This window comes from Myiozetetes cayanensis, unplaced genomic scaffold (assembly GCF_022539395.1).
Source record: "Myiozetetes cayanensis isolate MyiCay16 unplaced genomic scaffold, myiCay2020 scf12, whole genome shotgun sequence".
Classification (NCBI taxonomy): domain Eukaryota; kingdom Metazoa; phylum Chordata; class Aves; order Passeriformes; family Tyrannidae; genus Myiozetetes; species Myiozetetes cayanensis.
The window spans coordinates 282-124,114 of NW_026086826.1; the positions used below are offsets into that span (position 1 = coordinate 282).

The following is a 123,833-nucleotide window of genomic DNA, read 5'->3' on the forward strand; positions in this document are numbered from 1 at the left end:
GGGGAGGGTAGGGCGGGGGCGGGGGAAAACCCGGACTGGATTTTTCCCGGAGTACGGAATGGGGGAAAACCCGGACTGGATTTTTCCCGGAGTACGGAATGGGGGAAAACCCGGACTGGATTTCTCCCGTCGTACGGAATGGGGGAAAACCCGGACTGGATTTTTCCCGGAGTACGGAATGGGGGAAAACCCGGACTGGATTTCTTTCGTGGTACGGAATGGGGGAAAACCCGGACTGGATTTTTCCCGGAGTGCGGAATGGGGGAAAACCCGGACTGATTCCACTAAGGCCGGCGCCGCCCTGCCCCGCAGTCTCAGAGCGCCACAGCAAAAACGGCGCTGCCGTGATCGGAATGTCTCGAGACCAACACCAAAGATGGCGGCGCGAGGCCCCCACCCCCTCTGCTGTAGAGAGGCGTCTATCATGTTGCCTGACCTCCAATCCGTCTCCGAGCTCCACCCCGCGCTCGCAGCGCCGTCTCGTCGCTGTGCTTCCCGCTGTGGGGACGGGTCGGGGCGCTCGGGGGACAGGGCAGGGCGCTCGGCGGCGCCGGGCGCGGGCGGCAGGCTCGTGGGAGGCGGCAGGCACCGGTGCGCGCAGCCCCGGCGGTGGCCCGAGGCCCCCGGCGGTGCTCCGCTCCCCTCACGTGACGTCTCTGTTCGGTCCCGCCGGGCCCGGCCGGTGTTGTCGGGATCTCCCCTGGGAGCCGCACGCGGCGGCAGAGACAACTTCAGGCTCTCCAGGAGATCGTCCCCGGGGTAAGCGGGGCCCGGCGGGGCGCCCGTGGGGTGAGGTGAGTCGAGTCAGAGGGACACGTTTCCCTTCTCCTGGCTGTTGGCGTTTGCTCCCTGGGCAAGGGCTCTTTTTCCCACTGCGGGCTGGTCCTTGCCGTGTGTGCTGGGAAGGGTGGAGAGGCAGGGGCTGTAATAAACTATATTTTAAAGAGGATTCTTTTTTTTTGTTAAGCTTAGTAAAACTTCAGGACATTGATATGTGATTTCCGTGTGTATTTCCCACATAGCTGTTAACTGCTTCTAACAAGCTGCCGTTTGTTCCCGAGGCTGATAAGGAAGGGGGGAGGGAAGTCTGGCAGTGTAATTGAACTACACCAGCTGGGGACAATGAGAAGCTTCCTCTAAACAAGGAGTCAAAGTGATTTATATAAGACTGGAAGGGGAGGAAAAATACCTATTAAAGGCGCATGCTCCAAGCCGGGTTCATCTTGCGGACATCGAGGAAGACTAAAAATCTTCATCACAGAGACCCCGGCCCACAAAGAAACCCCCAGACCACGGACGCCGGTAACACAGCCCAGGAACATGCATGGGGAAAACTTTGCAACTGAGCATGTGCAAAAAGCACATGCCCCAGACTATGTATGGATAAGAACCTATGTACTGAGCATGTCTGGACGGGAACCCGGAGGGTTCAAAAGGGGAAGTTTGAGAGCTTGGGGGGGCGGCGGCGAGCTGTGAGAGAACTTTCTTTTGTTCTAAACAGCCCCCGCCCTCCCTGCGTGTGCCGATTGTCTATCTACCGCTTATTAATAAATTTGCTTGCTACTGTAAATTGGCTTCTTCAATTCCTTTAAGGCATTGCTGGTAACTTATACAGGGGCGAAGGGCCGGGTGACGGTGGGGTCCCAGAGCTGTGGGGTTGGGCTGTGCTGAGAGGGGCGGGCGGGTCCCCATGGGTGAGCCTGAGCATTGGTTTGGGGGTTCAGGAGCCCGGGGGGTGTTTGCAGCTCTGCCAGGGCTGAAGCTGGGCTGGGCCGTGGAACAGACACAGGGGAGCTGGGGGAGGGTTTGGGACTCCCTGCAGGGAAAGGGGGGCTGGATGGAGCCACGGGCTCGTGCTCGTGGGCAGACGCTTGTCCAGGGCGCTGGGATCCGCTCAAACTCCAGTTGCCCTCGTGCCCAGGGATGCAGGGTCTGAGGGATTGGATTTCCCTGTGGCTTTGCAGGAGAACAGGGATGAGAGGAAAGGCGGTGCCAGAGCTGTGTCCCACCGGGCTGTGTTTCCCTCAGAGGACAGAGAGCCTGTGGGCTGAGGTGAGATTGCTGTGAGTGTTGGCATGAGCATGCCAGGGAAGGGGGAGCTCGGAATGCCAGGAGCCGATGGAACCATTGCCTTGGGTGTGTTTAGTTTGTGTCTCTGGGAGCTGGGACTCGGGCTGGAGAGCTGTGGTTGGGAACAGAGGGTGGAGCAAACCTGCTCCGTGGATTCGTAAGGAAGGACAACCCGGGTGTGGGATGGAGCAGCAAGGGGGAGGTGGTTGGAGTTGGCCTGGGCTGGTCAGGATCAGCCACAAACAACCCACCAGACTCCTGAACCCTCCATGGACATGTCCAGCCCAGCAGCAGAAACCCAAGTCATTAATTTTCAGCAGAGGAAAAATTCTTGGTACTGGCTTATGATCTGTGGAGAATTTCCTTTGGAATGATCAAGCAGAGAGTATATCAGTGCAAAGCATCTCTTTTTTTTTTTGTTTTGTTTTGTTTTGTTTTTTGTTTGTAATTTCCTCTCTGGCTTCAATAAGTTTTGTGTGCTCCTGTTATGGAAGCAGCGTGTTTTTATCTTGAAATTTGGGGTGCTTTGGCTTATTTAGGGTTTTTTTTCCCACACTGATTCAGGCCTTCTGTGCATAATCCACGTTGTCCTACAGGACTGCTTTGGTGCTGAGTCAGAGAGAGAGAAGGGAAGTGGCTTTTCCTCCTCTGGAATGTTTCGAAGCATAAGTGGGACATCATCCTGTCCCTCCCCAAAGCTCTACAGGCACATAGGAGTAGCTCAGGGCTGGCCCAGTTCTCTGAGACAGAACCATGGGGGAGAGGTTTAAGTATTAATAACATCTCTACTGTCACTTGGTTGCAAAGATTGGGTCCTGTAGTCCCAGAGTGTTAAGGAAAACAAGGAACTCCTGTTCTTCCTGGCAAATCCCGAGGGATCTGCTCTGGGTCCAGGCTGTCCGTGCTGGAGCGCCCTGGTGGCTGCAGAGACAGAGAGAGCCCCAGCCCAAGTGGCCTTTGGCCCCTTGTGCGGAATGTGGGGTGAGCCTGGGAGCATGCGGAAGGTGAGAGTGAGGGCTGTGCTCCAGACTGACGCTGGGAAGGGCAGTGTTTCCCTGGAGAGGTGAGGTTTGGGCCCACAGGCTGAGTTTGAGGAGGGTCAGGGTGACAGACGCTGCTGCCTTTTGTTGCCTGCTGAGGTTTTCTGCCCCCGCCCCCCCCGCCCCCCCCACCGGAGATTTCCTGCCGGGCTGTGGCACCACAGGGAGCAGAAGGGAAACCTGCCCATCCCGTGGGCACTGCCAGCCTTTGTCCCTCTGTTTTCCCTCCAGCCTGGGAATTTGTTGCTGTCATTGCTGAGGCCCCCACATCTGGGGGTTGTGTCCTCCTTGTAGCCCTTCCCAGCTCCAGCCATGAGCTCCAGTTGTGCTTCTGTGTGTCTGGCAGCATCTGCTGGGACTGTGCTTCCAGTGCATCATCCCTGGAAACATCCTGTTGTTCCAGACCACTGGGGACAGTTTGGGCTCATCAGCTTCAGAGTCCCTGAAAAGAACCAGGAGAGTGGAGTTTTGTCCAAGTGCTGCTTTCACCCCCCACTTGACAGTGTGTGCTTTGTGTTGGAGGTTGTCCTGTGTTTGCACTGCAGATAATGTGCCCTTCTCAGTTCAGCTCAGCAGATCCCAAGGGCTCTTCCAGGAATGTTTGTTCTTTACTTCTCTTTGGGATACCTTAATCTCCAAACTGCCACGAGCAATTCCTTAATTTCTCCTGGGTAAACCAAGTGCCAGAGGCAGCTTGCCCAGGAGCCCAGAACTGTCTTTGGAGCAGAGACTGCTGACAGCTACCTGTGCCTATCCCTAGCCTGGCCCTGTCCACAGGGAGACACTGGGCAAATACCATTACAGGGAACAAAACCCCTTCCTGCCAGAGGATTTGTCCTGTGCAAATCAGTCCCGGGGACAGCAAGTGGACTTGGGACATCCATCAGCTGCTCTTCCCCCAGAAAGCACCATCCCCATGGGCATTAATGATGTGCCCTGTGCCCACCGCTCACCCTGGGAGGGTGGGGAGGTGGCCTGGCACAGAGAAGCTGTGGCTGTCCCTTTGTCTCCTGCAAAGCCACAGGGAAGTCCAATCCCTCAGACCCTGCATCTCTGGGCATGAGGGCAACTGGAGTTTGAACCGGATCCCAGCGCCCTGGACAAGCATCTGCCCACGAGCATGAGCCTGTGGCTCCATCCAGCCCAACCAGCCCCTCTTTCCCTCCAGGGAGTCCCAAACCCTCCCCCAGCTCCCCTGCGTCTGTCCCATGGCCCAGCCCAGCTCCAGGCTCTCCCCCGGCGCTGCATCAGCTCCAGCCCTGGCAGAGCTGCAAACACACCCCCGAGCTCAGCCCCTCGGGCTCCTGAACCCCCAAACCAATGCTCAGGCTCACAAACAGGGGCTGACGTGGAACTGAAAAAGGTTTCAAGACACTCCAGAACTCAGAAATATGTTCATGCCTTATCTGGCCAACTGTAGTGGATTGCCCATGGCCAAATGCCAGGTACCCACTAAAGCCATTCTCTCATTCTCCCTCTGCAACTACACAGAGGAGAGAAAAAAACCAGCTAAAGATTTATGAGTTGCGGTAACAGCCGGGAGAGGTCACTTACTTAATGGGCAAAACAGACTAGAAGTGTGGATATTACTTAAATTTATTACTAACAGGATTAATTGAGGAGTGAAACACAATCGATAATTGGAAAATGTCATTATTTAATGATGTAATTGGCTGCACAATTGCCATTTTCCAGTGGATCTGTGTACAGGTGGGATTTGTTGTGGGAAGGTGAAAAAATTAATTAATTAATTGCTAACTAATGGACTATTAATTAGTACTGCAGAGTGGAGTGGGGTGTGGGTCATCTGCAACTGATTAGTTGCTGCTATGTGTAACAGTAATTAGGAAATTAATTAGGTAATTAGTTACTCGCTTCATGGCTTTAATTGGTTCATTGGTTTGTTACTTAATTATTTAGTTAATTGGTTAATCAGTTAATTTTTTAAGTGGCTAATCAGTTAAATACTTCATTGATTCATTGGTTAATTACTTTATTGGTTGGGTAGTTTAGGTAATTAATTTCTAATTAATTGCTTAGTAATCAGTTGTCATTTTTGGTGTAGTTCTGATTGTCCACAAGTTAGCAGGCTTTTCATTGACTCCCCCCCCCAGTTGCAGTGGTCGGTTTTGTTCGCTGGGTGGCGCTGGTGCGCATTGTTTTTTGTGTTGCAGTTCTCCTGTTTTGTTATCATCTCTTGACCGCCATATAATTAAATTATAGCATAGCAAACTACTTAGAGAACTTCACTTAGTTTCTCTCTGTCAGATGTCATAACACCTGATTATAACTAATTGTATTTTTGTATTTGATAAGCACCACAAATTTTGTTAAGATAATGTATAAATCTGAAATGGGCTAAACAGTATAGAACTTACATTTGACTTATATTTAGGCCAGATATGAATGCTATCAACACAGGCAGATGGGAAGCTTTAATACATATTTTATGCTGTTACTTTCATTGAAAGTAAAAACAGAATTTAGTTTTTAAGGTGGAAATCAGAAAGATAAACTATTCAGATCATTCACAATTACGTGTGAGAATCGTGGATGGTATATCAATATCTACACTGCAGAGGTCTGAATCTAGGATTATAAGTATTTCATTTTCCCCTTCGCTGATGTGCAAATATATTACGACTGTGAAGATACACAACTCAAACCCAAGTGCCCTGAATGAATCTCTAAACTTTTAAATTTAAATTGTCAGGAGTATATCTGAGTGGAAAAAATATTATTCTTGTTAGAAAATTTTAGTGTAATTTTATTGCATTTTTTTACCTAGATATCACAGGATCTCAGTTACAATATTGTGTTTCCTGCAGGACTGAGATTGCAGCAAAAAAATCTGTCATTACTGAATCTGGGTTAGGTTCATTAGTTTGGCTGAAATCTCAACGCAGTAACAGAAGGTGGATGTAAGTGAGCTACTCAGAGTTCTACTGGAGTGAACACCCCCTTTCTTTCCAATGCAGGAGGAGATGCAGTGGGCATTAAGGTGATTAGCCTGGTTTGAATGGAAGCTCCCAATCCACAATTTAAAGGTGAGATTCTAAAACCAAATATGACAAATCATATTCTCTTAGAACTTGCTTTTAGTCAGGAAGAAATTGTATAAAGCTACACAAGACAATGATATTTCCTAATATAAATGATGGCTAGTAAGGAGACATGATGCAACTGACTTCAGTGACAGATCAAAAATCCAAGGATTTATGGCAACCAAAGTATTACTTCTCGTGATTTTTAAAGCTGCACACAAATCTTCCTCTAGACAGTCAGAGGAACAAAACACAGAGGATAACTGCAATGATGTATTACTGTTTGTTTGACCTCGTTCCTCACAAGAAGAGGACTTTAGATCAAATGTGTTCACACCAAGGCTGACTGTGCCCTCCTTATAGTTACTTGCCGACTGAAAGTTGGGCCTTGGAGAATTAACATTTTAACTATTGGACTTCAAAAAATATATTCCACTCTTTCTATGGCAGTGAAAATACACCCTTGTTTCAAGAAGAAATATTATCTACCACAACACAATTAAAAAAAAAAAAAAAAGACAATTACAGACAGACTATGAGGTGTAAAAGCAAACCACAGTATCCCAGTGAAACCCTGTAAAATCAGTGCTTTGATATTGCTGACTGACCACTGGATGCCACTACTGTTCCACTGAACTAAAGTTGTCATCTTCTGACTGACCTACTACCTCAAAGAGGAGAGTTTAAATACCACCACTATGCGCAATTTTCCACAGAAAATAAGCTGTTAGATTTGTAATTATTAATGGCTTTTCAAGTGTTTGGTGTGTCAGTGGCATATTTCTATTGAAATTTAATGTTCTAATTATCTGAAATTTGAGCTAAGAAAACAAATTACAGCCCTTGGCTGTGGAATGGATTTCTGTGAAAATACACTTAATAGTTTGGTGCCTTAGTTCTCACATGTTTAAAATTAACACCACTTCTGCTCCCTTTTCTCTGATAAGCCTTCAGAGTCTGGGGTTCTGTGCTTATTTTGGAGTGCTGAACTATGACACAGGTTTGTTTATTTGCAGACAATAGAAGAAGTCTTGTTTTCATGACGGGGAAGAAATCAGATAAACCACACACTGTTCTTGTGGACACCATATTACACTCTTCATTCACTGCTTTCTTCTGAAATGCTATTTTCCTGCTTTTCAAGAGCTGTGGGAGCTTCTCTTTATTTTTTCGGTGCTACTTTTTGCTCTTTGTCCTTTACAAACACACTGCATCAATGTCAAACACTTCGAAGTGCCTTAGTGTTTGGTAATGGCATTAGCACAACTATCTCAGCAGCTATCCTAGTGAAGGAGAGCAGTTAAATGCACAGGATTCAGTGACATTTAGCCCTGCCTATAGGGGTATTTTATGAGTGTGAGATGTTGAACAAATTTCTACGTAGTTTTTTCAAATGGAGATTGAAACAGGTATGCAAAATACTGCACATATTCTCTGAAGATGGTGCATGTGTAGTACAGGACACGTGAACAATTGTTTCATGTTATGAGTTGCTATTGCTACTAACATCAAAATTTGTCATGAAGTATCTGCACCACTGAAACCCTTCAACACAGTTGAACTAAATGGCATTGTCTGTGTTGCTCCTTACCTCATGAGAGGTCTCTTGAACCATTAACAGTCTCAACAATTTCAGAAGGGAACCTGAGTTGCTGGAGGCTTTGTAGCCATCTGATGTTCTACCCTCCTCCACAGGTCCTTGGTGTAAATCCAATGAAAGCTTACCTGGTGCCTGCCTCCCAGAATGGAAGGAAAATCTGAGTGCCTATGGTACGCCTATCATATGTGGAGATAGTTAAATGAGGTAAATAAATGCTCCCATCTTTCACCAGAAATAAGGTTGCAGAGAGAGACATGTGCTGGTGTAGCTCCCTGAGAGGGATTAGTATCTAAGGCCTCATTGACATTAGATCTGGGGAGTCCCATTCTTCTCCTCATTCTTTCTTTCCCCTCTCTCCTCTCCTGGATTGTCTTACACTGGCTCTAGCATATGTGGAACCATCCGTGAAACAATTCACTTGCTAAGCTGTTGGAACACTAGCCCTGCAACAAAAAAATTGTAATAAATAGAATTAATGGGCTGAACTGACTCAGACTAGGGTACAATAAAAACCAGGACTTGTGCAAAAGCATAACTGTGTAGACATGTTTGGGGAGGAGCAGTGAAACAGTGACAACCCGTGATTTAGTTGGCATCTTGTCACTCACCCTGAGGCACTCTTGTTCAAAAGTTTTGGCTGTAGTTTCTTTTCTGCTGAGTCATCATCCTTTTTGTGTTGCACCACCTTGGATCCCTGATGCTTAGTTTGCTTTCCATGGCTCTGGTTCAGCATAATGATGTGGGTGGGGGATGCTCTGACAGGTAACACCATGTCATTCCAAGGACATTTTTGTGACTGTTGGTGTCCTTGGTCAAACCCCTGGGGACAGATAAGCATCTTCTTCTCTACTTTTTTTAATCTGTCAGGAATTAGCCTGAAGTCTCACAGTCCAAGTGCAAGAGCAGAGGAAACTTTTGGACAAAAGTTGAATGTCTTTTAAATAGTGAGTCAAGAGACTCTCATGTACTGGGGCACTGGAGGTAGAGGAGTGACTGAATTGCACAGGTGGGCTTAAGTATGTAAAGTCCTGTATCCTACTATAGGTCTCTGCATCTTTGGAGCCTCCAATGGGCTCCAGAGATATCTGTTAAGATCAGTGCGTGACTGGAGCTTCTAATGTGTGAGCTAGAACCGAGAGCAAACCTTAAAGCGCTTAGTAGTGCACAGCACAACCCACAGCCTGGCTTATGAGGTTATTTTTATGCATCTCCACAAAGAGACATGAAAGCCCCATGAGCTGGGCTTTGTCGAGACACTGTTCTTACACCAAATGACAATGAAGGAGTCACAGGCTGCCACTGGCCTACTGAATAACAGGATCAGACGTTTTAATGAGCTTCTGCAAGTCCAGTGTTTGTCAGCCCTGCTGATTTGTAATCAAGGAGGACACTGCTATAGAAACCACTCCAGCAAACAGCATTTTTGAATATACCTAAGAAGATGAGTTTGAATTGAAATGCAAACAGACTGTGAATCAGTCCACCTCTTTCTGAATTGTAGGACCCTGTTTGCCCTACTGTTCATGTTATAGTTTAATCCAACTTGAATTTAAGTTTTCAGAGGTATTTTGTATATCTCATTTCACAAAGCAACTAGTTTCCTCTGGTTCTTTAATATTTTTCCTGTTATAATTATTAATCCCACTTTTTAGCAAAGAATTACAAAGAAAAACTATAAATAAATCTTCAAAATTTCTCTAATAATTTATTCTATAAAATACGTTTATTAAAGAAATGGAACTAAAACTAATTTCAAGAATAATTGCCTATATGGCAGAGTGGAACAGCTACGAAATAACACAAGTTGTTTAGGCGTTTTAAACTGCTGAATTATAAAGCGAAATGAAAGGATTCTGCACATAATTCTTTCAATTAGATTAAAGCAAACCCAAGTAAAGAAGGAAAAAACTGTTTAAGGAATTGTACTCTTAAAATCTGGGTTACTGTCAAAGACCTGACATCCACTACAGGATATTTATGATGTTACTCAAGAGAGCACAGAAATATTTGATGTTATCCTTTACTGTATCCCTTAGGACCCCAAACTTGCAATGACATCCCTCTTTCCCTATACCAAAATCCTACTTATGAACACCTGTTACAAACCACGTTAGAAAGGTGTGTCTTACTTCTCACTGTAGTTTACAAAGACTATGATATACCAAACTGGTGTATTATCAATGAAGGATTGTGTTGGGCTACATTTTTCCATAAGGTAAAATTTCCTCTCACCTGAATGTATCTCCCAAAGACTTTTCCTTTCCTGGCCAGCCTTTTAAAAAAACATAACCAAACCCGATCCAGGATGCACAGCAGAGTGCTTGGGAGAGTTCTCCTTTGAATAGCATCAGCTTCAGGAACAGCTGCTAAGATCAAATGGACAAAGGGAATTCAGCACCACCCACTCTTTGTATTATCTTTTAAACCTCAGGAGCTTAATCCTTTCTATGAACAAGGTCTGTTGTCCCGCTTGCCATTATCACTAACATATATTCTGGGTAACTCTGCTTTCTCCTAGGAGTGCACCTGCAGCAAAGCTACAGTATAAAGGTCCAAAGTCTCTGCAAATAAACTGGGTCATAAAATGGAAGTTTTCTTCTGCACTGCAAGGAATGATTTCCTATGGCCTAAATAACAGTAAAAAGAATTTAGTTGTTAAAAATGTTTATTCGTGTTTTTGCAAAGGTAATAAGAGCCAAAACAATAACCAGTATTTCTGCAAGCTGACAGAATGTGCTTCCAACACAGCAAGAAACAGTCAGTTTACCAGCCCCATGATCTCTTTCGTCTGCCTGGAGAGATTGTTATAGTCTGCCCATAAACGAGAGAAATAACTTTACTTCCTACATATAGGACAGGAGCATATTTCATTTCTGGGAGTTAAATTTTTTTGAGAATTTTGGAAGGCTGACTTTGACTTTATTTGGCATTTTTCCATTCTCAAGTTGACCTTTGAAAACCAGAAATGTTGAATGAAAAGGAATCTGGACTCAGAGCAAGCAGCATGGAAGAGATGTAAGGAGATTTATCACAGCTACTTTTGTGACAAGAAAACCTACAAGGCTCGTTTTCCTTCACAATTCCATCCCTTATTGCATGTCCACTTGGTGACCCTAAGAGTGAAAATGTTAATGTATTTCCTGTATCCTGTGTTACCAATTTCTTATACAGAAAAAAAAAAATTAAAAAAAAAATCAAAATTTACCAACTTGGGTGGATAACTGACTTTAAGAAAGAGTGTGTAATTATAATGTATTAAAAATAAGTATTTTATATCCTGATTCCTGTGATTTCTTTGTGATGGTGTCTTTCCAGTCATAATAGCCATTCTGTCTACTGCATTCTAAGCCTCTTTCCTGTCAATAATTGTTTTATTACTTTGTGATCTCATCTATAACACCCTAGCTTCTGAAGAAATGATGAGAATAATCCACAATCCCTTACCTTTACTTTGTTTAGATGTCTGTGATGTGTGCTCTGAGTCCTCCAACAGAGTATTCTCCTCAGAGCTAAAGAGAATATTGGACCATTAAAGGTAAGGGTACAGAGAATGGAGGTGAACAGTCTTTAAATACTCATTAATCACTAGGAATTAAAACTGAATTAGAACTTTTTTTCCCCCTCAGCAGAACTTGTTCTGGTGACCTCATCTTAAAAAAAACAAAACAAAACAAAACAAACAAGAACACAAAACCCATAACAGAATAGGGTTGATAATATTGAAAATTATTGTTTACTAACCTGGAAATATATTAGGATGAAGAGGGTCAAATTTGGAAAAGGCAACACATCACGTATCATCACATATTTAGTGGTGTGATGTTGAACAGTTTAACTGATGTTCTCTGGGCAATAAGGCACATGCCAGACTGGGTATCTTGGTGCTCCTCCACCATCACTCCCAGACACAGAGAAGGCTGTCAGATAGGTGAGGTCTTCCACAGAGAGGCATACTTGTGATAAATGACTGGGAGAATAACCCATTGAGAACAGCTGTAGAGAAGGACTTAGGGATTCTCGTGGATGAAAAGCTGGACATGAGCCATCAGTGTGTGCTCACGGCCCAGAAGGGCAACCCTATGTGGGCTCTATCAAAAACACCACAGCTCCAGGTCGAGGGAGCTGATTGTCCCTCTCTCCTCTGCCGTCGTGAGAGCCCACCTGGAGCACTGCATTCAGCTCTGGAGTCCTCAGCACAGGAAAGACGTTGCCCTGACAGAGTGGGTGCAGAGGAGGCCACAAGATGATCAAAGGGCTGGAGGACCTCTACTATGAAGACAGGAAGGGAGTTTCTAAAAGACAGAGTGACGTTTTATAGAGGCAGATAGGAGACACGGGTTGGGTTTAAACTGAAATAGGAGAGATTTAGATTCGATGTTAGTAAGACGCTCTTTACTGTGAGGGTACTGTAAGGCACTGGTACAGGTGGCCCAAAGGAACTGTGAGAGGCAATGACCTTCCAGGCCGCGCAGCAACGGCGGGCCCAGACCCCGCGGGCACCTCCCGCAGCCAAACCAGTGGTGCCCTCGCTCATCCTCCCCCACCGGCGCTAAGGGAGCCGCGCCCGAGGCCCCACCCCGCCCTCGGGGCCGCCAACAGGTGCCTGAGGCGTTGCCGTGCCCGAGCCGAGCTTGGGCCACCCCGGCGGGCGCGGAGCAGGTGCCGCCGGAGGTCTCCCGGCAACCGCCCGGCCAATGGCAGCGGGGTGGGGCGGCGCTTTAACCCCGCGGGGCCCAGCCAGGGGCTGCACCGGTCGTGGGGCTCGCTCAGAAGGCGCATCTTGCTCGTCCCTGCAGCCACAGCAGGTGGTGGGTGCGCGCAGTCCTCCTCCCCGGCAGCGGCGGCACGGCAGGAGCGTCCGGCGGGGTCGATTCCGCCCCACGCGCGGCGGTAACGGCGCTCGGCGGCCGCGGGCGGGGCGCGGGGGAGGAGGTGGCCGGTAGGGAAGCGGCTGGGGCAGCGGCTGGGGCGCCGCGGGAGGGACCGCTGAGGGATCGGCGCTGCACTGGGCAATCCCGCCCACGGGCTCGGCGTGCCCGCGGTCTGGGCTCGCCCCGGGCCGGGGGAGGGCCCCGTGCGGAGGCAGCAACCTCTGGCCGCGGCGGTGCGGTGGGTCTGGACATATGCTCCCTCCTATCAGGCTCCGGCTGACCTGCAGAGACGAGGGAGAGTTGCGATTCGGCTGAGCTTTGCCGGCTGTTCCTCCTCCGCGCTCAAAGGCCCGGCGTTTTGTTATCTCTGTTAAGCTACAGCGGCAGATGCTCGGAGGTGGAAGCCATAAAGCTTTCTACTGAGTCAGGGAATTTGTGGCGGCTCGCGTTGAGGTGCTGGCTCACGTGATGTAAGAGCACAGGTTCCGTGAATGACCTAGGCAGTTTTTTAAATCTTTAAAATTTTATTTACTTGCAGCAAAGCTCAACTGAGTTTGAAGATCAAATCGTAATGCGAGACCAGTTTGTAGTGTTACTGCATGCCCTGTTTATGTAGAAGGCTCTGCTGTTTGCTGTGCTGTCAGTGAAACAGTTACGCAGGGCTCCATAGGCTGCCAAGGTATGATAGGAATTTCAGGGCAATGACTTAAAATAGGAGGCATTCGAAATAGAACATGAATGTATCAGATAAATTTTAATAGTAAGCTTAAAAAGTAGACCTAGAGAGACGATTTGATACAATTAAGGGACATTTCAGTTTTAAGTGTTTAGCAGGAAAGACGTTATTTTGGGGATCTTTCTTGGTAGGGGAAGGAGACAGCAGAAAGCTGTGGCACTATCAGTTATAATTTGGACTGGAGAAAGCATAGGAGTGGGTAATATCAAGCTCATTGGGTTCAATATCTTGTTTCTGAAGCTGGCAGCAGATGCTAAGGAAAAGATGGTAAGTATAGGTTGGTTCCACAGCAATGCTTTTATCTGTGTTTCCTCCCAGTATACCACAGTCTGGAGCGGAAGGATTTCTGAGCAGAGGTTGTATCTGGCTTTTTAAATTTAATAGCTGCTGATGGATGTTTTTCAAAAAAATTAGAGGCAGTTTATATATTTAGTATTCATAGCACTTTATGGTGATGTAAGTCCACAGTTTAACTATACGGAAAAATGTTCTTATTTTCCAGCTTTTGCAGTGAATGTCTTATTTCACTCTTTATAACTGCTGTGTTAAAAGAAACAATGAATATTTGTTTTCTATATGTTGGTCCTATTTCTCTAGCTGTTTCCTCTTCTACCTGAAAGTCATAGCTTATTAGTTTCCTGGATGAAAGCACTGGTTGACCTTGTTGCACTGTATTCAGGTCCGTTCTGCCTTTTTTACAGGGAAGGTTGTACCTGTGTGATATTTTAAGCTGGAGAAGCTCAGTGTTCATACAGAGGCATAATGATAGTCTCTTTCTGTCCCCTGGTCCCGTGTAGTGTTAACTGCCTGTGAGATGTTATTTCCAGAGGACTAATCATAGTGACCCTGGGATCTCTTCCCACATGATAATGCCTAATTACAGGCTCTTGGTTTATTTAGTATGAGAACAACCTTCTGCAGTTTGTCATTCAGTCTGGGTGTTTAATTTTGTGAATAGCTCTATACAGTGCATGAGTACACCACCTGTTCATCACCTTTTTAAATTTACTAAACAACAGAGATGCCTGCACAGACCACTTTGGGACTCTAATTTTTGTCTCTTTGGGACTTTCATATATTCTTCTCATCCTTCTTTACCTTATTACTACATTTTGCCCTTTCTCATTTATAGTCGGTCATTAATAAATCCTCTGACATCTTAGTTTAAGAGCCTTTGGAAGGACCATTGTGAAAAGGTTTTTGACAATCCAATTATGCTGTCTTGCCCAGGTATGTTAGATTATTCCTTCTTCCAGAGCACCATGGCAGACTCATTAGTGTACCTTCCTTCCACAGAAGGTATGCTGACATTTCACCAGTCCTGTTCATTTGCAGCTGACAAGTTTGTTCTGTGACACGTTTTGATTAACAGAAACCTAGAATTTGCCTGAGAATTATTCTCTTAATTCCCTGGTAATCTTTAAAGAAATTAGTTAACTTCTTGCATTCCATGCTTGGTTTAACTTGCAGGTTATATGCTACTGAAACTCGTGAGTTTCATAATTTCTGATGTCTGGAGTACCAGTTCTGGCTCTGCCTAGTAAATATCTCACCAACTTTAGGAACTAGTAAGGTGGTGGTTTGTCTTGTTCTGGTATTTTATTTGTTTGGTTTTTTCTTTCTCTTTCTTTTAAGAAGTTGTCTGCTTTGCAGAGACAGATGAGCTATAGAGTTGGGCTAAAGTTGATGAGGAGACATGCAGAAGATGGTTTCTGAGGTTTCCCTCTTGTCTGTGATGTGGAGAGATTTGGTAACAGAGTGTTCTGCTTCAGCTACGTGTAGTAAGTGGTTTGTAAATACAAAGAGAGAAATACCGTTCTGAAGATTAACAATAGAACTATTGTTTAATGTTAGGAAAATGCTAATGTGAAATTCATCGTGTTACTTCAAAATAGGGTAGGAATTTGAGAGCCAGATGAAACATTTCCATATGTTTCAATTTTTTCAATAATTAACAGTGTTTCAGTCAACTGTGTATGTAAAATGTAGAGTTAAATCTTGAGGTAGTAGATCAGATTATATTCCTTGTAACCTGAGTGTTTGAGGCAAAGACCATGACACAACAGTCATTGAACACTAAGTTTTATCAGATGTGAGAGTATATTCTTGTGTGGTTATATGGATTGAGAAGATTGACTAGTTAATTTCATTAATCCCTTGTTTATTTTTTAGTTTGTTTGTTTGGTTTTCTTTGGGGTGCCTTTTTTTTTTTTTTAAAGTAAAATAGAATGGAGAATTGTAATTGGGATTTTCCAAATATGATGCATTCAGAATGAAGCAGAGACTTAATACCCACAGCCTGGATGGTTTGGCTTGCTTTTTCACGTTACTTTGGACAATAATGGGAAGTTTAGCTGGAAATCTGACATTACTTGACGTTCCCATATAGTGTGGATAAGGGGTTGTCATTCCCTCATGCTCATTTTGAAGCTGATAGAAAACTGGCAATTTAATCATTATTCTAAGTGTGGGAGGAAAAATCTGGGGTCTGCTTTGATTGCAAGACCCATCATTAAAATTACAAGATTAAATAAAAGTCACTAAGAGATTTTTAGAGTAAGAAATTCTTTTAACTATACAAATATCACTGAATAAGATATACATATTAGTGCTAATTATAAACTGTTATTAAAAGTTCTGTAGAGAGAGAATAAATGTCAAAACTCTTGGGAGGAAATGCAGGGACTTTCATGGCAACTACATGAATTAAAACAAGTATATGTCATTATGTTACATGGGATATATTTGTAAACGTACAATGTCTTGACTGGAGTGTATGTTAAATTTACCTAGACTTTCATGTCTTTGTGCCTATCCAGATAAAAGCCATCTGTGTGACATCTGTGGATTACTAGACAAATATAAAAGCTTTAAACAGCTTCACAGCTCCTTTTGGGTTTTATTTTAGTGGAAAAAAATCACATTGGCTTTTAAGGAAATGCTCAGTATGTACCCCCACAATTTTTCAAGTTGAAACATAAGCATGTCACAAGTTGTAGTAGTATTTGAAACGTGCAGAGAAGGAATGTTTGGCAATTTCTGATTGATGCAGACTTGAAACTTTTTTTTCCAAGACATTGCACCTCTCCAGAGGTTCCTTTCCATATCCTTTCTACCATGGGGGGGGTAAAAGTTTTCTAGGTTACCAGATACTGCATTTCCAACTTGTATCACAACCTGTCTAGGTTAAAGACCAGATGGTGCAATCTGATCACAGTACAGTGCTGTGACAAGTGATTCTCTGCTGATTGTCTGAATGAATTTTACTAACCCAGTTATGACTGCTCCTTTTCAAGTTTAAGGATGATATTTAGAAATTTTAAGTATGCTGCACTGTGTTAAGTTTATAATTCTATTTCTTACTGCTTGTGATTTTTCAGGTTTTGATATGGCCTGAACTCAGACTTTCTTAGGGAGGTTTCTGTCTCGTATCTTGACATGTTTATGGTCAGTCCGTCCCCTGTCCCCCAGAACACAAAACAGTAATTAAGAAGAGCTACTTTCAGCTCTTTGGGTTTGTGAAATGTACTATTTTTAAACTTCACCCTAAATTTGTTCTTGAAAAGAAAGATGTACTTAATTATCTAGGAGCTTCTAGAAATATTTCTGTAGACTTTTGTCCAAAAATTCCCCAGGTGCCTTTCAAAAAAGTTCTGGTATGTTATTACCATGACAACTTTTTTTTTTTTTTAAGTTCTTTGGGGTTTTTTGTACTTGTTCCAAAAAACACTTGAGTGCTTTGCCTTGATTACTACTTCTTCAGTATTATCCAAGCTCTCTGATTTAAGCGAGGTGTGTGTTGGATTTTGTAGTGAGATGGTTCTGCTGTTACGTTCATGCATTTGAAATTGGATTCCAGAGGCTCATCTTTGTACAATCCATCCATGTCTTGTTCTCTCCACTAATTTCTAGCTTGGAAGAGCAAGTGACACTGCCAACTGGCAGAATTACATCTAGAAAGCACTGGATTGTTACAAGTTTATGGGCAAGTCATCAAACCTGCTAGCAAAGTAACTAATAAATCCCTGTGTACAGGCAATGGGCACAGAAGAGAAATCATTAAGTAGTTATGGCAGTTTTAGCTGCTTAGTGGTTTTCTCTTCCACTTGCAATCACTCAGATTTTTTGCATTAGTATGAGATGCTGGGAAACAGCAAAATTAGATTTTTGCTTGCTATTGCATTTTTTTTCTAACCAGGATTGAAGGCGGGGGGGGACAAAGACAGACAAAAAACCTTCTTGCTACTAAAAGCTCGTAGCATTCTCTTTTGCAGCTGACATGGGATTGTCTTGTTCTGTACTTCTGAATTTAATTTGAAATACAGTATGTAAAGATAAATCAAGTACAAAATGCTGACCACTCCTTGAAATGATTACTTCTTTAAAGCTACTGCACTTGTCTGATGACATGTAATAATTTGAGATACTTTGGGGTAGCCTTCTAACAGTTGAAGGAAGTTCTTGAGTTTCATGCTTTTCAAATCTTGAAATTGCTGAGGGTGGCTCTTAGTCTGATGTATTAGCAGTGTGCAGTGGACTGCAGGTTGTCTTCTCAAAGCAAAAGACTCTAGAGCTTTCAAGGTTGAAAAAGAATACAGTTTCATTATCTGGACTCTATTTTACTTCTTACGTACTCTTACTTTGTCTTCACTAGACACCATTCTGAGCTTGGGTTTGTGTATTAATGGTCTGTGTTGTTAACAGTATCTCCCTAGAGAGTAGTCTTGCTAAAGCATCTGCACTGAATGAATCTGCATGTGACTCGTGGATCTCAAATTTAAAGCATCATTTCATTTGCACACCTGGACTAGTCCTGTTTCTGCTTCCAGTGAAATGTTGCTTGGGGGGAGAGATGCTGTGTCAGAATAGTATTGTCAGTGTAGAGAGACCTGTGGGTTGATAATACTGCACGTTCAGGAAACGTAGGTGATAAAATCTCATAATGGGTCCATCAGAAATGTGAGTAGTATTTTTGTGGACTTTCCAACCTCCTTAATGGAATTTGTGCGTCTTAAGGTTCTTAATGACCATTTGAAACATCTTATTAGAATGCAGGATTGTGATGTCAGTAGTGAGAACATACTTGTACCTTAATTTACTGCCTTTTTCCCTTATGTTTTCACATTTATTTGATGGATACAACAGAAATGAAACTAACATGTGAGAAGTGTGTCCTCTTAATGCTTTCAATTCCATTTTTAAAAGCATAGTTATTTAGTTCATTTCTGGACATCTTGGTTTTACAGAGGGGAAAAAATGGGAAAATATGCATAAATTTGTATGGGCTGAGAGAAAGGAGAAAAAACATTTGCTAAACAAGAACAGCAACTAGATTGTTGTATTGACTGTGTTTTAATGCTGCTTCGTGTACTTTCAGATGTGAAAGTTTTCAGGAACTACTAAATTACAACACGTGTGAGGAATAGCTATTTGCCTTTTTTCCATATAAATTTATGAACCTGGAGAAATACTCATCCATCTGGATACTTTTTTTAGGGGTGTTTTTGTTTCTTTTTTTAGTGCTGAGCATTCTATTACATGAATGTGCACCAGTATGATCTCTTAAAAACTTAGTGTTACTTTGGACAATATGTTCTGTGCTTTGTAATATTGATAAGGATTTTTATTTTCTCTGTGTTCTCAAGAGACCTTATGGATAACAGCACACTTTTTCCCTCTTCCCTTCTTTCCCCCCACCCCGCCCCCCCCAAATGATAGCTTTTTCCACAGTGATAAGAATACAGTATTTTGGTGTCAGAAATTTAGAAGTTGCTTTTCCACAGTGTGTTTATTGGAACATTAGCAGGGGGTTACGTGAGAACATCCTTGTGCTCTACAAGTCTACACAGTCCATCTAAAAAAGACTTGAAACTTTGTTCTGAAGTGTTGATTTAAAAAAGGAGCCTTCTTTCCTGTTAGGTGGAAAGTTTGTTTCCCTGAAGTATTCTTGTTCCCATAACAGCTGATGGGTTGTTCTGTCCAAATCTTAAGCATCCAAACTGGATTTAAAAGTTCCAACAGTGAGATAATTAATGCTATTATGTGTGTTACTGTGTGGTGGAGGTAGGGTGAGGAGACAAACAATCTATTCTTTCTTATGAGTGGGTGGCTTTCCTTTGGTTTCTGGAGGGTCAGTGCTGTATTGAGTGGCTGTGCCAACATGGTAAGGCTTCTCCTGTTTGTTTTTGTCAACAATTTTGGAATTTCTGCAAAGAAGCAAGCAACTTGCCAGGGAAAGGCAATATAACTAAAAGTTAATTTAAATGGTTAAATATTAGAAGTTTCTTTGCCCTCCACCAAGTATCTTCTCTAGAGCCTTTACAACACTTCTCTTTAAGTAATAATCCTACTTAGACTTATCCCACAGAGACTTATATTAAAACTTCTTATAAGTTTACTTTAATAAAATTGTTTCCTGGTTATATGACAGGAAAATACTTAATATTTGTCTTGCTGTGTTTTCTCTGACACACATTAACAGAAACAACTGAGTTATCTATAATGTGAGTTATTATTTTCACGTGTACTTGGTATTTTAGCTTTAGTTAATGGTTTACAAGACAATTAAGTTCGAAGCTAAATATTGATAGATGCATCATTTTTGCAGTGTAATATTTGCTGTGCTTACAGAGTTCCAAATGCTGTGTAAAGATGTAGAAAAATTTTACATGGTTCAAGTTCAACAGTCATTCTTCTGTGCCTGCTTTAATCTTCTAGCTGTATTAGCTGCTTTTGTTAATCTAAAATGCTCCTGCTATTTTAGGAGATGCCTACGTAACACACGTTGCCAGCAATTGTACAAAATACTTTACCACTGAAGCAGTTGCTCAGGTACCCTGCCTGTTTTTGTTGCTATGGGCGATTGGAAGACTTTTATTGTGCCAGTGCTGTCATCAGGTAATATTTTGAATATAGTGGATTTACTAATTTTACCAGTGATGTTATGGCTGCTAAAGAGAAAGACATTGGAGTTTTGTGCATGGATACTTGACTAGTTAAACAGAAAGTTAAATAACATGTAGTACAAACGGTGCTTTGTCTTCGATTGAGTCCTTACAGAAATGGTACTGTAAAATGCTATCCTTTCATATATATGGAAAGGTTTTAAAACTTTTTTTTTTTTGACACCTATCAAGATATGTGGTGTTTGTAGACGTGTCTAATTCTGTATTCTTTCACCTCATAAATTGCTTTCAAGTTTGTTAACCTGTGTAGGGGAAAGTAATTTTAAAAATTGTGTTGTAACAAGTCAATAAGGAAGAAAATTTGGACATCTTCTTCTTGGGGGATAAGTAAGACTTGAATGATACAATACCTTAATGTTATGGAGTCTTTAAATCTTCAGTGGAAGTTTATCACTTATTTTTTGTGAATTGTTTAATGTATGTCATTCTAGATGAATTCTAAGCCTTAGAAATGTAAACTTCTGTAAATAATAACTTGAGAACATAGGAATTTTATTTTTTTTAATGTGATGTATCTTAAACTATTAGCCCTGATTTGTTTGTTAATGTTCAACTTTTAGATAGCAAAAATATATTTCAATATACCTCAGAAAGAAAGAGATCTCCTACAAGCATGAACTCACAAGTGCTACGCTTGCCACTGCCTTCATCCAAAAACGTGCACAGCTTTTTCAGTGCCTTCTGCACGGAAGAGAATATTGAGCAGAGTATATCCTATATTGATAGGGTAAGCCAGGTCTTTTTGTTTATTGGAGGTTGTGTGCAGGTGACATTAAATGAATTGCAGTAAAAAAGATTGACTGGATTAAGAAGGCTTCTTCCTCAGTGCTCAGAAGCTGAAGTTGGTAAGTTGGTGGGGAGTAGGATTTGGGTTTTTCCCCTTAATTTATACAGGATTTCACCTGATACTGTTTCTGTCTTTTGGAGGATTGTGGGACTTTGATCCAGTTATTGATCTCTTTTTTCCCCCCCCATCCCCATCTTTTACCAGGAACTGACAACATTGGGTTTTCCTTCTATTTATACGGAGTCCAAAGGAAAAGAGTTAAATTTAATATCTGTCATAAATTGTATGAATGAATTGCTTGCACTCCAGCACAAGAACCTTCGAGCTCAGGAAGAAGTAGAAATGCAACATCTGAAACTGGGAAGTGATATGGATCACTTACAGAACTGCTATGCTAAATTAAAGGTAGAAAGCAAGATCATTCAATCAATATTGTGCAGTTCTCTGTACTCTTAACAGCAAGTGTTTTTTTGTTTGGTTCTTTTTTTCTCCCAAGTACTAATCTGTGGTTGTATTTTCACGTGCATTTTGGGGTTTTTGAAGTCTTTATTCCAGTTGAAAGTGCCTTAAAATTAATGAAATATGAGTCAGTGAGAGAACTGAAAGCGTATTTAGAATTATGGCCTCTTTAATCGAGGAAGAGAGAAGACTGTTCAGGTTGGAAGTGTTAATGCGTGCTGGGGGTGGAAATGTTAAGCACTTCGGCTCATATGATTTAGTATTGTTTAAAAGGGTATGCCCAGCTCTAAAAGATAAATTCCCAATATAACTGTAACAAGTAAAAGCATAAGGGAACATATCTAGGACATTACCGTTTTGATCAGTTTTTCTATATCGTTTTTTTCCACATGTTTTTGGTTTGGATTCCTTAGATATCTGACAAAAAAGTCTCTTTATAAGAATTGCTCGGAAGCAGATGTAAAACTAGAAGTTACTAAGCTTCCTTTTATGCCAGGATAAACACATGCATAAAGCCAGTTGCTGTGGTGTAGCTGATATATTGGAAGTTCACAGACTGTGCTACTTCATGTGTACTTGTATGTGCAGTTACACTAGAAGAGACTTGTCTTTCTCTTAATTCTGCCAAGAAAATAAAGCATAAAAAACCTAAACATATTTCAGTGCATGATTCAGTGCTTTTTAGGCTTGCTTTTCACTTGGGCTGGCCAGCACTCTCTCCTTGAGAAATACTGCTGTAGATTCTCAATCATAGTAGTCCTTCTGCTGAGATTGGTCATCCCTATAGAAGCATTTTGATTTGACATAAAAAGTCGTGTGTAACTGCACTCATTTTTATACAAACACTGTATAATTTCCAGAACACTCCACTTCCTTTCCCTGGATGGATAGCTTTAAGGTGAAAGGGACAAACTTATTAGGACTACATCAATCTCAGGGCATTTAATTTGGCTGTCAGCTTGTAAGGTTTCTCACGTAAATTCTTTCAATACCATACAGCAATCCTCTTTGACTTGCATTATTGTGTTACCTGTATCTAATTGTGGTTTGCTTAGAAGTTCTTGTTGCTTACATATATCTACACATTTGTCCCTCACTACAAATATGAAGGAAAAGAGCTTGTGCGTAGTGTTGAGATGTTGTTTAAGGTGCCAGTTTCAAGTCTGAGTCTCATATTTGTGGACAAAATTTTCTAAAATGCTAGTTTTGCATTATCTGTTATGAGATCATCTGTCTAGCTTTCTCTGTATATGTGAAATGTCCCATATGCTTTGTTATGGTCACAGTCTGCATGTCTCTGTCAATTATAGTCTTGTACCCTTGATTATTTAACAGAAATGTTCCAGTAAAATTTGTACAGGTTGCTTAGTATCCACCTCCCTCTCACAGTATGGACATGCTCACAGAATCTTGACCTAATGAAAAAGGCATAACTATATAAGATAATATCTGTTAAATACTAAACTGTATCCTAAGTGAGGTGGTTTGTCAGCTTGGTTTGCATGGTTTGGTTGGTTAAGTTTTTTAACTCCTACTGTTAATTCTTATTGATACTGAACTATCAACACTTTTTCTAGGAACAGTTGGAATTATCTAAAAGGGAAATAGTTGGGCTTCAGGAAAGAGACAGACAACTGCAAAGCAAGAACAGAAATTTGCACCAGTTACTTAAAAATGAAAAGGATGAAGTGAGTGATTTTGTACATTAACACAAGTCATTATGTAGATATTGAAGAATGTGTTTTTTGCACAGAATCTTGTAATTGCTTGTTTTGAATTTTTTTATTGTTGGTGGTGGTAAGTGTTGTCTTTCAAGGCAACTGGCATGTTGCATATGGAGAAATAGATTCTACAAGGGGTACATCCAAGTTACAACAATAGTAGAGAGTACTGCAGAATTGCAGATGTGCAGTTTTTGGAGACTTTTTGTGCTTTTGAGTACAACTTTCTTAGAGTGTTTAGAAACATCAAAAAGTAGGAGGCGCAACAGGATTCAGTCACTTACTCAATAGTTGTGTGTAGAGGCTCTTCTTTGTTTAGTTAGAGGAGAGCAAAAGACCCTAAAGAAGAAAGGTGAGGGGAAAATCTAGCTCAAAAGCACAGTCTCATTAAACTTAAATGTCTTGAAAGAATCAAGATCATAAAACACTTGAACAACCGTGGCACTGCGTAGTTTGGGATTTGTTTCCAGTGTGCTCCTTCCCTAGTACTGTACTTCACATGGCTCCTAAGTTTCTGTGAATGTTCTTTGTGTCCATACACATATTCATACAGTTGGGAATCACAGCACTATGTGTATATAGTGAACATCCTATTCCAATTTAAAATATTGAATGTGCTGCATGTTTGTAAGGTTAAATCTGAAAATTAGAAGAAAACCAAACCAACACACATATAGTACATGTCAAAAACGTGCTTTATGATTTTTTAACATTCTTTTAGACCAAATGGAATAAAGTGATTTCAAGCACCCTCCTGCATCAGGAAGAGGAGTTAATTTTTTTTTTAGTGTAAACCTAACAAGCCTGCTTTAGAATTAGAGTAAACCTAGATCCTGGTCATGAATTACTGAAAGCAAAGGTATGTCTTTCTCTGCTCTGTTAAATAAAGGTGTTAAAGCAGGTTTTGTGAGTTGTTGGAACATAAATTCAGCTGTACTTCAGGGGAACTGCAGTATTAAAATCTGTTGCTTATAACATGGGTTTCTGCTGAAAAGATACTACCTCCCCTGAGGTCAGAATTCATGGGTTGGGAGAGATCTTCTGATTCCTTTTGTCACTTTTACCAGAAATATAGTTTAATAGAAGCATTGTTTTGCATGCAAGAAATTTGTGTTTATAGTATATATTTGAAGAAACATTCTTTTTTTTGTGGGATTGCCTTTAGGTTCAGAAGTTACAGAACATAATTTCAAGTAGAGCTACACAGTACAATCATGACATGAAGAGGAAAGAGAGAGAATATAACAAATTAAAGGAACGCTTGCATCAATTAGTCATGAACAAAAAGGACAAAAAGATAGGTAAGTATCTCTTTGAATTTTACCACAGCAAAATAGCATAGTCTGTATCTTAACCAGAACCAAACTTAAGCATTTTTATCTTTAAAGGCAATGTGGTCCTCCTCTTGTAGATTTTTATTTAGATGTTAGAATGTTAAAAAACCCGTGTAATATTTCATGTTAACTGACTGTGTAAGACTATTCTATATTGTGTTCCATAAGATTATTTACCAAGCACAAAACAAATGCTGATCTTTACAAAAGGAAGTTTTCTTACTAAGGAAAATTTTATTTGCGATCAATTCCTAAGGTAGAGCCATCTCTCCTCTACTTTCTTGCTACTGCTGCCATCACAAAACTTTGGGTAGTGTCATAATCGCTGTATTACGCCGAGCAGTTGCCATCAGGAAGGCACAACTGCATGACCTTTTCCCCCTTGAGATACTACACTCTGGTTGTGGTTAACACAAGCAATGAGAAATTTTAGAGGAGAAGTAACACAAGATAGATGCACCATCTAGTGCTATGTGAAATGAGGACAAATCAGCTCTTCTTTATCATATGAGTACTTATATGTTGTACTGCCCAAAAATTGTGTTCAAGGCATTCATCACTGCTATTTAGCATGAATGGGTTTTACTGTTATGTATTTAAAAAAACCTGTACCTTTTGCTTTGTATATCTGGCCTTAGAATATTTATATAATTTATCTCCAATGGAAGGGAAATCCTGCACTTCTCCACCTGCCACCTCCACAACACTCAGCTATTTGCCAGCAGTAGTGAATGTTGTATTTTAGTAAACTGATTTAGTTCACTAAACCAGAAGAAAACTATTTGTGTTGTTGCCAAGATGGTATTCTGTGCATTTAGTTTTCTGAAAGTGCTTGTGAATAAGCCAAACCAGGTTACAATACAGCAGCAGGAATGCCTGTTTTGGCTGCAGAAAGTCTTTAGGTATCTTTTCAAAAGATAAACAAAACTTACATGTTCTTGATTCCAGTTGACTAGTATTAGTTCAAGTATCAGTGAGGTCAAAATAACAGGGTTTGAAAACTAGGTACTGTTTGCTTGACAGCTGACTAGAATTGAGCTTGGACCACTAATCCATAGTCATATGTTGGGTTTGGGTTTTTGTTGTTGCTGTGTGGGTTTTTTAATTTTATTCAAATATGGACAGAAGTTTCTTTGTTTTGAGGAACACCTTCTTAAACATTAGGAAGTTGCTTACCCTAAAGAGGAGATAAAATGCATTATTGCCAGAAGAGATGGTAGAGTTTATATATTGATATAAGAGTTGAAATGAAGATGAAGGTGTCATTAAGAAATGCATAAAAACAATAGGACAGGATGAGAATACATCCTTCTGAGTTTCCAAACACAAACCCTATTTTCTTTCTTTGACTGTCTTATTTTTGCTTTAAGCAGCGAATGTGGTTTCATATGGGTCTGAAGATTGAGGGGAATATTTGGGTAATGTGGTCTCTTTGCAATAACTATATGTAAATGCAATGTCATCTGAATATTTATATATTTGTATGTTGTTTCACATTTTGAAATATCCTTTTCATTTGTAGCTATGGAAGTTCTAAATTATGTTGGTAGAGCTGACGGGAAGAGAGGTGCATGGAGGACTGATAAGACAGAAGTCAGGTAGTTGTCTTAGAACAACATTAATTCAGGCATATATTATAGCGGTTATGCTGTTACTGTAAGATTATTTCTTGTAGAAATGAAGAAGAAATGTACAAAGTTCTGTTAAGTGACTATGAACAACGCCAAAAACAACTTTTAGTGGAAAATGCTGAGCTGAAGAAAGTTCTTCAGCAAATGAAGAAAGAGATTATTTCACTTCTCCCACCACAGAAACAGAAACCTAAGGAAAGGTCTGAAGATGGGCTGGTAAGTATTCTTCAGTTAAAATTAAATCTCCATGGTAGTTTGGTATAGCGCTGAAGTTATTTGAAACTTATTTAAAAAACAAGTTAACTTCTTATGAGACTTGCAGTGGATTGCACATCATGTGCTTTGTTTGAAATCCATCCATGTTTAAGTGTTCTGCTGTCTGTGAACAATATGCAGCGTGTTCTTACCAGTCAGTCAATGGAAAGCTTAAAACATTCTTTGAATTAATTTTAAATGCAGTAACTACGAGTATGTAATTTTGTCTAGCAATGCATATTGGATTTTGCCTGCCTGGGGTTTTTTGTTTGCTTGTTTCCCCATTTTAAGTGTTTCTTTACACAGGATATTTTTATGGAACGGTATACTGCCTATTCATTATTTATCAGAGGTTTTTATTATTTTTCTGATTCCCTGCTAGAAGTCACAGTTCTATTTTGATGTCAGGGTGAAGTGGGTAACTTCTGTCTCTTCAGCATTATGCTGTCAGGGAACTCAACTCTTAGAGAGTCAAATTTCCCTGGATGGAAAAATCTTTCCTGTATGTAAGGGTTTTCCTTCTCTTCAGTAAATTAAATCTGTGCGCATATTTAAATAAACACACTAATTTGGAGTGGTGAAGGGGTTTGCAGCTTTTTATTGCTACTTCTACAGGTGCTGTCAGACCTGGAGGAAGATATTGGAGAGTTAAATAAAGAGAATATGTGGGAATTATCTTGTGAAACTGTGCGAGAGCAACTTACCAACAGCATTAGAAAACAATGGAGAATGTTGAAAAGTCACGTTGAAAAGCTGGATAACCAAGGTGATCTTTAACTGTATTACATCTAGATGTAAAATACATTTAAAAATAAGTAATGCACATATGGCAGTTTGAAGTAATTGGATGCAAAATATGTAATTCCCTCTCAAGAATCTTGTCTTGCCAAATCCATATCTCTGAGACCTCTTGTGGCATTCTAAAACAAACTGGCTGGTGGTATGTTGCTGGACTCTCCTCATTTCCAGCTGTTAAACAGCATTAAGACATCTAAAAATATATAAAATTCTTTCCTAGTATTATTTTCCCATGCAAGCAAATGCAGCCACTACCACAGGGATGTTTGCAGTCAGGAGTAAGACTGAGAAGGTCATGCGTGCAATTGGAAATAAAAGAGCAGATGGTCTTTGAGAATACGTTTATACCCTGGAAAGGATTTTAGGAATACTTGCAATACTTTATTTGGTGTAACTAACTGAAAAATAAGCATCAGGAAAAATACTTCAATTATTTACTCTTTTCTTGAAGTCTTCTTTTAGATTTTTTTTTGGTTTATGGGGATGACCATAGTCTAGTCCTCTACAATTAGATTAATGTTCAAATGCTGGCATCAGGGGATCAAAACCTGGCTCATTACAGTCATTGTGATTTAGCTATGCATTAAATAAAATAAACAGGATGTAATTATACAAAATACAATTAATTCATGTAATTCATTCCCCTACTGAAATGAAAACATGCATCCCAGTGTGTTAGCTCCATTTCTCCTTCACAGGACTTGAAGGAAAATGCCTTTTTTTTTATATCTGTGATAAATATAGTCACTGTCATATTTTTATGAACACACAAGCCCTTCAAAAACAAGCTCAGAAAAATAGGCTAACAGCACGTCACTGGAAAAAAAGTCTTCAGTTCTTTTGATTTTTTTTTTTATATATTTTTTTCCTTCTATATGACTACTAAAACAAGTGAGGATTTTGTGTAGCACTTATTGCAATGCAGATGTATGGTGTACCTTGAGGAATGTGAAACAGCTATGTCTTCATTGTTGTTTTTTTTTCTGAAATGGATTTGGTGGATGAATACATGTGTAGCACCAGTTCTGGATCTCATGTCTGATGGAAATGCTTTTGAATACACTTCATATCTGTCTTTCAGGATGAAACAAGTAGTCTAAAACCTTTTACTCTTACTAGGAGTCTCTAACATGGGGGATGTTTTAATTTGTTTTTAAGAAGCTTTTCTTCCCCCTTAGTGTCACGTGGACATTCAGGAGCCTGGAATGAAAACGATGTCATTTCAAGAGAAGACCATGAGCTGGAAACTGAAAAGCTAGAGTTAGAGATTCAGCAATGTAAAGAAATGATCAAAACTCAGCAACAGCTCTTGCAGGTAGTAGACTTTATTTTTTCTTATTTTTCTCAGTTGGATCTGAGTATTTTTTTTATTTAACATGCCACTTTTCTTACCTCTGAGTCTTTCTCCCTTCTTTGATAATGCTTTTGAAATAAAATATCTTAATTTTTGGTCTGAGTATAGGTATGCTACTGGATTGGTTAATCATTTAATTAGTTTTTAATCACGATGGGAATAATTTCAGAAGCTAAACAAAGGGCAGGAAGGCTGATGAGATCAGCTGCCTGAAAAAGGGACATTTTGCTTGCTATCTGAAATTTGCCCCCATCATCCACCAACTGTGCAATATCTGCACTATTTCCATATTGAACTTCAAACATTTTTCTGATAAAACTGTATCTGTTGAAATACTGCATCTCTTAAGTCCCAAATTAATGTTTGTCTTTTGTTGCTTTATATCTGCAGCAACAGCTTACATGTGATGATGACACCACTCTGTTACTACAAGACTGCTACTTGCTGGAAGAAAGAGAACGTCTTCAGGAAGAATGGAGACTATTTCGAGAACAAAAAAAGAATTTTGAGAAGGAACGAAGAAGTTTTACAGAAGCTGCTATTAGATTAGGACTTGAGGTATTAGAAAAGGGAGCTCCTATGGAAGAGGAATTACAAATGAGTAATTCATGCTGAAGGGCAGCCATCCAACCATATCTGTTTTCTGGCACCTGTAGAAAAAGATCATTTCCATACTGTATGAAACATATCTTTGATTATTCTAAGAGATCATTCTGTTGGCAATTCAAAAAGCAAGGCTTTTGTGTGTATTGGAAAATACAGTTGCTGAAACTGGAACAGAACTTTTTTTTTTTTTCCCCCCAGCTTTTGAAATATCTGTGTATTCCAAAATTGGTAATTTTTAAACTAAATTGTTTAGATACTGCCTAAGTTTGACTTCCTACAAAAATAAGGCCTTTGCAAATTTCAGTCAAATAATGCGCTGCAGAACATGGCCATGCTCATAAATAGCATCTCTTGTGGCCACTGTAGGAGACAGAATACTGGGCTAGATGGGTAACCTGTCTGGCTCACAATACAAAATACTTCAGATTTTACTTAAGATGCTGAGACAGCAGTAGTTCACATGATGACAAATACTGACTCTGGTGAATTTAATTTCATTTGCATTTTAATGAGTTTGTGAATTTCATGTTGCACCTTGAATTCAGCTTTAAAAGTCGTGAATGATAATAAATCATAAATATTTGTCCAGAAACGTTTAGGACTACATTGCAGCATAAGTGTAATGGCCCATGCTTCAGCTTGTTAAAATGCTGAAGTAACAAGAGAAGCGATGCTGTGATCTTTGTAGGTGCTTGTGAAAGTTTGCAGTGGAGTTCAGCTTCCTCTGTTTTTCTACTGACATAAAATAGGTGCACTCTGTTTCAGTGATGGTTTTTGGAGATGAAATAGCTTGTTGCTTGGTTCCAGAGCCATTGGATCTTTTGGAGGATGTCATTTAGGCATTATTTTCCTTTTCTGTGCTCAGAGACTGGAAAATTGAACAACTCCTTTCTTTTTGGCCCAGTTTTGGACAGAAGTAATTGGTGCTCTTTTCAATGTAATTTTTCTGTTTAGAAGGTTCAAGCAGTAATCCTTTCTGGCAGCTACCCTGGATGAGGGCTACCTCCAAAAGGCAGTGCTGCACTGAGGGGGAAGAGGAGCATAGCAGGCAGAGATAAGAGAGGGTATCACTGGAGTGGAGAACAGTAAAGTGAAAGGATTAATCAGAGCCCTGTGAAACAAACCACGGGGCTTGACTTGTAAATAAGTGCCTCCACAGTTAATCCTTGTTGGACTCCAAAGCTTGCTCACGTGACAATAACTCTGTGTTAAACTGTAAGCTCTCCTTAGTTAAGTGAACATGTTACAACTTTTGATTTCTTAAATAGAATAGCATCAGTTTAATGCGGACTAAGCTTGTTCCTGTGGTCTTAAAGTGTTATTTCTTTTCCTAGAGAAAGGCATTTGAAGAAGATAGAGGAACATGGCTGAAGCAGCAGTTCTTAAGTATGACTGCTGATTGCAAGCACTCTGAAAATGTGACAACTCCAAGTGCCTTCTTAAGAAGCAAGTATTTTGTTCAAATTATGTTCTTGTACAGTATTTCTTTTTCTTCCTTTCAAATAGAAGACACAAATATGGGCAAAATCATTAAAAAAACCAAAAGTCTCAAGACAAATTTTACCATATATCTGTGTGCCTCTACAAGTTGGGTAACTGATGGTTCAAAATTTCATTTGAAAAGGGAAATCATAACTTCCTGGTAATTACTTACATAATGAAGTTGTATTTGTGAAACAATCTGTTGAATGTCAAATACGTGACAGCACAGATGTCAGGAACAGGAACTTTGAGAATTACTAAATTAAGTAAATGTGAACATATTATTTGCCAAGGCAGTTGAAGAGATCATGACCCATAGAGATCTCTGTAGATTCGAAACAAACAATTTTTGGAAACAAGCATTATGTGGAGATGGCATCGTTAATTATTCGAGATGAGGTGATATTAAATGTGTGTTCTTATATGTTCAGTAAAAAAGAATCCTTTGGGGAAAAAAACTATGAAAAGAGCATAGTGATAACAAAAATAAGTTTGAGCAATAAATAATTGAATTTTTAGATTCAAATTTCATAAATTTCTTTTGAAAATATGACTATAAGACATATAGTTTTGAATATTGTTTTTATTGGAAATATTTACTTCCTTTCTTCTACAATTGGATGTTTTTTTGAGTTAGTAAATTTATTTCCCATTCCCTCATGCATGTGCAGTGTTTGGTCTTCCCCACTGAGAATTAATTCACTACTTATATTCTTTCTAAGGGATGAGAGAGTGTGAGACAAACAGTAAAGGGACAGGGAAGGGGAAATAACAATCTCTCTTCAATAGATTCTTGTTGCGGCAGCCAAAATGTAAAGATAAATGTGTGGACCACTTGTCAAGTAAATATAGCTTGAATTTGTATTCCTGTTAGATAAAGTAGCCTACCTCATGTGTTCTGGCTTCTCTTTGTTTCTCCTCTGTGCAATTCCTACAGGGCTTCTCTAAGTGTGAAATGAAATTATCCTCCACAGGAGGAACAGAATTGAGATTGTTTGGCTGTTGCTCATGGAGAATAACTTGATTTAGTGATCTGAGAGCAACCTGAGATCTGTTTAACAGTCATTGTACACTAAAGCTTTTGATTTGTAATTGGTGTTTTCTGAATTGTAGTGTTTCAGTATGTATTTAATGTCATATTTTCTCTTCTAAATGGCATTCTTCTAAACTGTATATCCTAATCTTAAGCTACTGGATAATAGAAATAAAAATAATACATCTGCCATAAAGAGAATCGTATGCCATATGAATGTTACCCAACAGATTATCATTAGAGTTCTTTTAATGTTCAATTTTTCTTTTTCACTAAACTTGTCCAAAAGCTTTTGATTCTGTAGTGCTGTAATAAATACTGTAGAATACAGAATTATTCTTTTTTTCCAGTTGATATGAAAGCTTTGAAATCTAAATGTGAGAGAAGTTAGCAGGGATTGATCTGCCAAGTTTGCCAGGAGTTTCCATTGACTTTACTGATAGTTCAGTTCATATAAATGCTAAGGCATCTAACTTAATGCTTTTTAATCTTGTTTTCTATACTCTGACAAGTTTGCTGCTTTTCATGTTGGTGTTAATTACTGTCTGTGCATACTGGAGAATTCTGTACTTAAGTAAAAAAAGCTTTATCAATTGTAAAGTGAGAAACTACATTTGAGTAACTTCATAACTTCATACTTGCAATGGTGGCTGTATATGCAAATGCTGTGTTTTCAGATTTAGAATCCTAATTTTAACAACTTCAGTAGCATTGCTTACAAAATTTTATCACAGATGTGTAGCAATAAAATTTATTATTATAGACATACCTTAAGATATTTGCTGCATCTTTTTTTTAAAGCAGAAGACTTGAAAATTTGAAGTACTTTCTTTTTTCCAGTTGCACTGTAGTTTAACTGATAGCATTTGTATCTCTCAGGTTCTGACCAAGACAATTGGTTAGTGAAATCTACATCTCAGCAAAGGAAACCTCCCTCTGTGTTGAATGGTCCTGTTTCAGCAGAACCTTGCCAGACATCTCAGTATCTTACACATAACAGGTTTGTGAAATGGTGGTGTAGTTGGCTTTATAGTGATGAACTCTATGTAGAGCACAGGTTAAAAGCATAATCTAAACCTTACAGTTGGTATATAATAAAGGATATTAAACATAAAAACAGTACTCTGTTTCTGTGTAAGGCATAATTTATTTGCATGGTAACATTTTTCTGTTTTTCACTTCCAGTGTTGAATCAAAAAAAATTGCTGGAGACAGCATGCCAAATCTGTGGGTAGAAAATGATGACAAAGAAGAAACTGAAGAATGCACAAAGTCGTGGGAAGACTCTGGAGCTGACACTCTGCTCTGTAGAAACTTGCACATGGAACAACTGCCTTAGACTTCCTAGGGTTGCCAGCTGGGTTTTTTGTTAGAGATTTGTTCATAAACTTATCATTCTAAATGAAACAGAATGCTGTGAGTTTGATCATTCTTCTGGAGGATTATGTGGTGATCTGAATTGTGGTGTGTGTGTATGTGCGTGCACATGGCTTTTAATTTTTAGACCATTTCTTGCCTCTTTTTCTTGCAACTCTTGAAAGAAAATAATTTAAAAATATATGAAAGCTTTGATATTTTTCTAGTAAGAGAAGCTCTGGTTCTATGAATGAAGCAATGGTCTGAAACTTTAACTGTAATGAAATACTGGATCCTAATGTTACCTTTCATCACAGGCAGAGATAGCACTTTTAGAAATTGTTTAATTACTGGAAGCATTCATTTATGTTTTAAGTGTTACTGGCACTAAATCCTCTTGCCTTCACTTGAATGTACAGTATACTGTAGATTTTTAACAAAACAGGTTCTATATTTATTGTGTGATTTGAAAATACCTCTTTGATATTTCAGTGACTTAAAGCGCAAAAACTTTATATATTTGTAAATAGACCAAGTGGTTATGCTGAGAAACCATGAAATTAAACACATGCGTACATAAATATTATTTTACATTGCATTTTAAATTGTTTTATAGTGATACTCAGTTTACAGATGCGTTAGGACTTTCAATGGTTCAGTCAGGAACCAAAGTCTTTTGAATGTGAACAATAAATGTGTAATTCTATCCTAAAAAGCCCTGGTTCTCTATTTTGTGTGCACTGAAGCTATAAGCTTTCATGGTTGTAGGACTGTATACAATGTTTACCAATCTGGTGCTGGTTTTGTATTATATTAATTTTTCCTTTTAATTGACTGCAGAATATTTTTTGTGTTGCCTTTGGGAAGTCTCTTGTTTATAATGTAATAAAAATAGCCAAGTAAAGGTAGGATGTTTCAGAGTCTCCTTCACCTGACTCAATGCATGTAATTTTCCTTGCCCAGTACAAGTCCATCTTGTCTCTTGTTGAGTTTTTGTGCATCTGTGATCACATCTATAGCTCTAATCCTGGCATAATTGGCCTTTTGGAAGGTGTCTAAGAAAATTCTGCCTTTCTCAGGGTCACAGGTGGGAAATTAACTCAAGCTTAGATTCCTTCACTGAAAATACATAGCTGCTCTGCCCATTTTCTTCAGAATTGGGTGTAATGTAGTGATTGGACTACACAGAAAAATAGCAGTGGAATAACATAGGGAAGAAAAGAAACTGGAGTTCTTCAAGAAGCTAAGGCAGAAAGCTGCAGTTTCTCCTTCTTAATTTAGTACACTGAGTTACTGCTTGAGATGAAGTAGTAGCCAATGTAAACTGCAGAGGATACTTGTGTGGTTTTCACATGGCACCCTTCAGGAAGCAGAAGTGGATGAAATTATATTCTTGGTTGGCTTTCTGCTGCATGGGTGGTAGTGGGGTTAGAAGGACAGAACATTGTATTTCTCTGTTTCTCCAGTTCTTCCCCAGTAAATGGGTGATCCCAGTCATGTTGTTTGCTGCAGGTGTTTGGAAGAGTACAGTTATTGCTGGGTTTCCCATAAATTGTTGGGTAGTCCTTGCCTGAATTTTAGTTATGGAAGAATAAAAACACATTCAAAAATATATGTAAATAAACAAAGTGAAAAATGTAATATACTAAGTGGGAGAACAGTACTGTGCATGTAGGGTTATGTTCAAGGCAGTAGGTGACTGAAGGCCTGTTAAGTCCATGGCTGAGGCAGGATCTGGATGCCACTAGGGGCTGCTGCTGCTTTAAGGTGAGCTTGGGGGTGCCTTATTGGGACACTTACATGCATTTGCTTTACTTGGGCCCTCTTTCTTCAGACTAGTTTTCTTCATGGAAGTAACTTTTAGGATAATAATGCCTTGAAGAACAAAAGTTACCTATTTATTCTTTTGTTTGTGTCTATAGAGTGATTAGCAAATAATAAACATTTTTGTAGTAATTCTTTGCTTTAACATTCTGTAATTCATCTTGTGGAAATGTGTTTGAATGCCTCCATGGGAAAAGCAACTGTGCTAGAAGGGTGTATGCAGTTGAGTTCTGAGCTGGCTTCAGGCCTGGAAGTCTGAGATACAGATTCAGTCCTGTTCCTGTAAAGAAGTCAAACATAGTTTTTGGATCACTCTATATATAGTGAGTGGAAAGCTTTTAAATCTGATGCTCCTGCTAATAGTGGTATGACTGCCACAGATGGTGACAGTGTAGTACTTCATGGTGTTGGAAACAACTGCAGGATCTTACTCAGAGACTGTTGAAGAACAGAAGGGGAGGCTTCTTGCAGGAATGTAGTACAGGTGTGTCACTTCACACAACTGTATATTTGAGGTAATAGAACAAGTGCCCTATCTAAGGAACAAGAAATACAGACTACCAGTGACTGATTACCATACAGCTATTGTTAGCTACCTATGCATGATATTGAAAAGATGAGTTGTTACCTAAAACTGTGGTGTTTTGTTTCATAAAAATCTTTAAATATAATATTGCTGCTTTTTCAGTCTATGATGGGAGTGCTTTTATCATAAATATTAGTCTGATTAGGTATGAGAACTTACTTTCCAGGATTATATTAGAACTGATAATTTTTTTCTCCTTCATCTGCAATGGTTAAGGATGATACAATGTAGTTTTTGCAATATAGACTGTATAGTGAAGAAACTAATAAATGAAAATTTTTCTTAAGAGAACTTTCTCCCTACAAAACAGCCTCTTCCTAATTTGAAGAACTGCCTCCACCAAATTCTGCAGACTTGTAGCAGGATAAAAATATTCCTATGTATATACAAACAAAAAAAAAAATCATATCTTAGCTTTTTGTTCAGGGTCATTCTATGTACACTTCAACCAGGTCAAGGTGACTGATATATTTAGATAATATCAATGCAAACATTATTCTTGAAAGGAAAATTGAAATATATGCAGGGTAATGGCTTTGCTGTATATATTGAATTAGCAGGTTAGTTATTACTTGTGCAGCTTTTTTTTTTTTTTTTTTTTAATTTGCAGTTATCACAAAGCTTTTGTGTGTGAAGGCTTTTGCAAAGACATCTTGGTTTTAGATTTTTCTCTTCCACTGCCCCCATCTGATTTGCAAGAGAAGTAGATGACAAGGTACTAAAGTTTGATGTAGTTGGATAGAAAAACTGATCTCAAAAGAAGTGTTTAAATTATCAGATTATTTATTTATTGCTTTCAAACAAAACATCTGATCTCTAATGTTAACTATGCCCTGCAAAGTTGCACTGCAACAAAAAAATAAAATCCCATGGTATATTTTTTGTTACATTTTTCATACTGACACAATGTTCGTGTTCCCTTATTCAAGTTTTGAGTCCAGTGGAATGCATAACAGGTAACTTTGTTTTGAAGAAATGTCTAACAATAAAAAATTAATTCTAACTATATGAAAGAGCTTGCCCCCTTTGTAATAAAAAGCTTGTCACCTGCGGCATAAAACATGCTTGTTCCCTTGAACATTATAGATTGATAGTCATGAAAAAGGAGACATTTCTTGCTAGTGTCTACCCCTCACCCCTCAAACATAGTTTTCTGCACTGAAGTGGGTGCCAGTTCCTTAAATAGAGGTCATGCAACCCAAGGTGGATTTACATCCCACATGGAATCTGTTTGAAAAAGTCAAGACTTTTGGAACTGACAACCCGGTAACAGCAACTGCTAATGGGAGACTGTAGAAACTGCTAGAATAAAAAACAAATGTTCATTTCTGGTTGGTTAAGTGACGTTTGCTACAACGCTTGCTCCTATGGTTAACCTTAAAACCAAAGGTAAGGTGGGAGCAGAAATAAAGTGTCTGATTATCCAGTATGTCATAGATGTTGAGTTTGAATTGGATTCACAGTTTTTGTGTGACTTAAAACCCATAGTTTATTGCATTGCCTGAATTTACTCGCCTGGAAACATCCTCCAACTTAGAAGTCTATGCATTTTTCTCACCTTTTTTTTTGTTGATCCAGATGCCACCCAGCTCACTTTGGGAGATTGTGGAACTTATCTGGGGGATTGACCAGACTCATTCTTCCCTTTCTGTGATTATCAATCTATTACCATAGTCAAAAAGGCCAAGTGTGTTTTGTGCATCTCTACTTGCCTCCATGGCCCTGATGTTTCTAGATCAGAACACTTCTGTGAGTGTGCCCTGGGTTGTCACTGTAAATTGATGATGAAGCTGGCTGCCAGCCTACATCAATTCAGGTACTTTGGCTGCATTTTGTGTTTAGCTCCTTAGGAAATGCAAAGTTCTAATTGATCTGCACTCCCATTCCCCCTGCTTTGCTGGGAGGAGTCTCTGTGGCTTTTAGCTGTTCAGATTTGGCTGTCATTTTACCTTGAAAGGTAAAATATTTACTGATGACTTATGAAATCTTTGTTCATTTAAAAAATATTCCTGGTCAGTGTGACCAGAGCTGAAAGGGCATACTAGTCCTCTCATTTGTTTAAATGAATATATGCACTCCATATATAGGGGTTTTCAGTAGAATGTTAAATGTGCTTTGGTGCACAGAGGAATATAATAGCAAGGGGCTATCTGTCCTCATCTCCTGTCCAGTGGAGGGGGGGTGGTGTCTGTAAACCAATGCTGAGGGAAGAGGAAGAACACTGTTAATGTGTTCTGTGATACTGACTGCATTAATTGGGCCGCTATCATCTAGATGTCAGTTTGGGTCACATGCCAGGTCAGCATAACCTGGGCAAAATCAAGGTAATCTGTGGCAGACCAAATACAAGCAGACAGCTGTGACACAACCTAGGAATTAAGTAATGTGTTTACTGTAAATTCATTGTAAATGACCTAGTAAAACTTATTAGGATAAGTAGAGGCTTTTACACAGTTCTGCAAAGGGCTTATGAGATAATCAATGAGACGCCAAGGTATGACTTGACTTCCATTATTCCATCTGAAGAGAAAGTATGATTGCAAAAAGGAAAGTGTTTACATAAACTGATAAAGAACTTGAGAATTCAGCAGAATGCAGCCACGTGTTCTTGAGCTTTCTTCCATAAAAGTCTCACCATGTCTGGCAGAGCTTCATTCGCCTTCACTATGAGGGGAATCATATTTGTACTAGCACTCACCCTTGTAGGTAAGGCTACATATCTCTTCACCTTTCCCAAAATGTCTTTCAATTCTCTGAACAGCGACTGGATCTAGATTGAACATTACTTATTTGCTTTTCCATCTCTTTTTGCAGGTAGCCAGAAGTTTGACTTTGGTGAGTAAATTTCCTTCTATAACCTTTTCCCTGTGACTTTACTGTTATATCTATTGATTAGAACATGCTTGCGAGTATTGTCAAAATGGCTATTATTTCCCACAGACCCTGGATTCAGTAGTGGAAAGAGCTACTTGTACAGTTATGAAGGCTGGATGTTGAATGGGCTTCAAGAAAAGAATTTAGCCAAAGCTGGCGTGCGCCTAAGCAGCAAAGTAGAGATCAGTGGGCTGTCAGAAAACACTTACCTCCTCAAGGTACCGTGCCGTCTTTCAAATGTGCCATGCAACATAAACTAAAATCACAGTTGTAATTGTACCTGGCTAATCTGGTGTGTAGGAAAGCTGCAGGAAACACAACTGGAGACTTACCACTGTAGATGTCAGAGAATGATCTGCAATCTACAGTTTCAGAAGTGAGGAGACACTGGTGTTTATTGTGGAAGTTGTTTGTAGCAGGTGTTCTTTGAGACTTTGTATCAGAAATACAGTTGCCAGGGGTTCTGTTAGAAAATGGCTATTTCTAACTCAAGACATTTAAGCCTGCTCAGAGTTTAAGATTTGATTCTAGTCTCAGCACACATTTCCAGCTCCTGTGAGAAGCCAGGACTCGGGTGTATAAAATCATTGTCATGAAGGCAACTGATAAACATAGACTTAAAATGCTATAAGAACTAAAGATAAGATAAAAAGTGATATGTGATAAGAGTAAAAAATGAAAGTAATCAAAAAGGAGTATGTAATAATGTTTAGTGTATGAATAGTGCAGTAAAAGATGGGGATGTGTGAAATCATGCCTTGCTGATGTCAGCAGTGATACAAGCTGATTCATTCAAAGTGGATATGTTTTGGAAGAATACTTTTGTCTGTTTCATTCAGTTTAAAATCAGAGCTTCTTTTTCAGGCATTGAATTCTGTGACAGAGCTCTCACTGATTGTAGTGGAGCTGTAGATCTCTCAAAATTATGGGCTAGGTGTTGCATTTCACACTACAGTCTTTATCCTGAAATTTTTATGTGTGTGCACTAGGTTGTGTTCTGAGGCACCAAAACTGGCAGTAACTTTGCCCAAGTTACTGAAACTGCTTCTTATTTACCTTCTATCTCAGTGTGTATAAATATATTGTTCATTATTAAAATATTTGGGGTTTATTTAAGCAATTCACTAATACAAATCAAATATAGTGACTCATTTGGTAAAAGAAAAACTGTATGGGGACATGATATAAACTTTTTAAATGTTAAATTTTACCTAAAGCAAAATATTTATTTTAAGGCTGAAAAAAGGGAGATTTTTATTTGAATTTTTTTAATTGCATTTTTAATCATCCTTTTTCCCTATAAAGTAAATGCAAGTAAAAAGTTGAAATGTCTCTGAAAGATAATAGCAATATGTTATCTATGTCTGTAAGATAAAATAACACTGCTGAGCCCCCAGGTTTTGCACTGGTTTTACAATAGTGTAAGGAAGAGACAAAAGAATAAACTTCTGTATGACTTACGAAGCCTACATTTAGAAGGAAAGAGAATCTCACTAGTGGTTATGTTAATTTCTTCCAATCCATTTGCATATTTAGTATCAAAGGAATTTTATTCTCCTAAGTGTCTTTTCTGAATTTCTTCACAGATCCGCCCTCCACAATTTGAGGAATACAATGGCATCTGGCCCAGAGACCCATTCACTCAATCCTCCAAAATCACCCAGATGGTTTCCTCATGCTTTACCCAGCCCTTCAAGTTTGAATACAATAGTGGACGGGTTGGAAACATTTATGGCCCAGAAGACTGTCCCAAGACTTGCATTAACATAGTGAGAGGAATACTGAACATGATACAGATAACTATTAAAAAGTCGCAGAATGTGTATGAATTGCAAGAGGTTTGTTTTTTTCCATTCTAAAACTACTTTATTGAAAGATTGTGTTTTATTTATTAATTAATTTATGTTCTCTTTAATTATTCTTCCTTTGAGTTTCTGCTTATTTGCAGCTACTTTCGAATGTTCGTAGCAAGAAAAAGATGGTTTTCATTCATATAGAGGAACATGTGTGCATATGCGTTGAACAAATTATCTGTGCTGAATTTTTTCTAAGACGTCTGTCTTTAAGTCTTAACATGCAGTCCTTTGGAGAAAAAAGAATTATTAACTATGAGTTTATTTGTTATATGCTTCACTCATACAACTCCTTGATCCATTTTATTTGTTAATTGTTGATATTAATTAATTACTTTTTTTATTTTAAACTCCATCCCCTGACTGAGTATTGTTCATGGGCCGATACTTTAGTGCAATAGGAATAATTGTGTGTAGTGGCAACAGCTTTCAAAACATAATTAAGACTGTTCAGTAGGTACTAACCCTCTGTTCTTCAGAGTCTTCATTCAGTAAAACTTCTTCTCACACAGTGAAATCCTGATATAATTGGGAAGTCTCATTATCTGTGTTCATCTGCCAGGCTGGAATTGGAGGTGTCTGCCATACAAGGTACATCATCCAGGAAGACAGGAAGAACAGCCGGATCTCTGTTACCAAAACTGTAGACCAAAATAACTGCCAGGAAAAAGTGGTGAAGAGCGTTGGAATGGCTTACATCTATCCTTGTCCTGTTGACATGATGGTATGTGAGACGTGAAAAAATCTTCCTAGTTACAAGCATGGCCATTCTGAACCCATTTGCTCTTTTTACTCTGTCCTCCTACAGAAAGAAAGGCCCATAAAAGGGACTGCAGCTTTCTCCTACAAACTGAAGCAGTCAGACAGTGGTACCCTGATCACAGAAGTGGTGTCTCAGCAGGTGTATCAGTTCTCACCATTCAGTGAACCCACTGGTGTTGCTGTCATGGAAGCAAGGTAGGTAGAACACAGGCTTGTTTCACAGAGTGAGAATAATTATAGGTTCTATCACTCCCTTTCTCTTCCAATTGAAGTGAAATGAGAATGGAGCTCCATAGGAGTTGGATAAAGGTCTAAGTGCTCACTGTTGGGGTTTCCACAGTCCTTAAAGTTCAACCAACTGTTCTTTATTTGTACTATGATCAAGCTGGCACTACAGCTACGTGGAAGAAAAGGAGAAAAGCTGTTTTTCTCACTTATACCATAAGAATGCAATTTGACTGTTCCGCTTGTCCTGAAAAAGGACTAATTGATAGTGTCAGGAGGAAGATGGTGCACATAGAAATAAGATCATTCATTACACTGAGTCGGTAGCTCTCATTCAGAAGATGGAAATTTCACTTCTCCTTGGAAGAAATTTCATTGCAGATAACCCTAATACCATTTTGTTTCAGAAAGAAGGCTTTATTCATTAGCAAAAGGTTTTATTGTGATAAGAAAAATTATTAAGGAGTAAAACTGATACTATCACAGTATCACTGAAGCAACAAATAGTCAAGGCAGGTGGATGAAGAGAGCTAATGCCTTTCTCCCATGGCACTTGTCTCTCAACAGACAACAACTCACCTTGCTTGAAGTGAGAAGTGAACGGGGCAGCTCCCCAGACCTTTCCATGCAAAGCTACGGAGGCCTGCGTTACCAGTTCCCAACAGAACTGCCACAGATGCCATTGCAGCTAGTCAAGATGAAAAACCCTGAGCAACGGGTAGAGTATTTTTAGGCCTTCAAACTGATTTCCTAATAATAAAAATAAAATAATAATTATCATAAATTCTAAATAATATAATTACATAAGCCCTCTCTCTTGTGTTTTATAACAGATAGTCGAAATACTGCAACACATAGTCCTGAATAACCAACAAGATTTCCATGATGATCTTCCATACCGATTCCTGGAACTTGTCCAGCTCTGCCGGATAGCAAGTGCCGATGCACTTGAGTCTACCTGGAGACAATGTTCAGATAAACCCCGCTATAGGTATTTCATTGTATCAACTTACAAGAAACTTCTGATTTTGGAGAATTGAGAGTAAAAATGAAGGATTTTTTTTTTTTACCTCTACTTGCAGGCGATGGCTGCTGAGTGCAGTCTCTGCAACAGGCACCACAGAAGCACTCAAATTCATTAAGAGCAGAATTCGCAATGATGACCTTAACTACCTTCAGGCTCTTCTAAGTGTTTCCTTTGCTCTCCATTTAACAAAGGCTGATGAACACACTGTTACAATAGCAGCAGTGAGTAGATCTATGTGAATATTTCCTGTCTGATAACAAAAGGAATTATAATTGATGACATCATTTGGTTATTAAGTACATTAGAGACTGGATTCTCCTCTCTTATACACTAATTCTGTGCAAATGTTGACCTGTGAATTTCTTTTGGCATTACGTTTACGAGAGGAAAGTTCAGTCCTCTGTCTTCATTTCCCTACATTAACATAAAGCCCTTCTCTTACAAGTACTTTTGAGAATAATCCCCATTGTAGTTTGCTGGGATCACATGGCATGCCTTCTACAGACAAAACTTGGTCCACTTCAGTCTCTTACTTCTGAAACAAATGGTGATTGGTGTGATATGTCACTTGGACAGCTCTTTTAATTGTTAACTATCCCTATGAACTGGAAAGTGCTGCAAGTAAAAGTATTTGTGCAAGCATCAAATATGTTGGCACTATAATGAATCACTTACTCTGAACAGGATTTTTGCTGTCTAGTCAATATTCTTCTTCTTAAAGAGGAAAAGAGGATATGAGAATGCATCGTTAGTATAATTGAGTTGCACATTTTTCTAAGGATATGCCATTTATACAGTGATGTCTATCCATAATCTTTGTGTTTTGAGTGTTATGTTCAGTTGAGGGGCTGTGTAAGCTTGTACATCCATATATATTGAAACTAGTGAGGAATTAAGTTCCAAAGTGAAGCTTCCAAACAAAATGTCTGCAAGCTAATTTGTTTGGATGCAACCATAATCGTTCTGGAATTGATCTCCTCAGATCTGAATGATTTTCCTGCTCTGAAAGGTTTGTGAAGCACTGTATTAAACAATAAAATAATTTTTTTTTCCTCATAGGATTTAGTGACCAGTTCTCGAATCCAGAAAAGTCCCATGCTTCAACAAGTTGCCACCTTGGGATACAGCTCTGTGGTCAATAGATACTGTTCTCAGACCTCAGCTTGTCCTAAAGAAGCTCTCCAGGTGGGTGGCTTTTTGTCAGTTTTTTGTTTTTAATAGCTTAGTACTGCTTATTTTATTAGTTTAATTCTTTTAAGATACAGTATAAAAATGGCAATTGGGCATACACATGCACATTTCATAGGTCTCCTTCAGAACCAAGGCACTTGTTTTATTAATGCAGATACTGCTTCAACACTGAAAACAAAGTTTTCTCATTGCAAAAGTAAAATCCTGAGAGAGGCCACCACTGAGTGATTTTATTAAAACCAGTTGCTTTATTGTGATAGGGTTTTCAGTAGGTAAGGGGAACACTGTGGACAATCTGTACATTAGGAAGAGAAGATTGAACTATGCTTTGTGTGTAGCCTATCCATGACCTGGCAGATGAAGCGATCAGCAGAGGCCGTGAAGACAAAATGAAATTAGCTCTGAAGTGCATTGGAAACATGGGAGATCCAGCCAGCATCAAGCGCATCCTGAAGTTCCTTCCCATATTTTCATCCAGTGTTCCTGATATCCCTATCCACATTCAGATTGATGCCATAATGGCCTTGAGAAAAATAGCTTGGAAAGACTCCAAAACTGTGAGTAGGATCTAGTAGATTTTCTTTCCTTAGTGAATTAGAGAATATATACTGTAAGGGTAATGAATTTAATGCTATTATGTATGTGGATTCAGCATGTTTTAAAAAAAAATATTTTTAAGAACAATATTTTACAATTTTATATTCAACTGATATTTTCTGCTAAACTGTAATGATTATTAGTCAGTAGGAAGCTTCCAGAGGGATACTAGCAGTGTTGCTTTCATCATCTGTCATAACCAATTAAGTCCTGTGCTAGTTATATTTAGTGTACATTTAGCCACCTAAAAGTCAAATATATAATTTGAACTGCCTCTGTAGTAAGGAAGAGAGAGAGAGAGACTTTCTGTTAAACTCCTAGGCAAAATGTCAGCATTGCTCTGCCTCTTTTAGACCCTTTCCTTAAGGTTGGATGAGTCACTACTGACTCCTTACTGAAGCTGCTGTCACAGTAAGTGTAGGCAAGACTCCTGTCTTTCAGATGGTTTAAGACCTCTATGAGAAGCTATTCACTCAGACTGTCTTTGGCAAACTGATGAAGCTCCCCTTTTAAAACTAGTCTAAATTAGCAAAGCATGCTCACTTATTCAGTGGAGTTAGTCCGAAGAATGAATCTTACCATCTACAGTTGTTTCTTCCAAAGTTATTCACTAATCTTTGAATGGCAGTAATGCACAAAGCAATGCTGATGCCTTTTTGATGGTGGTGAGTTGGCTCAAAACATTGGTAGATGGACATTTATTTCAGATTCAGTGCCAGCTCTTCTCCTTGGTGCTTTCCACCATGGCCCCTTCAGTTGTCTTAATAAAATTATGTGGAACCATGCAGTAAAAAAGATCAGGAAACCTTTCTGCAGGGATAATGACCCCCTCTCCCACATTTCTTGTGGCTTAGGTGTGGATTGAGGTTGCAAAATTGTCTCAATTATTTGGTAATTCCAGACACTGTTTTCTCTTTGCAGGTGCAGGGATATCTCATCCAGATCCTTGCAGATCAGTCGCTTCCCCCCGAGGTGCGCATGATGGCTTGTGCCATTATCTTTGAGACAAGACCTGCCCTTCCTTTAATAACAACAATAGCCAATGTGGTGATGAAGGAGAGCAATTTGCAAGTGGCAAGTTTCATATATAGCCACATGAAGGCTTTGGCAAAAAGCAGGTTGCCGTACACATACAACATGTGAGTAGAGACAGGAGCAAAGCAGGTGATCTTCTGCAAATGAGTTCTGTTACATTCTTTTTAGTGAGCACTGCATGTGCTGATAACTGAAGACAGTTTATATACTGATGGGGTGCAGCTTATTTCTAGATATTATTACCTTTCTCATTTTGTTTAGATCTTCAGCTTGCAATATTGCCCTTAAGATGCTGGCCCCCAGACTGGACAGGCTGAGCTATCGGTATAGCAAGGTGGTACGTGTTGATGCTTACTTCGGTGAGTAAAAGTGTTTCAGGGACCAGGAAACTTTCACTTCAGAAATCCATTCTTAAGAGATATTAAATCCTTTGGAGAAATAAGGCATTCTCCATTTCAGTGAGAAATTAAATTAAATATGAGGGTCACATGTTAAAAAGTGCATCAGTAGCCATATAATAATATCTGACTAAACAGAATTTATGTAATGATATATCTTACATATCAGTGTACGATATATCAGTGGAAAAATCTGCAGGAATATGATCTTGAATGACAAGCAGAATGGTTAGAAAAAAGACGTGTCTTTTGTTTACTTCTACCATAGATAACTATAAAGTTGGTGCTGCTGGAGATGTCTTTGTTATGAACAACCCAGGAACAATGTTCCCATCAGCAATAATTTCCAAGCTGATGGCATATTCTGCAGGGTCAGTGGCTGATTTGGCGGAGGTAAATATTTACCTAAATCAATGATAAAACATATTAAAATTAAAAGCAATGACTAAGTGTCACCTTTGTAAGTATGTTTCAGACTGCTCCTTCTCATGCTGTTTTGGTAGGCTGGTGTCCGCGTCGAAGGCCTCACAGACGTCATCATGAAACAAAATATCCCATTTGCTGAATATCCCGCATACAAAAAGATAAAGGAGATTGGAAAAGCTGTAGGTATTTTCAGTAATGCAACGTGTGGGTTATATAAAGGGGTGTTTAGTGAGTCTTTTTTTACTAGTGAGGCTCTCTCAGAAGGTAAATTACTCTCCTAGCAGTCAACTCAAGTATTTCTGTGAAGGGGAGATATGCAATGGGATGCCAGGGGACATCTGCCATAGCTGCAATAGCTTCTGCCAGTTTTTGCTCAGGGTCTGCCTCCTCCCCACCTCACAGAGGCTGCTAAAGGAGCACGGGAGGCAAGGGAAGTGGCAAGCATTGCAGCATGGTGTGTCACATGCCTGGCAGGCAGGCTTCCTACTCCCTCCCTTCATCTATCTAACCTAGTTTACAGGAATATACCTTTGTCTTGAAGAGAAAAGATTAATTTTTGCTTTTTTTTTTTTTTTCAAACTAGTGGTATTAATGACCCAGAGCTTCTGTGCAAATGTTATTTCATTGGAATACCAAACACTAGATTGGAGCCTATTCATGGGCATCTCAATGGCAGGAGAAAGTCTGAATTAGCGCCACCATGCTATTTATGATCAAAAATTTTTCAATGGAAAATGGCAGCTTGGCCAGTGATGGTTCTGGTCATCTTGCTGAACTACCATTTGTGAAGTGTTACATTAAGAAAATTTACTTGTTTCTTTATCTGATCCCCAGCTGTTGGGATGGAAGGAGCTACCAACAGAAACCCCCTTGATATCAGCCTACTTGAAACTCTTTGGCCAAGAGCTGGCCTACATCAACATCAATAAGGAAGTCCTACAACAGGCTGTGAAGGTACGAGGGACTCTTACTTCTCTTTGCAATATTTTACACCCTTTACTTTCATATCCTGACCTTGGATCTCTGTTTTATTGCAGACTGTGCTAGAACCTGCTGACAGGAACACAGTGCTGAAGAGACTCATCAGCCAAATCCGCAGTGGCATTGCAGGACAATGGACACAGCCTATGTGGCTGGGAGAGCTGCGATACATCGTTTCTACCTGCACTGGTCTACCGCTGGAGTACGGGTCATACACTGCTGCTCTGGCCCGGGCAGCAGCCAGCAGTGAGTTGGGAAGTGGGAGATCAGCTGTGTGTGTGGTGGGAACAGTTGCTGCACTGTGGGGTCAGGCTGCCACCCCGGGAGGGGACCCTGACAGACTGGAGGGGATGACCTGACAGAAGTGTGATGAAATTCGACAAAGGCAATGCAAAGTCCTTCACACCTGGGATGGAGTAACTCTTGCAACTTTATAGGCTGGGCATCAACCAGACAGAAAGCAGCTTTGCAGAAAAGGACCAAGAAGGCCAGCACAAGCTGGTAAAGTAAACCAGCAGTGTGCTCTTGTGGTGATGAAGGCCAACTGCATCACTGGCTGCAGAAGCAAGAGTAAAGCTAGAATGACAATGATTTGCTTCCTCTATTTAGCATATTTGAGGCTGCATCTGAAGTACAATGTCCAGTTTTGTGTCCACAGTACAAGAAAGATGTTCACACTTGACATGAGGAAAGATTAGAGAGCGAGGGTTGTTTAGCCTGGTTGTCCTTCATTCACTCTGTCTTCTGATTCCCCAAATTTCTGAAATTTTAGTGTTATACTAATTATCAGACTTTCAATTTGGGTCAGGTCTTCATTTTTTTAGTATATTTTTATTTCCATTTAAAATACATTGCATCAGCATCTTTGTCTCCCTAATGATCTTTCTGTATATTTTCAGTATTTTTCAGACTCATAAAAGATCTCATGTACCCCAAAGTCTGCCTTGTTTTCCAACATTATTTGTTGTACTGGCAAAAATATTACCTCGTACTGAAAACTGTCATTTGCTTATGTTCAAACCCCTTCTTTCACTATTACCATGTTTAAATTTTGTTCTTGCATTTGCAGTTGATGGAAAGATAACTCCCCCTTTAACTGGAGATTCTAGACCCTCACAGTTGCTTGAATCCACTGTGCAGATTCAGTCTGACATAAACCCAAGGTACGGAGGTTTCCCTTTTACAGGAGACTTTGCATATGAAGGAGACTTTAAGAGAAGGCAGAGTATATAAAAAGAGCACCTTTCTTGCATCTGACAGCTTTACTCTGTTTCAGCTTATATGTACAGACAGTTGCAACAATGGGTGTCAACACAGAATACTTCCAACATGCTGTTGAAATTCAAGGCAAGGTCCTGACAAGAGTGCCAATGAAGTTTGACACCAAGATAGACATGAAACTGAAAAACATTAAGATTGAAACAAATCCATGCCATGAGGAAACTGAGATAGTGGTTGGAAGGTATGGTAGCATTACTTCAGAATACTTCGTATTGCTGAAACCTGACAAAGTTCACCATTCACTGACCTCCTACGGAGGTTCCTAGATAGGCAGAGTAACTCTTCACCATGTAGCGGAACCTTTGATATGAAGTACAAGGAAGAAAAATGGGGGAGCTAAAAATCAAAAGATACCTAAATTATTTAGCGGTTAAATTTTTACTTTAATTTGTTTGTTATTTTGTGTTATTACTATTTTTTCATTACTTTATTGTCTTTAAGGATTTTAATCTTTATGTTTGAATTTTTTTTTTAATTTCCAAAAAATTAACATTTAAATTTATCCAGATTTTGAAAGCTTCATGTGATATAAAGAAAATTATACTTGTCATAAACTCTTACTTGTTTTCAATAGTATTTATATTTATTAATTCATATATAATCCCTATGTTCAAATGACAGATCTCTGTACTGTCTCATAATACTGACAGGGACATATTTCATTTAACCCAAAGACAAGAGGTCAAAATAATTCACCATTTTTTGCATGTATCTCAACAGACATAAGGCTTTTGCTGTATCAAGAAATATAGGAGAACTAGGTGTTGAAAAGAGAACTTCAATTCTCCCAGGAGATGCTTCATCAAATATTGTGGAAGAACCTTTCACACCATCAGAGAGAGCTTCCAGTGAAGGTTTCACAAAGGTAACCTATTGCTTTTTGCATATATAGTAATATTTACCCTCTCTGTAATGCATATCTGTAGATTTATTCTCACCCATGACATAGTCTTGGTGGTATTCACACACTCATCTCTAATGCAGCAAGAAGCTGACAGCAAGGCAAGGAAACATGCCGACAGCTCTCAAGAGGATCTTCGCCATGTCACAGGAAGAAAAACCCATACACGAGACATTTGTGTCAAAATGCATCATCTTGGTTGTCAGCTCTGCTTTTCCAGAAGGTCACGAGATGCCAGTTTCCTAAAAAATACATATTTGCACAGATTAATTGGAGAACATGAAGCTAAAATAGTCTTGATCCCAGGTAAAATGCTGAGTATGAACCTTGTCATCTCAGGTTTTTCAGTGCTATTTGAAGCAGTGTAACCTTCTAATATGTGAAATTGGTGTGTAGTTGAAACAGATGCTGATATTGACAAAATTCAGCTGGAGATTCAGGCAGGATCCAGAGCAGCTTCCAAAATAATTCAAGAGGTAAACTCGGAGTCTAAGGAAGAGGATGAACCATCTCTGTATAAGGACATTCGAGCTAAACTGAAGAAGATTCTAGGCATTGAAAATGTGTTCAAGGTAAGTGATTTTGAAAATGAGAGTGGGAAATATTTTCCCCTAAATGAAACCAAGAATTTGAAGTTCAGTGTAGAAAGATGGCATGGGAAAGAAAGGATGGGCCTAATTTGAAAGGTGCCGGTGCTAGGCCTATCAGATAGTGCTACATCTGGGGGGGTTGATCCCTTGGGGCACATCCAGCTAAGTCTTCTGTGCTGGGCTAGATTTCAACTGAGTGGAGTGGATCTAAGGGAGTTCTGCAGATTCTTCTAGTGAGTGAGACAGGGAGGTGGTTGTTCCTTGAAAGGCTGATGTGAGAAGCTTGTCTGACACCCTCGTAAGTTTTACTTTGTAAATACGGAACCAGCTGTATCCTCTCTCTTGCACTTTGTGAACTATTTTTGCAGGTTGCAAATAAAACACAACATCAGAAGAAGCAACCTTCAAAGAAAGAAAACACTGTGCTAACAGAGCTTGGGACAGACCCTGATGCAAAACGTCCCTTCAGCTCATCTTCTGCCTCCTCAACTGCCTCCTCTTCCTCATCATCTGCTGTTTCTCCTGATCACAAAAAGGCTGTGGATGAAGATGAGAATGATCAAGAAAAGCAAGCAAGAAACAAAGATACAAGCAGCAGGAGCAGCAGCAGGAGCAGGAGCAGGAGCAGCAGCAGGAGCAGCAGCAGCAGCAGGAGCAGCAGCAGCAGCAGTAGTAGTAGTCATCATAGCCATGGGCATCACTCAAGGCATCTGAATTGCAGCAGCAGTAGCAGCAGCGAGTCATTGAGCTGCTACAGCCATGGGCATCATTCAGAACATCGGGATGGCAGCAGCAGCAGCAGCACATATTCAAAAATATGGGTAACTTTGTCAGTAAATTGATGCTGCTAATGTTTCTGAATCACATTCCTGATGGCGACTGGTTTTGCATGACAAATCAGGAAACTATGAGTTGACCAAGTAAATTTTAGCAATATAAAATTGCAAAATTTATTCTGCGAACACATCTGCAATCATTGGCTCAGATGACTACTTCAAAGCATCTCAAAAGTTTCCACAAGTTTGTTGAAACTTTTGTTATAGGCAGGGAACCATTTTTTTTTGGACAGTTTACTGTCCATATATTCATCTTGCATTATGTGCTTGTGACTAAACATATGTATGAATGATTATTAGTATTATTTAATTTCCAGTGCTCAAATTTCAATATAATGGCAGCATTTCTTTTCATCTGAGATTTTTAATCTTCTTGTTTTTATCATTTTCAAAGGAAGTTCATGAGATTTATCAGTACCGCTTTAAATCAGCACATAGACAAGAGGTGAGTTTTTCTTTCCTCAGTAAAAGAATTATGGAAACTGTCATGAGTCAAATGGAGAACTTTAAAGGCAATTTGTTATCTTTTTTGAGGAAAATTACAGTACTGATAACATTAGAGCCATGGTGGTTCTTCTGATATGCATAAAGACAGAGAGCTACATTCCTCTTTGTGTTGTGCACGTGACACCATTTGTGGCTCTGCAAAGGAGATGAAAAGCCTCTACCAAAGCAATATGAGGGACTGGAACTGCACACTTTGGAGGAACAAAGACCCTACCATCAAAAGATTGGGTCATTTGACTCTCTTTGATCATTTGGTTTCTTGGGTTGGAATCACTGGTGATATACACCAGGATGATGATGTGAACAAACACAGGAGGATACCTTATTTTATTATGGTTTGGCAGATTCTTACTGGAGCATGAGCCAGCCAGGAACAGTGTACTTGATATTAGTGCTCCTTAAAAAGCAAAATTTTAACTGTGTGTCCATTCAGATGATCCTTACCATTGAGTTGTCAGGTCCATTCAGTGTGTCCTCTAGTTGATAAGACCCTTGCAGAAGTTCTGGTCTTTCATATTGAATTGAGAGGCTGGTTTCTTTCGACTTGCTTTGGTCCGTTGTTTTTTCATACAGGGAATTCTCATCTAAACACACTTCTTATTTGTTTCTTCTGAGGGGTCAGAGCTGTTTGGGCAAACAAGATTTTTCAGAGCTAGATCACATGTACTAAGCAGGACAAAACCTCTACTGCAAGTCATCGAGCTGCTCAATGTTGGAACACAAGTTTACCAACACCGAGTGCCATGACACTTCAACACTGCCTAGTGCATTTCTTCAAGCAAGCTTTTGAGTTAAGCATGTTGTGTTTTTTCTTGCAGTTCCCAAAAACAGAACTCCCAGCTGACCAACTTAACAGCTTGTACTCTTCTACCAGATCCAGTCGTGCCTCATCTAGAGCTGCTTCCCAGGTTTGTTGCATCAATTTTAGGAGTTTTTGATAGCTTGGAAGAATAGCATGTGGCCATGCACTTGCAGTAATTCTACATCTAAGTTAACGGGAAGGGAGAAATGCCAACCTCTCAAGTCTCAGGTATCAGTCAAGAGTGAGACGTGCACCATAATTCCCACACACACATTCCTCTGCAGTGAGGAGCCTTCTTACTTGCACTGCGACCCTTCCTTCATGGGAATCCCACTCGACAGATGCCTGCAGAGACTCATCTTGCGAGTTCTGCAACCAGGAGGGAGGTTGAGGTGCTGCCATGCCAGTGTGAGGACATTGGTGGTGGCAGCTGAGGCTCAGAGTAGCCTCATCAAAAGGCGTGCTCCAGAGGGGACATCTGCACTCCTCACCACCTCCCAGTCAGACATGTGCAGGTTTGCTAATAATGGAGTGAAGGTATCAAAGGTCATAGCACACTTAAGGTCCTGCTCCAAGGGAGGAGGTTCTTCATGTTGAAGACAGTGTCCTGGATTATATTCTGTGCTGGGTTTCTGTGCAAACACAAAACCTGTCCATCCCACAGAATTCGCAGCCAAAGTGAGGTGAAAGCCAATAGACCACCCAGACAGATAAACAGGAGGAGCATAGCTGGGGGATGTTATTACTGTGACAATGAGTGATGAATAAAACTGACAACTGATGCTGTTCAAATTGAACCACCTTCCTTTATTCACAGGCTGGGTATTAACAATGAAGCCCAAATCATATAGTCATTACTGTATTTTAATCCCATGACTATTTCTGCAGTATCAGCTATAGCTGAGGAAATGGCACAAATTTTGGATCATATAAACACAATGGTAAAGTCCATCTGTGCATGCAGAGGCACGTGCACATTAAAGACATATGCCTGAGATTTTGTAGGCATGTATATATGTGTGGTACATATGATGGTATATATTTGTGGTTCAGTTATTTATTTTTCATTTCTCCATCTCAATCAATCTTGCATCTCAAATGTTCCACATGGTAACTCTTTCATAGTTACATTCTTTGCATACTTTCTCCCCCTTCTTCTTAGCCTAAGTTTTTGGGAGATGTTAAAACACCAGTATTAGCTGTTTTTCTTCATGGCATCCATAATGATAAGAAGATAAGAGGCCTCCAGCTCGTGATGTATGCTGTTACTGACTCAATCCGGCCCCGGATGCAGGTATTTGTGTCAAACCTCACAGATTCAAGCAAGTGGAAGCTCTGTGCTGATGCTTCAGTCCTCAATGCTCACAAGGCAGTGGTAAGACTCAAAAATAGTTATATACAGCTGTATGTATCACAGGAAAACCATGGTCCATGCATTAAAAAAATGGATCATTTATCTGTCCATTATAGGCTTACTTGAAATGGGGACGGAATTGCCAGGACTACAAGATTTTGACTGAGCTGGTAACTGGGCGGTTTGCTGCTCACCCTGCTGTACAAGTGAAACTTGAGTGGCCTAAAGTTCCTTCCAGCGTCAGATCCATAGCAGAATGGTGAGGCTTTAATCCTTAGTGACACTCATTCACAATATTGGTCAACTGGGAAAAATCAGCATTCACACATGAGGTTCTAGTGGCTTAAATACTGGCTAATGTTTTGTTCTCAGATCTGTCCAAGTACTGCCTTTGGACATAAAAGCTGCATGAGATTACATCTTATTTTAATGTACAGGAACTCTTTATACTGGACATAATTGCTGAAAACTGAGGAACAGATCCTTCCTTTCACTGAACAGTAAAACAGACAGTGGGTGTGAGGACCTAATGAGTGATCCTGAAGACTAACATGCTACTTACACAGAGGTGTGAGACAACCTGGTTGGGATGTGTACAGCTTTTTGTTTCTCCATTTCACCAAGTATTTCTGATTTGAATTTTTGAAGGTTTTACAAGTTTGTCCCTGGGGCTGCATTTATGCTGGGGTTCTCTGAAAAAACAGACAAGAATCCTTCTCGACAAGCCAGGATGATTGTGGCTCTAACTTCTCCAAGGACATGTGATGTTGTTATCAAGCTTCCTGACGTAATTATGAAATATTTTTATCACTCTCCTATTTATTCCTAGTAGAAAAGTGTGACTGTTGCACTTTAATTACAGTGGGTCGATTCTGAGAAAGAAAAATTAAGTAATCATCACTTCGGGTGCAAATGATGAAAACAACTTTCATTTATTTTCAGCCTTTCGATATTACATAGAAGGATATTCATATAGTGTTTCTGTTCATGGAGAGAGACATGGGTACTCATAATTACATGGGTTTCCATCTGTAGTAGCCCGTAAGTGTTCACCTCATCACCTTTGAAAGGGAGTAATTCATTCTCTCCCAAATAATACCTGAATGATTTCTCTCACACCATGAGAGAAAACTAGGTAAAAGCAAAAACCTCATGGGCAATGAGACAGATGAGTGGTGTTCACATAAGTCTTTGCAACCAAAGTAGAAGAAATAGAAATCAAATTCCAAATAGGAGAAAAGTCTTAGCTGTTTGTTGGCACAGGTGTATTTTGAATGTGTTTACGTATTCCTTTTCAGATTATCCTCTACGAAAAAGCCATGAGGCTTCCCCTGTCACTTCCTGTAGGTCCGAGGATACCAGCCTCAGAGCTGCAGCCTCCCATCTGGAATGTCTTTGCTGAAGCACCCTCTGCAGTGCTCCAGAATTTTAAAGGTTAGGCTCAGAAACATGACAACCTTAGTGTCACAATTAACTTGAGCATCTTCTGAATTTTTGTTGGCATTATTTATCTCCAGTTAATTAGAAAATGTTCTGTAAGAAAGTGAGAATGGTTCAACTGGGAGAAAATATTGCACATATAGTACAAAAATCATCAGCATTTCAGGGATCAAGATACCAATTATTTGAATTGATAACATTTAAAGTTTATAGCAATTATTTTTTGTTAGATAGAGGAGTATATTTTCCATGCCTTTTAAGAATTTATGCATGCTTGGTGGCCAAAAGTCCCTGTAAACCATACAAAAATATCACATAGTGAAAAAAATATAAAACCAAAATAGTCTGGCACTAAAAACAAAACATGACTTAATGGCTTTCTCTTATGGAAAAGTAAATACTCACTGGCATTTTTTTAACCAGCTCAGTGCTCAATTTCCTACAACAAGATCACAACCTTTAATGAAGTTCAGTTTAACTACACTATGCCAGCAAACTGCTACCACATCTTGGCTCAGGATTGCAGCTCTGACCTTAAGTTCCTGGTGATGATGAGGACTGCTGAAGAAACTGTGAATCTGAAAGCAATCAATATCAAGCTTGGCGTTCAGTAAGTAACTCCTGCCAGATGCTGGGAGCATGAGGAACCATCACCCACATTTAACATGAGAGGACCTTCTATCTGAGCTTCACTGCAATCGTTAGCAGCCCATGGGATTTCAGCGTTCCCCTTATTTACTTTCCACGTGTGTTGAATGCAATGCTGATGCGGTTGTCCTGCATCATAGGTGACAAAAATACCCCTGATGTAATTTAAGTGGCTGAAATAAGCTTATGCTGTGACCAATGATATTTAGTGAGCAGAAAAATGCCTGTGCCACTGTATGTGTGTGAATGGGGCACAAACAAGGTATCAACACTCTTCTCCTTAACAGTGAAATTGATATGCGTCCTGCAAATGGACAGGTGAAGCTGCTGGTAGATGGAATTGAAAGCCCCACGACAAATGTTTCATACACATCTGCTGGTAAGTGATGCAGCATATCTTGTTTAATTTTCACATATGTTTTAGGAGAAAGAAAGAAAGAGAGTCAATGAAACAGATTTTATAATTTTGTATTTAATAAGTGTGTCCTTGGTTTTAAGGTTAATATTTGGGAACACGTATTTTACACACTTGCATAGGAACTTCTAGAAAGATTGATTAGCATGTGAAGCTCTTGAAGTGGCTAAAGTAAGCAAGGTATAACTAACATGAGAATCCCTGCTTTTTGTACACCACTGCAGCTCCTACTGGAGTCCCAAATTTGAGAAGTTTTTGGTTATGCTGTAAATCTTGCCTGGTTAAAACTTTTTGAAATAGAGCTTTTGTAAAATTCGGCCCATGTGACTTGTATACCAGTGTTTTTTCCCAATTTGATTTGTAGGTATAAATTTGGCTTGCATTCTGAAATTTGCTATCAATAGATATGAAGAACTGGTAAAACCACCTACTTCATTCTCTCAGAGCAGGAATAGTTTTTCTGTGAAAGGTACAGGAAGATCTTGTTGCATCCTGTACTGTGCAGTCAGGGGCTATATACAGTGTGGGTATTCCCTGCCTATAGAACTGTAGTACATGAATCAGGCTAAATCTTGATGAAATTGGGTTAACATGTGCCAGTGCTGAGCTCTGTCCTATTTGTTATGTACTTAGGAAGTGATAATTGTGCTAGAAATGGCTCCATTGATAGTCTTGATGTTCTTTGTATTTCCATACTCCAATATAGTGTGCTCTTGGCCTTGTTTATCTGCACAACTACACAGATGCTATAGACAGCTCTGAAATAATTTCTATATATGAATATGAGTATGTTAATAACCCAAAGAAAAATTAACAAATCTTTGATCATTAAAATTTTCTTCCAATCCTTTACAAACACCTATTTTCTGTATACAAACATTTCTAGGATGCTTTGTTGTGTGTTTTGTTTCTTGAATAGAACAACTGAGGAATTTTGAAGAAAAAAACATTTTAGAAACATGACAGTTGCTTTTTTTCTTTCTTAAAGAGGCTCAGTTTGGTCTGGTTTTGATTTTGTTTTGCTTTGTTGTTTTTTTTTTCTTCTAGGTGCTTCTCTGTGGATCCATAGTGAAAATCAAGCGCTTGTACTTCTTGCCCCAGCCTATGGCATTGATAGATTGTACTTTGATGGATATACATTCAGGGTATCACTCTTCCTCTTCATAAGCTTGGGTGTTGAGAAATTTCCATAGGATTCCCTTAAATCTCATGAGTGTATGAGTGCAAGAGTGTACAGTGGCAAAGGCAACTGTGTGCAGGGCCCAAAAAACCCCAAGAGGAAGATGATGCTACAGGATTGCACAGTCCTGGTCTTTATTCCTCAGCGTAAGAAATGAGAATCCTTCACAAACAAAAATACCTTGTTCTTGCAGTACAGGGTGCTTTGGGAGGCAGGTCTGCGAGCATACGTGTGCTGAGTCATCAGTGCCTTTGCAAGAAAAATGAGTTTTCATCTCTTCTCCACTCTTCTTACAACTGTATAATTCTTCAAAACAGCAGAAGTGCACCCATTCTTTTTAAATAAATGAATGCTTTAAAGTCTGCACTAAAAATAATATGAAACAGGAATGTAAGAGATTAGTAAACTCTACTGTGTCTATCTCCTATACTATCAAAACATCCACCAGACAAAAGCTTTAGCATATTAACAGTCTAGAGCATTGATAACATACTAGATTGGCACAGTGGGTTTTAAAGACTGTAGCAATTACAGATGCTTCACCCCCACAGGAGTTTGGAATATGACTGTCAGACTCTTTTGAATTCTTGCCAAGGAGATTTTAAATGTTTGTGCATTAACTTATACTGGAAGGGACCTACATAGCAAAAATCTGCTCTGTAGGTATTACTTTTTTTTAACTTGAAGTGCTTTTGACTTTTTTTCCCCACAAAGATTCAAGTTGCTTTATGGATGGCAGGGAAAATGTGTGGAATATGTGGAAAATATGATGCTGAATGTGAAGAGGAATATCGGATGCCCAATGGATATGTAGCTAAAAATGCAGTGAGCTTTGGACACTCTTGGATTTTGGAAGAAAAGCCTTGTAGAGGAGGTACGCAAGTTCTAATAAATTTAATATAATACTACTGCAGTAGTTTAGAAAATGCAGAATCTGTTCAGAAACTTTAAAATCTATATACATTTTGGAAATAAAAAGCATACTAAAAAAAGTTATAAATTTATATATTAAGTGTTAAAATTACCTACCAGTTGAGAAAGAAATAGGAAATCATAGACTAAACAAGCCAAAATATGCAAGTTAGTTGAAACTAAATAACCAACTGGAAACAAAGTCTTTGTTTCAGTTTTGAAGTTTTTTAGAAGATGATCAGGAAAAAAAAAAAAGGGGGGGGGGGGGTAAATTCACAGAGAATGCTTTAATTTAAACACAACAACATTTTCCAGACATCAATTTTCTGCAATTGACCCATCAAAAAATAGAATGGGGATTAGTAGTTGTTACCATGGCTGACCACATGATTTATGAACCAGTGCAACCTGTCAAGTAAAGCATTCAAGTACATGAGCAGTTCCAGGGGCTTTTGAAATGAAAAAGCTGTATTTTAAGTGTTTTGGTAGATTAGGATCTTATGGTGTGCTGATGCTCTCAGATGAGGTTATGATGCAATGTCATACCATAGTGCTCAAGGAAAACAGGAACATTGCATTTGTAGAGACTTGTCCTGGTGGAAAGGACTTCCTCAGTTCTTGGAAATGGCTTGTACATATTTATCTGTGCATTAACTCTTATTCTTCTATGTCTTTGTCATGAAAACTGGACATCAGACTTGCTTTACATGGATATGGAGTCCACACACATGTACACAATAACATTCCTGTGGTTGCTAATGACCACATACTCTGTTTCCATTTAATATACAGTAGAAAGTGCTAGAATTTTAGAGTATAAAACTTATAGTTAGAATAAACTGTGGTCTGTTTAGCTTCTCACTTGTAACTGTTTATCCTGGGAATCTAAAATGAGGTCAGTATTACTGTCTGGTAGCAATGAATTTTGCACACTCTCTCTCCAGAAATTCTGTGTCTGAATCACAGTGGTAATAATGTAATTCTTTAGTGATAAATTTTATTTGGTTGGAAATCTCCCCTTTAGTTCTGCTGCTGAATATTCAACATTTTAAACCATGGTTTGATGACTATTCAGTAAGCCAGTTCCCTTTGAAAAATATTCATTAGAAAGCACATCAGACTATGTTTCTACATCCTGATCTGGAAACAGATCCGTTGCATTTGAAATTAACTTTCCATGACTCCCTATCTAGTTAGCCAATTTGAAAGGTTTATCAGTTGGTAAAGCTGCTTCACTTATGATCAAAGTACAGTTTTCACAGAGGGAAGTTGTTTGCAAATTGTCAGTGTTGGCAGATGGGTCCTTCTGGGGAGATCTGGAGCTTCTGAGTGTAAGCACATAAACTATCAACTATGACTGTGTTCCAGTCTGCAAACTGCAACGCTCATTTGTGAAGCTTGAGAAGACAGTTCAGCTTGCCGGTGTAGAGTCCAAGTGCTATTCCACAGAGCCAGTGCTGCGCTGTATGAAAGGATGCTCTGCCACCAAGACTATTCCAGTCAGTGTTGGCTTCCACTGTCTCCCTGCTGGTAAGTCAACAGAAATCCTACTGAATAGGAGCTGAAGAAAAGTATAAATAGATTATGACTTAGTTATTTTACTTGAAAAGTATGAATAATCTAACAGCCACAGGTAGGGATGGACTTACTGCCTTATTGACTGAAGCCCTTTTTTTATTAAGATGTAAGCATTCTTTCAGTGAGAGAGATTTTCTATTGTAAATTTAAAATCTAAATTAAAACTTAAAATCTAAACTAAACTCCCCTTCATGGTGCTTGAAGCTCTGAAGGTAAGGGCAGGATGACAGCACAGTCAACACTGTGATTCAGCTGAAAAACTATGTACTAAAACCTGCGAGGTTTGAGTCATAAATGATAATGTGCAGCACCCTGAAATGGGGATCCTTGCCTTGCATTTTTTATTTATCACTGCCTTAAGATGTGATCTTATTTCACTGAGCTGATTTAGGCACTAAAAGGGCAGATGTGGAGAGGGTTCTTGTACACAGGTGCAGTGATATAGGAGGACATATTTTTTATTGTATCATAATTTATAAGATATTAGATAAGGTAGATATAGATTATATAGATCATAGAATTATCTCTGTTTTCCAAGTTTGCTTTTTTCTTAAAGACCAGAATACCTTTTCCTAAATGTATCATAAGAAAATTCTACATTGAAGTAGTACCTTTCAAGGTAGAACTCTCTTATTGATGAAGTGGGTTTCCTGGAACATCTCTGTGTGACTTAGACAAATACAAATATGTAAGTCAGTGAGGAGCGGACAAGTCTGCTGTAATTAATGACTAGTGCATGGTAAACGTGCATGGTACCTAGCAGAACTACTTCTGACGCGTACTGTTTGCTTTTCATTTCTTGTTCCCTATCAGATTCAGCTACCAGCCTGGCAGAAAAACAGATGAAGTTTGACCAGAAGTCAGAGGATATGCAGGACACTGTTGATGCACACACAACATGTTCTTGTGAGGATGAAGACTGCAGTGCATGAAGCTGTACATTGCAGCATAGGAAAAAACAGAAACACTTTCATGTTTTTATTATATGGTGTAAAAAACCTCAGCTAAAAGAATAATAGAGACACTAAATTAAGTGTTTGAAGATGTGTGGAATCTTCTCAAGTAATTTAAAGTATTAAACTTTATTATTGTAGAAACTGTTATGATTGCCCATAACTGATTTCATAATAAATTCATGCCTGGAAAAAATTATGAAGGCTTCCTTATTTCACTGGTCATGGAAAGAGGATATCTGCGTAGGTTCTCCTCACCCTACATTTTGTAGATTTCTTAAGTTTGTGACTATCTTCTGTGTATCAGACACGTGTGTGTCAGGCCCCACAGAGAACAAGAGTTGTGTAGCTGTGGTACCAGGCTTCTACTTGTTCCCCCAGTGTTTTTTTTTGCCTGGTGCTGGGATCCTGTGCATCTGGAGCAGGAACTAATCACCTCTGTGTGATGCATTCCCTGCAGGACTGATGCAGCCGACATGCTTTGCAATAGCTACATGGTGGGCCAGGGCTACTGCGGGGAGCAGCAGGGTCAGGGACTAAACCTGAATGTCACGCCCCTGGGCAAGGCTGGTCTGAGGGAGCCGTGATCAAGTTATGTTTCTGGTACAGAAGCTAAGGTGAAATAGGGGCCTTTGACCAGGACAGGATGGTGTTACCCAAGCAGCTTTGGTACACTCAGTGGATGTGCATAGATGTTTTATTGTTTGGATATGAGTTTTATAGTTCAGAAAGGTAAAGTTCTTAGTACCAAAAGAAATATGTTGAAAAGTCTAAATATACAGTTCTGCAGTTTAAATGCTACCATGGTAACCTGCTCTGCAAAGTGATGGGGAGCAGGCAGCAGGCAGTTTTTGGGCCCTACCCAGCAGCAGCAGTAAAGTGATGAGCTGGTGGTTTTGCTGCGTGCCTGGAAGTCACATGGAGCAGTGACAGGAAGCACAGACTTTCAGGTAACCTGGGCTGAATCCAGCAAAATTTTGGGGTTTTTGTGGTCCCTAGACCTGGGCTCCATGGGGGGCTGTGGAATGAGCTCCCAGCTCCAATGGGGCCAGCCCACAGGCCTCCTCTCTTTCCAATATGCCAAGGTTGGAGCACAGTTTTGGGGGGATTGTCGTCTTCCAGCTTCTGCATTCAGGTGTGATGAGCCCAGCAGCAGACCCATGGGTGAGCATTGCCCAAGCACCATGGCAGCCGGAGTCCCCCTGGAACTGCAGAGGGGTGTGGGCTGTGGGTATCCACCTCAAGAGGGGCTGCAGGGAGCCCATAGGCAGCCTCTGCCCCTCTCCCGCCCTGCCACTGTGGAGGGAGCTGAGCACAGCTCTAGGGAAATGCTGTCCAGGGCAGGTTGTGGGGACAGCCAAATTGTTTGTCACTCTCATAACTTTCTTTTTTGTTTTTTCCCTCCCTCTTTTTAATTGCTGTTATATCCTCCTGAGAAATCCTAGCATGAAAGGGTTGTGAGTGCCTAGGGGCACAGGCTGGGAGTTGAAATTGTTCTTGAGGCACTGTAAAAATTACCTAGAAAATGAGAGGGTTCATTTTTATGAAGAAATCCCTAAAGGCAAAGCCCTTGCCCACAGGTTAACCTGTCCTTGAAGCAGAAGCACAGATGATCCTGCACTGTGGCAGCAGCATGGCCAGGGTGACCAGGAATGTAGCATCTGCTGTCCAAAGTAAGGGATGGGGTGGAATGGGGGTAAGATTCTGCAGCCACAAGCTGCAGTGCTGAGGATTTTGGGGAAACCCTGCCCTTGAAATTGGGCAGAGCCTGTACAGCCTCCTGTAAGAAAAACTTATTTTGAGAAGTGTCAGGGTTCAGTTTGTGATGTCACTGTTATAGTAGTGGGGTGTTTCAGTGGTACAGTGGTATAACTTTAAGAAAACAAGCATTGTTGCATTTAATATGCCATCACAGCAGCTCTCTGCTTTCATGGCCACTGACCTGGAGTTGTCATTGCCCACAAGCTGTTTTTTAAAAAAACACAAACATCTAAATCTGTGCAGCTGCATATACTTATGCCATAGTATATTAGCTTTTGAACCTCAAGTACCAGTGGCCAGTAGTTGCATACTCAAATCCTTTAAGTACCTTTACCAAATCTCCAAAGACATGACACAATTCTCTAGGAAATGGTTTGGCTTTCTATCATGTGCTATGAGTTTTACAAGGGAAGGGGTTAAAACAAGCAGGACCTGAATACAGAGCCAGTAAATATACAGAGGGTTTGCTATACTTCAAACTTTTTTTCCCCCTAGAGATGCAATCTTTGATCCAGGAGCAAAATCCACTGTTTGTCAGACATTATAAGTTATATCCCGACTGTCAATTATTAAAAAACCATCACCTATATAACATTACAAAAACTAAGCTGCCTTGGATAGGAGTCACTGGTCTGTTGATGGGAAACTGAATCCAGTCCCTTCCCTTAGTGAGCTGGACAGTAGCTTTGGTTCCCCACCCACAGAGGAAAAGGTTGGTGGGCAAACAGCAGCCACATGGCACCAGTGTGAACTCCTCAGTCCTGCGACTGCCTTAGCCTTCCTGGTACAGGTTCCTGATGCAGCAGAGTGGGTGGCTCCAGCTACCTGAGCTGTGCACAGCTCCATGACCTGACTGGGCAGTACTGGGGAACTTGGAGACCAGGACAAATTCTGGAGCCAAAAGCAGCCTGAGGGACCTGTTGGGCTGCCTCCAAAGGAATGGGGAAAATGCCTGCTGATGAGAGAAGGGGACTCCACCATGTGGTGAAGAGAAGACAGGTGAGGGAAGCATGGATGTCAGCAGCACCTACCCATGGTCTTTGTGACAATGTCAGGAGGTTTGTGTTACTGGGTGAATTCTCTGTCCCCACAGAGCAGTGTTGTGCCAACAACCTGTCCAACTCACAGCAGGGCAGGCATGGGCATGGTGTCATAGGAGGGCTACCTGGACATTTTGCACAATCCTGCTGGGGCACTATCAGTTAGATAAGCTGTGTGTCTTATGATCAGGTCAGTATAACCTGGGCAAAGTCAGCACAGACTGCAACAGCATCAGGTGCCTCCAGGGAATAAGGAAAATTAGTATTTTTTGTCACACAATAGTAATAATTAAATATATTTTAATACTTTTAAGTACTTATTTCAAAAGGCAGGGTTTTCATGGCATTCAGCTGCTGAGAACAACAGCATTTGTGACAGTTTTGGCTCAGCAAATATATTCATCACCTTGTCCCCCACCCCCTCTCCCTCAAAGGATTTGTTTGGTTGATAAGAAGTTGATAACTCAACAAAATTCACTGTGCCTGTTAATAATTCTTCTATAAAAGCCACAGATTTTTCCCTGCGGGCTTCAGTCACTTTTACCATGAAGGGATTCATCCTGACCCTGGCGCTCACCCTCGTGGGTAAGTTGAAGCTTTACCAGCACTGCCAAGCTGTGACAGCCACTGTGATCCTGAGCGAACTGCATCTCCTCAGGGCTTTCCAGGGATATTTAGAGCTTCGTTTGCTGAAGCCCTTTTAGGGGCCTTTGAGGGCTTCAACCGTAAACTATTAGATTTCTGTGCATAAGCTCAGCAGTAGAAGAAAAGCCAAGCAAGCAGCAGCTAGTGAACTGGGCTGGCATAGGCTTGGTGTCCTGAGAGTGTGGGGTGCACCTCATGAGCCCATTACTGGTTGTTTGCCAACCATTAGCACACTAACTAAATGAATAATATATGAAAAAAATCTACAGAGATGGGTTTGTTTTTCAAGCATACTTCTCTTTCCTCCCTCACAGGGGGCCAGAAGCAGGACCTCGGTAAGTGGCTCTCACTGCCAGCCAGCAGCTCCCATGCTGCCTTCCCCTACAGCCTTGCCTTGCCCACTGCTTGCACCTGTTTATTGGCAGTGACAGCCTCACAGTTCTTTGCTGGGGTGATTCAAGTAACAACACAACAGTCATAGCCAAGGAGGTGTTTCTGTTATTTTTTTTCCTAATAGAGCCTACTTTTCATACGGGCAAGACCTACCTGTATGGCTACAAGAGTGTCATCATGCATGGGCTGCCTGACAGAGGCCTGGCGACGGCAGGGGTGAGGCTGACAGGCAAGCTGGAGATCAGCCGCGTGTCTCAGAGCGACCACCTTCTCCAGGTAAATCGCCATGGCTATGGGAACCCACCCACCCATCCTCATCATATAGTTACAGATGCTCGGTTCATACCTCCTGACTGGCAAAATAATTGACAAAAAGATGATGCCAGAGCTCACACATAAGCTTGGGGCCCTTCCCACTGCTGAGATACCCCTGTAAGCCCAGTGTCAGTCCCAGTGGTTTTGCTCAGGCAGTGATGATTCCCCAGTTAGGGCAAAGCTGTGGACATGGGCACTGAACTCTGCACCCTATATACCCAAGAAGTGATGGGGGAGAGCCAAGGGCACCGCTGAGGGGTTTGCCGCTGTATCCAAAATATTTTGGATTACTGACAGGGACCTACAGCGAGCACCACAACCTTCCTCACAGCCTGCTCCTATGCAGGAGGGAACCAGAGCTGCTTCGGCTCTGCTGCCATCAGTATCTGAGCCCCCTTGATTAAAGCTACCTTAGGTTCACCTCCATGCAAGAATGTGGCAGGCAACTGCTTTAAAGAATGTCCTTAAGATAGTTTTAATAAGTCAACACTAAGCTTGAATATGAAAATGAGCGTTCAAGCATGAAATATCCATGTTCTTCAACCTGGTCCATAGCCTGAGAAAAACAGCACTGGAATTCAGATATCACATGAGAAAGACCCACCTGTCTCCTTTATATTCCTTTTAATATTCTTCACATAGGTTTTAATTCAAATGTGAAGAATTCTGATGATAATGCCATTATGATATCAGATCTTGAAGTTCTGTTACTCATCAAAAAGATTAAACCAAACAGCTCAAAATACTGGCATGGCACGAAAGACCACAGAAAAGGGACTGAGAAGGCTCCACGTGGGGAGGAAACTATAAGAGGTGCCCTTAACACTTGCCCTAGGAGTTTTCTCAGTCTTTAATCCTGGGCACATATTATAGAAACAGTGCAAAGGAATACCTACTGTCAAACTTTACATGGTGCTGCAATTGTAGGCTCTGTGTAACCTCACTGAAGTTGCTACAACTTTAGCTATTGCAGACAACAATCTTGATTAGGAATTAATTTGAGAAAAGGTGGTAAGATGCAAGACATCTTTGCAGCACTGATTATATATACCCAAAACAGAACAGAGCAGTAAGCCAACACCTTTCCCCTCTATGCAGGAACATGTACAAGGGTGGGAAGTGTGTGTGTATGTTTGTATGACTAGATATGTATGTGCATGCAGGCACACACTTCCCACTAGGTAGCAGTCAAGGACCTGTGTGGAAGCTTTACAGCTTGATAAGCTCAAAGGGGTGTTAGCTGCTTCCAAAGAATGTGTGAGCTCCTATGGTCACCTCTGCTCCCCCATCAACTGTGCTGTGGTTTTGGTGCTCTGGGGTGTACTGGACCTGGAGCAGTAGCCAGAATAGTCCCTGTGTGTTTAGGAAGGCAATCGGGCAATAGGGGCTTGGCTGCCTTGCGTCTTATCATCTGTGGAAAAGGGGTGAGTATCTTGTCGGCATGGATTGCTGGCAGCTTGTGCTTCACTTGTCCAACAAGCTTCACCAGACTTGCTGAAGTTTGGAATCCTGTTCACACAATCTTATTTTTCTTGCAGAAATCTTCTTCATGGAAATTTGCATTTTCAAGGACACTTCTTAGGCCCAGCATAGGAGTCTGAGGTGAAAACTGTTTCCTGTGGCGTTGTACAAGTAGCCTGTGCCTGGCCATGGATTGGAAGTTCCCAGTTTCCCTATTATAGCACTATTTCAAATGGATGGTTAACAGTATGATTGTTTTCCTATTTTTGTTCACAGATTCGAGAACCAAAGCTTGAGGAACACAATGGCTTTTGGCCCATGGATCCCTTCATTCCATCTTTGAGGCTCTCAGAAACCTTTGCTACATGCCTAAGCCAAGCCTTTAAGTTTGAATATACTGAAGGAAGGGTTGGAAGTATTTTTGCCCCTGAGGACTGTCCCATTCTGTGCACTAACCTAGTGAGAGGGATTCTGAACATGATGCAGATAACCATCAAAAAGTCACAAAATGTGTATGAACTACAGGAGGTTTGTTTTTTACATTCTGATTTTACTTTTATTCTCATTTTATCATTGCAGATTAAGTTGCCTATACATACACCTCACAGACCCTTTTCTTAGACTTTTTTATTGCTATTTCAAGTGGCAAGTTCATTGTGTTTAATCAATACTTGCAGGCTGGGATTGAAGGCATCTGCCAAACCAGATACATTATCCAGGATGACAGCAAGAGCAACTGGGCCACCATTTCCAAAAGCAAGGACCTGATGAACTGCCAGGAGAAAGCAGTGAAAAACACAGGAATGGCATACATCCGCCCCTGCCCTACCTGTTCTCCGGTACGAGCAGCATGGAGCCCTGAGCCACTGCTCAACAGTCACACATTGCACTAATGCTCATGGGGAGTTTGGCTTGTCTGTGCTACTAGCCCATTCCTATTTCTGAGTGGGTCTCTTTGCACTTCTAGAAAGTCAGAAACATTAAGGGCACGGTGATGTTCACTTACAAGATGAAGTATGATGACAGCGGGGTATCGTTGATGTCTGCTACATCTGAGCAGGTGTACCAGATCTCTCCCTTCAATGAACCCAATGCGGTAGCAGTCATGGAGGCAAGGTAGGCACTGGATGTGTCCTTAGGATATCATAGCAGAAGGAGCTGGCTAAAACATATTTACTGCTGATTTGTGAGACAAGAAAAATCTGCCCTGGCAAAGGGCCAAAACAACATACAGCCCTTGGGATGCCCAGCCAGGTGCTCTACTCTGCGTTTTGGGCTACCTGAAATATCTGCCCAACCTCTCAGAGACTTTGGCAAACTCTCACAAAAGCTCCTGCAGTAGCACGACTTTTCCAGATAATCCTGAGCAATGGATAAACAGAGAAGTGCATGATCCGTTTGCGAGTTATGCAATGATCCTACCTGAGCACCCCTCAGTCTGCTCCAACTGTGTACAAGTCCTTCACACATAGAGTGCCATTACAGGCCACTGATGCATTTCCCTCTTTCCCTTGAAGACAAGAACTGTCTTTGGTCGGCGTTAGAAGGACTCCTATCAGTGCACCAAAAACTCAACTGCAAAACCAAGGGAGCCTTCGTTACCATTTCTCAGGAGAACTACTCCAGATGCCAATCCCTCTAATAAGGATTAAAAATCCAGATTTACAGGTATTAGAGGCTTACTTTCACACACTTTCATTATTTATAAGGTTAAGAGATCATCACATCATTATTTTAGACATGGATCTTTCCAATAGTCTGTTTTTCCCACAGTTAATAGAAACGCTGCGGCAATTAGTTCAGAATAATGAGAAAGGAGACACTAGAGGAGCTTCAACCAAGTTCTTACAAATGGTCCAGCTTTTTCGTGTAGCAACCCTTGATCAAATTGAGTCTTTGTGGCTGCAGTTTGTCAACAAACTTTCCTATAGGTAACTATTGCCTTCAGCCAGGGATTCGGATCAGAGACATACTGGGCAATGGAGCTAATGAATCCTCCTCTCCCTGGCAGGCCCTGGTTCCTGAGCGCCATCTGTGCTGCTGGAGCTACTGACACGTTCAGATTCCTGAAGCAAAAAATTCATGACGAGAAGCTGAACACCTGGGAAGCAGCTGCGACTCTCCCTCTCGCCTTCCATTTTGTTACACCAAACAAGCAAACCCTGGAAGTTGCCTCAGTGAGTACAGAGCATTCTTCCTTTTATTTCCCCTCTCACTCCTTTTTAAAGTTGAATTCATAGGATTATAAGAGAGAGAGAAATATGCAACATATTTTATTTTAAATTTGTAAAATGCAAGGTATTAACAAAAATGGGGAATGTTTCAGAAAATGTTTCCAAACACTTGTTGCCAAAAGTTTTTTAATTATATTTGATGCTTAAACTCAGAGATTCTAAGAAAACTGACGTTGATTCTTTTTACCAAAAATAAAATAAAATACAAAGTCAGGAAAGTAATATCATGTAACCAATATCTGAAGTGTAAGCATCATAACTGGGGCAAGTCTATTTATTTTCTTGTAGCTAAGTGTCTAGTATTTGATTTAGCTTCTGAAAACATTTAGAGAAAGCACTAATGAATTTTATCTACTTGTCAAGTGAAATTTTTGCTAAATACCAGTTCTAACTACTAGAAACAATAAAAATTATACATCTTTCTTCTGCAGACTTTTCTGACCTGTCCCCAAATCCAGAAAGTACTGGTGCATCGGATAATTGTTTACCTGGGATATGGTAGCATGGTAAATAAATACTGCGCTCAGACTTTACTATGTCCAAATCATCTTCTTCAGGTAGGTGACTCTCATTTCTTATTCATAAAAGGTGAAGAAATTTTAAAAATGCCTCTAATTTAGCTCTCACAATACTGGCAGTTAGGTAACTGACAGTTTCCATGTCTCACTTAGCTGTGATTGCCTGCAAAATTTCAAAGAGAGAATGAAACACCGACCTGGTGCCTTTGAAAGACCAGGTCTTAGCAGTTCAGAATTTCAAACACAGTTGTAGAAGTCTAGGAGAAAATGGATCCTGTAAACAGTCTGAAACTGTTTAGGTATGACAAAGTGAGGATTAAAGCAAAATAAGTATGATTCTACTTTTACATTAAGTAGAGTATACTAAAAGATGTACTCAAAAGGCAGTAAAGGGTGAACATAAGCAAAGCTCTGGATATGTCATAGGTTAGGGCTTCCAAAGAGGCCCTGTTACATAATTGTATATCACCATCAGAAATATTCAGAACATTGTCCTTGGACTATGCAGCTCTGGCTCCTTGCTCAGGAGGACCACAGCACTGAGATGGCCTGCTGGTGTTTGACATGTTTAAATCTTCCGAGAGGGCAAAATAAAGCCAAGCCACTAGAAGGGTAATTTCTCTTCTCAGAACAGTAAAACTGTTTAAGTAAACTTGCTATTGCTTTAGGAAGTGAAAAATATGCAAGTGCAATTTGGCAGGGCGTGCAAAGGTGCTCCAGGAAATGGCTGAACGTGGCACTAGCTCAGCACTGCCTTTGAACTTGCAACAGACTCTCTGCTGCAGGCATCCACCTGGTACTACCTCCTACACTCAGGCACAATTCAAAATCGATTGCAACCCCAATTAAGGAGAAAACCAAGTTTATTTGTATGGTCCATGTTTGGCATTCTGATTGTGATGGTGGGATTTTTCCTGGGAGCAATACAGTTTTATTTTGGGGTTTGCAGCAGTAGCTGCTTTGCTTGCTATGGCAGTGCATATTTTTATGCACTATTAATTACAAGATCATTACCTGGTAAGATTAACACACTCTGCTCTTTTCAGCCACTTCATGACCTTGCTACTGAAGCCACCAGCAAAGCTAATGCCAAAGACATGTCCTTGGCCCTGAAAGCCATTGGCAATGCAGGAGAGCCAGCCAGCATCAAACGCATCCTGAAGTTTTTGCCAACATTTTCTTCAGCTGCAGTTTCGTTGCCAAGCAGAATTCATGCTGATGCCGTGTTGGCCTTGAGAAAAATTGCCAGAAAAGACCCTGCAAAAGTAACTGAAATTATTATTTAAACAAATGTCTTAAAGGGTATGGATTGGGTTTGCTTAGTGATTCAGAAGTAATAAAACCATCAAGTAATATTAGCAACTTTGAGCAGGTTTCTCAGTTAATGGTCTTCCTCTTGACCACAGTGCAAATTCCTAACATCACCGCATTCTTGCTGATATTCTGGGAGTTTGCTTTAGTCACTGTAACATTGGGCCCATTCCTAACAGCTGTTTCTCCCGGCCCTGTTCGCTGTGCATCCAGTGATATCTTCATTTTCAGTGACAGGTCCCATGCTCAAGTCTCTCTTTAGGGTTCTGTTTTCCATTCACTGCAGAGCACATATGCACTGTTTACAAAACTGCTCACTGGGAAGTTATGAGCTACTCACAGGTTGTATCTTCCTCTTCTAGGTAAGGGAGATCACCCTCCAGGTCTTCATGGACAATACGCTTGCTCCTAATGTCCGAATGGTGGCTTGTGTTGTCCTTTTTGAAACTAAGCCTGCTCTTCCAACGGTAACAGCTATGGCCAGCTCTCTGCTGACAGAGCCAAGCCTGCAAGTAACCAGTTTCACATATTCACACATGAAGGCTCTGGCAGCAGGCAGGATCCCACAGCTCTATAAACTGTAAGTAAAGGAAGAAGTACATTTTTAGCAGGAAATGATGATGTTTTTCTTGCAGTTTTCTAAGTATTTTGTCACAGTCAATTCTCTTCACATGATTTGAACTCTATTACTCAGATCTTCTGCTTGCAACATTGCCATTAAACTCCTGAGCCCCAGACTTGACAGGCTGAGCTATCGTTACAGCAAGGTCATTCACGTTGGTGATTATTCCTGTGAGTACCAGGTGCCCTGTGCACTCCTTCTGCTTACATAGCCAAGTGCCTATATTGTGTGCTGTGATCTTCATTCAAAATCCAGTCATGGGCTGTGAGTTTAGTGCACTTTTGGCCTATCAAAAGCATAAGACCATCCTAACATGAAAAATTCCCTGAGTGTGTTTCACGACTCTTTGATATCTGCTGGGGAAAGTGGTGCCTGCACATACATTTAGGCATCCCTCCTCAGTCCCTGGGGTTGTGTTGACTTTTCCCTAGAGTAAAGTTTTCCTCTTGAGGTTGAAAACCTGTGGGACTGAATTCTGACAGAACACCTTGTAATCTACTACAACATGTACCTGAGGTGGCTGTACCAGACACCGCGGAGACTTTAACAAAAATCCCTGCTGCTTCTTATCCCTGTGATAGCTGAATATCAGGCTGGTGCCATTTGGAGGTTCTATCTAATGAACAGTCCCAGCACCATGTTTCCATCCGATATAATCACAAAAGTAAGAGGATATTATGCAAATACTGCAACGGATATTATTGAGGTAAGTATTGCATTAAAACAGCCAGCTTTAGACTGTGGTGTAGTGTTTAAATCCATCTCTGGGTGTGAGGGTGGATGTGGAAGAGACAATTTAGATAATGATTATGATTTTATGTAGGCATCTTTTTTTATTTGGGTGTCTTGACACATATATTCATCAATGAACAAATCCAGCATAGGCATGAAAATCTAGGAGTAGAGGAAAGCTTATGCAGCAGAACATTTATCTGCCCACCTAAAGTCACATGGGATGCATAAGTACAGGGAAATAGCAACTGAAATTAAATTTCAGCCATCAGTGCAACCAGGGCAGCACAAAGCTCTGTGCAACAGCATTCAGACATTTACTCAGCTTCTTGGGCAAACTTTGCAACCTGGATTGAGCTCCACGCTGCCCTAAAATTATCCCCTCTGACTAATTCAAAGCTGGCTTTCTCAGTATGTCCTCAGCATCTGCAGCCATAGCCTGCAGTCATCTCCCAGGTAGACGTGGCCCTATAACGCAATGGCTTCATGCAGCATGTCTTTAGCATAGCCTCAGTGAGTGTAATACTAGGTATAATGGTTTTCTTGAGCTCTCTTGTACTTGGGCAGTGACACCTGACTCTGTGCCTACAGATGGCTCTCCGGTCACAAAGCCTAGCCAAGCTCCTCAGGAAGCAGAATATTCCCTTTGCTGAGTATGATGCATACAAGACACTGAAGAAGCTTGGTAAAACGGTATGTCTTTGCACACTCTTCTGATCTGTTTGCAATAGATGACTCCTGCCAGCACCAGGGTTGCATCACCCACCCACCAAGCCAACCCTTTGATGTTTCAGTATGAAAGGAGTTAGTCGACCTGTTCAGTCACGGGAATATGTACTTACATTGTACTTTCGCTGTCAATAGACGCCACCTTTTCACTCAACATGTGTCAGCTCTTAATGTACAGTATAAAAGATGATGAAGATGCTGGGGGCCAGAATGTTTTAAAGTGTATGTTAAACACACTAAGTGGTTGCTCTTCTCTTTTAAAATTATTATTGAAGATGATGTTTCTTCGTGAGTCCTTGGGTGTCACCTACTACTTATAGCAGCAGAAATTACCAAGCCTTACATGGAGAAACTCGCTCTGAAATCAGTTATGCAACAAAAGGTTCACTTTGATTCAGACTTCCAAGGTGTCTCTTAGTCTTCTGGCTAAGAAACCATGTTTTGCCTCCTTTGGATGGGATCAACTCTTTGCTGACACATTGTTCTTCTTCCCTTTCTCCCCTTCTCTCCTTAACACCACAGTTCCTGGGATGGAAAGAACTGCCTCCTGAAGACCCTCTGGTGTCTGCTTATATCAAAGTATTGGGCCAAGAGATCGCCTTTGTTGATATTGACAAAGATGCCATTCAACAGATCATGATGGTACTGAGAAGGGTGTTGTCTTTTTTGTCTGCATTGCCAAATAATTTCCCTTCCATGCCTCGTCTTACCTACTTACCTAAACTACACTGGGTTTTTTTCTGTTTTCAGCATCTAACTGGATCATCAGACTGGCAGCCAGTGGTAAAAAAAGTTGTGGAAGAGGTCCAGAGAGGCATTTCAGGACGATGGACTCTGCCAGCAATGGTGGGCGAGCTGCGGCACATTGTCCCCACAGTGGTCGGTGTGCCACTGGAGCTCGGGCTGTGCGGGGCCACAGTGGCCCACACTGCGGCCGACGGTGAGCTTGGGACATCAAACTGAGCAATTTCCCCACGATAATTGTGGGTCTAATCCCTCTGCTGAAATTAAATCCCTCTATAATCTTGAAAAATACCCTTGTAATATGGAAACATTAATGATCAGCTACTTCCAAAGGGTTTGAGAAGTAACTAGGGTATTTCACCTGAGACATATTTGTATAACTATGGTTTGGACTAGTAACTTTTAAATAATCCCCTAAAGCTTTTCAAAATGTAAAAGCACTGCCCATGTGTTAACTACTACACTTGTTGAAAACGTATCTCCAGCATTTGTTGTTTCTGGTGCACCATCACCTTGAGTACTGTGAGCAGTTTCCAACACCACAATATAAAAGATATTACGCTATTAGAAAGCGTCCAAAGGAGGGCCATGAGGATGATGAAGAAAAAGGTTTCTCATCCAGAGGGTTGTCAGGCACTGAACAGGCTCCCCAGAGAAGTGGTCACGGCCCCAAGCCTGTCTGAGTTCAAGAAGCATTTGGACAAAACTCTCAGGAACACAGTGTGATTTTTGGGGTGTCCTGTGCAGGGCCAGGAGTTGGACTTGATCCTGATAGGTCCCTTCCAACTCAACATATTCTATGATTTTATGATTCTCTGTTCATATATTTCCTGTCTGTCTTTTGCAGTGGATATACAGATGTCACCACCATTATCTGACAATTTTAGACCTACACAGTTGTTGGAAACCAAGATGGATATTCATGGCGACATCAGACCAAAGTAAAAATTACATATATTTTCACATACACACACGAGTATTTATATTTGAAGTACATATGTGATCACATGTTATTATAGAGGGGTCCTATTTATACCAGATTTGGGACAGTTGTGCTAGTCCAGAACAGTTAAGCTGTGGGAAAGCAACACAACACTCTGATGCTTTACAACCCTGCAAATGTAGCAGTGTGCATTGCATCCCACAGGATACTGTGCTGTTCTGTCATTGCTAAAAATGCTCACCTTTTCACCTGTTCCGTGACTAAAGCTACTAAGCTGTGAAAATATATTTGCTTACATATGAGCAGTTTTCTACAATTTCAGCATAGAATTGTATCACCCCCTGGCACAAGCCAGAAGGCTTTCAGGGGAAAAAGGGAAATTCTTCTGGATCTGCAAAAGCAACAATACTAATAGTGATAACAGTAATAATTATAATAATAATAGTGGTAATAATAAAAAAATAGGTACAATCTCAAGCTACAAGATTCTGGCATTAGCTTGTTCTCAAGCATATCAGTGACAATGCAAACAGAGGGTCCATGTTAGCTTATTCAGATAAATCCTTTCACCTTTTCCAGTGGCACTTCAGCTTTTTTCTTATCCTGTTGTGATAAATCTCTTCATCCGTCAGTACTGTCTATTACAACAAACAGAACAGCATGAAAATGTAATTTTGCATTTCAAAGTTAAAGATGTGAATATTAATCTGTAATTATGCCTGGTTTTATTTCCACTCTTTTAGGGCGTATTTTCATATGATTGCAATGATGGGGATTAATACTCAGTACTTTCAGAGTGGTCTGGAATTTCATGTAGAGTTCAGTGCCAACACTACAATGAAATTTGATGCCAGGATAAATATGAAAGAAAAAAATTTGAAGATTGAAACCCTTCCTTGTCATCAGGAGGCTGATCTCGCAGCTGTGAGGTACAGAAGATCTCGCTGCATTTGATTTACTCTGTATTACTGATTATAAACTCCCTGTTACAAAATCACAAGCATACAACTCCTCATTAAGGTTTACCATACCTTGGCAGCCACATAAAGCTTGGTACTGTCTTTCTTGCACCAGCAAAGACGGGTAAGCAAAGTCAGAAGGTGTTACTTATGGGCCATTTATCCACAGGAGTGAAGTTTATGCTATTTCAAGGAACCTGCAGGAAGGAGATTCCGAAAAAAAATCCCAGCTTCTCCCAAAAGGAGAAGTACCAAGAATCTCTGACCAGCCATTTCAGTCACAAGAAAGATCTTCCAGACCTGGTAGCTGGAAGGTAAGGAGGCCTCTCACCATCTGTACTGCAGACAGGCAGAGAACAGGCAGCTCCTCAGAAGGACTGGGTACACCTAACACAGGAGCTGGCTAACCAGATCACAGACAGAGGAATGGTGAAATTCAGCAGGGGACTGACATTTCCCAAATCAAGTATAAGACCCAACGGGTTCAAGACGTGATCATTCGCAGTCCACTCACTCTCCTCATTGCATGCAGACAGGGTGCTTTGACATATTGTACTCCCCTTTCTTTACAGTCATGTGGAGGGTGTGTGAAATTCACATCCTTTGTACAAAATCCCTTTTTTTTCCTGAGTCAGAGCAATATGAAAAATATGATTCTTGGGAAGTTTACAGATTTTTCTTCCCAAATCCTGAGATAATACCTACAGTAGATTGCAGAAGCATATTCTCTCATGTGCTCTTCAGCTTCTGAGGCTGGCATGGGAAGGCTACACTGACTTGCAACAGGAAGGCTAGAAGCCTGAAACAGGTAGAGACAGCCCCTCCAAAGAGCCCTGCAGGTTCTCATTGGGAAGTGTGTTTGTGGAACACTGCTGGGAAAAGGGTGGGCAAGAGAGCTGTCCTCTTCCTCAGACTACTTTGCAGGAAACCTTTCTGCTTCCAGTGCTTGGACCTCTAATTTTATGCAGTCCTTCTGTACTTAAGCAGAACTGTCATTATTCTCTTCATGAACTGGAGGAAAGATTTTAAGAGCTGGGACAAATTTTTTTTGGTGGAAAATAACTTTATCTGTCATATTTGTGTTTAATGCAGCAAAGCAGTATTCCTAGTGTAACATCCAAAGGATACCAGCAAGGTTCAGAAGAGGCACATCGCCACAGTGTAGGAAGATTTTACACACACACGTTCTGTAGAAAATTTGAAAGTTTGGGATGTTCTACTTGCCTCAGCCTGAAGTCACAAAATTCTGCTTTCTTAAGAAACACCTATCTGCACAAACTGGTTGGAGAACTTGAAGCCAAAATAACTCTGAAGCCAGGTATAGTCACAACATGATTTTCTGTCAGTCTTGATAAATGATGCTCAAGCACTGCAACCCTGAAATGTAAATGTTTTGACTTTAGTTCATACAGATGCTGATATTGACAAAATAGAGCTGGAGATTCAAGCAGGATCCAAAGCAGCTTCAAAAATAATTGATGTAGCAAGCTCAGGGTCGAAGGAAGAGGAAGAGATATCTCCATATGAGGACATTAAAGCTAAACTGAAGAAGATTCTGGGCATTGAAAATGTGTTCACGGTAAGAGGCTTTGAGCATCAGAGAAGGAAACATTTCCTATAAATGAAGCCAAGGGTTTCCACTGTGGAAAAAAATGGCACAGGAAAGCAAGGATTTGGGCTGGGAGAAATGGGTGTAGGTGAGCTTTGGGTACAGCTTCTGCAGTGTGTGGGGACAGGAAGTTCTATTTCCTTGAAAGCCTATGATGAGTAACTTATCTGACAGCCAGAGAAATGTTACAAAACAAGCTATAAATTAATAATGCTTTCAACTGTTTTTGGAGGCTGCAAATAAAACACGTCGCCGCACAAAACGGATTAACAGAGATTACAAGACTGCAGATACAGGCCTCCGGGCAGAGACCAGTGCACCCCACCTCTCCAGTTCATCCTCTTCTTCTGCTGCTTCCTCTGCTGATGGTAAGGAGCCTGGAAATGATCACATGAAAGACAAAATAAGGCAACCTGGGAAGAAGTGTAGCAGCAAGAGCAGCAACAGGAGCAGCAGTGGCAGGAGAAGTGGCAGCAGCAGTGTCAGCTCTGCTAGCAGTAAAGTATGCAGCAGCAGCCAAGAAGACCACTCTGGGGACAGGCACTGCAGTGGGGACAGTGAATATTCCAAACAACAGGTAATTCACCCCGGCTGGAAATTTTTATACTTCTTGTAGTGATTGTTTTTGTAAATCAGGAATTTGTGTTCATAGGGCATGAACCAAAGAAAGAGGAACTCTGGTTCTTTGAAGCACTTCAGTGTAAAATCTTTTTAAAATTTAATTTTGTTTTGCTTTTTTCCATGCTCAATATTGAATTTTTAATGAATTTATCAAAAGCTAGCTCTTTGTTTTCTCTTAGATCTTCTTACATACTATTTTCACAGGTAAGCCTCCCTGTTTACCAGTTTCGGCTTAAACCAGCAGATGAACAGGTACATTTATTGCATGTAGTGGGAGCAGGGTCTACAACTTTGCTGCAATTATACCCTAGTTCTCTGAGAATAAAAATATGATAAATTGATTCTGCAACAACTTCCAGTGGTAGGCAACCTGCTTCAAGGTGATTCTCTGCTTTTGCAGGACCAAGGAAGGGAAATCCTGAACAGCAGCATCAGCTCTTCCTCTTCTTCAGCAGCTAGTGATGAAGGCATCTCCAGAGCCACGTCTCAGGTAGCGCCTTAATCTGCAACAAATTAAAACAACTACCTTGCATTCCAGTTATTATTATAACAGAATAGGAAAAATATGGTGATTTAGCATATTAGGTATATAGAAAGAAACTGAATGCTCCTTTTTTCATAAAGGTGAGCACATTGGATAGTCACTGAATGTTTTTATAATATTCACTCAAGGCTACATTTTTTTAATGAAACTGCAATGTATTGCTGCATATGTTGAAATTTGTATTACTGAGTAAATAATTCACTGTAAGAATGAGAACACTCTAGAAGTGCTGACCTGCTTGATCAGAAATTGGTTTCAGGTATATTTTTCTTGTATATCTTCCTGTGAAAGTTCAGGAGATGACTCTGCCACTTTTTTATTTATTAGGTCTTCATTGCAGAGTCCTTCTGTTCATGTTAGCAGGACCATAAAAGGCCTTTGGAAAGACCTTGACTTTGCATCAAGGCTCCAACTCTGAGAGCAATCCAGGTGTTTATTTGGGAATGCATGCATAGTACATAGTTAACGGTACCTAGTCCCTCTGTAAAAAGTGATGGAATCTGGAGCAGATTTCAACAATTTCACAGATTTCAGACAATGACTTACATGCCTATAAAACAATAAGCCTTTCTTTGCTGAGGCATCCCTTCTGCACAAGTAGCTCCCAGTTGTTAGTGGAATAAAAGGCATCCAGATCTACCTTCTCCCAAGCTCATTTCCCTGCAGCTTAAATTCCCCTCTCTTGTCCATCTTTTCACCATATACTACTTCCCTGAACTGTTTCTCAGCCACCGCCTTGTTCTTTTCCCATTTCCCTCTAAGCCCTCTCCAGCTCTGTCTCACCTAATCCTTTTGTGTGTCTCTGTCACTCCAACTGGCAGCTCAGGGAGGACCTGCTGCCCCACAGTAAATTCCACCTGCAGCTCCCCCACGGCCAGGTGAAGGCTCTGTCCCCACCGTCGGGTAGGACACTCATAGCTGGAACGGGTGCTACTGCTGGGCACAAGGGTTCAGCGTTGAACAGGGCCCCGTGCTGCTCCTTCTGCAAGTAGCACACTTTACACTGCACTGAGCAGATCCCTCTGACAATACAAGTTATCACGGTTTTTAACAGGTGGTTAAACTAATTTCATCAAAAAGGCTATTAGCTAAAGTACAGGTCGGTAAGAGAGCAGTGGTGAGCTGGGGAAAATTGGTTCTTTATACAGTACCATACTTCTTTTTATTACACCAAATTACTTCAGAAAAAAAATTCTCAAACTGTATTACTTACATAGGTCATGACAGCTCTCCCTCAAAAGACTCTGGCAAAACTACATATGAACTGAATAGACTGAGCAATGATCTATGATGCTGTCCTATACTTCACATAAAAAAGGCTTTTTGAATTTAACTTTTCCTTAGCAAATACTTTTTAACTGTGGTTTTAATATAGTAATACTAATGCTTTGTCTTTGGCCTCTATTTCCTCTCTACTGACTGAAGCCTAAATTCTTGGGAGACAGCAAGCCACCAATACTGGCCTTAGTCCTTCGTGCCATCCACAGAAATGAGCGGCCAACAGGATTACAGGTTGTTCTGTACACTGATACACAACCCCGGAGATCAAGAATACAGGTGTTTGTTTCAAGCATCACAGGACCAAGCAGATGGAAACTCTGTGCTGATGCTTCAGTAATAAATTACCAAAAAGTATCAGTAAGTTTAAAATAATGATCAGCTCAAATGTAAAAGAAATGTAATGATCTTACTATGTTTTATGCAAATATATGTATATTCCCCTCTACTAGGGTTCTCTTAAATGGGGTAAAGATTGCCAGGACTACCAGATTGCTGCTCAGATTGCAACAGGGCAATTTGCTGCGTATCCAGCTATGCAGATGAAGCTGGAGTGGCTAACAGTACCTTCAATAGTTCGAACAACTGCAAGATGGTGAGATTTTACTTCAGTTTTTGAAAAATTCACATGTCAATGCTCCATATAATTACAACTTCAGTTCTGCAATTTTCAGTCTGGAAAAATTCCCCTTAATCAGTAGGATAGTAAAAAATCAGATTACGTATGTCTGATTTTTCTGTGTATTCATTCCCCCAAAGCAGAGTGCATTTTAGTTTGCATGAAAACCACTTGAGATGATGGCATTCACCTAATCTATTGTAGACTTCTAATTTAAAGTGACTGAATTAGGAGATTGGTCTCCTGATGCTTCCTAATTGATGGAGGCTTAGAGCAGAAGCCTGACCTCAGTTCTCTGAAGGGGTCAGCTTCTTACTGAGTGTACAGGGAGAGTAATTTCCTAATGTAGGCACCTGGCCTTTGGCTTCTGAAACAGGTGATACAAATATTTCTTATAAGGCTTATGCACACTAAATAGCAAATATTGTATGACACTTACCATAAGAAAACTGTACATTTTCAGTACATGTGTCTCCATATACATATAGTATTTGTCGTATTCATGAATTCTTTGTATTCATTCATGTGTTTGCCTGCAATAACATATAGATCCATATTGAAGCTTAATTTTTTCATAGTACTTAAAGTTACCACTGCAGGACTGATATATTAATATTAAATACTAATTTAATATTTTTAGCATGTTAGTATTTTAGTTTTTACGTAATTGGTGCCTATTTTTAACTCTGAATGTGTTTAAAACAAGTTTGCCATCCTTTGATTCTCATGTCACTCTATTATCCAGTCTCTTGAGACCTTATTCACCCATTAACAAATAAATTTTCCTGCCCCTCCTTCCATACACAACATCATGTATCACCAAACCCTGACACAAAACACGTCCAACACAGAATACATATTGCTTTATGGGGGTATCTTAATGTGAACAAATAATAACCACTTTTTTTCAAAATTCAATTTCAGATTATTGTTCTAATTATTTACTTCCTTTTTTTTCAGGTTCTACTCATTTCTTCCAGGAGCTGCATATGTGCTTGGGTATTCCCTAAGGCAACAGCTTGGTCCCTCTCACCAGGCAACCTTGGTTATGGCTTTGACATCTCCAAGAACCTTTGATGTTTTTTTTAAACTGCCAGAGGTAACTATTTTCCACTATCTTTTATCCTGGAGCCATCAGTACTTATGAAATGGATGGTTAATAGCTTTTTAAATCAGTTGGTGTTTTAAAAAAATTTATTGAACTATTAAGAAGCTGCCATCACAATACATTATATTCACGCAATTGGTTTTGCTATGAAAATACCTTGCAAAACATTTCCCTTTCTCATGTAGCATGCAAACATATGAAATAAGAAACAGGGTACAAAAACAACCATCATGATTGACAGCACATTAACAATAACATTAAAAAGACCACTCCTCCCCAAATCTTCAGAAAGATGGTAGGTTTTGCTGTGTCCTGGAAAGATACCAAAACCAGACTGTAGAGAAGCTTGATGGCCAAATAATAGCGCTTGATGCATAGGCAAAGGTGTATTACCAAATACATCTGGTAAGATGCACTTACCTGAGTGCATCTCAGGTAAGCCAACTGTTCAGATTGCGAGAAAATGAGGTGTACAGCTACCAAAAAGGTGCAAATTGGTGACTATCCAAATTCATTTATAGCACTGCTGTTCTATAGATTGTAGATGTGTTACACTGTAGAACTGTGTCATGTGGTTGATAGAGGACTTGATTTCTTTTTCTGACCTAAATCCAGATGTTAACTGAGATTTCAGCCAGCACAGTCCTCTTGGAACATTCGAGGAAAATGTTATCTCATTTCTACACTGTATTTTGGATTTGCATTCATGTTTGTTTTCTGACTGATTTTCAGCTCACAATTTACGACAGAGCAATCACGCTTCCCCTGCCATTCCCTTCACGTCCAGGTACACCAGTTTCAACACTACCATCCTCTGACCGGAATACCTTTTCCCAAGCAACACTTTCAATCATTGAAAGTTTTAAAGGTCAGCAAGCAATTACCTGCACATGCACTGATTGGCTTTGCAGAGTTTGTAAACATGATTTGTACTTTTGATGTATCTTGAAATTATTTTACATTCACTTAAAAAATTATTTGGACTTCAGATAGAAATAAAGCATCCGTATGAAAATCTGTGAGGCTGCAAAGTTGTAAAGAAAAGGAGACTTATATTAGGAAGATTAGACATTTAGTTCCATGCCAAATAGTGATTCCAAATACATCCATTCACAAATGCATCTGTTTCAGTTCCACTGCAGAGATTGTTCATGAAGAAAAAACATTACAATTTTTGTGAGAGGGACATTCAAGTGATCTCTGATTTGGGGTGCTCTGTTTGATTAGCACTGTTATATAGAAGCTAAACCAGCTTCAAAATTATACCCATTAATTTCAAATCCTGCACTTTGATTATGAAGGGATTATTGTTCGATTAATGCTGCATTAAGAGCTAATCACATTATATTTACTCAGGGTAAATTTTAAAAAGAAAAGTTTTATGTAATTCTGTAATAAATACTCACATCTTGCTTGGAATCAGTGGGGTAATATCATACCATTGCATACTGAATGATGTCCCTGTTCACAGCAGGTAGGTTGGAACTAGATAATCTTTAAAGGTCCCTTCCAGCACAAGGCATTCTATGATTCTATGATATTTATTTGGAAAACACCAAAACTAATCTGTATCAATTAAAACTGTGGTAAAATAATTTCTAATCTGGTAGGATTAGAGCTGTTAGGATTTTCAACAAAATGCCATGACAGTGAAAAAGCGAAAGTGTAGTGTGGTATTTTGCCTCCCTCCTTCTAACTATTTCTAATCCTGGTTATGACTTAATAAAGGTATCAGCACTATAGTGAACTTTCTCTAGTGTTAATGATATCTGGGTTGTTATCAACCTTTGAGAAATTCTTTTGACTACAACGAAGTTAGAAAAGCCAAGCTAGTTGCACCAGCTGTGAGCATAGTTTATCTCACACAGTGATTGAATCATGAGTGTATTGTGCTGCTGCTTGGGGATGAGCAAAGTTTTACTTTTGTATTACTACAAATCTAATAGTTCATCTTACAGAATCAATTCACTTTTGTGTGGGAATGGGTAGAACCAAAAAATGGTCTTTTTTTTATTAATTCATAATAAATTTAAAATAGAATACCTACCTTATATAAATCATAGAAGGCTTAATTTTTACTGGATTTTTTTTCAGCTCATTGTTCAGTTTTCCAAAATACGATCAAAACCTTCAATGGTGTTGAATTTAACTATTCAATGCCCGCAAATTGCTACCACGTCTTGGTGCAGGACTGTAGCCCAGAGCTTAAATTCCTGGTGATAATGAAAAGACTTGAAGAGCCTGCTGACCTTACAGCAATAAATGTCAGACTCGCCAGCCAGTAAGTAATTGCAAACTTAATAAAACACAGATGTCAAGCTGGATGTGACATAAACATGAAGATCAAATTGGTAGGGCAGATTGGCGCTAGCACAAGACTCATGCAAAAATTACTGACTTCAGTGCAAAGGTATCTAGCAGTGTCAACTGGGATTTGGGACTGTCTTTTAAAAATGCTTCTGAAATATATCTGAGGTTCACAGTAACCTACAGTCTTTACTGCCCCAAATTCTTCATTAATTTGTTAGAATTTAACCATCTCATTTCAGTTCTTAGTGATTAAGTAGACACGCAAACTATAAATCCAAAAGGGACTATAGCAGTCATTTAGTCTGGCCTTTTACTCTAAGCTCATAATTGGAGCAAATTAAAACCCACACTCATTTCAGCAGAGTTGTTGAGAAGTGGACATAACTAAAAAGGCTATTACTTATCCCAGATTAGAGGCACTCTCTTAGGTCATCCCTTGGTTGGTGCATAATGTTCTAATCTGTTTGAAATTACTTTAAAACACACTTTGTTTCATTCTTGAGCAATCACCTCTAAATTGTATGGGATTATGCATACCAAAGTCATTGCAGGGAGTGTTCTTCAAAGTGCATAAATAGACTTTGATCTGGGAGGTTTCATTACAAGCTATTATTTATTTCTGAAAATTGTGTGCCTAATTGTGCCATAATGTTAGAGAAACAAACTAGTATTCCCTGCTTCTGTTTTGTGGAAGAACATGAGGGTTCTTGTTTTAGAGACTGTATCTTTTGTGATAAAGATGTTCCTGAACCATTCAGTCATTGAACCATTCCTGATCTTTTCACACAACTGTTTGTTGGATGAGCTTGTGATGTGCTTGAGCTTCATATTTGTTCATTAGAGCAAACACTGCTCTGAAGGAAATACTACAATGCACAGACTATTCAGGCTGCAAGTGAATCCCCCCTAGGGAATCCAATCTTCCTTTGAAATGTAAAGCACCTTCAATTTATGCGAATGTAGTAGCAATTACTGTTCCGAAGCAAAGGTCCTGTATCCTGGTGTCTTCCTACCTGAACTCTGGTCTCAAGCAGACACTCAGAGTTGAGTAAAGCCAGGGAAAGGTGTACCATGAGCATTCTTACTGGCATGCTTTCCTGGGTGCTCTCAATCTTCTTCCTAAAAGGTAACAGGTTATTCATGCCAGAATGATGTGAGCATACCACAGTGATGTTTCTACCAGAATGGGAAACTGTGAGCTGAGTCGGACAAAGGAGAAGCATTTGTTTACACTAATTTCCTTTATTTGAAGTGAGGTTGACATGTATGTTTCCAATGGAATCCAGCTGAAGATTAATGGTGTCCAAACCCCAAGAGATGTTCCATACACATCTAATTCTGGTAAGAGACTCATCTTTCTATTTTGTTTAATCTCTTCTGGTCTCTTGAATAAGAAGAGGATGGGATCCTGCAAACACCTGTCAAGATAGAGATCATATTAATTTGAGAAGCAATTCGATGGATTTAACATACCTTCATGCAAGTTTTCATATGGGATGGTAAGAAAGATGAGCAAAGAAAGAGATGCTGATCCTGTGCATCTGTGCACAAACCAAAAAATGCAGGCCTGTGGGATGTTTTGCTGATCCCAGAGACACACAGAACAAGCACCTAGGTGTCCCTTGACACAGCCACCCTTGTCAATGGGCTTCAGCTTTTTCCAGGGCAGAGAGCAGTAGTCTTTCTCATTCCCCCCATCTATTTCAAGATACATCAGAGCCTGCATTATGTCCCCAGGAACTTAACAAAAGGTTCGAGTTGGGCCCTGAAAGAGTAACTCCGTTTTAGAAGGAATCTTATTTTCCTTTTTTGTTGCAGATGCAAGCATACTAATCAGCAGTGAGGAGGATGGACTGGCACTAAAAGCCCCAGATTATGGCATAGATAAACTATATTATGATGGCCATAGACTTAAGGTAATTTAAAAAATTATTTTCAGTGGTGATTTTATGTTTAGGAGAAAAACATTTATGTGCGCTTTTATTCCACAAAGATTCAGGTTGCTTTCTGGATGGCTGGAAAAACCTGTGGCATTTGTGGAAAATATGATGCTGAAAAGGAAAGAGAATATCAAATGCCCAGTGGATATTTAGCAAAGGATGCAGTGAGTTTTGGTCAGTCTTGGATCATCTCAGAAGCCCTGTGTGCTGGAGGTACTAAGAGTCTAACATATGTTAATGTCATTGTCTTCAATTAATTAAGTAGTCACATGAATAGATGGTTTATATTAATTGTAGCACAATTATTGCATTTTTCCTATTTCTTAGTGACCCCAGACTAAAAAAAAGCAAAAAACTCTCTTTTTCCTGAGTTTAGTAGTTCACTGCAAGTTCCGGTTTTGTTTTATTTTTCTATCAACTCCTTATGTACTGTGTAGTTACCTCAAGTTTGTGTGTTCACCTTAAAACTCCCTAAGGTGCTAACTTAGTATGGAAAGTAGGTAGTTTGACTGTTGACAGTGCAGAAGTAGATATATGGAGGTCTAGGAGCCACTACAGCCCCAAAATGAAGTGCTGTCATAGTTTGGGTAAAGCTGAGCATCAATTGACCAAGGTTTCCAAACGTATCTTTTTGGATTTGGACATCTTGATGTCCATCTTGATCCCATCTGTGGCAAGCCTGTATCATTGCAACTGTGCCCCATGAACCCCATTTTCTCACAGCCTAAGCCTTTGACAGAAGATTGACTTCAGTAAGATTAGTTTCACGTAGCTTGTGTCACTTTATTCATCCACTGGTCTTAGTTGTTGCTAATTCTACAAATTAAGTGCACAAAGTTATTTATCTAAACCCTGTAGGTGCTTTATAAGAACTCATGTTTTGTAGCTTGTAAGCTGCAGCGCAAATTTGTCAAAATTGAGAAGCCAGTTGGATTTGAGAAGACGGCAGCAAAATGCTTCTCTGTGGAGCCAGTCCTTCGATGCGTGGAAGGCTGTTCAGCAACCGGGACTGTTCCCATCTCCGTGGGTTTCCACTGCGTACCAGCCGGTGAGTCTACTGTGAGCAACACAGCCATAATCTGCGACCGTGAGTCTGTGAAAAACTGTGAGGTTCACCGCACTAACACAGGAGTACCTCGATGTTTAACCAACCCCCCGGCCTGACCTCTTCTTCCTCCTTTCTCGTTTACAGACTCTGCTCCCAGCCTGGAAAGGCAGCTTAGGCCGGGCCAGAAATCCGAGGACCTGGTGAGCTCGGTGCCTGCTCACACGGCGTGTTCCTGCCAGCACCAGCCATGCCCGGCCTGATACCCCGCACGGACGCGCTCCTCGGGGGAGTCGGCCCGGCCCGGCCGCCCGCGGGCACGGCTAGCTCGGGCGGCTGGGGATCGGCCCCGTCCCCTGCGGGACATCGCTCTGCTCCGGTTCTTCTCGAGATCTTGAAAACAACCCTGGACACGGTTCGTCCGGTGTGACCTTTCAATAAACAGTTACTCTGTAAACGCGCTCCCCTGAACTCTTTTCTCCCCACCCAAACAGCTCGCTGGGGGCGGGCCGGGCCTGCCCCCGGACACAGCACCGGCACCGCCCGGGGCTCCTCCCGCCCTTCCCCGGCGACGCGGTGGCGCTTCCTCGGGTGCCGGAGTTGCGCGGGGGGCCATGGAACGGCCGTGGGGCGGGTGGCTGCTGCCGCTCGGCCTCCTGCAGCTGCTGGGCGGCCCTGTCGGCGCCTGCCCCTGCCAGGACTCGCGGCTGTGCCAGCCCGTCACGGGCACCCGCAGCCCCGAGGTGCGCGGCCCGGGCGGTGCCGGAATAGGGCGGGCTGGTCTGGGAGGCGCTGCTGGCGCAGGGACGGCCGAACCCGGCGGCTCCGCGGCCGCAGCACGTTCAGCGCACCGCGGCCGCTGCCGCCCTGGAATCGCCCGCTCCAGAGCGAGCAGGTTCCACACGGGGGAGGGCGGGGGCGATGCGCAGGGCCGTGCCCGGGCCGGGCTCGGTGTGGCAGCCGCTATCCCGCTGCCTGCAGGCCGCCCCTGGCAGCCCGCCGGAGGGAGGGAGGCGTCCGTGCAAGCTGCTTCCCAGAGGCGCCAGGCAGCCACCTTTGAGAGGGACACGTGGAAAATAATCGTCCTGCTTGCAAGTGTTTGGGGCTGATGAGGGCGATTCTTACCCCTTTTCCAGGTCTTTGTGTTTGATGTGGGAAAGGCAGCATGGAAATTCTATGACTGGTCAAAAATTACAACTGTGGCAGCTTTTGGAAAGTACGATCCTGAACTCGTGTGCTATGCCCACTCTAAAGGTTCCAGGATAGTACTGAAAGGTTGGTTACATTGGGAAAATGTGGATATTTATGATGCATGAAGAAGAACATAATGTACATAGGGCTATAGTACCTTGACATTTCACATTCAGTTTTATGCAGAATATAAAAATCAGTCATAGTATTAATAAGGCTATAACTCACACAAGACTATAATATCTTGACATTTTGCGTTTAATGCTTGCTGGTATGCAGAGCATTAAAATCAGCAGTGGTGTCTATCATTGTAGTAACGAAACCATCCCAGTGACATCTAAAGTTCTCTAATAGGGAACATCACAGTTATGGAGGAAGAGAGAGAGAAGGAGAAGTCTGTAGAAAATAGTTATATGGCTCTGTATTCTGGATGTTACGTGAAGTACCCAAAACAGTAAGGGCAGGGATTTTAAGTAATTTTTAGTAATTTGCACTCAAGTCAATCCCTTTGTACTAGGAAGTGCTTGAGTTTTAAAACATGAGTACTCAGGAACTCTGTACAGGTACAAATGCTGATTAAAAAGACAAAGTCCATTACGGCTTATATGATGTAAGCAACTTTTGGCTCTACTGAGGCAAACACAGAATCCAGGACCACAGTGTGGAAAGCAACAAAGGTTAGTATTTTACTCCAAACAGGCCCTCTGGCTCAGTGGAAATCCAAAAGTACATTGATTTCAAGAAAGGTAGTTTACAGTGGCTAAAAGAATATTAAGCAGAAGTAAGTAAGGATATTAAAATTATAGAAAAACATCCAAAAGGAACCCTATTTTAAACATCGCTGTCTCAAAGAAGTTTGGTAATCAATTCTGGGGTGGTTTCTCAAAATTATGCTTGGGGAAAAAGTTAACTCCTTTGTATTTTACCAGTATTGGTATGAGCATTTTTTGGTTTATGTTTGTATTTGTTGGTTTAGTAAAGACAAGCCTTTCCTCCTTACTACTACTGTGGTGCAAGTGCGTGTTAACTCTTGAAGGCTTCTTATCTAGGTGATGTACCTCTTAAGGAAATTGTTGATCCTGCTAAAAGAGCGGCATGGATATCCCACCAGGTGGACCTTGCAAAAAAACAGTATATGGATGGAATTAACATCGATATAGAGCAAGAAGTTAACGAAACCTCCCCTGAGTATTATGCATTGACGGAGCTTGTTAAAGAAACTACAGATGCTTTTCACAGAGAAATACCAGGATCACAGGTAATAATAGTGTACCTTATACAAACATTCACTTTATGAAATGCAATGGGTTTTGGCAATGCTGTTTAGCACATGAATATGAAAAGTTTATGCAGATCTAAATATTCTCATGAATGGTTCATTATGAATGTTAGCTCTGATACGGTCTTGTAAGAATCACCTTTTTGACCTGTATGAATTTAAACAGAAGAGGGGCTTCACCAGGATCCATAGATACAACGTTACTGCCTTGTGTGAGCTGGCACTTAGTATGGCTTAATGAAACATTGAAAATAGGGCAAATATAGCCTTCTGGGGCAAAAACTTGACAGTGTTTTGGTAAACCCATCACTAAAGTTTTAAGGATTTGTATCATGCTTCATATTTTTGGTCAGATTTTTTTTCATACTATATTTTAATTTCTTTGATGCTAGGGGCACTAGTGGGGCTCTCACTTTTTAATCTAGTGTTTGCTTTGTCAGCTGAGCAGCCTCTCCTATGTTCATTACTATCAAGGTGTATTAAACTGCAACATGTAGGAAATAGTCTTGAAAAGTGACAGCTTTTTTAAAAAGATGAAATGAGATCCTAGAAACCATACACGATACTAACTTGTGCATTTTTCTTTCAGGTAACATTTGATGTGGCTTGGTCTCCAGCATGCATAGACAGAAGGTGCTACAACTACACTGGGATTGCAGATGCTTGTGACTTCTTATTTGTGATGTCATATGATGAACAGAGCCAGATCTGGACAGAGTGTATTGCAAAAGCCAATGCCCCTTACCTGCAGACTTTATTTGGTGAGGACAAAACACCTCCCCAGGAGTCAGAACATTTCCATTTGTTCACATGAATAGATAGAAAAGATTGACTGCCTTTTTTTTTTTTTTTTTTTTTTGGTTGCATTGAAGCTTTCCAATGTGCTCAAATATGTGGTGTCCTAATGTGAAAATAGTATCTCTGATCCTTATGACACTGCAGGCAGGCTTCTAGCAGTTGTGTGTTGTTATTTGTAATGTGTAGCCCTCATGAGTGAAGAGCACTTTAGAATGGCAAACGGCAGCCAGAGCAATGGTGTCTGCCTGGGCTTGCAAAGAACCTGAAACATTTCTTTGTCCTTGTGAGCTTCTGCTAAGGCCAGATGGTTTTTAGTGTGAGCAACCAGAGCAGTTACTAGAATCTCAGTAGAGCAGGCCTCTCTATTTAGAGTGTGCAGGTAGAGGTAAAGCAGAGCTTGCCCTTTAGCCTGTCTGGGGATCATGCAAGTCCTATATTGCTCTGGCTGTAGATCAGTTGTAAGAATAAAAAGCATGGGAAAAGGAAGTAATGCATCTTAATTTTTATTTCCTTCAAATCTAGGATATGAAGAGTACATTACTATGGGCATTGATCCTAAAAAGCTCGTGATGGGTGTCCCCTGGTATGGCTATGACTATGTCTGCCAAAACCTATCTACGGTAAGATGAAGACTGTTCATTTGCAATCATGCTGTTAATTTTTTCCTTGGAAAGATACAACTGGATTTTGGAAATCTTGGTTTTGGATTAGGAAATACTGTGGTCTGATGGATAAGAGCATAAAGCTGGACACAAGACAGAATCTTTTGCTTGGCTGATAACTGATGAGCAGTGTGTTAGCAGATAAGGTATTTTATCTCCTTGGACAACCTGAACCCCACCATACCCAAGTGTTTGACTGAGGAGCCATAAATGTTATCTGAATGAGAAGAGATGATGTCCAAAGGTCCTACAACATTTGTATGTGCCTTCTCAACACCATCACTAAGCTCACTGCACTCACAGGTGCAACAAGCCATAGCAAACCTATGACTGTTAAAGCATAGCAGTTTATGGAATCTCAGACAGCATTATACTTATGAAAAATGTAAGAGTGAATTAAAAAGGGAAAAGATAACTTTATATGCTGAATGATATCCATCCAATCCTGTATAACTAGAGAGTAAACAAAATACAACTTCTAGTTTACTTTTCTCTACAAGTAGTGTATTTGCCAAGGTTGCTTGAAGATTAGGGATTTTTGATATCCCGATGCCTTTTGTGAATTTTCTTGGCTGTACTGCTATTTTGGAGTTCAATTACATCTATGTAACATGAAACTCATGCCTTCTGCTTTTTTTTTCAGGATCATGTGTGTTCTCTTTCCAAAGTACCTTTCCGTGGGGCTCCTTGCAGTGATGCTGCAGGCAGACAGGTCCCCTATGGAATTATCATGAAGCAGGTGAACAGTTCTCTTTCAGGGGTGCTGTGGGATGAGGTCCAGAAGTCTCCATTTTATGAATACAAGGTAAGCATATCTTTCTAAGAAGACACGTTGTGGAAGAAACACTCATGAACCATAGTTCTTTGACTATAAAGTTTTCAGGATTAGATTCTTCCATTTATGTTTTCTACTTATTTTTTCCAGTATAGTAAAGGATTGCTGGACTTTGTACCTTGAATTTCTAGTGTGAAAGGGGGGTGCAGTGCCTCAAGACCACAGGAGTAATAACGATCTTCATTACTTTGTGTTTTCTTGAGATACTGTATCACATCAAAAAAGGACATTTTGGCACTAGGAAATCCTATAGCTCTGTCCTTCACTGTTACTTTCATGAGGTGATGAGTGCTTAAAACAGATTCTGAGGTGCTCTTCTATCTCAGTGCCTTGCATGCATATTCTTTTCTTCATTTGCTTTCTACATAGTCACAGTGAATGAGTCAGAAATTACTGTTCTTACAAGAACATCACCATGTATGCATTTTGTCTTGTTTCTTTAGACATGGTTTTAAGTTTCACATGTAGATGATTAAAAGGTGTTGTAAGCAACAAACCAGGTTAAAGCAACATAACTTGGACAACATTTTATAAGCTCCTCTAAAAATGTTTATTGCTAAAAAACCCACTTAATCTCTAACTAAATTCACCTGTTATGTTAGATAGTGTATCTGAAATTCTACCTGTATCTACAAAAACATTAAAATACAAATTAGCTAAGTCTTTTCATCTGATTAGTTAAATTGTGCCACTGTTTTATAACATAGTTTCTACAAGTAAAACAATAGCCAATTATTTGGCTTAAAATTTTTAATTATCCTGTGTGAAAAATAATTGGTTAATCAGGAAAATATCACTATGTAAATCTACATTGTGTGTATATCTCAGTTTTTAATTATACCTTCAACTGCATTCAACAGAAAATGTAATCAAAACCCAATGCACTTTAATGTATCATATTCATATAGATAAGTAGATATTGACACTAGTGCTTAATTGTTTTTCTAGGATTCTCTTGGCCAGTTCCACCAAGTATGGTATGATGACCCTTGCAGCATCTCTCTAAAAGCAGCATATGTGAAGAATCGAGGTTTAAGGGGCATTGGCATGTGGAATGGAAACAGTCTTGACTATTCCAGGGAAGCTGTAGCAGAACAACAAACTGAAGCAATGTGGCAAGCTCTGACACCGTAAGAACTATCTGAACCCTTGATTTAGAATGATGAAAATTGGTAATTTTTCATTTTGGCTTACACTATCAGAAATTTTGACCTTATATAAATATACTATGATTACAAAACCCTTGCAAACCAGACAAATTGATCTTGTTTTATGTGCAAAGCTGTATTTTCATTCTTCAAAAAGTTCCAATGTTGCTTTAACAGTGGGGTTTTTTTAAAGACTGCTCCTTTTTTTCATTTTTCACAATTACCATAAGTTGGTTAAAGCTTGAACCCAGTGTGTATCTGGTAACAAGTAAGACCCATTGGTGGATTATGAGACCGGAGGGGCAGTCTCATAATGATGCTTTGCTAAGGCTGCCTGGTGCAGACAAGTATTCATTCTGGAATCACATGGTGCAGTCTCAGCCTTCTGACTTCCCAACCCAACCTGTATTTCAGCTAAGTCTCTCTAGAATCAGATTGAATAAAATACTGGAGAGACAGATTGTTGCTTACATGCAACTTGGTGAAGCCTGTGTTTGCATTTGATTACTCTTCCAGAGATTAAAAGATTTTATAGACTGAAGAAATTATGGAATGTGAAGTAGTTGCCATTAAGATTTTTATCAGACTTCTTGTCAGAAGGGAATATTCAATAAACCCCAGTTTCACTGTGTTTATCACGAAAATTCCTTTGTTTCAAAAGCCAAAAATCTTGGACTTTATCTTTAGGAGGGAACATTAATGTGTAGAGGACTTGGATGATGTTTCCTTCCATTCCAAACTATTTCACTTCCCAGAAACTAGAATTCAGAAGCTTAATTAATGAACTGTATATCTATTTTTCCACACACTCTGAGACTCATTCAGTAGTCTGCTGTTTGTTTTTATGGGGTGTTGCCTGAGGGATAATAGGAGGTTATATTTTCTTTCTAGTTCGTATTTTCATAAAATAATTTGTCTGGAGAAAATGTGTAACTTTTTAAAATATCTGGAGTGATGTAAAGATTGGCTGGTGTTTACAAGATTTTTTGTTAAATAAAATGCTGCCTTCATTAAGGTTGGTAAACAATGTTGCCTGTCTGTGCTTTACTTGTTGTACCGCTTTCAACCCACATTGCTTGTCTGCTTCTCAGAACTGTTTCAGAACCAGACTGAAGTGCAACTGCGCCCTGCTTAAGTGACTCCATTAATTAAAAATTTATTTTATTAGATATATGTAGTCAGTTGTGGGTTTGTTTTTTTGGTGGTGGTGGTTTTTTGTTTGTTTTTTTGGCGGGGGGGACACACTGGTGTTTGGTTTCTTTGTTTTTGGTTGGTTGGTTTGGGGGGTTCTTAGTTTGTTTCTTTGGTTCAAGTTGGGTTTTTTGTTTAATGGGTTGGGTTTTTTCCCCTTGCTAAATAGTTCCTGTAGTATAGCAGTACTACCATAATGGCTACTGAGGAAAAGACCAGAAGATTTAATATGAGTTGTCTGACTGATTGATGCTACAGGTGATGGAAAACAGAAGGTGAAGTCTACTGCTCTTGCATAAAGAAAAAAATTCCCCTGAAAAATCAGAAGGCTTTTCACTAGAACATTGGTTTGTAGGTTTGAGGAGAAACTGTTACATTTTATATACAATAGGTATGTATCTACACAAATATTATAGGTACTTGAGAATGTGTATTACTACTTACATTCATATGCTAAAATACTCTGAGATATTTGCTGAATTTAGAGGTCTTCTGGAGTGCATATCTGACCTGCAAAATCCTGAGGGCCTGATGACTTAATAATAAAACTCCTCCTTAATAATAAAACTTTATAATAATAAAACTCAAGAATCGTGAGTTGATATTATTTTTTTTTAAATTTAGTTCAGATTTTCCAGTAGCTAGTTGCCTGCTCTTAAATAAGACGATTCTGAAATAGAGAATGTGGGATTCAACCCTGAACTGAGAAAAGTGATTGCAGTTTTAATAGTCAATTTAATACTTCAGCACAAAAATCTTTGTTAAGTCCTATCTTTAAGAAAATAAATTCGATAATGGGTGATATGATTCAAGACATTAGTAAGTTAGTCCTTTTGAGAGCTGCATAATTTTCTCATCATATAACTCATTTCCCACGAGTGTTTCACTTCCAGTAATAAATACAGCCTTGACAGCTTTTTAGCTGAGATTAATTCCTAGAATATTATTGTTCTGCTTAATGTAATACATCTGGTTTGCAAAGAGGCAAACAGAAGAGCTAGGAAAAAATTACTAGGAAGAGATTTCTGATTTATCTTTCAGAGAACTGTTAATCTTGGCACATGCATGAGCTTGGACTTAGGGAAAAGCAAAATATGCAACAGTGTAAGTTGAACCAGGATCATCATTATGCTCATTCAAGAGAAAGCTTCCCTCTTCCCCTAACTACAGAAGACAGTTAATGTCCATTTGGCTTTCCTAATAAGTAAAGGAACAAAAACAACTAGAAATGAAATAAGGTGAGATTATACTTCATAATAATATAGTAGTAATACATTGGTAATTTATAGATAGGCATATTGACAAAAATATACTTCAGTAAATAGCTAAATAAAGGATTACTGTTGCTATATTTTTACAGAACTTTTGTATTTTAATAATTTTCCAAAAATTATGTGCATGCCTGAAAATAAGAACAGGAGATTATGGATTATAGGTTTATTTGCTTAGTAGCTATTTTGTTAATCAAGGACATCAGCATACCACCGTGATGTTACACAATTCCCTAATTTGCACTTTAAATATAACAGCTTAGTGCTTTAACTGCATGTGCAAGCAGCTGACTAATCTTACAGTAAGATTTAAAACGATGTGAGCTGCGGTACCTCAGAAGCCTAGCATACAAATTCCACAACATTTATATAGTTGATGTCTTTTTACAAGATAACTTCAAGAACATATAAATGAATTCTCATCTTCTGTATACATTAAAGAGTTTTTGTAGACTTGACAAATGTTAGTCATGTCATCTAATTAAATTCCTGATTTTCTGTACTGGAGAATTAAAGCAGAATAAATCTTCTTCTGTGTCAGTTCCACTCTCAGTGCTCGTAAATCAGATGCTGCCTGCTTTCTCATCTGCAGAAGAATCAGTAATTTAAGGAATGGCAATTTAAGGAAGTTTTATGGAGTTGACATGCATATAGGTTTATATAACTAAGACTGAATTTTATACAGGATAGTTGAATACAGGATACATCATTCATCTTTAAAATTTTTCGTGTCCAATTAGATAGCTTAGTTCTAGCACTACTTTCTTCTGTACTTTGCCTTGATGTTTTTGAGATAACTGCAAAATTAATTATTCTTTTCACTCCTTATTATACAATGTCATAATGAGTAAATCCACCCTAGAGTACCCAGTAAACAGGGGGGGTATGGGCAATCTCTGTGATGTAGAAGACTTCTGTTTCAAGCTTTTAGAGCTGAAAAACTGTCCAGTGAAGACCAATACTATCATCTTCCTTCCAAAAAGACCAATAGGCATCAGTGGTATAGAAGAAAGCACATGAAGAGGACTTCCATCTGCTTGGTCAGCCGTTCTCTGTTCTTTTTTTTTTTTTTTTTTTTTTAGGTTTTTGGTTTGGTTTTTCTCCTTTATACCATTTTTTCTTCTGCCTTAGCCATGGTCTATTTACTACTGGTCAGTGCCTCACCACACCAGGTGTATTTTTTCAATTACCTTTTGAATGAAATGGGATTTTTATGAAAATGATTGTAAACCTTAGCTTCCATAGTATCTTGAAAATCTAAGTTGTTTGAGTGCCGTACATTCAAAATCATCTAATAACCTGGTGTTCTGGAGTAATTTGGCTCACGTGATAAAGTTACAACAAGTAACATGATAAAACTAACAGCATAAACCAAGAACTGTTTAGCAAATAATCTAATAATTGGAAGATCTAATTTTTTTTTTACACACTGTCACATTTTGACTGTTTTAATGAAAAGGCAGAGTACCTTAATTTCTATTATGAGTTTCATTTTTGTATCATCTAGCTTCCTCTGCAGGTGATCGAGTTCATGCTGCACTGTAGTAATCCGGATGATTGTGTAATTCTGTGTGAAACAACAACAAAACCTGAAGTGCAGCATTAGCACATCTCCTCATTCACTGCGTGCTACTTCACCACTCAGAAACAATCCTCTAAACTCCTTCCAGCCCCTCTGCTTTCCTGCCTGACTGATGCCTGCCCAGCCAGCACGTAGCTCCCGAGGGGTGGAGTGCATACTTGTGCTTAGCCTAACAGCTCATTAAATCCTGTCTGTCATCTCTAGGTGCTGGCCAGTCCCGTACCTGCTGGATGCATGTTAAGGTGGACATATCCTTCATGTAAGGTCTCTTTGTGCCTAGCAAGGGAGACCTAAAAAAACGACCTGATACACCCCCCCAAAAGGAGGAATAACATATCTGAACAGTTCATTAATCATTATTATATATCTATCATTAATAATACTGAACAGAAGGGGATTTGTTATGAAAAGGTACAAACATGAAGCAGAAAAATCAAATGCTCAGACTCAAACATTTCTGCAGTCTTTTTGACACAAATGGGCTCAAGGAATTCTATACCCCAGAGCATTGAGGGGTATTTGGCTGCTGAAGCTAGTTTTCAAGTCATTGGTTGGTGATGAATTTGTTTCTTTAATTTATATCTTATGAAAAAAACAACAATGGGCTGTATAAAAAGAGATAATAAATAATACACGCAAATACCTTGGAGTTTGTTGTATTGTTTGGTCGTTTTTGGCTATCTCTGGCTTCCAGTTGCAATAGCAATTTCTGGTGGTAAACCTCTAAATCTTGTCGTAATTTGTTTAAAGTGTCCTCCAGTGAAACTGTAGCTTTCTTAGTTTCAAAGTACTTCTTTTTCCATTCCTCACGAACTGCATAGGAAAACAGTAATACTGTTTGTTTTTATTGACCTTAAGGTCTGCTGAAGACAGTCATGACCAACTGATCTCACAGGATTCAGCTTGCCAATGCACACACTGAAACATGGCAGTACGTTTCTTTTAAAAAAGCATTTAGAGAAAAATATTTATTAAAATTACATTCACTGTAAATGCAACTGAGTTTTCACACAGGCACTTGCAACAAAAGGTTCTATCTGTCCACCAAGATAAAACACAAGGCCCAAACCCAAAGTTTCATTCAGGCTGGCTTTTCTGCAGATTTTAGCTGTACAGAAGTGCTCCAGGCTTGTGAAACTGGTATGCCCAGCACACTCTGAAGTCCACAGTTTTACTGTAACAGAAAATGTAGCACTGTAGATTTATGCAAAATTTGATCTCTTTATGACCAGAATTTGAACAACTGAAACTTCCCCAAAAGAACTCAGCTCTTGGGGACTGTATGGTATGTAACTGAGAGTGACTATCAGAATGGCAATCTTAGGAGGATATTAAATATAGACTAGATTGCTGTTCCTGCAGAATATGCTCTTTCCTTAATACCCTGTGAAGAAACGTGCTTGCAACGTGCACTTACTTATGAAAGTCGACAGGTCTGATAAATATAATTTAGAGAGATGCTTCTTAAAAAACCTGCAGAAGATGTTTGAATCCTTGTGAAATAACCTTTATTTTTACCTAACTGAAAAACATAATTTAAGACAATGCAGGAGCCATTTAAGGTTTATCTCAGCAAGGTAAATTAGCTTGCCTTGCACCTCACTGCTCCAAGTACCCAAGTCTGGGTTTTTTAAAGTACAACTTCACCATGCTGTGGGGTGCAGTGTAGCCATGCCCTCAGAGAATAACTGAAAGAATTGGCTTGTTGTCTCCTGTAAGAGTTGAGATGCCTAGTGATTTAGCTGCATTGAAGGACAAAGAGAAAGCTCTCAAAAGTTCATAATGATTAAATCTCATCTCTCTATAACTGGAACATGACCTAGGGAGGACAGTTTTAAGTATAAACTTGGAAATAATTTTACAAAGAAAATTCCTGTGGGATTTGAATGAGATTTGACCTTGTTAAAACCCAGGTTTATCAAGTTTGTCACAACAGACTTGTAACTTCCATGCCATAAGGTGTATATCATTAGAGAGGAGGAACAAAAATTATTATGCTGCAATTTATTCAAAGCCTCATCAACACAGTAAGCACTAGCTAAAGGCAGGATTAGAATACATCAGCTGCCCTGGGCCTCAAACAGTGAAGCAGCCTGGAGTAGCTCTCTGGGCACTGCACATACATGAGACACAACTTGAATAGTTTATAAAAGCCAGGATAATTTTAAATTTATAAGACTGCCACAAAAAAAAGTGGAAGTAAACAGTGCAACCTTGAATTTTTTCTAGCATACCGTTATACAAACAAGTCTTCTTGGCGCTCTCTGTAATAAAGCTCACTGACAAGGAGACAAACATTTACACATTGGTTTCAGTGTAATTTCTCAATCATTCCAAATTCCAAAATAAATTAAAAGTATACCATGGTATCTCCTCAGCTTATTTTGTTCCAGTAGCGCTTCAGCTTTTTTGATCAGTTCTTCTCTAGTTTTTTCCATGCGCCTTCCGTCTTTCTTCATTTGTTGCAATTGTTCTACCATCTTGTTTTCTAAAGATATTAGAATTATATTTAGCAAGTGTCTGAATACTCTAAATAGGAAGGATCAATCAAGATTTTTGTAATGCACTCATCACAAATCATGCCAAAAGCTCTGTCAGAACAAGCAGTAGAAATTATTTCATTTTAATAAATTAATCTCTACCTTTTCAAAATGGCTGGCGCTTAAGAAAAAGGTAGAAATCCAGCATGCATCCAGGCATTCATACACACATGTGAACAAGCAAACATCCTTCTATATGTTTAGACAATGTATCACTAACATTATATAATCAAGATACATATACGCTCCATACATTGAAGACGCTTGCCACGTGCAGCCAAAAAAGCCTCCAAAAGACTGTTTCCTGCTCAAAATACATTGCAATATAAAGTGTAGTGAAATCTTGCCTTAAACTCCATCTGGTCCTAGGCAAGAAAGCAACTCAGACTTTAACTAGTCTGTACAATAGGTCAAACTCTCACTTTCTTCTCACTATACTCTTCCTCCTCCACCACAGCAGAGGATCCTCAGCAATACTACTAAGAAGTTTTCTTTGCTCCATTCTCAGTTGAGCCTGCAATATTTCATTCCATCTCTCTCCTTTTCTCCTTCCATCCACAAGCTGGGTTTTCTAGCACTGGGAAACTTCCATGCTCTAGGACAGCCCATGCAGTCATAAATGCCTGGAATTTTCCAACCATAAATTAAAATTCATAACAATACTGTGAATAAATGTATATACAAATTCTTCTGTAAAGTAGGTATTTGGGTCTTCATTGACTCTTCAGTCTTGATTAAATGTTCACTTCCCTGTATGTTGTTGGAATCATATACTCACTTGCTGCCTGAAGTATAGGAACTTGAACTGGATTTACAGAAAGTAAAGGTGGACTAGGAGGTGAAGTGTATTCTTTTGGACAAGTAAGACGATTTTGCTTGCTTTCATCTGCCTATAGAGTCAAAAGACACAACTATAAGTACATAACCATAATCCTGAATAGTTACTTTAGACATGTGCCCTGGAAGTGGCCAGAGTGAATGGGAGGGCTGAATTTGAATTCTGCACATAAGCTTTTTTATTCTGTTACCAGTACACAAGGTTACTAAATTAAAAACAGCTGGACCTCTGCAAATACAATAAGAACACAGAACACTTACACAGACTGTTGATAATTGTTCTTGTCCATGCCCAGAACCCCACAAGTTACTGACACTCCCATGCAAGACCAGGAATTAGGGGCCTTAAAACTGCCTTCTGGTTCACTGAAGTCAAAAACTGACAATTTCTAAACTAAAATTTGTAATCGCAGATTTTCAGTTTCATCATTATTTTTATACAACTCCACTAGGATCACTTGTGCAAGAGAGTTACAGGCTACAGCTAATAGTGATGGCCATTATGTTGTGCACTTGCAGGTGGGTGCCAAGTCTTTCTAAATATGTTGTTATTCTGATACTATGACTAATTCACACCTATGTTTTAAAAGAATTTATAGTTTTTATCAGAAGTTTTGCTTGGTATGAGGGAAAACAAATTTACCCCATATGAAATTATAAAAATGTCATCAATATAGGCAGTAAAATATCACTGCCAAGAAATTGTAAAAAAAAGATAATAACATTAACTGAGATAGTTATTGTATAAGTTTCTTTTAAATTATAACAAGGGTTATAACTTCTGATGATTGAATTGTCTGGAAATATAGTTGATATTCACTAACGAACCTGCTTAATAGCAGGGCATGAATTAACTTTTCTCAATTATTTTCAAATCTACATTTGAGAATTTCATATTTATAAGGAGTTACCTGTCTTATAAAATTAGACTGTTTCTAGGTGGAGGACTATATTTATTGCTCAAGATTACGAGGAAAATGTTTTATCTTGAAAAACCTACCTGATCATCCAGTTTTTCACCAAGATCAGCTATAGTCTTTCTAGTACCATACTGCTGCAAACTGAAGATAAAATCAAAGAAGCATGTGAAAATTCATGGAATTAAATGGGTTTTCTTCCCATTTTCTTTCATTTATTTGAAGTCTGTAAAAGAAGTTTGTAGCTGTGAATTATTATTCATTATTTTAGAAGACTAATTATTTACTAACCTTTGTTTTTTGTGCACATATTCTGTAGTTTGTCTTTCCATTATTTTAAGAATTTCAGCATCCCGTGTTCTGTCTCTTCTTAATTTTGTCTCTTTCTGGTGCTCATTATTTTCCATGTTTGTTAATGCTGTGACAGGATAGTAATGACAAAAATCTGTAGATTAACTCATCAAAATCAAGCTGTTTTGACTATCAATGCCTGGACTTTCCAACCTGTATTGGAAATTCAATGAATCAACACAGCTAATAATCTCATATCTAGGATTTTTAAATGTTCCATGAATAACAGAAGAAAGATATAAAGATTAAAAACCAGGTATTTTTGTTTTAAGAATTTATATCTGACTAATTCTGGTAACTAGGACAAGAAACATCATCACAGATAAAGAAACTGCTTCGTTATTTCACCTTTCCTAAATTAATTCTGTATCTAACACCTTCTGCCTTTCAGACACTGAAGATCCCTTACAAACTGGAACCAAAGAAAGGGAGAGCAAAATGTTTTGAGTTTAAATATTAATGAATAAACGTTATCTGCTTTAAAATATATTCAATAAATATTTCAAAAGAAAACTGCTGACAGACCCTACTTTTACAACCACAAAATTCTACATCCTTCATAATTACAAATAAAGTTATGGAAAAGTATTCAGTTATACATTTACGGAAATATATATTTGTAGATTAAGTGATCTCGTACTTAATATCAGTTAACAAGATGATGGAGGGACAATGCCATTTTTGCCAAGTTATGACTGGAAACTGGAATTACTGAAAAGTCATTCATGAAAGCCTTTTCCAATACACTCTCTCAATGAATATAATATACAATTTGTTGCTTTCTTAGTTAAAAGCGTTGGATACCCAGAAAATCATTCTAACTGATATCTATAAGGTGCCAATACCTTTGAAAAATCGAATATTGCTTTATTTAATAATTACTCTATTGCAAATTTTTAATGAGTAAAGGTCACCTTTTTTTACATTAACTGTAGAATTGTACTCAAATATTAAGACTTGTCTCCCATAAGTATTTCCTCAGAAACAATTTATATTACAATTTTTTTGTTAAAATAGACACAGTCATTCAAATCCGATTTAAATGTATCAGTCATTTCTTTCTTGGTAATCACTAAAAATTTAGGAATATTGAGAACATTATATAACCATTCAGGGAATTAATAACCATAATATCCATAAGATACCCCATTTTAAATGAAGCAGTGGTTAGTAGATGTTGTCCAAACAGCATCTTCTATTTTGGCACAGAACTGTGATCCACCTAATGTGTGCTTTAAAATCCTCCATGCTATTTTCCCTGTGGAACCCCTGGTGGTCTAGTGGTAAAGGCGCCGCGCTATCACCGCGGAGACCCGGGTTCGATTCCGGGTCAGGGCCACTCCCGGGCAGGTGGAGCTCGTTAGCCCTTAAAGGCAACCCACCTACGTCCTAAGGACCTCGCTGCCACCGTCCAAGCTCGCTTGGCCCCGGCAGATGAACCTTAGGATTAAAGGGTGGGCTCAGTTCCGTGCACACTGTGTCTCACCTAAAAAATCCAATGCGCAGGCTGGAAGGTGGAAAGACCTTCCCCGGATCTTCGCTCGCGAAGACTGGCCATTATTATTATTATTATTTTCCCTGTAGTCCCCTCATATAAACATATCAAAAACATTACATGTAAGGGAGGGGAGGAAACACTTCTTCTTCAGCAGTAACGTAGTCATGGATGACAAGGAAAGTTGAAGTGAATAAATGTTCTCCCTGATAAAGTCATAGCAAGATTTTTTCATTTAAAATTACTGTTGAATCATGGGATCATTAACCCCCAATCTTAATAGTAGCTGGTTAGTAGTTTTTCTTGTCGAAATAAGATTAGACAAATGTATCAACTATAGTAAAGTAGTACTCTATATCAGTACACAATGATAAAGAAGGACTCATACAAGGTAAAACTGCATCTCTTTGAAAGGTATTATCATTATTTTTTAAAAAAGAATATTGTTCTGATAGTGATATTCCAACTTGTGCTTTAATTACAGATTTCTTAAAACTTAGCTTCATTCTACTAACTTTTTAGAACACTTGCTTTAGCAAAAAGACAACAATGAACATTTGTACCCTTTTGATATTTAATGTGATTTCGGGGTGTTTGGTTATCCTGGCCTTGTTCATCACTGTGGTTTACGTGAAGAGTAAAAGCAGTTCCTTTGGCTTTGTCGTTCCACTTAGGAGTGTTACGGTCTTTTTGATCTTGGCTGAGATGATTTTGCTCCATGTCACACGCTCCAGACTCCCAATCTGCAGGATTTGAATGACTTGGTGTGAAGAGAGATCCATCGGATCCATTTTGATCTGCGTAATAATTGATATTATAAAACACAGATATTATTTGATTGTAAATGTTGACCATATATTTATTTTTTTTCTCCTTCACCATCCCCCTTTACTAGACTGGTTAATCTTACCTTTTTCTCTAAACTGTATCTGTTCTTCTTGAATCCTGTTGTTATGGTCTTGCTTATGATTTGTGTGCAAAACTGGAACAGGTTTTTTCTCACCCCATTCCACAGGACTTTGCACTTCCAGATTTTGATGCTTACTTTGTATGCTTTTTAAAAACGGTTTGCTTTTTTCAGGTTTTTGCTGGGGAAGACTGGGTAACCTTGATCCATGACCAAACCCTTCATCTTCTACATTAAAGTGATGTCTTTGTTGAGTTGATGATGGTAACGGATAAACATCTTCAAAGTATTCCACTCCAGGTAATAAATATAATTCAGGATAAAGTGCCTAAAATACACAGTATATTCATCAGACAGAACAAAAGAGAAAATGCACAATGTGAAATGTTTCTGAAAATTGTACCTTAAAAGCCATTCAAATACATACATAAGGAGGAACAAATGACTTCAGTTCCAGCTCTGTTTCTTGCTTTGCTTTCACCTTGCAAGATAAAGAATAAAAGGTTAACAAATACAATACTTTTTAATCAATAATGTTGTACATCACTTAATTCACATATTCTATTACAATTTTTACATACTGCATTTTTCCATAACCAGCATTATCATCTGTACTGGACTCACGGGAAAAAAGAAGCTTTGACTGCTATTGTATTTTCTGACATACTACTGAAACTTCAATTTGTCTATTTTTCAAATCTAAACCACCCACAGAGTGGGTTTTTTTATCCTTTCTCTTATGGTTCAAAGGACCTGATCCAACAGTCACAGGAACAGTTTTTCAAAGTTTTCAACTTTCTTTATCAAAAGTTGCTTCAAGATGGATCTGGACAGAAATGCTGATTCTCACATAATTTTCTCTATTCACTTGATACAATACTGAAAAATATTTAATGTATATAGAAAAAAATCTATTATTATTCTATGTCTTCTTGTATTCATTGTTTGTCTTCGTATTCTTTGTGTGATATAAACTTTCACATTTCAACAGCTGTCCTGTCTAAACTACTCTATGTATATTTGAAAGATGAGCTCCAGGAAAGGAAAAGAGAAAAAATCTGAGCTTACATTTAAATAATGATATTGAATTGAACAAGGGGCCAAGTTCTATTCTCAGTAATTGCCAGGCAATGCCATTGATTCACTGTTAGACACGCAGAAAAGAAAGAGCAAATTAACATGACTTTGGTTTATGTTTATTTTGTAATTTAAAAACCTTTACTTGCAAGTAGGGCACAGCTCTTAGTTCTGCTTGAATTGTTAGTGTTTGTAAAACAGAAGACGGGGGGGACAACACTTGGCAAATATTTGATCATGGATATGTAATTCATTGAGGTTACCATGACCCTAAATAACAAATAAACCAGTTGGTTGATTGCTTTCCACTTTGTTATAAAGTTAAACATCAAGGAACAGTAAATACTCCAAAGTAAAACTATATCTTTAATTTGTCTCTAAAAATCTTCACATGCATCACCCTGCTTTTGGGCAGGTCACAGCAGGAACCATTAGTGGAACTGACTTATTCAGCTTTCATTGCAAATTCTTCAGCTGTCATGTTCCCAACCACGTACCGGTAATAATGATCTTATGGGTTTGGAATCTTTTTTATGCAACCAGATTTATCATATTTAATCCATTAACTTATCAAAACTAGCATCTTTTAACTGCATGGCAACTAATTACACCTGTTGCTTTAAAGGATATTTTTAATATACCTGTCCAGCTATGCTTTTGCACCTGGGAAATTAGATATGCTCTGACAAAAGCTTATGCTGCAGCATGTTTAAAAACAAATGCTCCAAAAAAACAGTGCTCCAAAAATTATCTCTACTTTATCTGATATTATCTAATCTGCAGGAATGAGATCTCTAATTTACATTATAAAACAGAAGAGCACTGGAAAAAAAATATTAACTTACCACTACTAGTTTTTTCCCAATGCATTTTAGAAATGTGAATTTATCTGCAACTGTAACTCCACCCAGGTATTCTCCAAGCTTCTCCCGCAGCACTCTTAATGTGATGTGAGGAGACACCCTAGAATGTTATTATTCATTAATACATCTGTAAGATCAAATAGTGATGACTAGTTAGTAAGAGGGGGAAGATAATGCTCCATATGTGCTGGCTTGCATGGACAGAATGACCAAAATTGTGACCTATGTTCTAAAACTGAACCCAATTACATAAGGGCTAGAAGGTCTTGGTGTGGCAGAGTCAGAACATTGTATCGTGTTCAGGTACACTGTATTACAAGGGCTGCCATAACATTAACTACCAGTATTCATAATTTATGAATACCATACAATGGAAGAATATGGAAGTAGCTGAAATTGGAAAATTACTCCTTCAGAATGCTGTTGCTCATCTGCAGATGAATAACAGCAACAGTGGAAACCAGTCATCTACTTCCATATCAGTGACAAAGTTTCACGAGATCAGTTCAGGACTGCAGAACATACCTCCTTAAGCACCCAGGGCTAGAGGAGAGTTCATCACTGTCCACTCTAAGTAGCAGGCACAATCCTTTGCTTTTGTCTTCTCCAACACAAGTTTACAGTCGGGTGTGTGCGTGCAAATGTATTTTAAATAAAAACCAAACACTGCAGTGTGAACATTTCCACTATGGCTTGAGTATGAGTATGCTGACACAAATATGAATTGCATCGTTTAATGTATTACTTGAAACCATGCAAATATTAACGAGCTCAGTGTAAACATCACTACAGAATAAAAAGCATCTCTGCACAATAAAACCAAATGTGCAAGAGGCACACTAAAGCTCTGTAGCACAACATAAGCAATTCTAATTGCTCCTAAGCTGCCCTATAAGATAAACCAGGGAACAAATCCAGGCCTGAGACTGTTAATGACCCATGCTAATTAAGTGTTAGTATGATTCTGGCCCAGGCAGCTATCACTCTTCAAGCAATGTACAGACATAGCGTGGGGGACAGCACATGCCATTCTCAGTAAACATTACAAACAAGAACATGCAGTGTCTTCCACTCAAACAGGTCTTCATTAACCCATCAAGATTTGTTTGCACTTTCAAGAAGGCCTATAGGCCTTTATTTCACACCCTAAGTATGTAGTAAAAACATTAGGTTTCATCTCATGAACACAGTACTTCAGTGGGCTACAATGCTTCCCTTCCATTATTTCAAACACCCTGGACTTAGAGGAGCTTCAAGATCATAAAACTGCTTTGGAGCACAAGCATGCAGCAAAGGAGATCAAAGTCTGCAGAGTGGACACATCTAGGCCATACTACTTGGTCCCTGCACCACACTATTTGGCTCCTGCTTATTTCTTTCCCAGCCATTTTTCCACATTTGCTGCAGATAATAGTCTTAGCATCCTTTATTTCAAATGTATGAAGACATATGTGAAAGATGGATACATAATTCAATACACATCCTTCCAAGGTCTTACGTGAGAACAACAGATGATCTATAATTCAAATAACTCTCATGAGCTATAATTTCTTAAAAGCTGGTGTCTCAGAGAAGATATGCCCCTTGAGTGGTCTTCCAAAACCAAATAAACGCAAGCTCTTTCAGATGCCATTCTAACACTGCACACCCTTCACTGATAAGGTCTGTCCAAACCAGCAAGGAAACCTAAACCTAAGGCATTTGTGAACAGCAGGGAAAACATCTAAGTAAGTAAAATGAATCATGGGAGAAAATTATCTAGGTATACAGAGCCTGAGAAATAGGGCAGAAATTTATCTACAAATTATTTGTTAGTGCAGCTGCGAGGAACATACAATATATTTGTTAGTTGCTGCCACTGGCTAGCAGAAGACAGTCACATCAGAGTCATTTTCTTCAGGGTGTTCTTTTAAAAGTAATGCAAACTAGAGATCATTGCAGTCATCTCATCTAGAAATAAGAAAAGTGTGGCTTCTGTGGTGAGGAATGAGAAATAAATAAAAGATCACAGAAGCTGAGAAATCAAGTTCATGGGAACAAGAACTCGGGACCACAGAGAATTACACAGTTAATATTTTCCTCTAATTTTGTAGTTAATGGAAGTGGTCTGTACTTTGACCTAGGAACCCTTTGTTACGATGGTTCAGACAGTACTAGGATTGTCAAGCTGACTGAACAGAGCTGTCAGCAACGTCCAAGCCACATGAGTAGCACTTCCCTCTCCTGGATTATAATAAGAGAAGTCGTTTTTAGCAATTATTTAAGACACATTAGCAAGCGACAATACCCAGACTGCTATAAACCCACTGAAATCAGTGAGAATCCTAATTTAATTCAATGTCTCAGTGACATAAATTTACACTAGAAAACACAGGGCAGTGACAGATGTCCATCACATGAAATGTTTTGAAGTTACCACTCCAGATGTGTATTTTGCTCCTCTGCTGCAGACTAGAACAGCATTTATTTTCTCTGGTTTTGAGCAGCCTTTCAACAAAAGCAGTTGCAAGAATTAATACATTCTGCCCTACATGCTCATACCTGACCACTGTCAATCTTTTCAGCTACAAAGAACATTCTCTTAAATGGATAATACAAGCCTCAATTTAAATTAATTAAAACCTTTATTCCCTGCAGATTAAGCTGAATTGACAGGTTTTGCACAGAAGCAGGCAAAGTGCATATAAAAGCTCTGTTTTAATATATATCTTTACATTATTTGATTCTTCTATAACTTCTTACCACACTACATACACAAAGATTTTGTGAGTAGGAGTATAAATAAAACTTTCAAAATCATGAAATATTAAAAATGCAACTCTCTCTGCCAGGTTTGAGCCTAGGACTGTGAAACAGGGTATTCTTTCACTAAGTCCTTTAAACAGAGAGCACACCTAGCACAAAGTGATGTGTGCAACCTTTCAGAAATATTTTGTAAGAAGATATGCTGGTGTTTCATGTGCTATAATGCTTGCCCTTGAGAAACAAGGCTTCAGCTCTTCCATTGGACTGAGAGAGCTCAGATCATAATATCCCTGTTCCTGGAAATTCACAGGCTAGCCTGTCTTCATCAAGCCACTCTGTCTTGAAGCTGGCCCCTTGCCAAAGAGTACAAGATTTTGACAATCAGGCTCAAGGAGACAGAAAAAATATAAGGCTATGATTTTACAACATAAATTATTCTGCAAAAATAATGGCACTGCTCTGAAGTGCATTTCAATGGTCTACACCAAGGACTGCAAGAGAGCTAAGCCTGACAGGGTACAAATAAACATAATGCACTACTTACCCTCCAGAAATTTAATTTGAGAACAAGTTTCTGCTTACAGATGTAACTGTGCTCTGTAGAGCAACAGCTGGACTAAATGACTGAAGGGTGGCATGAAGGGCCTACCACGTACATGAAAACTAAGACTACACTCACCTTATAAATCCAGCTGAGACAAATTTGCTAGTAAGAGCTACAGGAACTGTATTCAGCTTGAAGTTCCACACTTCTGCTGGGACATAAAGAACATGGAGCTCCACCAACTAAAAAGAGAACAGATGATCACAACTGTAGATGTATTATAATCCTCTTCCTACACACTTTGTTCTGTTTAGGTGGACTTCCAATTTTTGTAGGCAGGAATGGTTCCTTTGATATTAGACACAGACTAGAACAGTGAAGCTCTATCTCACAATAATGACAGCCATGAGCAGAGCAATTTGTGACTGAATGCCAGCTGACAGCATCAAAATAAGTCACATTAGAACAAACTCCACAATGAAGGTGAAAGAATAGAGAGCCTGTGCTACTGCTGTGTATCACTGTAACAGCAATGGACAGATCTTACCAAAACCAGTTGATACTCCGGAGAGTGTCATGATTACAAGAACCCCTCAGCTGAAACCCTACCTTCGTTTATCTCATAAAAAATGCAAAGCCCTGAAAGCAAAGTCCCTGAAACAGCACCACGACTTGTCATTGTCAGAAACAAAAAAACACCAAAATATTTCTGACAGTTGTTAATAATATTAGCTACCTTGGAAGCACAGAAATGCCCCTGCTAATGTCTGCAAAAAAAATAATTAAGCTGTTCACTGAGAGTGTGTTCAGACCTGTGGTACTTGTGGCACTGTTAATGTCTAGTGATAATTTTAGTGAAAATCAGTATGGACAAAGATGACACACTTGCCTGTAACTACAAGGCATATAAATTAGCTACATTCAACATTTCTGTGATTGTTAATTAATATGAACTACAAAACTATGCTTTCTATATATACTATGTTAAAAACATATTTTTTTCCTCTCAGGTCTTCTAGAACCTTATTTTAATATTTCTTCATTTTTATTTGTGAAATCTAAAAATATTTATGCAAAGTACAAAAACTCTCACCTGTGATGTCTGAGGTCTCATTTGACTGAACATGCTAGTCCCTTTACTGGACCACAGCATATGCCAGATGGGTTTTCTAATTTTCTTTGTGATCAAAGTATTCTTTAAGAATGAGTTTCATGATAATCTGTTATTAGAGGAGTTACTCCATTAATATCCTTTCTTCTCAGTTAGTGTTCTTCATTCCATTTATGAAAATGGAAAAGTTGTTTCTGTGCTGAGGCAGAAAGCTTTCAGCTAAGTGCAAACAGACTCAACCACACCTTCTACACAAGTGAGTATCACCTAAGTAACTGAGGGAATTGCTAAATCACAGCCTTGCAGCTCTCAGAGGTCTGCCCTGGAGTGTTTCCTCTTAACATTTTCTCCCCTTTCATAAAAATACTTCAGTTCTATATAATTTTCTACACAATTTTACTGTTTGCCTAAAGACCCAGACGTAAATCCCTGCAAAACAAGATTCTTGTAGGATCTGTATCTAACAAAGTAACAATTATTGTGAACTGCAGCAAACAATACCCTGTGCCAGCCAAATGCAGTGTGCTGAGGAAACCTAACTGCTGGGCAACCATGTCAGAAACATACTTTCATAAATTATAAAGCATGGTTCTGCCCTAACCTTGTTACAGAATCACAGAATAGTTTGGGTTGGAAGGGACCTTTAAAGGTCATCTAGTCCAACCCCCTGCAATAAGCAGGGACACTTCCCAGTAGACCAGGCTGCCCAGAGCCCTGTCCAATCTGACTTTGGATGTTTCCAGGAATGGGGCATCTCCCACTTCACCCGAAAACCTGGTGTTTCACCACCTTCACTGTAAAAAACTTCTTCCTTATATCTAATCTATGTCGACCCTTTTTTAGTTTAAAACTATTACCCTTGTCCTATTGCAACAGGTGCTGCTAAATATTTCCATCTTTCTCCTTTAATTATGACTTTCCTCTCACTTTGAAGGCTACTTCAGCCTCCCAGAGGTTACAAACCTCCCCTGGATTTTCAGCCTGCTAAATACCCTTGCTGATCTCCTGATCCCCTTAATAGCTCTGCCCTGATACTTCAGATTCTCCTGTTCTTGAGCACGGGTGACCAGAGCTTCCAGGTGACCTTCCAGGGCTCACTCTTGCGTCCTGCAGTGGAGTTAAGGCTTCCTCATGTCGATGGGAAGCACTTACTTAGCAGGGCCTGTATTTTTATTTACCTCTGCACAATTATACCACAGCAAGCTGTCATGAATGACCTGGCTGTAACATCCCATCTCCCCTCTGGTTATTCCCAAGGCACAGTAGGTTCCAGCACGTGTTCCTGCCATTAGTCCCTGGTAAATGCAAGATGTTGCACTTTGCAGCACATGATGTCCATCCCATGCTCGAGGCTTCACCACCATTCCCGGTTTACTTTCTGCAGTGAACTACGAGCAGTAAACTAATTCTCCAGGCTGCAGTCAAGACCCAAACTGCTGGCAAGAGCAAAGTTAGGAACTTCATTTATCGCATCTCAAATTAATCTCTAAACTTGGAACTTACTTGATACTACCACCAAGGTTTGCCACCTTGGTCTCAACGTTTCTTCCTCTTTCAGTCCCCTTAATGGATAAACGAGGCAGTGGGTGATCTCTGCCTGCCCCCCGGGCCGCACAGGCCGCGGCACCGCCGCCCCTGCCGCCCGGCCCCGGCCCCGCCCGCCCCGGCCCCGGCCCCCGCCCGGCCCGGCCCCGGCCCCCGCCCGGCCCGGCCCCGGCCCCCGCCCGGCCCGGCCCGGCCGCGGGTGCGCAGGCGCTCTCGCCCCGGGAGCTGTGGCCGCGCCGGGAAGTTGCTCTGGGTGTGCCCGCAACGCTCCCGCCATGTCGGGCTCCTCCAACGTGGCGGCCATGAAGAAAGTGGTGCAGCAGCTGCGCCTGGAGGCGAGTGTGACCCGCGTGAAGGTGAGCGCGGAGCCGCGATGGGACGGGACGGGGCGCGGCGGATGCGCCGCCATTTCACCGCCCCGGGCCCGTTGGGCCGGGGCCGCCGGCTCCGACCTGCCCCGGCCCGCGGACCTTGCTCGGGGCAAAGCGCCCAGGGTTCACCCTGGGGCTCCGTCGGGGCTCCCCGGCCGGGGCGAGCCCGGGACGACCGCACAGCCGCATCCCCTCCGCCGCCGCCCTCCCGGCCCTCGGCCCGTCCGCCCCTCGCTCCCCGCAGCCCCTCGGGGCTCCGGGGCCGCTCCCCGGGGCCGTGGACGCGTCTCGCGCGCCCCTTCCGTGCCCCCGGCTCGGGGAGCGTCGCCTCTGGTGAAAGGGCGGCCCGAGCCGGGACACACAACAGGCTCCAGCACGGTAAAATGGAGACGTCGCCGCCAGACATAAATACACAAAGTGCATTGAACTCGAGCCGTGCCTGGCTGAGACACGGCCCGTCACAGCAGGGGAACGCTGGGCAAACTGCAGACACGAGATACCAATGAAATATACTGCTTCTTGAAACTTTGATCGTTCTGGTTTATGAGTTCAGAGTTAGAGCAAAGAAAAGCAACACAGAGTTTTTTCACTGTTCTGTTTTTACGACGGTACAGCCTGCCAGAAGCCCCATACACTATCTCATCATAAGGATGGCTTTCCAGGGGAGGATGAAATGCCAGTTTAGTCGAGCATCTGAAACTCTAGGCTGTATTTTAAAATTATTTATGCTAGAACAAGGATCTTCATCTATTTAATAAAGCCATCTTCGAGATGTTGCTTATCTGTCACCCTTCACGCTCAGAAGTTTAAAATGAAAATTAAACACCCAGATTGATTCTTACTCTTATATTCTTCAATTTCTTGCCTTTAAGAAACAAACAACAAAAATGACAATTAAATGATTGCATAAAAATCTACGTGAGAATTCCTTATACTTTTCAATGTACTTATGTCCTCAGTAAAGAGTTCAGTGAATTCTAACACCACCTGTTATTTTGAGTAGGTTTCTCAGGCTGCCGCTGACTTGAAGCAATTCTGCCTGCAGAATGCGCAACATGATCCCCTACTGACAGGAGTATCATCAAGTACAAATCCATTCAGACCCCAGAAAGTTTGTTCATTTTTGTAATTACGTGAACTACTTCAGGATCTTTCAGTGGTAAGTTCTTGAATTACAATTCATAAACTCTTTGGTCATTAAAAATAGCTGCCTTTAATGGGAGCCTTCATGAAAGGCACTCAGAAAAGGCATCTGACTGGCAGCTGGTGTTAGTATAGATCCCCATTTTGGGCCCCCTCCTGCCCTGTTCTGGTCACAGCTATGTACTGGACACATGCTGTTCATAAGTATTAGGAGTAGCACTTCGCTGTCAGGGGTTCTGCCAGTTTCTGTTGCTGTAGCAAAGTAGTGGGGCCACCTACTGCTAAGCTGCTCTTTGGACTAACCTGGTTGTGTAGTAATTCTACTCTCTGAAAGGGTATTATTTCCCTTTTCTCACATAGGATCAATCACCTGACAGCATATGTGGTGAAACCTGATTGTGGCAGATAAAGCAGACTTTAGTTCTTAAACTTTTAAAGAACACTTCCAAGGACAGATTAGTGGTGGTCCCTAAGAAAAGCACTGACCCCTGTGGGGGGGTGAAGTGCCCTCCAAGCCAAAAGAAAAAAGTATGTAGTCCAGGAACTGTAGCAAGGGCCATACTCTACTCAAAAAACCCTACACAGGTAGCAGTTTAAACAACTAGAAACAGTTGAATACTCACTTGGATTTTCATTCCAAAATTTTTATTAGGTTCTTTAGCACTACTGCTATCACCATGAAGACTACTCACTCATCTGGCATTCCCTAAGAATTCTGGTGATTAGATTTTAGGCTAACCTCTTTAGAAAGGCGAGTTTTAGATCCACAGTAGTCTCACCAAAACTCTGAGAGTCACAATAACGTAATTATTTTGACCACAGTAATGCATGACAATTTTATTGTGTTCCCCTTCTCCATTGCCCCGACTTGGATCTGTTGGGGATGAGAGTATAGATATTATTTCAAGGCACCCAATACACAGTTAACTGTAGTTCACAATCCTTAGAAATCTCATAGCGAGTCAACCTGGAAAAATTCTGCTTTTATAGTTGACTTACATCACCCAAAGAACTGTAGTTTTCTAGATTTTAAGTTTAATAGGCAGCTTTATAGAAAGGTGACCACGGCCAGACTAAATTGTTAGCTGTTCTCCCCTCAAGCAGACTGTGGAAAGCTTCCAGAAAGTTTGTACTAGCATGAATCACCTTGTTTAAAGACCAGAGTAGTAACAGTATAGAAGTTGATGCTTGACCATTTAACAAAAACACTTCCCACATTCTTTTGAGCAGTGAATTACAGCAGTGTAACTGAAATGTGCCTTGGAGTTCTTGTGGCTTTTAAGGTTAACTTCTATTGTGAATTTTGCCAACTACGCTTATTTAAAAAATATTCTTGTATGCTGACTTGGATTCACACTACTGTAGCTTCATCTATAAGCAGTAATGCAAGGAAGAAATCAGATCATCTGTAAGCATTACAGATTGATAACTTACAAAAAGTCAAATTAACTGTACTTAATCAGTGACACATACAGTTTCCCATTAAGGTCTGCCAAGGTCTAATAGTTCCTGGGTGTGGATGTCAGGAAATAATGTTTCCTCTGTCTCTCACACCCATGGACAGATACAGGGTGTAAAAGGCTTAATATTTTCTTTCTCCGTTAAAGCCTTTGGAATGGAACACGTGTTTGTTTCAGTTAAACTACCTATATGTAAAATTCCTTTACTTTGCTATACCTCCTGCAGGACTTTCTGAAAAGAAGGGGTTTCGTGGTTGTAATTCCTGGTGTTTTCTCAATGAGCCAGTGGCGTTCATGTTTGCAGAGTCAGCACCACCTCACTGAAGAGGAAGTGTAGTTTGTTAGTTACACAACAAAGTTCCTGCTTTGCAAAGGCAGAGTGATTGCTTGATGTTTTAGTGGGTGTGAAGTGACAGGGAACAATTTTTTCTGTTCTTCCACCTAGTAGTTTAGCTTCCTGGAGAACCTAGGCCTCAATTCTTTTGTAACAATTCTCTTACTTTACTTTTGGGGATAACTTCATGGTTTTAAAAGTTTATTGCTTAAACTGTTTTAAAAAATTGCTGTAGAAAAAGCAGATTTTTTTCCTAAATAGCTGTCCATGGCATACTCTGAAGATATGTTATTAGAAATAGAGTTGCTTCATTGAGCACTAATACCTTTCTAACTAGATTTTGGTTTTGTTTTTCAGATCTTTTACCATCTTTTCCTACTTTCTGATGTGTATGAGCAGAGTGCCTCAAGGAGTGGCCTGGTTTGAAGTCTATACAAAAGCTTAGCTTTAACGTGCCAAATCTAACTCTACAAGTGCTACTGTCGTCAAACCTCTAACCATCTACCTCTCCAAATGAACTGTATGCTAGTTCCAGATTTCTGTTTCATAAGGGAATCAGTTTTATATGCGAAGCAAAAAATAAAAGTGTCTTGACTTAGTCTGGTCTTGAAACTACTGTAAGCAATTGATTAACTTTTGGATGTGGTGACACCTCACCAGTCACCGCATCCTTCTGCAGCAGCTGGAGAGTAGGTAGAGGAATGTCTAAAGATTTTGTGCTGCTGCAAGTCTGCCTGGGGCTAATAGCTGTACAGAACAATGAGGCTTCAGCAGTACTATACTCAGAAGCATAACAGAAATAGAACAGAAAAAAATTTTTGACTGCTAGTTTGTAATTCAGCTATACAGCTGTCCCATATCATAGACATTGAATAAAAACAAAGAGTAAATTATCTTTTATCTTAATGAGTAATTCTATCCTAGTAGGTGACTTACTCTGTGAACCATCTTATTCATTAGGTAATTAAAAAAAGCACAGCTGCATATGAAAAGAAAGTAACTCAAAGAAAACTTGGCTTTTTAGCTGCCAGTGAATGTGCCAACTTAAGGCAAAACAGTAGTTTATTTGCAGGTAATAGCAACTCAAGTATAGCTATAAGGCTGAAGAAGCATTTTTAAAATTTTAATGGGGAAAATCCTGCTCAGAGACCTCATGTGTTTGCTGAGCAGCATTTTTAGATGAACTACTTTATGTACTTCCTCTAAGAGGGTTTTATGAATTCTTTCCCATCTGTGTTTGTTTCTTTTCAACTGCTTTGGGTATATGCACCTCTTGTCAATATGATATCTACAAAAGAGATATCTGTTGAGTCAAGCATGTTATTTTTGTAACTTCAGCAACATGGCTATTTTATGCAAGATGTTAATGAAATAAAATACCATGGACTTCCTGGATTGCAAACTGCCTTCTCAGTGTTCTCTAGATAGGAGAACGTTCTTGGAAAACTATCACCATACTGTCAGGGAACAGCATACTGTAAGTTAGAAAGAGGTTTAAAACATTTGTCTCTTACCTGTTAATTCAAAGTGTCTGGGTTAACAGAGAAAAATAAAAACAGAACTGTAAAACTAGAAATATTTTATTTTGAGAATTTCTTTAACCAACGTATTTGCTGTCTTTGATGTTGTGAAGCATATCCTATTTCTACAGCACAGCAGCAATCATGGCAAACCTTCAGTGATAGCTAAATTACAGGCTGCTCAAACATTACCATGTTTTTCCTGCTAAACTGGAAGAAGTCACTGTCCTTGTCGTGTTGGCTCCAAAGAGGAAGAAAGATACATCCTACTTGATCTGCTGCTGTAGAAAGTTTTAATATTTGCAGTGTGTCTTTCTGCAGACAGATATTGTTCAGTATCATTATCATTAGAAGTCTGTAGTCATCCATAGTTGAAAGCAGCTGCTGTATTCCTGGTCACCAGCAATTGGCAGATTTCTCTTATAAGTGAAATTTTCTTCTACTTGTGTCCATTTCTCGACGCTAAAATTTAAAAGAAAAGTTGTTTACCAACAAATTCATGCAACAGGACACAAACAACAGTGATCACTCCAGCTTATAGCAGGATAGACAGTGAAATGTGTCAGTTACAGTGCGTGCAGTTGCAAATAAGTAGTCATGGTATATGGATATCATCCTGTTTTTAATTTTGACTTGCAATACAGCAGAATGTTTCTGCTTTGCCTATTTTGAGAATAAAGCTCTAAATACTTCAGTTAAACACTTCTGTATTGACAACTGCATTTACACTGCTTTTCTAGGACAAGATTTATGGTTAGATTTCATGTCAGATTTAGTCTCCCCAAGCAGGATGATTATTAGACATACCTTATGAATCCACTCATATTCTCCAAATTTGGAATCAAAGGTTCCTTTTTGAAGTGACCTCAGCTTTAATGTAAAACGTGGCCCAAGTTCTTGAATTCCCACTTTCTTTTCACTTTTGAATATATATCTTGGGGAAGAAAAGAAATAAAATTAGGAATCAAGTTACCAGAGTATTCCCTCTCATTTGTAAATGAGTTTTGTGGAAAACATCACCTGTGGAATCTGAAAAAGATGTAGTCTCGCTGGTTGTGAAACGTAGCTACTTGTCTTCCAATGAACTGAGGATCATGGGGGAAGAGAGAAGCAAACATGCGACCAACGGAATGGCCGAGTCGCGTTGTGAAATTATTCAGGATCACTTCAGGGACATGTTCTGTGGGCTCTTTCCCTTTTCGCTGAAGTGGAAGAATGCAGAGAATAGATCAAATGCCAAAGGATTTTAATGTATTATCAGAGAAGAGTTTGAAATAGGAAGAAGAGAGGGCTGATAACATCCCCTAATCATTTTTTCAAACACAACTGAAATTCATAAATAAAGGAGCAGCTGGTAACAGAAGATTCTTTGGTTCACCAATATAAATTAAATGAAAAAGCATAAATAATTTTACATTTCCTCTCTCCTGGACAAATTTCTACTCTTGGCAGAACCGAGTATAGCAAATAGCACAGTCTTCCTGTCATAGGAATACTCCCTCTGTACTAATACCAGCTAAGGGTATATGGGACTAAGCATTTTACTGCAAATTATTTAGGGCTAAGTAAACAATATTTACTACAAAAGAGGTGAAAGAGCTATAAGAAGTTGTTCCTAGTCTTGAATAAATCCTACATCTATTGAAACCTTTTCTACTGCTGATTTTTATATACCCTACTGTATGCATGCTATACATGGGGTATTCCCTATTGATGTAGGTTATCAGCTGCTATTTAATGGCATGATTATAAAAATACTTGGTGGACAGTTACAGAAGTTCAGCAAATAACCTCGAAAATGTAAGCAGAATACATTAGTCCTTAATCCCATTCGTTTACCCAAAAAGCCACTTCTAACAAGATCAGCTGAATCCTACGAAAGTGCAGTTTTGACAGTTCAAGTGGACAATGCATTCATCATTAAGCAATAGACTGCCCATTTCTCAAATTTTTTTTGAGCCTCACCTTTATTTCTTTGCGCAAACGCACACTACTCATTCTAAAATGAGCAGTTGGACCATCAGGGAGATGACTTAAAACAAGACCATCTGTGCACCAAGTTAAAAAAAAAAGGATGGTAAAATTCAACATGTAATTTACAGAGGAATGTTTTCTGCAAAATGCAATATCAGAGTATTATATCCATAATCTATGCCAAATTTACAAGGTTTTATTTTCAAACATACATTCACAAACTAGATAACTTGCCTTCTAAATATGTCCCTTAAATTATGTTTCAACAGCTAACAAGAGTTATCCTCTATCACTTTCCCTATTATTAATTGGTAATGTTTCATCTAATCAGTAAAATGAAATAAAACTTCGTGGTCAGAAAAGCTATTAAATTTACTAAAATAATAACAATGGTTATCCATGCATTACAAACTAATTAAAAAAAAAAAAAAAAAAACAACCTATCTACACACTTTCTCTAATAATTCCAAGTTCCATTAGCCATTAGATAGTCAGGGTAGCACAGTGATTTTTAACTCTGTAGTTTGCAGAGTAAAAAGAAAACAGCATAGAGTTGATCTGTGATGCACTCTACAGAATTATTTCCTCAATAAATAGACAAAAGGATACTTGGTATTTTGCGATCTTCATTAATGACAATTAAATCTGTAAAGTCCCGTGCAATACACTGTGGAATAATTCTTTTCAAAGCCAGTCCTCTTCGATAGTAGACATGAGAGTTGGGTATAACAGTAGCCAGCTGCTCACAGAATCTCACCGTTCTCTGCAAAACAGGTGAATTAAATTGCAGAGTGGTAAATTCAGTGCCAAATTCAATAATTAAGGGAATGAAAGGTTGCTCATTTCACCTAGCATCCTCGAGGATACATGAACAGTATCTCTATAAATGCTTGAAGTTACTAAATTACTTCATGCAGTTGATGGAAAAACATTTATTTGCAGTAAAGATTGCACCACACCAGAACTTGTTTGTTGGTTTGTTTTTTTTTTAAGGACTCTTTTTTCCTCCCTTAATCATAGAAAAGCAGGAAAATTTCAAAAGCATAACTTCCAAACTCATTACTTATTAAGGACACAAAGTTCACAGCATTTCAAAGTACAGTATGACTATCTGCTCAGGAACTGAAGATGTCTGAGTTTTTGGATATACTGTCTGAAGGGTACTTTTTTTATATTTTTAAAGCAATTTCTTTTATGATTTTCACAAATGTAATTTCTCCAGCTAGGCGATGCAGATAATTTCAGTACAAGAATGTATGTATGAGGTTGTTTTTTATTATGAAAGGAACAAAACAGTGCCATAGAAGCCAACAGATTACATACATATATACAAGTTTATTGATAATCATGAAATAAAACAACTGAAAAAATCCACCATGAATGCTAGCATTTTCAGCTTTATTTTATCAATCATAGTATAGAAACCTTGGTATGTTATAACAACTTGATTGCTCATAACTTTTCAAAAACATACGTACCCCACGAGGTCGATCTGATGTTGTGATAAGAATCTTGGGAACTGTCTGTCTGTTGAAATATGGTGCAAATTCATCAGTTGCTTCATCAAAAGCAACCTGGAAGAAGAGAAGTCTTGTTATTCCACCATGTACAAAATAACTGAAGAACAATTGTTCCATCTGATATCAGTTTCAATTCACAAGATCTATTTTGTAATTAATCATCCCAAGGCGTGTGGTTTTTACATTTTTAAGAATCTAGTGTGATCAACACAGGCAGCTCACTATCAATACTGGTAATGCAAAAGGCAATTATTTAACACGGATAATGAAAGAATGACATCACCTCTTAGTGAGCCCATCCTGTGTAAAAAGTAATTCATCAACACATTAACAGGAGAGTGTTGAATATTCAGTTTCATCAATCCAGTTTATGTCCCTTCTTAGAAAAAAAAATGGTTAACTTAATAGCACATGCAGAAATTAAAGCAGTTACCTCTTCATCATTGGGATCTACCGTGGTTTCGTCATACACTCGCTGATTTTCAATAGTCTTTGGTATGGCTTTTGGAGGTGCCTAAAATATGAAAGTTTATTAACATAACACATTCACATAATTATTAAAATTATTGCAAATACCGCATTCATACTACCATGATATTGTGCATATTTCTACACAGAACTGAAGTATTATTTATTTTATGCCACTTTTTAGAAAAGACATTATTACAACATCACTTTGATTAAAAATATGCACAGGTATTGGGACATCAGAGAGCATCACATGGAGGAGAACCATCACCAGAACAGTGGCAATGCTTAACGTCAGTCTAATTAAGAAACAAAGTTACAAAAACCCTCACAAAAAAATAGGGGAACTTTCTATCCCCTTTTCTTCCATGGAAGAAAAGGTCTATACTTTCAACACAACACCTTTTAACCTTGACATCTACAATTTAATGACCAACAGCCTATAACATTTACCCCGTTACCTTACACTACTCTTGTGAGACTACTATAATACAGGAACTCACATCTGACTGTCTTCAACCAGGTCAGCAAAGGAAGCAAAACCCTTTGTGGCTAGGCTTGGAATCCAATAGACAACTGGTCTGGGCACAGTTTAGTCAGACTTGATCGTTTTAATTTATACAGAAGTGACTATATTAGAGAATAATTCCTAGTAGCATCAACCCACATGCCATAGCAATCATATCAGACAGAGACGACTTTTTAGGAAGGGTTTTCTTTTATGTCATTAGCTTAAAACTCACCCTGCCTGATTACAGCATCTTTAACATAGCAGAAACAATATTTCTTAGCTAATTGATACCTCTGCTAGACAATAGCGATTCTAAAGGCTACCACAGCCAGCAACCACAGAGAACATAGAATTACTGAGTGGTTTGGGTTGGAAAGGACCTTTAAAGGACATCCAGTCCCCCCCTGCAACGAGCAAAGGGACGTCTTCAACCAGATCAGGTTGCTCTGAGTCCCATCCAACGGGGCCTTGAATGTTCCCAAAGATGGGGCATCCACCACCTCTCCGGGCAACGTGCTGCAGTGTTTTATCACTCCCACTGTAATCGCTGCTCCGTTTCACTTAAGTCTGTGGAGATAACGTTCCCCTCACGAAGCTGAGGAGCCCCCGCCCAAAGCTGAGCTGCAGGCCCCAGGCGCGCCGTGCCCGTCCGCGGCGGGGCAGGGCCGGCCGCGACACCACACCGGCCCCCTGCGGCCGGAGCCCTTACTTTGTCTCCCAGGGCCTCTCGCTCCTTCCTTCGCTTCTTCTTGGCGGCCAACTTCTCCTGCGGGGAAGGGACAGCGCTCCGTTAGCCAGACCCGCCAGACCCGAGCCTCCCCCGCCGCCCGCTAACAGCCCGCCCCACCTTCCTCTGCTGCTGCTTCCAGCGAAGGAACATGAAGTGCCGGCGCTGCTTGTTCTTTATCTCGGATACGCTGAAGGTGGGCGGGAAGAGCACCCGCTGCGGGACGGGCGGCCCGCCACGCTCGGCAACCTCGCCGCCATCGCCCGCCATGGCGCTGCCAGCTGCACCACCGGCCCTCACCTTTGGGCCCTGCCCCGCGGGGCGGTGCCGCGCATGCGCCGGGCCGGCCAGCGCGGGAGGGGCCGGCGGGCGGGCCGGGCTGTGAGGGAGCGCTCGGGAGGGTTCGCAGGAGCGCGGGCTATGCGGAGTGCGAAGGGACTCGCAAGGATCATCGAGTCCAACTCCTGGCCCTGCACAGGACCACCCCCTGTCACAGGTATTGAGAGTCACACCATGTCCCTCAGAGTACTGTCCAAATCCTTCTTGAACTCAGACAGGCTTGGGGCTGTGACCACTTCTCTGGGGAGCCTGTTCAGTGCCCAACCACCCTCGGGAGTAAGAACCTTTTCCTGATATCCAACCTCATCTTCCCCTGACACAGCTTCATGCCATTCCCTCAGGTCCTGTCACAGAAAGATCAGTGTCTGCCCCTCCATTTCCCCTCATGAGGAAGATGTAGACGGCAATGAGGTGTCCCCTCCGTCTCCTCCAGGCTGAATAAGCCAAATGACCTCAGTCTCATATGTTTTCCCCTCTAGGCCCTTCTCCATCTTCGTAGCTCTCCCTCGAACTCTCCAGTAGCTTCCTATTCTCTTTATATGAGCTCCTCCTTATATCCTCCTGCTGAGGTGTGGGGTCTGGGTCCCTTCCATCAGGATGGGCAGAGTAGTATGATAGTGAGCTCAGACCTTCAAAAGAACAATTCAGGGGCAGGGAGGTGTTGGTTGTTTTTAGTTTAGTTTAGAATTTATTTAGTTAAATGCAGAAATCCACAGAGATTTTTTAATGCCTGGTGTTGAGTTGCTGCAATAACCTCAATAAATCATGAAAGCCAGCAGTGTTAAAGATTCCAGGGCTTGGCAGCATCACCTTCCTTCTCTCTCCTCCATCTCTTGTCAGAATATCACGGGATTTCCTGGATTCGAGATACCAAGATACAAGAACAATCTGAACTTTGCTAGCTGGCAGTGCAAAACTGGTGAGAGCTGTGCACAGCTGTGCTGACAGGCTGCGGTGTAGACAGGAGTTCTTACCATCTCCGGTCAGCAGAGAGGCCCCTAACAAAGGAGCACGTCTGTGTTTCTCACAGTTCTGGCCAGTCACAGCTCCAAAGCAGTTCGATGCAGATGGCCTTAAGATGAGACAGGGGAGATCCAGATTAGATATTACAAATATTGTTTTCAGTGTTAGGATGGTCAAGCACTGGAACAGGTTGCCCAGGAAAGTGGTGGAGCCACTATGCCTGGAGGTGTTCAAGAGGCACCTGGATCTGCCTCTGGGTGATCTGGTTTAGTAGTTTAGGGGTTACAGTGGCAGTGCCAGGTGGATGGTTGGACTGGATGATCTTGAAGGTCTCTTCCAACCTTGATGATTCTATGATTCTGTGTTTGTGTCACCCCGAACTGCTCACAGTACTCAAAGTGACATTTGCCCAGTGCAGAGTAGAGTGGGACAATCCCCTCCCTCGACTGGCTGGTGATGCTGTGCCTGATGCCCCCTAGGACAGGGTTGGCCCCGCTGGCTGCCAGGGCACACTATGATGGTTGCTCAGTGTGCCACGGACACAGCTGGGCCTGGGGCCAGGGTGGCACAGCCTGCTGACCTCTAGGGACCTGCAGGCCCAGGCTCATTGCTCAGCAAGCAGCAAATGTAGAGATAAGATCAAAGTATTTAATAGGGATTATTGCTGCAGTGTAATTTATAATCAGGGTTAGCTACCGAAATGGGAAGCTTTGAGCAGACATGACACACTGATGGGTTTACATGATGGCAACATCATAGTCCATCAATGCCTGACCCTGTGCACACGTTCCACATTCAGACTTTTGCTAACAGTGACTTAAGTTGTGGGGAGCATCTGCTTAATAGGAAACATAGGGGTTTGGATGGTAATGTTCCCAAAAGTTATTTTTATTCCATTAAAGTCTGTTAAAACTTGATGTTAAAATGAAACAAGAACTCCCACTGCAAATTAGAGATTCAATTTACATAAAGCTAGAAATGAGGTTTTCTGTTCCTGAGCTGATTGTCCTGCTTAGAGGTGTGCAAATGTTTCTGCACAGCAAAGACCATGCTCGGATTTATAGAGATTGAGTACTCAGGGATTTGGGGTGGCTTGGGCTAAATTAGAGGCATTTTTAATCTTAGACTACAAAATTCTGAGCCTCAGTGTGACTAATTATTTCCATTTGTCCCAAGGAATTTTTCAAAGCTTGAAGTATGTCTACTAATTTTATATACAGATACTATTTTGCCTTACTATGTTTCTCTTACTAGAAAAGTGAAAAAGAAATCTGTTACCATAAACATATGAAGATAATGGAAAAATATCTAGAAATAATCATAACTAGGCAAGGTCTTAAACCTTGTTCTGTCTTATAAATGAATAATGCTCTCCAACTCAACTTGGTTCATTGAGATTACTTCTAATTAACACAGATGTAAAGGGAAGATCAAAGGCCTCATTATGCACAACCCAATATTTTTCTGGCCTCACTCCCATTTTTGTCAGGAGAAAGTATTTCAGCAATCCTTCATGCCTTAAGGATAAGTAGTTTCCATGGTAATTGAATTTTGGAGGATTTTGTTGAAAATACATTAACCAAGTAACTTTATCTCTCTAGCTGATTCAGATGTCAGAGATTGCAAGGGTATCTCTCAGTCATTAGCAGAGATTTTCATCACTGCTGTTAGCAGAGCACACAGGGAGTTCTGTGTTGTTTGTAGTTCCAATTTGCAATAGTGTTTTTGTTGGGATCGCCGAGTCCTTACATGTGGAAAAAACACATTATCTTTTCTCCCTCCCAGCAAGAGGGAAGACAACCTCCTAATATTATT

The 123,833-nt window shown here is 40.0% G+C and overlaps 7 protein-coding genes and 1 long non-coding RNA gene across 14 annotated transcripts; 6 read left to right on the top strand and 2 right to left on the bottom strand.

The window, feature by feature from the left end:
* Positions 1–620: 620 nt before the first annotated feature.
* LOC126635724 (uncharacterized) lies at positions 621–10,997 on the top strand. Its single transcript, XR_007627767.1, has 6 exons — positions 621–794; positions 1,023–1,602; positions 1,965–2,052; positions 6,089–6,157; positions 7,850–7,958; positions 10,273–10,997. It is a non-coding gene; the product is annotated as an uncharacterized LOC126635724 (long non-coding RNA).
* Positions 10,998–12,496: 1,499 nt separating this feature from the next.
* Positions 12,497–36,565, top strand: SSX2IP (SSX family member 2 interacting protein). 5 transcript variants are annotated; one of them, XM_050306938.1, is made up of 14 exons: positions 12,497–12,644; positions 20,125–20,258; positions 20,887–21,053; positions 21,318–21,518; positions 23,150–23,260; positions 24,459–24,594; positions 26,150–26,225; positions 26,303–26,474; positions 27,129–27,279; positions 28,490–28,626; positions 29,056–29,223; positions 30,606–30,717; positions 32,666–32,786; positions 32,972–36,565. In XM_050306938.1, exons 2-14 carry the CDS (start codon positions 20,216–20,218, stop codon positions 33,123–33,125), a joined length of 1,749 nt encoding a protein of 582 aa, XP_050162895.1. In that variant the 5' UTR covers positions 12,497–12,644; positions 20,125–20,215; the 3' UTR covers positions 33,126–36,565. The 5 variants fall into 5 exon arrangements, with proteins under 5 accessions (XP_050162895.1, XP_050162894.1, XP_050162896.1 ...); XM_050306937.1 differs by lacking the exon at positions 12,497–12,644 and adding an exon at positions 12,733–13,628; XM_050306939.1 differs by lacking the exon at positions 12,497–12,644 and adding an exon at positions 12,733–13,095.
* On the top strand, positions 36,459–60,517 carry LOC126635645 (vitellogenin-2-like). The gene is made up of 36 exons (XM_050307064.1): positions 36,459–36,508; positions 37,343–37,368; positions 38,367–38,387; positions 38,493–38,644; positions 40,013–40,264; positions 40,842–41,003; positions 41,088–41,236; positions 41,834–41,984; positions 42,100–42,257; positions 42,349–42,514; positions 43,353–43,478; positions 43,823–44,041; positions 45,003–45,220; positions 45,378–45,475; positions 45,783–45,907; positions 46,018–46,119; positions 46,775–46,894; positions 46,978–47,167; positions 47,991–48,084; positions 48,198–48,383; positions 48,923–49,067; positions 49,187–49,409; positions 49,500–49,675; positions 50,062–50,514; positions 50,924–50,974; positions 51,855–51,944; positions 53,001–53,213; positions 53,309–53,451; positions 53,841–53,979; positions 54,491–54,626; positions 55,056–55,242; positions 55,568–55,659; positions 56,743–56,840; positions 57,590–57,749; positions 59,156–59,317; positions 60,179–60,517. The coding sequence occupies exons 1-36, from the start codon at positions 36,459–36,461 to the stop codon at positions 60,295–60,297; spliced, it is 5,352 nt and encodes a 1,783-aa protein (XP_050163021.1). The 3' UTR covers positions 60,298–60,517.
* A 3,132-nt stretch (positions 60,518–63,649) lies between these two features.
* LOC126635575 (vitellogenin-2-like) lies at positions 63,650–86,062 on the top strand. Its single transcript, XM_050306943.1, has 35 exons — positions 63,650–63,704; positions 64,079–64,099; positions 64,282–64,433; positions 66,210–66,461; positions 66,611–66,772; positions 66,901–67,049; positions 67,451–67,601; positions 67,707–67,864; positions 67,945–68,110; positions 68,599–68,724; positions 69,732–69,950; positions 70,359–70,576; positions 70,691–70,788; positions 71,200–71,324; positions 71,942–72,043; positions 72,602–72,721; positions 72,830–73,019; positions 73,671–73,764; positions 74,510–74,695; positions 74,895–75,039; positions 75,818–76,043; positions 76,129–76,304; positions 76,567–76,911; positions 77,160–77,207; positions 77,356–77,445; positions 78,925–79,137; positions 79,230–79,372; positions 80,357–80,495; positions 81,237–81,372; positions 82,599–82,785; positions 84,067–84,155; positions 84,633–84,730; positions 84,808–84,967; positions 85,641–85,802; positions 85,947–86,062. The coding sequence occupies exons 1-35, from the start codon at positions 63,665–63,667 to the stop codon at positions 86,060–86,062; spliced, it is 5,202 nt and encodes a 1,733-aa protein (XP_050162900.1). The 5' UTR covers positions 63,650–63,664.
* On the bottom strand, positions 84,098–110,597 carry SPATA1 (spermatogenesis associated 1). 3 transcript variants are annotated; one of them, XM_050306944.1, is made up of 13 exons: positions 109,126–110,595; positions 108,168–108,274; positions 104,726–104,843; positions 103,231–103,284; positions 102,807–103,131; positions 102,460–102,693; positions 100,342–100,468; positions 100,134–100,194; positions 99,075–99,186; positions 98,119–98,244; positions 96,400–96,569; positions 95,643–95,741; positions 92,827–94,760 (listed from the first exon to the last, which is right to left on the bottom strand). In XM_050306944.1, exons 1-13 carry the CDS (start codon positions 109,183–109,185, stop codon positions 94,656–94,658), a joined length of 1,698 nt encoding a protein of 565 aa, XP_050162901.1. In that variant the 5' UTR covers positions 109,186–110,595; the 3' UTR covers positions 92,827–94,655. The 3 variants fall into 3 exon arrangements, with proteins under 3 accessions (XP_050162903.1, XP_050162901.1, XP_050162902.1); XM_050306946.1 differs by lacking the exons at positions 92,827–94,760; positions 95,643–95,741 and adding an exon at positions 84,098–84,232 and having other exon boundaries at positions 109,126–110,597; XM_050306945.1 differs by lacking the exon at positions 95,643–95,741 and having other exon boundaries at positions 109,126–110,597.
* CTBS (chitobiase) lies at positions 86,368–92,739 on the top strand. The gene is made up of 7 exons (XM_050306947.1): positions 86,368–86,542; positions 86,936–87,074; positions 88,040–88,248; positions 88,859–89,030; positions 89,590–89,687; positions 90,373–90,534; positions 91,513–92,739. Exons 1-7 carry the CDS (start codon positions 86,414–86,416, stop codon positions 91,696–91,698), a joined length of 1,095 nt encoding a protein of 364 aa, XP_050162904.1. The 5' UTR covers positions 86,368–86,413; the 3' UTR covers positions 91,699–92,739.
* A 281-nt stretch (positions 110,598–110,878) lies between the features above and the next one.
* On the top strand, positions 110,879–114,594 carry GNG5 (G protein subunit gamma 5). Its single transcript, XM_050306953.1, has 3 exons — positions 110,879–111,044; positions 112,063–112,218; positions 114,354–114,594. Exons 1-2 carry the CDS (start codon positions 110,964–110,966, stop codon positions 112,186–112,188), a joined length of 207 nt encoding a protein of 68 aa, XP_050162910.1. The 5' UTR covers positions 110,879–110,963; the 3' UTR covers positions 112,189–112,218; positions 114,354–114,594.
* A 964-nt stretch (positions 114,595–115,558) lies between these two features.
* On the bottom strand, positions 115,559–121,025 carry RPF1 (ribosome production factor 1 homolog). The gene is made up of 9 exons (XM_050306952.1): positions 120,837–121,025; positions 120,699–120,755; positions 119,444–119,524; positions 118,969–119,064; positions 118,100–118,253; positions 117,482–117,564; positions 116,537–116,718; positions 116,324–116,450; positions 115,559–115,978 (listed from the first exon to the last, which is right to left on the bottom strand). Exons 1-9 carry the CDS (start codon positions 120,984–120,986, stop codon positions 115,937–115,939), a joined length of 972 nt encoding a protein of 323 aa, XP_050162909.1. The 5' UTR covers positions 120,987–121,025; the 3' UTR covers positions 115,559–115,936.
* Positions 121,026–123,833: the final 2,808 nt, after the last annotated feature.

Coding starts and splice junctions, on each gene's coding strand:
- SSX2IP (XM_050306938.1), top strand. CDS start 20,216: ATGGGCGATTGGAAGACTTTTATTGTGCCAGTGCTGTCATCAG. Junction 23,261..24,458: donor TTAAAAATGAAAAGGATGAA/GTGAGTGATTTT, acceptor GATTGCCTTTAG/GTTCAGAAGTTACAGAACAT. Junction 30,718..32,665: donor TCCAAGTGCCTTCTTAAGAA/GCAAGTATTTTG, acceptor TGTATCTCTCAG/GTTCTGACCAAGACAATTGG.
- LOC126635645 (XM_050307064.1), top strand. CDS start 36,459: ATGTTCGTGTTCCCTTATTCAAGTTTTGAGTCCAGTGGAATGCATAAC. Junction 50,975..51,854: donor AATCAGCACATAGACAAGAG/GTGAGTTTTTCT, acceptor TTTTTCTTGCAG/TTCCCAAAAACAGAACTCCC. Junction 51,945..53,000: donor CATCTAGAGCTGCTTCCCAG/GTTTGTTGCATC, acceptor CCTTCTTCTTAG/CCTAAGTTTTTGGGAGATGT.
- LOC126635575 (XM_050306943.1), top strand. CDS start 63,665: ATGAAGGGATTCATCCTGACCCTGGCGCTCACCCTCGTGG. Junction 69,951..70,358: donor CCAGAAAAGACCCTGCAAAA/GTAACTGAAATT, acceptor TTCCTCTTCTAG/GTAAGGGAGATCACCCTCCA. Junction 80,496..81,236: donor TTTTTTTTAAACTGCCAGAG/GTAACTATTTTC, acceptor ACTGATTTTCAG/CTCACAATTTACGACAGAGC.
- CTBS (XM_050306947.1), top strand. CDS start 86,414: ATGGAACGGCCGTGGGGCGGGTGGCTGCTGCCGCTCGGCCTCCTGCAG. Junction 86,543..86,935: donor CGGGCACCCGCAGCCCCGAG/GTGCGCGGCCCG, acceptor CCCCTTTTCCAG/GTCTTTGTGTTTGATGTGGG. Junction 90,535..91,512: donor CTCCATTTTATGAATACAAG/GTAAGCATATCT, acceptor TTGTTTTTCTAG/GATTCTCTTGGCCAGTTCCA.
- SPATA1 (XM_050306944.1), bottom strand. CDS start 109,185: ATGCTGTGGTCCAGTAAAGGGACTAGCATGTTCAGTCAAATGAGACCT. Junction 99,187..100,133: donor GTGAAAAACTGGATGATCAG/GTAGGTTTTTCA, acceptor TTGACTCTATAG/GCAGATGAAAGCAAGCAAAA. Junction 94,761..95,642: donor AACTCATAATAGAAATTAAG/GTACTCTGCCTT, acceptor ATTCTTCTGCAG/ATGAGAAAGCAGGCAGCATC.
- GNG5 (XM_050306953.1), top strand. CDS start 110,964: ATGTCGGGCTCCTCCAACGTGGCGGCCATGAAGAAAGTGGTGCAGCAG. Junction 111,045..112,062: donor CGAGTGTGACCCGCGTGAAG/GTGAGCGCGGAG, acceptor TATTTTGAGTAG/GTTTCTCAGGCTGCCGCTGA.
- RPF1 (XM_050306952.1), bottom strand. CDS start 120,986: ATGGCGGGCGATGGCGGCGAGGTTGCCGAGCGTGGCGGGCCGCCCGTC. Junction 117,565..118,099: donor TGAAGATCGCAAAATACCAA/GTATCCTTTTGT, acceptor CTTGGTGCACAG/ATGGTCTTGTTTTAAGTCAT. Junction 116,451..116,536: donor ATCTTTTTCAGATTCCACAG/GTGATGTTTTCC, acceptor TTCTTCCCCAAG/ATATATATTCAAAAGTGAAA.